Source organism: Rissa tridactyla, chromosome 2 (assembly GCF_028500815.1).
Source record: "Rissa tridactyla isolate bRisTri1 chromosome 2, bRisTri1.patW.cur.20221130, whole genome shotgun sequence".
NCBI classification, from domain to species: domain Eukaryota; kingdom Metazoa; phylum Chordata; class Aves; order Charadriiformes; family Laridae; genus Rissa; species Rissa tridactyla.
The window spans coordinates 66,030,222-66,171,974 of NC_071467.1; the positions used below are offsets into that span (position 1 = coordinate 66,030,222).

At 42.6% G+C, this 141,753-nt stretch overlaps 3 protein-coding genes and 1 long non-coding RNA gene across 7 annotated transcripts in view; 2 read left to right on the top strand and 2 right to left on the bottom strand.

Moving 5' to 3' along the window:
- Positions 1 to 151, bottom strand: part of LOC128906317 (interferon alpha-inducible protein 6-like) — a 4,156-nt gene extending 4,005 nt beyond the window's left edge. Inside the window, exon 1 of the mRNA XM_054193399.1 lies at positions 1 to 151. This exon is cut by the window's left edge and continues 35 nt beyond it. Coding sequence (XP_054049374.1) covers positions 1 to 113 — 113 coding nt within the window. The 5' untranslated portion in view covers positions 114 to 151.
- Positions 152 to 25,900: 25,749 nt separating this feature from the next.
- ALG2 (ALG2 alpha-1,3/1,6-mannosyltransferase) lies at positions 25,901 to 27,611 on the bottom strand. The gene is made up of 2 exons (XM_054190703.1): positions 27,237 to 27,611; positions 25,901 to 26,830 (listed from the first exon to the last, which is right to left on the bottom strand). Exons 1-2 carry the CDS (start codon positions 27,561 to 27,563, stop codon positions 25,928 to 25,930), a joined length of 1,230 nt encoding a protein of 409 aa, XP_054046678.1. The 5' UTR covers positions 27,564 to 27,611; the 3' UTR covers positions 25,901 to 25,927.
- A 231-nt stretch (positions 27,612 to 27,842) lies between these two features.
- On the top strand, positions 27,843 to 73,877 carry SEC61B (SEC61 translocon subunit beta). 4 transcript variants are annotated; one of them, XM_054190705.1, is made up of 5 exons: positions 27,843 to 28,000; positions 28,108 to 28,205; positions 28,426 to 28,527; positions 72,963 to 73,058; positions 73,689 to 73,877. In XM_054190705.1, exons 1-5 carry the CDS (start codon positions 27,998 to 28,000, stop codon positions 73,705 to 73,707), a joined length of 318 nt encoding a protein of 105 aa, XP_054046680.1. In that variant the 5' UTR covers positions 27,843 to 27,997; the 3' UTR covers positions 73,708 to 73,877. The 4 variants fall into 4 exon arrangements, with proteins under 4 accessions (XP_054046680.1, XP_054046679.1, XP_054046682.1 ...); XM_054190704.1 differs by lacking the exon at positions 73,689 to 73,877 and having other exon boundaries at positions 72,963 to 73,113; XM_054190707.1 differs by lacking the exons at positions 72,963 to 73,058; positions 73,689 to 73,877 and adding an exon at positions 56,953 to 57,053.
- Positions 73,878 to 92,138: 18,261 nt separating this feature from the next.
- LOC128905497 (uncharacterized) lies at positions 92,139 to 99,981 on the top strand. Its single transcript, XR_008464886.1, has 3 exons — positions 92,139 to 94,867; positions 96,777 to 96,979; positions 97,258 to 99,981. It is a non-coding gene; the product is annotated as an uncharacterized LOC128905497 (long non-coding RNA).
- Positions 99,982 to 141,753: the final 41,772 nt, after the last annotated feature.

The following is a 141,753-nucleotide window of genomic DNA, read 5'->3' on the forward strand; positions in this document are numbered from 1 at the left end:
TGCACACCTCCACCAGACGCTCTTGCTTCTTGGGACATCATCGATGAAGCAAGCGATCCTCCTCTGATCCCGGAGGAAGTGAAACCAGCGTTGCGGACGTTTTGGTCGGACATTTCTGTTTCTGATGGTGTGGAATCCACTGAAGCACTGCAAGGCTCAGCCAATCTTTTTATACACTGTCTAGCTAACAGCAGAGAAATGAAACTGCTCCCATGATCAGAAAGAAATGAAACCAAAACTGATCCTCATCTGGGAAAAGAAACTGAACTTTGGAACATGCTTTTTTTTTGCTGTTGTCAGGGTGAAGTTTAGGCAAACCAATTAATTTCCACTTATGATACTTTAAACAAATTAGTAGCGTATGAATCATTGATTAGCCACTGATGTGTCTGAGAACTTTGCTTCTTTTGGATTGCACTCGATTGTACTGAATTGCACCCATAGAAGACAGACCCTCATTTTAAGAATTAATACAACTCTGAGTAAAGAATCATAGAATCATAGAAAGTGTTGGGTTGGAAGGGACCTTTAAAGGTCATCTAGTCCAACCCCCCTGCAGTAAGCAAGGACATCTTCAACTAGATCAGGTTGCTCAGAGCCTCATCAAGCCTGGCCTTGAATGTCTCCAGGGATGGGGCCTCCATCACCTCTCTGGGCAATCTGTGCCAGTGTCTCACCACCCTCATTGTAAAGAACTTCATCCTAACGTCTCATCTAAACCTACCCTGCTCGAGTTTAAAACCATTGCCCCTCATCCTATCGCTACATGCCCTTGCAAACAGCCCCTCCCCAGCTTTCTTACAGGCCCCCTTCAGGTACTGGAAGGCTGCTATAAGGTCTCCCCGGAGCCTTCTCTTCTCCAGGCTGAACAACCCCAACTCTCTCAGCCTGTCTTCACAGGAGAGGTGCTCCAGCCCTTTGATCATCTTTGTGGCCCTCCTCTGGACCTGCTCCAACAGGTCCATTTCCTTCTTGTGCTGAGGGTTCCAGAGCAGGACACAGTACTCCAGGTGGGGTCTCACAAGAGCAGAGTAGAGGGGCAGAATCACCTCTCTGGATCTGCTGGCCACAGTTCTTTTGATGCAGCCCAGGATGCAATTGGCCGTAGACAAAAAGACAGGAGACAAAAAGGCAGCAAAGTGGTGGTCATGCAGATACTGCAACTTGGGTTGGTTATAGCACCCAGAGTTCACCTGTGGTACAGCTACCCCTGAAAAAAAAAAAGGTTTACAGAGAGCTGGAAATAATAACTTGGTAACAACCAATGGTTGAAATTAATTTCTTTATGGAAGGAACTGTTAGGGGACCTTGCATCACGCGAGCAGATTGGCACAGATGTTTTGTTCTTCCTTATGCAAATCCTGCTAAAGTGGAGCCTCCATCTTTAATGAACAGGCCTTTGCAAATGGCACACGCTCCTTTATAGCAGTTTTTCTTAGCCAGTAGTTTAAATAAGGCCGTTTAAAAATCCATGGGCCTCCTCCCATAGGTAAAGAGGAACATCTGATTAGGACACACAGGGATAGCTGTCAAAGTGGAAATATACAAAATTAAAATACAGCATTTTCATGGTTGTATAATATCTATATCTTATACATGGTGGGTTATAGAACAAAGGATGCAAACTCCGTTCCTCTCTTCTTATATGAGGTATTTGTCTGAGCCGTGGGATATCTGATCCGTGTACCTCTGAGCAGCACTGCTCTTTTAACGCTCTTCTTTCATTCAATTTTTCTTTATATGTTAGTTTTCTTTAATTCTAATGTTTGTTATTTTTATTTTCTACTCTGCTTGTATCAGGGCTTCTGTAATTATGATGCATCTTTATCCCCGTAATTTCTCAAGTCTCTCATTTATCATTTTGAATTACTTAATGTTATAAAATATCTAAAGTTGCAGATTAAATGCAAGTAAAATTCCATGTAAGAATAGGACAATTAATGCTATAGGTCCTCTTCAAAGTGACAATAAAACCAAACACGTCACTTTCTTTGTACATATTGCTACAGATCCTTCCTTCAAAACTGCTAAAATCTTTCGGTGCTTTGTTGGTATAATTTATTTAATATTCCAAACAGCTCATCAGGAAATGGCGATGAAGTCTGGCAAAGCCATGGGGAATGAAAGCTTCACAAAGTTGCAGAGACTCTATACGTGATGATCTTTTACCCAGTCCTAAACCACAATTCATAACAGATACACACAAAGTTGTTTAACTAAAAATAGTTAAAATTGGATAAAGTAAAAGAGTTATTGCAAGCAAAGTGCCTCAAGGCAACTAATGATTGGCAGAGACATCAGTTAAAAATAAGGGAAAGGAGAAATTAATAGTAGTCTCATGAAAACAAGGAGAAGAAATTCAGTGTAATAAGGAAAGGGAAGCCACCGAGGGGATTCAAGGGAAACCTCTGTTTACAAGTGTGCCATGGACCTAGTCAGCAAGGAGGTGGCTCTAAAATCTGCTACATGGTTGCAGTGAGTTGGATGAGGAACATGTGAGTAGGCAGAGATGACAAGGTGCTAAACGCAGCAGAGCTCTGCCCACCTTCATGCTCTTGTTCCTGTAGTGGCACGGAAAATCTAAGTTATAGAGAAGTTCTGACCTGGAAGGGGTTTGCTTTTACTTGCTTTCAGCTTATTATGAAAACTTGGGACAACCTCTTGTATGAAAATAAAAAGAAAAGAAGGTCAATCTCTCGTACGTGTGTCAGGGCTCAGCCCGCTATCAGGTCTTAACAGGCCTGGCCAGCCTCCCCTGGGCATTCAGTCCCTGCCTGAGCCATGCTGTCTGCAGCTCCATCACAGCCATACCTCATTGATCCAGACTGAGCTGCAGCCTGTTGACCTTGCACCTGCCTGGTTGGCAAGGATAGACTTGCCCAGCAATCACTGGACTGTGACTGACCCTGTCTACCGTCACCATGACTCAACTTGATTTTTTGACTCATGTTTCTGGCTTAGCCATGGACTTTCCTCACCGCTACACACTTGCCTGATGGTTTGGATTCTCGGATCACCCTGCCTATCATCTCTGGGTCTGCTGTGCCTTGCTGTGCTGTGGCAACGTGTGACATGACTAACATCACAGCCTCCAGGTTAAAAATGCCCAGTGTCATTGCTGAAGTGGGACAGGGAACAAGAACTTGGTCCCTGCGCCCACAGCTTCCAGAGGTCTTCTCCCTCCACCGATCCATCCAGAAAGAAGTCCTTCTCCTCTGTGTGCTGTCAGCTTTGCGTGAGATGTTTCCCTAAATGATCCCCTGCCTTTTTCCACTTTGTTTTACTGGTATTTCTGGTTAAGAAGTGTAACTTCCAAGACGTTAGGCAAGTGTAGTTGATGTGCACAGAAGCACTAAGGCAGCTGTAAGTCTTTGTGGACTGTTTGCCAAAAATCCAAGCAGTGATAATTTAAGAGCCAAACTGATGCCACTTCTAGTTACAGTATGGAAGGAAAGAGAAAATAACTCATTTGTATCACCGAGCCTGACATTATAACAGTAAATTGGATCTGGGAGAATATCTGAGTAATTTCCCTGCTTCAGAAGCTAAAAACCTGAGGAGAGGAGATGACCTGAAAAGCATCCAGCGGCACTCTAAGCCTCAGAGAACAGAGAGTCAAAGCCATGAATACCAAGAGTACAACTGCCTTTAATTTTCAGTGTCACTACAATTTCAGTAGCCTTAGGTGCTGCAGCATTTATACATGTAGCTAACATAGTTTGATGTTTAACTCCCTGAGTTTCAGGTTCAAATGAAATCCTTTGGTGTCAAAAACTGTCCAGACTGTGTGCTCTTTGAAAGGAATTGGAAAACCAGAGGCTTGATTGGAAGTACTTCGAAAATTTGAGCCATGGGCATCCTTCCCTTCTTCAATTAAAAATATTAAAAAAAAATATATATAAAAAATGTGCTAAACTGAGAAAACCAAACAAATCAACACAGCCAGATGTACATGTGACCCTTCTGTATTTTGCTCAGGAATGACCTTACTCACTTGTGTCTGTGGATATAAACTGCTGTGTCTCTTCAGTACATTTTCCTTGAAGTCCTCACTAGTGTGCCACTTAGAGATATCTTCCTCACAGTGAAGCCGGGCAGCTCATCACAGATTAATCTCTGCGTAGCCTGCTTTTGGTAGTCACCTTTTTCATTCCAATAACATGTTCATTGAAGTCACTTTTTTATAAACATTTTCCCATAAACCTCTGTTTCAAAAGAGATTATTCAAACAGCTTTTAAACAATTACTCTTTTGAAGGGTCTAATTGAAGGAAATAAACCTGCAGAGAATCTGACTGAACCAAAGATCTTCAGCAGCCAAGATTATCTATCTGTCACCCTGTGACCTATTTCCTTCACACTACTTTTTAATTTTTGTAGCAATTATAGTGTATATGGATAATACCTATTAGCATATTTATGGTCATTGCTTCATATTTATTGTCTGCACAACTCATTAATCTTCATCTAGTGTGTGAGGCTGACAGCTCAATCTATTTTGCAATCTCTGGGCAGCAGCCATATCCAAAAAGCTTTTGTTTCCCTGTAAATAAACTGTGTTCGGGACCAGAGGACAATGGTACATCATGCAGTGATTGACACAAGCCATGGCTGCTAATCAAAAGTAGATTTTATTACCAGCTGAGTCAAGTGCATTATGGGGCCATTGTTCTAGTGCTGTCAGGGCAAGAGCATACGTAGTCAGTCACCTTCTCAAGATGGGTTGATTGTTCTCCAAGATTAGACAGAGTTGCCTTATTATCCATCCCAGACAACAAGGCATCTCACCCAAACAGACGCCTTTACAGAAACTGCCTGTACATTGAATTGATTTGAATTGCTAATGCATAATCTGTCCAGCACAGATGTGCAATGAATATTTGGATGTTGTTTTGCATGTCAGTGGAGAAGGCTGAATGATGAGGTGATGATCATTCAGTGATGGGTACTGGACATTTGCCAACAATTGAGTTTGAGCACTTTCCCTGACAGTAATCAGATCAGCTTCCAAAACGTCTTTTCTTCAATTCACTGACAATTTATGTTAGAAGATAATGCAACTCTCTCACAGTTAACACAGTTGGCAGCAATTTGCATTTTTTTCATATAATTAAATTTTTCATTTCACCCAAGAAGAAATACATACAAGCCACTTATAACCAATATACAGATTCCAAGATCCTTCCAAAGCAACTCCACTTGAATAAGAGGCTATCTAGATAAGTCAAGAACATTGAAACTCTCCACAATACAGGTGGCACTAGTTTTCTTAGTTATAAAGCTACATTTGCTGTTAAAAATTAGGAACCTTGTTATCAGGCCGTATTAGGTAATCTCTCCAAAAAAAGCAATTAATGTAATAAGCACTTAACATATGACCATGGTCATGCTTAGACAAGGTCAACAAACACAATGTTCTAATTTAAAAATTTTCAGTCTCTGTCAGGAGGATCGACTTAGTATAAAATAGGAACAGAAATGAACACTACAAGACTTATATTATGACATCAAGGGACCGATGTGAGCTCATATAGTGACATCCCATGATTCGTGGGAGTGTGAAAGAGGTCTTTATGTAGTCACAATCATAGAATCATACAGAAATTTAGGTTGTAAGGAAGCTCTGGAGATCACCCGTTCTAGCCAGGGACCTACCCTGTTACTTGCTTAGACACTCACTTGGTTGAGTTCTGAGTATCTCCAAGGATGGAGATTCCACATCCTCTCCGGGCAACTTGCTCCAGTATTTGACCACCCTCATAGTGACTTTTTTCCCTGTATTCCTAGGCAGAATTTTGCAGCTTACGTCTGTTGTCCTTTCTCTGTGCTCCTCGGAGGAGATTCTCTGTCTTCTTTATATCCCTCATTCTTTCAGATCTAAAAAGCACAGTTAAAACTCTACTTTTAAGACATAAGTAGCAAAAAAGCTACTGATAGCTTAGGAAATCAGGGGCTTATGGGGACACTTCTGATACCTTAAAAATTTTACTTTCTGACTTTATTTAGGTGTGCGTCTAGTGTATCTCTAATCATATAACAAAATGCTTTACCTCAGAAATAAATAATAATGCTTCTCAAGAATTTCTAGAGCTCTTTTTAGAATATACATTAATTAATGTATGTTTGTTATCTGTCTTTCCAAGGTAAAGATAATTACTCCTGAGCGTGTGGTAGAGGGAAGAATCAAATTAAAGAAAACCTTCAATTTGCCGGTCTTCCCACTAGTGAAATTTACTATAGCTAAGGAAAGAGAGGGAAGTGATTCAGCCAGAAGTTTTACAATCAAGGTCAGAAAGGATTTTATGGCTAAGTCTGATTTTTCCGTGTGTCAGCGTTGTTCAGGGTTAGGCTCTCATTTGAATTTTTATTATCATTTTCATCTGTCAAAAGCATGACACTATTATCCCTGCATTACAGAAGAAACAAATCACACAGTTGCACTGGTGGCCTTTTGGAGGAAGAACATTCCAATTTTGGATGCCTTAATTTTGTGTGCTATTAAAAAGAGAACCGTGTAATGTGTAATACCTGTAGACACTGCATACTTATAATATCAGCTGAAATTCCATGGATTTTCCAGCTAGAAATCCAGAAAAAAGCCTTTGAGTAAGTGGCCTAAGAAGACTAAGTTTAGATCTCGAATCAAGTTAGATGGCAAAAGCTTACCAGATGTCCACTTCGCACATCTGAATTCCAGCGTGCACCCCTCAGGGCTCGCCCCAGTTGGATCCTACCCCACACTGGCACTTCTGCTTTTGACCTTACCATTATGTTTGTGAGCACAGTCAGTCTTGATGTTGTAGTTTAAGCCCTGACTTTTGTCCGTAATCCAAACATATGGGAGGAGGCCCTGCTCAAAACAGACACTGCAACAGAAGGAGCAGTGTTGCCTTGAATGCAGTATCCCAAGCTCAGAGGATTCACCCTCATCAGGACTCGGCCCTTTGAGGGCAGCACCATAGGAACCGGGACTAGAAGCACCACTCAGCCACGGAGTCATATTCCCATTTACTCTCTGCCTCCAAAGAAGTCTTCATTATTTTGTTGGGCTTCCCGCTGATCCTTTCATTTCCCATCCTCAGCTATCACATGCTTTTGAGGCACTGAAGTGAAAGCCTGGGCATCATTCTCAAAGCTGTTAGTTTCTGCTGCAGGGAGGGTGGTACTTGAAAGATGTCATGGAATAGCTAGAGCTTAATGCTCTTAGTGAAACTAATTTTTTATCCCAAGACATTTAACACAAACGATTATTCCTGCACTGAAGGATCCTTTCCTTAGGGCTAAAAGTCTTATTTTCCAAAGCATGGAAAGTTACTTCAGCTGACAAATGAATGTCAGAGGCATGGTCTTTTATTTTTCAAGCCTGAAAATGGAGGTAAAGATACACAAGAATTGTCCCCTTATATATTCTGTTAAAGAAACATATAGGTAATTGGTAAAACTGTGTCATCTGATGGGTAAAAGTTCCACTTGATTTTGAGGTTGTAGTCTTCCCATGAGCATTTATATTAACAAAACCTCAGAATACAGGAATACAGACTATTCTAGATTGTAGGAACTAAAAGAGTATTACACAGTCTTGAAGACCAGATGTATAGACATGAAGGAAAATTGTAAGTCTTTCTGGAACCTAGGAAGAAGATTCATGAAGGCAATTGACCAAGCCACTAATTGATTTTACCTCTCCCTTAAGAGAATATAAGATGCTTTTTTTTTTCTGGAAGAAATTTGGTGAAAACAAGAATAAAATATGAAGAAATGGAATGAATGGCCAAAGTGCTATTTTTAACAACACTGAGCTCCCACTGCTATTCAAATGTAATCACAATTGCTGTCTTAATAAAGCCATTTCAAAATACACCATCTACAAACATTAAGCAAGCATACATAAGCACAGGAACTTTTTCTAGTTCATGGGTGCCACATGGATAAGCCCATGGCAAAGTATGTGCTCCATGGTAAGTGGTGAGCAGGTCAGAATGGCTCAGGTCCCTCAGGGCAGCTGCTTCCTCAGCCAGGGAACCTGATCCAGCAGATGCTCCTAGGGCAGACCTGGTGGGTCCAGTTCCACAAAGAAGCAGCTGACAGAAAAGAAGGTTGTGATGCCTACCATCCATAGTCCAAGACAGAGGACATGAGTTCAGTGGTGGTCTCTGCTATGTGGGTTGTCAGCTCGGGTTTGTCAGAGCTAGGTTGATGGTTGGACTAGATGATCTGAAAGGTCCCTTCCACCCTCGTCGATTCTATGATTCTCTCTTCCTCATCTCCCATACTGCAGCTTCTGCATCCAAGGAGTGCACTCTAATCATGTGTGTCTGTGGTCAGCATTGCAGGGTCGAAGGGACCAAAACGAAGTAATGTTTTCAGAAATGAAAGGGCAAGTCTGGTCAAAAGATGAAAGCTGAGCACAGAGAGCTCAAAACATACAGACCTCTCCTTGCCTGTAAGCTGAAGGTAATATTATTTTCCTATTCCCAGGAGATTTCTGACACCACATATATTATGCTACTCAGGCATTATGGTAATAAGCATAGTATAAACATTTGATGTAGATAAAGAGGTTTAAAATGCTGATACAAGTGAGTATCTGTGAAAGCATAAGCGCTAGAAGTGCTTTTATGGGTGCTTTGAAAAGCAATTAATGACAAAGTGGCCAATGTGTTACGTGGGCAAGGGGTCTGAAGACCAGATGGCCTCATTTACTTCTCAGCTCCAACTGCAAGACACGTGGACAGGTTTCAGGCCATGCTTACAAAGGACCAAGAGGTTTCCTTGGAAGAGCAGTAAGAGTGGCTGGTTCTTTTGGACTCTTCTAGGCCCTTACAGCCTGTTTCAGTGAGGAAAAGCCTCTTATGTTCCTTGGTAACTTTTGCATCTGAAGGATGTTTGGATTTGGCATTAGACTTTTCTGTTTTGAGAATACAGGCTACATGTTTATATGACTTACTCTGTTATGCTGGAGTCTGAGTACCATCTGATTGAGGCTGGTGAGTCTGCTTACTGTCGTTGTTACAAATAAATATAATTCAGCATCTGAGGTATTGTAAAGGGTAGACAGTTATAGCAGCATGAGTAAAGATGAAGTGCAGTGAGAAAAGCACACAGTGAAAACCCTCCTTGGAAAGATGATGGAACGTGTCCTCTCAGCATCCATAAATAAGCACATGAACTATGAGAAAGCAACCAGCAATACTCAACGTGTATTTGCCATGGCCTTTGTTGTGTCAAAATGCCTTGTATCCCAAGTGCTGTGGAAGCTTTCGTAACAGAAAGGAAAAAAAATTCTCAAAAAAAAGCTATTCGTAAAGAAGTTTGCAACTGTAAACAAAAGAAACAACTTCCTCATCTCTACAGTATTTAGGGAAACATGTCTGCCCGTGAAGGCTGGACATGGATAAATGCATTAAAGTAATAGTGCCTTCAGCAATTAGGTAACTTGCTGGACATCTGGACATCTGCTGGACATCACCCATTTATGACGACGTAATGCAAGCTTTACAAAAAGGTTCTTCAAGCAGATCTGAATCCTTGTGGCTAGTTCTTAAATGGGAAAGAAAGTGCTTCTCTATTTATAATGCTAAAGCTGCTGGGCAAGACACAGTGGGAGACTTAAATTAAATGTCAAATCACGAGGTACTAACAATAAATAATGGAGAGATTTCTGTTGCCTTTGGTGGCTGCAGATAAGCCACTGGATAAACTATTTACTGCAGGTAGGTTGAGCAGTCCTAGATGGTTCATTCTGTCCTAGACGGATCATCTATGTGTTTTGTTTCTTGGATGAGTGAGCAGACTGGTGTGAGCCTGTGCTGCCCACATATCAGGGTCTTTACGGTCCCAGGCCCTGTCTGTACTATAAAGTGGCTGGGAATGTACCAAAGCTTCATGAGAAATCCTCTCTCATCTCTTCTCCTTATGCAATGTAGACCCATCTAGTGTCCTAGCCTTCCCTACTTGCCTGCATCATGTGCAAGCTGTGGTGGTGGCAGCATGCTTTGCAGATGGATGTGCCATTTGCAGGATGTCTAGTAGGAAGAGATGCTGATCCATGATCCAGCAGGGCATTAGCAGACAGAGAGGGAACACGAGATGACTTAGAGACAGGGATGTGATCCATTCACAGTGCCCATGACGTCTTCCTGCAGGATCTAACTGCTATTCTGTCCCTTGGGGGATACTGACACTTTCAAAATTTGGCTACCTGACCCCCTGGGATGTATAGCCACAATCAGACGGTGTTCAGGGGTCTCAGTGAGGCTGTGAACTCCTGCCTGGCAAAATCTAAGACTTATCTTCATCTTGTTGACTGCAAGGACAAGCTAAATGCCAACAAGCTTTACCACATCCTTATATGTGCAATTTGTTGCACCTTTTGTGGTTTCTGCAAAGCCTGGGAAAACTCTTTCACCAGGTATTAAGATAACATGACTATAATTTTTCAGGGTCCTGCACAAGTGCAGATGACACCAAGATGTGAAAAAGTGTTAATCCGGGGTTTGTAGAGCTGTGGATTCCTTTACAAGGTCTCACCCATACATCCAATCCCAAGGGGTCGTGTATCTGCAAGGAAGCAAGTGAGAGAGTTCCAGGAGGAAATCCATGCAGGAGCAAAGGGAGGTTCATTAGCAAAAGAGTTCCCAAACTTTCTGTCCATTTGCCATTTGTGCTCGTCCCCTGAGCCCACTCTGACAGAGCAAATGGACAGGCTCACCTCATCTCATTCTATTGTCCTGAGACGTCTCTACTTCTTGGTAAGGCTGATAATCCACACCGGAGCCTGTCCTGAGGAAGGCTGTACCTGGTTTGGCGTAGCTATTAGAGCACGGTGGAGAAACCTTTCTTGGATAAAGCTGACTGAGCAGAAGGCATCTTTCACCCTCACACGAGGAGCAGGGGATGGACAGAGGAAAAGGCACAACATGGATGCTTCTGTAACACTTGTTACTTCCCAAGAAATAGTAACTGCAGTCCTTGTAGGTTATGGTGGTTCTGCTTTCTGAGACTGTCCCCCCCACTAAGTTTGCAGACCTAGTGCCTGTCATAGCACCTGGGATGAGTGGTGGGGATGAGAGCTGTCAGGAGACACTGCCCATGGCCACAGCTGCAGGCACAGTGAGTGGCTACGAGGAAGCCACTCTGTGGTGTGTTTTTTCTCTATGCAGCAGCATCAGGTAGACACTAACATCAGGTAGACAGGAAAAAATTAGGCTGTAGGACCTGATTAATTGCAAGAGGTCACAATATCCCCTGGTGTATGCTTATTGCGTGACTGCAAAGGGGAAGAAGCTGCTGGAAATTTCCCTGGACACCATGATCTAGTGATACGTAAATCTATCTGTTTCTTACCAGTATCTGTCCTTTGTGCCCAGGTCCACTCTTGTTGGTCTGTTCCATTAAAACACTGGTGTGTGATGAGAGCATTGGAAAAAGGGAATGAGAGATGTCCCGGCCTATGAAGAAAATCATTCCTTGGTCTCTTGGTAAACACAAGGGTCTGTTTCTTAGGCTGAAGCATCTGCCCAGAAACCTCAGTCCTGATGGCAGAGCATCCAATAACTCTTTATTCCCCACAGTAGAGTGATATTTAGAAAGGTGTGCCACCCTGATGGGAAAGCCATGAAAAGTTCAGTTTAAATATCAGCAGCTATTCTAAGTGAAAGCGTGAATTGGACATGTTTATAGAGTGCCAAGGAAGCTGCTGAGAGGAGTTAGTGCCATGGGAAAAAGCAGGATAAATGTGTAATATTTTCTGGCTCTTCTTTGATACAGAGGGGATAGGACCTGAAATCTTATTTGTTCAGCAAGATTTTGACACTTGTCAGTTCCTGACACGGTTATGTCACAACTCATGTGAAAGTGAGTTTCATCAGCTTAAATGAGATGTCATCTAAAAGCCTATGGATAACTTTCTGGCTGTAGGCCCACCTCCATCGATTTCTCCTGCTCTTTCCCTCTGTAGGGGTTGTAATATTGTTTGCAATTAACAAAGGGAATCTTTCACTGGAGAATGCAAACAGCATGGCAAAGGGGAAAAACTATTTTTATCCTTCCTGTCCCTGTCCAAGACCAGCACCAGGCATAGTCTAGTGGGCAATTGGAATATTTTGAGGAGGTGAGAGTTTCAAATTTGAATTTAGTTACTTTGCTCAGCTTGTAACGGCCTGGAGTAAGCGTGATAATAGTCTATCATTTTGCAAGCGCCTTAGGAATCAATTGCTTGGCCTTTTGTGCATTAACTCTTAACAGCACAGTTCTATGGTGAACTTTGAGCCTAGAGTCACTATGGTGGAGGAAACATGTAGAGTCCTATGAAAAGGAAACACTTGTCTTGAAACCCGCTGTGGGAGTCTATTGACATAAGTAGATCCTGCCTGAGTTTTGTCTGTTTAATGCTCTTAAAGTTTTTTTTAACTCACTGAAACTACAGCATTTGTTATGTGTTCTAATCAGCTTTCTATTACCATTGTAAATGACCTTGCTCTTTGCCTGGGTGAAAGAATCTGATATAAAAGGGTTCTAAAGAAGGAAGGTGAAAACTAGAAGAATCCTGCAGGCAAGAGAGAGGAGATTTGAATTAAGCTGTAAAAGGAGTTGATCTTCCCGCCTGTTTATCATCTGCTCATCATCCAGAGGAGTTTGCATCCCAGCAGCTGCAATATTGCAGCGACTGTGTACTGTCGTCTGAGCACCAGGGATCTTTTTTTCCACATTCATACCATGGTCATCAGAAGAAGTCTCACAGATCCCAGTGTGTTGTAAATTTAATCTTTCTTTCACTCTTCTGTACAGCTTTCACAGGCTTGTAAGAGAACAGTGTCTCAGTGCCACATACAATTACATGAAGCATTAATCACAATAGGCAGCAACATCTGCTCCTTTCTTCTTGCCCTTGGTGACCATGCAGGCCATTCTAGGATGAAACTATCTGAGATGAGGAGAACAGCTTCCTGAGTATTTTGTAATAAGAAGGTGCTTCGTGTATCGTAATAATAAAGAGATAAAGAGATGCAGGAAATGAAACCTGATAAAAGCAAACAGTGTATTAGGTGAGGAGAGAAAGAGAGGGAGAGAGAGCAAACACAGAGTATCGACGCCAATATAACCACTGCTTATCACAGTGTGACTCTGGACTCGAGGTGTGTCTGCTCGCAGCACAATACAGCTTGTTTTTAGTGTGTTTCTTCGTCTCTTCTGAACCACTCTTTAGCAAACGCAAAGCGCTTACGATGCTGCTCGCACATACAAATGATTTCATAGTTGGCAAGCCGAAGATATGTTCTATCAGGTTCTAGATGAAGACATGAAGGATGTGACTGCATCCAGATGAGTTCATAAGAAGGTCTTACTATTAAATATTTTCTTAAATTGGAATGTATTTATCTACTTGAAATTTTGGTGAAGAGGCTGTGCCTTCCTCCAGTTCATTAAAATGAATCAAATACAGGTACACGCTTGTATATAAATTCTGTTTCCTATTACTGTGAAGAAAATTATGTGTAATTTCTTATACATGTATACTCACTGCTATTACTCCAAGTTAGTTCTTTAAGAAATGAATGTAATTAGGGCCTATTTTACGTCTGACTGAGAAAAATGCCTTTTAGGAGACTGGTTGAAGGAGGAAGCCACTTATTCTGAAGAAAAGCATATTTCTTGCTGAAAATCCTGCCTTTGTTATGATCACTTCTGGAAGTCTTGATTTTTCCTGAATCTCAGTTTGGAGAAGATCTTGGCACAGAGTGTTTTATTTCAGGCCATTACGTATCTTTCTAATCCTTTTTATTAGCCATTTATTTTAATACTTTTTGTGATTGCTTTGTGCTCAGTGGATCTGCTTCTTCAAAATGGATCTTTCTTCTTTGAAATTTACTGCTCCTCTGTATACAGTGGTCTCAGGACTCTCTCTTGACCTTTTATAAGGATTATCAGAACAATGAATCATTTCTTGGTAACTGCGACATCTGGAGCACACGAGACGGTCTCCTTTTGCTCAACTACAGAATTTTTCTTTAAGTTACTTTTGGGGACAACATTCATGCTTGGAACCACATAAAAATCAAGGAATCTTCTACAAATGTAGGTACCAGCTTCTTTGCACCTTAAAGGAAGGAATGTTAATGCTTAATCGTTCCTATCAGATTGATGCGTGTTCTCTAGTCCTTCTGGACTGCTGTCTGTTAAGCTTTTAAAAATCTGCCTCTGCAATCCTTGTTGAGGTGCTTTGTTTGAGATGACCACAGGTGATATTTTTTCAAATTATGTCTTAGGGAACCTGTTCACCCACATGAGTCAGAGTTTGTTTTGCCTAATTTTAGTTAAACAGGTCCATAATCAAAATCTCTTGTCAAATATAGAAGTTTGTTAGAGCTGCAGGGTTACACTACCATGTTAGATTAATGGCAGGTGCCCTTACTCACTGCAGAGAACATTTTAAATTTAATTCTAATTTATATCTACCTCAGCCTCTAGAAACTCTCCATAACCTCCAAGTTCTAGGAACTGAATTCCCTTTAAGAACATATAGGCCGAAAGAAAATTTATATGACCACTTTTATCAGTACAGGGACAGCCTGGACTGGACCTCTCTCACTCGAAAGGTTAGATCTTCACTGTGGGTTTGTATGTATACAAAGTATTTTGAGACTTAAGCATCCCAGATTATTTATGAAATACAGCAGGAATGCAAGCTGGGGAATTTTACCCAGTCACTTGTCATGAACTTTCATATAGCTTTAGGTCAAAAATTCATAGATGACGTTTTGCAATACTATTCACTTTATTCACAGTAAATCACAGATTGGTAGCTTAATTTAAAAGTGCCAATTTCTTGTCTTGAATTCACGCTGAAGTGTTAGAAGAATACTTCCACACAGAAAATGAGATGCTGCTGGAATAGGTGACAAGGCATCCTCTCCTTAAAGTATTATTAAAGCAGACACTAGCACTGGATGCTTAAACATCCCCCCTCAGCAGAATTCTCTCAGTGTATTGCTGTTTAGGATGATGCATAGATTTTTTTCTGTGAGCGGAACGGTTTCAGGAAGGGAGTTGTCTGTTTTCATGTCCTTTAAGCACCGTGTGTGCTCTTTGGGTGCCTTCTTGATCCATTTTTCCATGGTTTGGGATATCTAGGGATAAAGAGGTTCTGCCTAAGAACAGAATTCCAAATATGGGTCAAAAATGAGATTGGGTTTATATTCTGTTTTCACTATTACATTTAGTGTTACTTGTGTGCTATCTAATACAGCTTCTGGCTTCTGATGACCTTCTAATGACTTTCTAAGCAATGACTGTATTTGGATCATCACTTTTTAAATCAGCCTCTTTGCCTAACCCTTTTTTGAATCTATTTTTGGCTTTTAGTGTTATTTTAGAGATAAGGAAAAGAGTTCCCACAATATAACTGTGCTGTGAGGAAAAAGACTTCCTGTTTTCGCTTTTAGGCTGCAGTAAGCCTTTAGAACCTGCCGTCTAGTGCTAATGTTAAAACAGTGTCATCATGCAGAGCAGAAAGCAACATAATCAACCGAATAAGAAAAAATATTTAGTATTTTCTTATTTAATGTTGCTTTTTTTTGCTGCTAGGTATCTGCACAAGTTTAACACAGAAGCGTGGCATTGGGTTTGCTACATCTAAAGCTAAGGAGCAGAGTGAAACATGGGAAGCAGTAGCAAATAATTTCCATTCATACAGTGACATCCAGTGAGTCCCTCCAGAGGCTTTCTTCACATTTTGTTCCCATCCTTTGAGCAGGAATAAATAGTCCTGTTAGTATCACTTTCAGATCACAAATTCAGACCACTGGGACTTCTCACAGTGCCAGAATATAGCCCTCATAGATAAATGGAATTAACTGGTTGCTCGATAGCTGTGGACAGTACACACAGAAGAGGCTGTTTAGGGTTATTTTTTTACATTCACTAGACAGCTGCTCCCAAGCCAGTCAGACCCCAGCCTGTTCTGCTGCTTAGGATTATTCTGTCCCAAGTGTGGAGCCTTACATTTATCTTTGCTGTCTTCAATTCTTGTTGGCTCAGTCTTCTAGACTGTCCAGAATTCTGTGTATGATGGCTCTACTTTCCAGCATATATATCTCTCCTCCCAGCCTGGTGTCATGTACGAGCTTGGTGATGGTGCTTTCAAAGATGTTGAATACTATTGGATCCAATAGTGACTTTTGAGGTACTCCACTCATACTCTCTGGCCAGAGTCCGACCTCCTGCTCAAAGCAGAGTCACCTATGAGACCAGACCAGGCTGCTCAAGACTTTATCGAGTCAGGTCATGAAAACCTCCAAAGATGGAGACTGTGTTACCTGTCTCGGCAACCAGTTTCATGGCTTGTCTGTTCTCATGGTGATCAGAGGTTTTTCCTTATATCCAGCTGGAACCTTCCTTGATTTGATATATGCCCTTTGTCTCCTGTCATCTGACTAGGCACCAGGGTGAAGAGCCTTGCTCCTTCTTTCCAGTAACCCCTTACAAGAACTGGAACGCTGCTATTAAAAAGCTCGCTTCCCTCAGCCTCTCCTCACAGGGCATATGCTATTCTTGGACCAGGCTCTTTTACATATTCTGTGCATGAAGGATTTAATATTTAACACCAAGCCTACTTTTTTTTAAGTTATCTTATGTTATATGGGATTTTGATCTATCAGAGTGATACAGCAATGTACTGCAATCACAATACAGGTACAAATCATACTCAGGAGAGTATCACGACTGTAATATGCAGTTGAGCCACAATATAAATGTAATTTCCATTACTAATCTCTATAATACATCCACTGTCACGATGCTGGGTGTTCCCAGCCTCTGGGAAGGAATATGTGGGTTGGAACCCACTAAAGGCCATAGCTCTCTTCAGAGTTCTTCCTGTTTGTTGTTTGTATTTTATTATCTACATTGCACTGACCTGTGCTGATATATTTGCATTCTTTTGATTAACTTTGGGACCAACAGCTACACAGCCAGTTCATTCACACAGCTGATACAGCCATTTGCCTAGAACAAAGGCAAGCTTCTGCTGCCCTTTCTGTTGAGGTAAGTTCACAGTTGTGCAACAGCTGCGCTCCCCAGTTCACACATCCTGCCATCCCCAGGCCTGCCCTGCTCACCTTGCCTGCATACTGTGGGATGGCCACCTCGTTATTGCATGCTGCTCCTGGCTCCCTGACCCTTAGTAACCAAATGGCCCTTGCTGCTCCCTGGTAGTCTAACTCCATCCTGGCTGGATCTGGACAGGTGATGACAGGTAAGAGAAAGGATTGACTGGAGGGAAAATTAGATAGGTGGAGACTGAGGCAGGTGGTCCTAGATATCTTCCTGGTCGTTCTGAATGACATTTCCTCCGTTAGGACTAAAGATGGCTTCATTCTCCATGACCACTAATGAGCCTCTGCTGAACATCAGGCATCTTCATTCAGATGCTGCATTACCTGTGCTGCTCCTGTAAGAGCTGTGCTTGGACCTCTCTCACCTTGGTGGAGGGTCAAATGGCCTGCTAGTCTCCAGTCACTAAGTCCCTCTGAGCAGTCCTTTGCCATCTTAGTCTTCTTGGGTTTCACTTTGTTAAGAAAAGGGTTTTTTTAAAGGGGCATGAAGGACGCAAATGGTCGGTCTCATGTGCCAGGTGCTCAAAGAGGGGTGCCAATGAGAGATACATTCCTACTCGATTTTATGCTTCCATAGTTCTCTGTCCTCTTGTCCTGTGTTCCTAGAGGAGGTGATGGTCAGGATCTCTTCCTGCAACCAATCATTATAGAATCATAAAATAATAGAATAGTTTGGGTTGGAAGGGACCTTAAAAGGTCACCTAGTTCAACCTCCCCTGCAATGAGCAGAGACATCAACTAGATCAGGTTGCTCAGAGCCCCGTCCAACCTGACCTTGAGTGTTTCCAGGGATGGGGCATCTACCACCTCTCTGGGCAACCTGTGCCAATGTTTCACCACCTTCATTGTAAAAAACGTCTTCCTTCTATCTCATCCAAATCTTCCCTCTTTTAGTTTAAAACCATTACTCCAGGTGGGGTCTCACAAGAGCAGGGTAAAGGGGCAGAATCACCTTCCTTGACCTGCTGGCCACACTTCTTTTGATGCAGCCCAGGATACGGTTTGCTTTCTGGACTGCGAGTGCACATTGCCAGGTCATGTCCAGCTTTTCATCCACCAGCACCCCCACATCCTTCTCAGCAGGGCTGCTCTCAATCCCTTCATTCCCCAGCCTGTGTTGATATGATTATGAGGTTTAATGTTTGTTACTACACATAGCGTCACGTTCAGCTGTAGGTTTGTTTACAGGGTTAATTCTAGGCCAGGATCAAGATTAAAAAAGAGTAAATCAGACAAAGTGTGGTGCTCCTGTGATTTGTTCTACACACTTGTAAATACTTAGAGACACAACCAAGAATTATGCTTTTTTTTTCACTTTTGCCTGGGAATGACTGAATGACTTCTCAATTTTTTGCCTTTTACAAATGCCTTGCTATACAGTGCAGGAGTTCTGTGTATAACTGAGAGGGAAAAAGTTCATTAAATTAAAATATAGTATGTACCTGTAGTTGTTTGTTTGAAGGTTAATTTCCCAGTGATTTATAATCTTATGCAAGGGTTCTAAAATTTAGCAAGTCTTATTCCCTTTCTCCATGTAAAACAACTCCAAATTATTTCTGGTTTCATTTTCTCAATCGTTGTATTTTTCTTCTCTTTCAGTGCACAGGAATTGGAGTCATAAAGATACCATAATGTTAATAGATTTGTCTCAAGAGTTCATGAGGTCAAACTTGTTGGTCTTCCCATATGACTAACAGTGCAAAAATCTGGAATCAACTCGGTTAATCTCGGGCATAAAATAACCAGCATTGAAGAACTGCACATCCATAAATCAATAGACTAAGCTCTGATTTATTTCTTTTCTAGTCACATGTTCTACTTTAACCATAAAAGCAGATAAAGGTAACTATAATTAAAATGTCTATTTCCTTCTCTATTATTTGTGTTAACATTCATGCTATTGAATATACCCCTTCCATAATACTATATTTTTTCAGTATTCTACAGTTATTGTTTCATTAAAAATACCCCTGTGATAATAACTTTACAATAAATTACAATTCAAAATAAAATATCAGCCATTTCATCCATGAGAGAGAATAATACAGCCATAATAAAAAGGAATAAAGTTTAGCAATATGATAATGTAGCATGAGGTTTTTATAGACTCCATGTAAATGTTAAAATCTATAAATTTTTTATATTGTGTAAAATTGTAAAAAATAGTAATGAAAGGAGGTGGGGAGAGGGAAAAAAGCAGGCTGGTTTAATCTTGAAATTGCTGTTATTCCAATTTGATTTTATAATCTGAAAAAGAATGTATACAAATTATGCATATTAAATGATTTGTTCGTGGCTTATCTTATTTACTATAAGTATTAAAGGTAAATTGAAGAAGGAAAACTGGGGTTTTCTACTTTCCAGCCCACAGTATTGGTAAGTGAAGAGACTCTAAAGCCTAATTACCTTTCTTCTCAGCTTCCTTCGTTCACATCTAGTAACTCTATATGTAATTTGCCCTTATTTTTCCAAGTATTTTCTTTCTTGATTTGGCTTCTTTTTATATATTTGGGTTCTGTCTGAAGGTAGAAGGATGTGCAAATATGGGGAGGAGAGGATAGGACATGAACTCCTCCTTGCAACCATTTTTTCTAGTCGAATCATCCTTCACACCCCACTGGTGGGCTAGGAATTTAAAACCTTCATTTTCTTGTAGTCTAATGATAATTTATTTAATTATACTAGTCCAATACTTAATATTTCTTCTGATGGAAGATCGCAGTAGGAATTTGCAATTTGATTTCAATAAAACTCTCTTAAATAAACTTCTATTTAAACAAAAGGGGGAAAGATATACACAGAAAGAGTACGCATTTCTAAAACAGGTGCAATACAGGTACAAATAAATATTGTTTTAAAAACCTGCCATTTTGGAAACCCAACACTAGTTTTGCTGTGTTCTGCTGGTCTAGAGACAGCACAAGAAAATGTACTTGACGTCCCCTAGAGCATGCTGACTTTTAAAATATGGGGACGCTCATTGTCCTCTCACAATGGAGCTTCATCTATTTAATTGACAGACGGCTCCTCGCTGACAAGGACATCATGCATCCTACTTGCATAACCAAGATTCTTGTTGGATTTCCAAAAACGAGGAGAGGAAGTTGAGAGGAAATAAAGCTACACTGGCATAAAATAAGGAACTGACTGAGCACGTGCACTTCTGAAACAAAAAGTTTCTTTCTTCTGTAAACCTAAAACTTTGTTTTCATGTGTGGGTCTTTAAAACAGCAGTAGTGAAAGGATGGTATGGGGTTAGATGAAGAGACACTCAAGAGAACATAATCAATATGAGTCACTGCATAATCCAAAAAATATTTAAGGACAACCACAGCTTTAATCTCAAAGATTACAGCTCTGAGACACTATGTAGTATTAGAACATAGTTAGCTTTCCTCACGCACAGCAGTAGCACTCAACAGTTTAAGACAGAAAATTAAGATAAATGCTGGACACAGCAAAAAACCCTGAGGCAATTTATACAGATGTAATGTTATTCTTCAAGATGCAATCCACCCAGGACTACTGAGGATTACTGAACCTAAACCACAAAGAGCCAAAGAGGAGTTGATTTGTGCCTCTCCTGTCAAGAGGTAACCTAGGGCAGATTGATTAAACAAGAGAAAAACAAACATCATCTTTATATCTCCTGCCTTATCCCATGCCAAGGAGATGGGCTCTGGGGGAGAGAGCACAGAGTTCCCCTCCAGCAGGAGAAAGTGAGAAGAGATGGCAAAGAGTGAGGCTTTTGCAACTGTACTGAGGTTATGAATGGTGTGGAGAAAATGGATAGGGTTTAATTGTCCACTCCCTTCTAAAGGAAAAATGAAGAGGCTTAAATGAAGCAAGCAGGAGGTCTTGAAGAAGGTGGTCTGCATGCAATGGGTAGTTAAACTGTGTAAGTACTTGTAGTTGGGTGTTACACATTTAAACATTTCCATGAATTTCAAAGGGAAAATGGAAAAACTGATGGGGGAGAAATCTATTTGAATAACAAAAAGAAACCACAACTGGCTCAAGAAGTCCTTCAGCTGTCAGGGAGCCACAAGAGTCGGGGTGCTCTGTGAGGGCCAGGAGCCAGCAGTTGAGGGTTATCCTGGCTCACAGGGCAGTAGCCTCACCAGCCAGGGCACAGCTGCGATGTACCCAAGCAGCTTGGTGGCAGTGACAGGGTCTCTCAACAGTTCAGCAGTCATTAAACCAACAGGCCTTACTGGCCGTGACCAGCCCCACCTGGGGCCTCCACCCACCCCAACTGCTCATGGGTACAGGGGCTCCATTTCCACTCAGGCCAGGGTCTTCACCTCCTGCGTGAGCTGTGTTGTAGCTGTACCTCTTTCTAGTACTGTCCTTGAGCTGTTTGCCTTTCCTGGTTTGAACCTGGACCCGACGTGTTACCTTATTTCTGCCTGATGATCACTGAACTGTTGATAGCACCTTCTTTTGACACTATCCTTTCTCTAGTTGCCCAGTTCAAGAGCTGTGGGACTGCACCTTCTCAATGAGATCATTTGTTGTGGCCATCCTTGGTTCCTGGCTTGTTCTCCATTGTGCAAGAGTCTTGATATTGCTGCTCCCTGGTGGTTAGCTCAGGCCTTCTCAGGCTCTGAGCTGAGTACCATGGATCCTGGCCCTCAGACTAAGCCAGGGCTTGCCCACATAGCCTCCCTGCAGCTAGGTGTCATAAGACTTGACCCCATGACCACCCTGCAGTTTCTGTTCCAACTCCAAGCCCCACATGGAACTGTGATCAGTATGCAGAGGCAGATCACAGCCCTGTAGGCTTCTCTAACCTCCCCTCAACCCAAGCTGACACCCCCTGCCCACCAACTCCTTTAGCGCCTTTTGGAAGCATCTAGGCTTTGTCATGCTCCAAATCTGCAGCCCTCAAGGAGCATCTTAAGCACAATCTGGTACATGGGTTGATCTGCCCCTCTACCTCCACTGCCAGTGCAACGTGTTTTTTGTCAAAAAGAAGCCTGGGGATTTCTGGCCCTTGATGTAAAGAGCCTGGCAACTTTAGGTGGCTTCAGTCTACCTGGAATCCTCATGCCAGCGGTTGGAGTCCACCTGGCACCCCAGGAACTCAACCCTGTGGTGTTGAAAAGAGCAAATGATGGGCTTGATGTGGAGCCACTATTGCACAAGTGACTCGGGCCTTCCCTGGCATAGTCTGTGTGCCTGTTGAGCATCAGACAACATGAAGATGTCAAGAATGCCACTAATAGTTATCAAGCAGGCTGTGCAGGACTCCACTAACAAAATGATGGAAGGTGCTCAGAGCACAGAAGAGGCCAAATTGTATCACAAGATCCTCATAGTGTCTGTATCTGGTTCAGAAAGCAGCTTTCCACTCCCTCCCTTCTAGCATGCAGGGACTCCAGAGTTTCTTAGAATTTGCCAATTTAAACCTGTTTTACAGTATCATGGTTCCTATAACAGCACGTACTTGGAAGGGGCCTCACTTTCTATGGGCATATGAAGAACACACAGCTGCTGAGGAACTGAAATGGGCATTTACCAGAGCATGCCTCACAGTCCTGCCCAGGCCCTGGCTGGCGTTTTATTGTGGAAGCAGATGCTTCTGTGTCATAGGGGCCATACTCTCCCAGAAGCTGGCCCAAAGCAGGACCCAGGATCCTATGTCTATTTCTCTAGGCAGCTTACCCCCATTGAGAGGAATATGACCTCTGGGACAAGCAGTTCCTGAAAATCAAAGCTGCCTCTGAGGAGTGGTAGCACATTCTTGAGGTAGCAGAAGAACCAACAGTGGTGCTGACCTACCACCAGGACCTGGAATACAATTGAGGGATGAATTGCTTCTCTCCTCACCTTGTCAGACAGGCTTTTCTCTTTCCACACTTTGTTAACTGTGCATTCGTCATTAACTTTGGTTTCCAACCCAAAAGTCTGCCAGCCACAGCAGCTGCCTCATATGTACCTGCACCAAGGGACTGTCAGAGCAGAGGGTTTGTTGGTGCAACTGACAACAGTTGCCATTTCCACCACCGTAAAAGCAATCCACTTTTCTCCATCTGTGTTCTCATTCTTGGGATGTGGGGTGAGGTAGATGGTGCCTATGTCCATGGCCTCTTCCTCTGGGGATTGTAAGGAAGGTAGAGCAAAACGTGGTGGAGGTCTGCATATGGTCTTTCTGGTAGAGACAGGTGCTTCTCCAATGATAGGCCTGTCTGACAGGCTGCTCCTGGCTCTGGGGTAAGCTGGTCCTAGCCATCTCATTTTTGAGGGCCTCAGACAGCCCTAGTCTTTAGAGGGACAGAAGGGCTTGCTCTTCACACAGTTTCCACAATAAACTCCATTAATTGAATTGTGTAGTTACTGGACAACTACTTCCCCTGCTGGAGCTCCAGCAAGAGAGTTTTGCACAGTCGCCATGCCCCCAAAACTGCTCCAAATCACTGGATAAGTCATCAGGTTTTGGAGCATAGAGCCATTGCCTTCCGCGTGGTCCAAATCCGCTGTTGGGTTGCCCCGACAGCTGGGAGATCATTACTCCTGAGCATCTAATGTTCCTTGGGATATACAGCCTCTGGATAGGTTGCAAAGATTAGCCGCATCTGACTAGTGAATCCAGATCCCATTGTCCAAATTCCCACTGAATGGTTCTAGAAGTTGAGGAGCAAGAGAGTTGCTGAAGCAGCCTGAAAGGCTATGCCACACCTCTCCATAGCTTCCTGCAGGAATTTGGGGTTAACCTGCAGCTGATGGGCAGCCTGAAGGCCAGGTTCTGTGACAGTCAGCTCAGGGCTTGAGATGGCCCAAGCTACCTGTCAGGAAACAGCAAGACTAGGGCTGCTCTGCAAGAGATAACAGTCAAAAGCTGAAAGAGATCACACCAGGGGACAGCAATCTCACCAACCAGGGCACAGCACCCATGCAGGGCAGCCTGGTGACAGTAACAGATTCTATTGACAGTCCAGTGATAGCCAGGTAAATGTGAGATGGCAGGTGAACTCCCAAGTGCAACCCATGAAATCCACTCAACAGGAGCTGCGGAGCATAGGGCTAGGCACACACCTGCCAGCAACCCAGCTCGGAAAAGGCGTGGAGGCCAAGGCTTGAGCATCAATGGAGCTATCGCTGCAGCTACACTGGCAAGCGTGCACGGACGTGCACCTTAGGCTCCAGGTTAACTCCAGTGCAATGTGGAAAGAACTTAACATAAGCTAAGCAGCCACGGGAATGAGCTCCAACCATCTCGCCCCTTTCTAACTGGAGCTTAAAGCCTAGGCTGAACACATCTTGAAGGTATTAACGTCAATGACCACAGATAATTTTCATACTCTCCCGTTCCTTCAGTTGGTCATTGCTACACTCATGCTGAAAAAGCTGCACAAACATTTAGGAAAACTTTAATGCAGGAACAGGCAAGAGAGATGATAGGTTCAGGCTTGCCAGTTCTTCTGGCATGGACGCAAATGTTGGGAATAGGGCCTGAGAGACCACCCACTCCCAACCCACAATGAATAACCATTATAGCACCCATCTTCCTGATTAAAGACAAGGACAGACTTTGCTTGTGGATTTGTGTTTGTTTTACTTTAAATAAGGCTTATACTGTGACCTGGGTTGCAGTCCTAAACCACAGAACAGCTGGTTTCCTGTTGTGAAGTATTAAATGTGAAAATGCCTGAGACTATCTTAAATACAAATTGCAGAATTCAGACTACAAATTGTATAGATAAAACTGTATTTCAAAGAATGAGGAAACCGTATAGTTACTCAATCCATTTTAAGACTGCATAGATTGTGTTATTGGAAACCAAACAGAACAATCAACTAATAAAGATGCACTAAAAAGAGAGGTAGATAAAAGCATCACATATTCCTTGCCCAAACATAGGTATTATACTTGAAAAAAAGGAAGTCTAATTACTCTCAGTGTGCGGTCACTGCATTAGAAGTGTCCCCCAGATAAACTATTCAGTAAAGTTATACCGAAAAGTTACCACCAAAACAGGCAAAATGAAATGTCTTTACAGCCTGCTCCGGATTAGCGCCTTTCTTAAAAGTGTGCTGTCATTTAGAACAAAACATTAAATAAAGGGGATATCATTTAAGTCTCCACAAACCGGAAACTCTCAAATTAAAATTACATCCTTAAGCACTGCAAATATCTGCATAGACAAAGAATTTCAGCACTAACGTTTTTGCCTGAAGTAGTCTGATGTCCTTGGTTTTATTTTAGTTTCAGCTTCCTCCTGCTGACATACCTGTACGCTTGTTTATGACACCCGGTGTGACTACATGATGCAATTTAAGAAGTACAGTAGAAGGTCGATCATTTTAAAACCATACCATTCACATCCTTAACAGTGATGGCTTTTTTTAAACATGCAATTGGACTGCGCAATTCTCTCCATACTTTAACTAAGATGGCTCTTTTACTTAAAACTTACTGATGAACATTTCAAATACATAAAGTTGTCCTTGTCTTAGCTGTACAAATCCACATTCTGTAAAATGAGTCAGCCATAACGTACAGTATTAAAAGTGTAATGTGGAATAATTTCCCAGTAAGTTACTGCCATTTAACTATGCATTCTTCCAAGGCACAGTACAGAAAAGAACTCCTACAATGGTGGATCAGCCTACCACATGAAAATTTTAACCTTTTTATGAGACAATGGAACATATTTTGCTCATTCTTTGTATTGAGTGACATAAGGCAGCACAAGAAGCATAACAAGGAAATTCAGATATCCTGGGTTCTTCATCATAGTCACAATAAATACTGGTCCCCTATAAAAATGAGAGATACAAAGCTGTAAAATATAAAATGGGAATATAATTTTATTGCGTTAATCTGCATATGTATTGGTACAGCTGTTCTGTGAACACTTCTGAGGAAAATTTTTCCATAACTCTGGCTCTCCCAGCTGCTCCCATTGTGTCCTTTAAGAGAGGATCTCTCACAATTTTTTCCATGGCCTCAGAGAATTGCGTTGGCAGAGGATCACACAAAAATCCTGTAACATTATGCAAGATTGATTCTAAAGGACCGCCTGAATTAACCGCAATAACTGGACATCTCATATACATTGCCTCCAGAGGAACAATGCCAAAATGTTCATTGCTTGGTGTGTAAAGCACACATACAGAGTTACTAAAAAGAGAGATTTTCTGTTCATCTGAGAATGATCTCAGAAAAGTGACATGGTCACTAACATTAAGCTTGGCTGCAAGTGTCCTCAGCTCTTCGTAGTGCTCCACATTTTCCAGAACTCGTTTATCATAACCACCTGCCATAACTAGGTGAACTTCACTCCACTCATGAGCATCAAGTCTTCCTTGAAGCTCATGCAAAGCTTCAAGAGCCAATGCTAGATTCTTTTTTCTCTCATATCTATTAATGGAAAGAAACAAGAACTTTTTCTTTTTGGGTATCAGGTCAGCTATGTCTGTAGGAACTACTGTTTCAAAGCTACTGATGTTGAGCGATGGGTAGAGGACATCTGGGTTTATGTGAGATAAAGACTTAAATGTGTCCTTGAACACACTGGCAGTGAACTTGCTGTTCACGACAATGCAGTCTGCCATGCCAGTCGTGTACTCTTCCAGCCAGTCCAGTGGTAATCTGTAGATGCGCTTCAGGAGAGATTCTCTCTTGGTCAGAAGCTGGTCAGGAAAGTGACAGTAGAACAAAACCTTCTTGCGGGTTCTGGCCAGCCTAAGCACGGGAATGCAAGCAGACACCTAGCACAACCAGGAGAGACAGGACAAGAAGGGACATTTGTCATTTGTGTTAGTGACAGTGGTGCCTACACGTGATTTCAAAGACACGGCCCGAGAGCCGGCGCTTTGCAAGCCAACTGCCTCCTCCCTCTCCCCTCCACAAGCGCATCAAGCTGAACTCCCTCCCCCAGGGCCTCTTGCTACGGCTCCAATTTCCTTCCTCGCCTCGGCCTGCGAGACCGCCGAAACCCCCTTCCCCACCCAGGCCGCACGAAGCCACCGAACTTCCCCACACGGAGCCGGGAGGGCAGCCCAAGCGGCGGCGGCGGCGGCTCCCCCAGCTGCCCCGGAGCCCGCCAGCACCCCCCGCCTCCCCTCCGGCCTCCCCCCGCCGCAGCAGCGGGGCGGCAAACGGCGGCAGCGGCACCTGGTCGCAGACGAAGGCGTCGGCCGACTCGTCGCTGAGGAGCAGGACGTAGAGGGCCACGAAGGCCATGCGCAGGGCGGCGCACAGGGCATGCCCGCGGCCCCACAGGCTGCGGGGCAGCCAACTCCCGCACCGCCGCACCACCAGCTCCCGCGTCTCGGCGAAGCAGCGGGCCGGGTCGTAGTGCGCCGTCCAGATCTGCACCCGGCAGCCCCGCGCCTGCAGCGCCAGCGCCGCGTCCACCACCAGCCGCTCCGCGCCGCCCAGACCCAGGTCCGGGTGCAGGAACAGCACGGACGGGCCCTCCCCGCCCGCCTCCGCCGCCATGGCTGCTGCGGCGGGGGACCGCCCGCCGGCCACGTCCCGGGCAGCAGCGCGCAGGCGCGGCCCGGCAGCCCTCCCCGCCGGACACGTCAGCCCTCTCCTGGGCCTTCCCCCTTGCCACACCCTCCGGGCGGCCCACGGCGCTGCCCGACACCTCCTCCCGTGCCTCCCCCGCTCGGCTGCCCCGGCCCGGCCGCTGCTGGGGGAGCGAAGGGGAGCGAGGCGTCATGCGGAGGGGGCTCCCTCGGAAAGCGGCCGCTGGAGGGAGGTGGGGGGGGGAAGAGCGGCCGGCGCTGCTCAGGCATGGTGCCGGGCAGCCTCCAGGCCCCGGGAGGCGCGGCGCAGGGCGGGGCCTGCTGCGGGTAGAGACGTGGCCGGAGCGGCCGTAGAGGATCGTGTGTGAGGCCGTGCCGACCCTCCGAGCCAGCGCCGCCGCCATGGTGAGGTTCTGCCCTGGGCAGGGGGTGGCTGAGGTGCTCCCTCTCCGTCCGGCTGTGTCCGCCGCCGCCGCCTCACACCCCCTGCCGGTTCTCTTCTCTCTCCCCAGCCCGGGCCCAACCCCAGTGCCACTAGCGTCGGCTCCTCCGGCCGCTCCCCCAGCAAGGCCGTGGCTCCCCGAGCGGCCGGCTCCACCGTCCGGCAGAGGTACGTGCGGGCAGGGCGCTGGTGGGGCTGTCTCCTCACTCCTCCGTGCACCTGGCTGTAGCCCCGGGCGGTGCTGTGCTAGCCACCGTGCTTGCCTGGCCGCACAGGCTGGTGTCCTCAAGCGTCCTGCCTGTGCAGAGTCTCTTGGGGTGGTTAGTGCTGGAAGCTGGCAGGCTGCTAATGTGTTTCCGTCTTTCTTTCATGCCGTTGTCCCCTAAAGGAAGAACGCCAGCTGTGGGACAAGAAGTGCAGGCCGCGCCACTTCCACGGGTACCGGTGGGATGTGGCGGTTCTACACTGAGGACTCTCCAGGGCTCAAAGTGTAAGTTGGATATGTGGGTGGTGGCAGGCATGGGGCTGTGTATTTCACCTACTTATGTAATCTTTCAGTCTTTGAATGGAGAGGTCGATGTTCTGGTCTGCATGGGGAAACACGCTGAACTGATAGCTTCTTGGATAGATTTGGGATGAAACGTTTTATTTAATTTATAAACCTGTAGAGGTGGTTTCTAAAGTTACAGTGGCTTAAAAAAGGTAGGTACAAGTTATATTTTGTAATTGGTTAGACTTACCTTAAGTGGTCTTTGAAGACTGCAAGCAATCCTTTTGAAGTTGGAAAAGATTACTTGTCACAGTGAATTTAGGCATCTATGTGCATGTTTTTTATCTTTTTTTAATTAAGCTTTTGTTTTTTCTATATTAATGGATATGTTGTGATCTAGCCCCCACTTAAAAACAAAACTGGTATGCCCCATGCTTGCAGAATCTCAGGTGTTTTTATTAAAAAGCTAAAGCTAAATTATTTTAGCTAAGCTTGCAAAGTGAATAGCATTCTGATACCTCGTAGATCTCTGTTTTTACAAGGTGAACATTCTAAGATTGTGGTCAAATATCTGGTGGTAGTATCCCTTAAGCTGTAAAGAGACCCTAAGTTTTTACTTTTGGCCAGTTGTAATCACTCAGATCAGTTTCCCAAAGAAACCTTGCAGCCTAATACTTGGGTAACAAAGGTGAAAGGTGTATCTCAGCTGGTGGGTGCATGCTAAGTCATACCCTGAGTGGGATTTTGTACTTCTTGTAGAGTTATACTTGTTCTCACCAGGCTTAAGAGATTCAAGGCACTCAGGGATGTCCCTATTGCTTCTGTTTTCTAGAATCCATTTCTGGTTTATTTTGGATCCCTTTAAGAGGGCTGCTACCGGCTGCATGAACAAAAAATTTGGGGGAGGGCTGGTGGTAGTCTAGTTAGTGATTGTTCCGTGAGTAATCCTTCCTCTGAAGTTGTCTTAGGTGTTTTCATTTTCATGTGCTTGAAGCTTTAAAAAACAAAAACTATACAGCAAACCACCAAAGTAGTGGTGTTCTGCTGCTGCAGGTCTTGCGTTCTCCATTCTGAATCCAGAGAGGAGACAAGGCAAGAAGATGACAATGAGCGACAACAGTGTTCTAGAGCAAATCAGTGCAGATAGGCAAGGCAATTATTTTCTGTGTTGTTTGGTCTACTAAAGCTCAATTTAAAAAAAAAAAAACCAAACAACAAACTGAGAAAAAACAGAAGTGTTCTACCATTATGTAGATATTTTTTTCAATAGACTTGTGATACAAGCTGTCAAAACAGCTTTACCAAGTTTCCTTGTGAATCCTTTGGTTTCAGTTTTGATGTTGAATGGCCACTCAGTTGTTCTAATCTTCAGTACAAGTAGGTCAGTATGTAGATTTTCCCTTCTCTTTAGGTTGCAACACAGTGGCTCCCAATTTTAAGGTCTTGGAACCCTGGGAGCGTTATTTTTGCAAGCTACTGTGGGTAGCTGTGTGGACAGGCTTTTAATGGAAGAAACAAATCTGTAAAAGCGAGTTGGTTTTACACCTGCATGTTATACGTAATGTTTTCTGAACTATGGCTTGGGAGCAACTTTCTTGCTTACAGCTTTCCATGTATTTTTCTACATATGTTTTTTCCATAGCAACCAATCGTTATGATCTCTGTCCTATCCAATAGGCTTAAAAATGAAAATGGGTTATAGAGGGGTTGTGGCTGCCTCAGTAAAGTGCTCATCAGCCAAAGTTCTTTCTAAAAATGGTTGTGATCACTACTGCATAAAGCAATGTAAAAGCTTAGCCTGGTGGTGGGTTTGGGTTTTTTTTGTATTTTCTTTTCTGATGTTGTTTAAAAGATGATCTCTTAAAATTACTGTGAAAAAATACATAAAAACAACTGAGACGAGGTTATTTCATGCTAGCTGTGATCAGGAGAATTCCACGCTAGATCAGAAGTTTTGTATTTTATATTGTGCATAATCATACCTCTGGTGCTTCAGGTATTTAGTTTCTGTGCTCAGCATCAGAAATAATAAATATGTTGAATAAGCAAGTTTGGTTCGTCTCTGTAAAGTTCATTCATCTGTAGTACAGGGTGCTACAAAATATATATATGTGTCTTTAAAAACGCTGTTAGCAAAAGAGTGCTGTGGGGGATCTGGTTGAGAGTGGGATATGATATTTTTCAAACTCAGATCGAGCATCACGTACTTTGAAAAGAAGACTAAACCCAAACATGTTGCTCTTTCTATGGCACTTGGTACCTGTGGTTCCTGTGTCTTGTCTTGAACTTTCTTGCTTAAAGAGATGTAGGCGTTGTTTCCTGTGGAGTCATGATTGAGAGTCAAATTGGGCTTGTGGTATTCTTACCTGAAATGAAAGCCCTCGAAACCAAAAGTAGTTTAGAGAGGAGATATTGCTTTATTCGATGTCGGGTGCTAGGGGGAAAACCCACAAATCTAGCACGCCTTAGGGGGGATGTTCACTAATTATTTATACACAAAATATTCTCATTATTCCACCTACCTAATACATAACTCCACCTAGATTTACATAGTCATTAGGATGACTGAATAGTCTTTTGGCCCGTGCATATCAAATTTTGCTGCATCGGCAAAACACTTCTGCGCAAGCCTGAGTGTCTCAGTGGTCATTTGGGTAAGGAGACCCTTCCTCACATTATCCTTTTGAGGTATTGAGTCATCTCAGGACAGTAACAGTTTGCTGTAAGTTTGCCAACTTCTTGAAGATAGTAAGGATGTTCTTTGAAGTAGCCATAACTCTATCCTACATACTTGACGTATAGAAGAACCCTGAAGTGATTAACTACTTCCGGTTGTCTCCTCATTATCACTATCTGTAACATCAGCTCAGTGAATATTTTTACACAGTAAGAAAGTCAGTAATTAGCTATTTTCTCACACAGTAAGAAGGTTAGTAGGAAACAACTATTTTAGAAACAAAGCAGAGGCCTGTCTTTGGTAACAGTATAACATGCAGCCTTATGAAAGACATTCTGAGAATGCACAATGTGAAATCTTTAGAAGTGAGGTGCTTGAATTGGTTTTCTTATGCATTTATTTATTTAAACTGTGTGGTGGGCTGAGGAGATTCAGGTGTATAGAGGAGAATTGCAGGGTTTCAGCAGGTTGCCTGTCTTTAGGACTGGAGGAAATGTGATACACAGGTCAGTATGGGAAAGCTGATTATTCTGTAGGAGAATCAATGTCATCTTAATTTTTTAAAAAAACCCACCAAGCACACAAACAGTCCTCCCTGTTCGTTTCCATGTTGCTCTGTTCTGGTTAGTGGTGCTCATCTTTTCCTGCGTGCCTTCGGCGAAGAGTAGCATACATATTACTACTACTAAAAGCTCAAATGAATTAAATAGTAATTCAGGTAAAGTGTAAGGACTTTGTGCACCTGATATCATCATGATTTATATTATGTAGGACATAAACTTCAAATATGTATAAAACACTGAGGATTGAGAAGTACATTCTGTTGCTTAGTGAAAGGTATCCCTTGATAGGTGTTACTTATGTAGTCACTGTGTGTGTAGACTTTTTTTATTGTGCATGTTTTGTCATTGTTGTTTGCAAAATGCTTTATGTCTGTGTTCAGGGTTCTCCATACCCAAGTAAGTCTAAGTATGATAGACAATAATTGAGTTTTAAAACTCAATGTAAGATTATAGTTATAGACATTTGAAGTATATGGACCATGATCTCATAGAATAATATGTTAGTAAATTGTTTCAGTACATTTTCGGTTTCCTTTTTACTTTATTTAAGTAACACTTACCTGCTTATAAACCTGGGGGGTGATCCAGGCTGGATAACAGAATTCATGGTGTTTGTCCCAATAGCAGGTTGAAAATCAGAAATGAGATGGTATGAAGTAAGTGCTATGAAGCAGTGTTGAGTGCATGTAACTGTGTAATAGTGTGTATAATTGTTGTGTCTCAGAACAGTGTGAAACAGCTGATTTAGTCTCTCAACACGCACCCTAAGATTAAACTGTTTTTTAAGAACATCACTATACAATTTCTAAAGAATGTGAAAAAGTGGGAAGGAAAAAAGTTAAGAAATTGTTGATTTATGCATTTTAGGTAATGATTTAATGATGGAGTTAACTTTGACATTCTGTGTATCGTTTTCAAGAAAACAGAAATACCCGTCTCACCCACTGCTGCCATTGTCTTCAAGTGAAGTAAAACATCTGAATAAACAGTTAATGTGAATTTTATGCCAAAATTTTACTAGCCGCTAGAGGACTCTGTTGGTTTTTGTATCTGACTACATCTCTGTTCAGCTGGCTATCTGAGTAGTAAATAGAGATGATAATTTTCTGGAGATTGTTTTCACAATGATGAGTAATGATGAGCCATTAATTACTTTTCAAATAAGTGCAGGGCTTTTGTTGTTATATTGTGCTTTATAGTTATGTAACATTAGGGTGTGCAAAACTGTATCTTTAAAACGTGGGGCAGCAGCTGGTTTTGGTAGAGATGGCTGACTCATTTCTGTGTACTTTAAGGTGTTTCTATGGGAATGGAATAAGAGTTTTCTCGTACAATTGCTTATGAACTGATGAGTTCATTTGGCTGATAATGACTGGCCTTTGGACAAAGCAGACTTTTTTTTATGTTAATGCAATTTTTTTTCTTTATTTTTAGTGGGCCTGTTCCAGTTTTGGTCATGAGTCTTCTTTTTATTGCTTCTGTGTTTATGCTGCACATCTGGGGTAAATACACTCGTTCATAGACTCATCTGCCAACTTAAAGCATACATCTTGGACCAAAAATATGGTGGATCCTGGTTGTTCTTGGAGAGAGACTGGGGAAGCTTCCTATCACCTCTTGAAGTCCTGTCAGCTTTGGCTCTAATATCGAATTAATTTCTCAGTTTGCTATTTGGGCAGGTTTAAAGTCTGTCATGGGTCATTTTATATTTGTATCTGTATACTTAGAATACAGGTATTGCAATAAAAGTTGTATATGGAAAATAGAAACAGTCTTAACTGTATTTTTTCCTCCTATTCCAACATACCACAACTAAGACGTTATCCTTGTGGTTTTCATAGATAACAATATTTCTGAGTAAATGCCATTTGACAGTTCAAATCAGATTCTTCTATATTGTACACTGCTATATAATTTTATGCCAGAAGATTTTTTTTTTTGTAAATGGGAAAGGCAAAATCAGGTGCACAAGCATGCAAAGGTGACAGACATGTTTGTTGAAATAAAACTGACGTACAGTAGCTGAGCTTGTCATGTTCTTCTCTTAAGTCCAGAAAAGTACCTGGATTTATTTCCTAAATGCAAGTTAAACTTTACTTAGTGCTCATTATACATAAAAGCATATAAGTATGCTTGTTTTTCAAACTGCACTTGAGGAACAACATGAACCGGTACCCAACAGATTTTTAAAATAATAATTGCTTGGCTGTCAAAGACATGTTTCTTCTACAGGTCCAGACTCTTTCCAGGAGACTTAGGGAGGAAAATGGAATGGGAGGACTGGAAAAGCAATGGCTGCATTTTAAATAACAGGACACGCAAACGGGCTGAGATACAGTTAAGTGGCTCTTCACATAATCACTCCAGTTTCCTTGTGGGTGATGTTCTTTATTTTCCTTTTGAACAGTCAGAGAGCTCTTATCTTTTTAAAGGCAGATCCATATTGGTACATTGCTGTTTCTGGTGTTTCTCACTGCTGATGTGTCTTGAGATTCATATAACCAAATCAGGCCTTTACGTACAGTTGGATATAATTATTTCAGCCTCTTGTTCATGTTATGATTCCTGTTTGAATATCAGCTTGTAATGGGAAAATAATATTCTTGGTTACGCAGCGTGATACAAGTGTTGACTGCTGACACGTAGACGCAGCCTCTCTTACACACTACCTTGCTTTAAAGCAATTCTTAAAGTAGCATTACTTCTGAAAAGAAGAAACTTCAGAACAAAAGCAAGAGTAAGGAATGTGGTCTCAGAGCTGTAAGGAAGATTGCTTCGAGCTGTGCTTATGCCATGATACCTAGTGTAAATGTAGAGGGAAAGATAGAAGACTTGGAGCAGAAACTGAAAATTGTCTTACAAAATGTAATGGTAGGAGGGTTATGTTTGCAGAGGATTAAAAGTTGAGGAACAGGGAATTCTGGTGACTCAAAGGCAGTGGGGTAGCAGAATACACTAAAGCGTTGGAAATGGAGCCAAATAAATCACGTATCAAAGGGAAAAGGATCCACAAATCACTCACTGCTGTGCATATGGAAGGGAAGTAAAAACACAAGGGAAAGTAAAACAAATAGGGGGATTATCTCACCTCTTCAAAAGGCGGAGAGAAGGATCTCCTATTTAAGAGATTTAATCTCTTATTAAATGCTTTGCCTCACAAGAAAATAAAATCTGTACGTTCAGTGACTTCATTTAAAGCAAGAAAGAAAATGCTAAGAAAAGACCAAATGCAAGGCAGTTGTTCTACTGACCATGTGGACTGTGCAGCAGACTGTGCTGCTGACTTAATTCGTGGTACTCAAAGGGAAAGGAGTAATGGATAACACTAATATCTAAGTATGTAACCTCTTTTTTTCACTCTTGATGATACAGTTTCCTAAAAAAACAGGAAGCAACTTTATTGGAACCACTTGCAGTCCCTAAAAGCAGTTTTGCCACATCAAATAATTCCATTTAAAGCTTTCCATATTTTTGCTTGTCTGGTATCTTCCTGCTTCTAAAGACCAAAATCAGCTACGAACTCAGAAAAATAAAAGGGCTGGGGGAAAGGCTTACTGCTGTACAGCCTAGATTTAATTCAACTGAGTATAAAAATGTTGACTATTTCGACAGTGCTGCCTTGATTAAATATTTTGTTTTCTAGAATGACCTGTATCATAGATTTTTGCATACACTGCCAAAGAGTCTAATGTCTTTAGTTTTGCAAAAATTACTTCTCACCCCTTCTTGGCTTTATATTTTAGGAGTGTAAGCTTTCCTATGGTTTAAAAAATCATGCTGCTTTAATTCATTAAATAAATTATACTTTAGTTGTATGCATTTAGCTGAAACATCCATAGCTTTGTTTGATGTTCCTTGTACACGATAAAAAGACAGATTTCTCTATCCTATGTTTTCAATTTGTGATCATTTTAATGATTAGTGTGAAAGTGTTAGATACTCATGCTCATATTTTTATCATTTTGTGTACATGAGTTGTAGTGGATTCTTGCAATCAATATTTATTGAAACTTCAGCTTCGCAGAAATACAGATAAAGAAATGCAGGTTGCAAAGACTTACCAGAAGGCTAACAATGAATGTGAAATTCTTTTGGGCCTGGGTGAATAAAATATGTCCAGGCTGATAAACAGTAGCTAATCTGTAATACAGAAAACTTGCCTTTCAGTAATAGGTGGAAAAGAAGAAAGGATGGTCACTTGCAAAGCTTCATATTAGACAACTAGGAATTAGGAGGACTGGATTTTTATGCCAACTTGTATGTGACTGAAATACAAGCTTGGCTGAGCTGTCTGTTAGAAATTGTAAATATTTCTTTATAGTCTACTTAAGTGCTACAGAAGGCTCTAGGTCCACAAAGATCTTTACTTTGTCTCCTTAACAGTAAAGATTCAGGAAACCTGGAAGAACTTATATTTCCGTAGAAGATATGATGGAATATTTTATTCTTGACTTAAAAAAAATATATATATTTGCAACTTCAGGTTCCATTATTGCTCAAGTGAAGAAGAGGTTTTATAAGGAAGTGGTCCTGTTGTACATGAGTACATTTGTGTCTTTCTAGCTTTCCCTCCCTCCCCCAGCAATAGATCTGAGCATGTGAGCCAACTTCAGCCTTGTTTAACAGAGGAGTAGAAGCCAAAAGACACTGTTCTTGAGGGTTGAATGGAACAGGTAGCTGGTGGAAGAGGAAGACTGTAGAAGCTCCCTCTGAGCAAAAGACTCTCGCTTTTAACTTGTTATCTAGGGAGAACAGGGGCAGAGCTAGACTTCCTAAATGTCTTCATGATGGGAAAAGCTTTACTCTTTGCTCTTGCACCTTTTTGCTCACTGGAGTCAGTCACTCACAAGCTGTAGATCTGTAGGAATGGGAACTCATTAGTTCTGATGTTTCAGAGCTACCTTTTACTTCTGCTGTCTGTGTAGAAGCCAGCTCTACTACACAAAAACAATCCTTTTTTTTTTTTTTTTTTTTTTTTTTCCACCCTCTAGGCTTCACAATTTACTGGTATCCAGTTGGTTACATCCAGGCCAACCTTTCTTGTAGTGTGGACATAGCATGTGAACTCTGATCTTTTGCCATCATGTCATGATAAATACTGTGCCTCTGGTAGTCACTCACAATGTTTCTCTTTCTTGAAGGGACCAAGGGGAAGGGCAGTTGTTCAAGTGCATAATTCATGACTGTTCCATACATCCACAGCTCTTCTGCAGCAGGATTATTTTTTTTAAATTTTATCACATCAGGCTGTGAATTTACCCTCCAAGAAGAACCTGTCAGCTCTTTCCAATGTCTCATCTACCTCCAGCTGTTTCTTAAGCTCTCTGAACCTAACAGATATAACATAAACTAGTGTAAGCTCTCTTCAGTACTGTTCACAGAAAGTTATAACGCGTTTTCTACAGGCATATATATATTTATCTGTACAGATACATGCATGCACTTGTATATGGTTGCTTTATCAATTTAGAAATGCAAAAGGATGCGTCTCTGAAAATGTAAGATGGTACGCCCTTATTAGCCTGTACCGTGACAGCAATGCAAAGAAGCAAACAGAACAGCTTGTGTTCTCTTCCTCAGCTGTGTTGGCCAGAGATGAGTGGATGGTATACTGAGGTCATGTGGTGAGGGCTAAATGATTTTATAAATATATTAATGGATTCTGTGAGGGACTTGGTAGAAAAAATTATCTTTTTTCCTTTTTTTTTTTTGGCTGGAAAAAGAAGTGCCTCTTCTTTTTTCAAAGGCTAACTTATAAATATACTTCCAGATTTGATAATACGGCGCATTTTATATTATAGTATTACTGTTTATATAAATGTGTTTCATAGAAGGCTATGTTTTGTAGACTTGGCATTGTTAGTAATACATTAATAGTATTAATTATTCTTGATTGGGATGTGAGCTATAAGAAGGGACTGTCTACCTTTTGGCTTTTTTTTTATTGAGGGGAAAATTGTATAGCATTTTTGATTTCTGCTTTGATTCAGAACCTGGTGAAAAGAAAGGAAGGTAAAGCAAGAGCAGGTGTGAAGTTACTGAGCACACCTCATCCCTAACACGTATTGTGACCTTTTTCTTTCTTTCCTTCCTTCCTTCCTTCTATATTCTAGCTGTCTCTCTCTCTTTGGAGACTGACAATTATACTGAATTGTGCCATGGAACAGGATAATGCCCTGATGCAGAGATGTGGCAGGTAGTAACAACAGTGAAGAGAACAGATCCATTTTACTTATGACAAAATCCAAGTTCAGATGTGAATCACCAGAGATTTGATACCTTTATCTCATATTCAGCTGCAGGTTGCGAATAATTATTCTTGTTTCTTATTTTGAAGGATTTTTTGCACAGCTGCCTTCCAGAATAGTGTGTGCAATTTTTTGACAAACCAGAAATGGAGGAATTTTTTGAAGTTACACTATCATTTTGTAAACAGAACGAAGCAAAACTTTTCATACGCTGCCCCCTCCAAAGAGCTCTTTGTCTTAATATTAACAAAGTGAAATTCTAGCTAGTTTAGTGTGATTTTTTTTCTTTTTTTTTTTCATTCAAGCATTTATCACTGAGTAAATACACTGACCTGTTTTCCTTCTCTGATACTACAGAGAGATATCAAATATATTTACAAATGCTGCAGAGGTAAGACATTATCTCAGTGAAATTCTTCCAAAATAAAATCAGAACTACATTTACAGTCAGTATGTTCAAGTTCCAGAGGGACTGCATCCCCAACATCTATTAATTATCAAATGCCATTGTGAGGCCTTCTTCCAAGTTTATTAGCTACTGTTCTGATTGTTTTTCCAGTAAGGTAATATGAAAAGAACCTATAACAATGTTGCCTTACATTCCCAAGAGTGGCTGGTGAGTAACATTACTCCTTCCTTACACAAAGAAAGAGTACACAAGAAAGTGTACTTACCTGCAGTTAGAGTACAGTGTATGTTGTAATGAGTGGAGGAGAGCGTATGTGTTCTTCACCTCAGGAAGACATCTGTGAGGGAAAAAAACATAACAGCATGATACAAACTGCTGAGAAGTTTGCAAAGGACCAAACTGGAGTGGGAATCTGAACCTGGTGCAGTTGCAGGGCTTGGTAGACCTAGCTTTCTAATTTTGTTCTGTTGTTGTTTCCATGCTCCTTGCTGAAAAGCTTTTATCGCCTTTTTTGGCATTTGGACATTATTTAAAAAAACAAAACAAAACTTTACAGAAAGTTGAAAACCCGTGCATGGAGGAACTCACAGTGGTGGATAGTAGAATTAGAGCCTTTGTCTCCTCTGTTCCAGGTGGAATTAAATAATACTAATCTCCCTGCTGTCTGCATGCAAAATGACCTAACAGTAGAATTGCCTTCACTTAATGAGAGAGTTTGTGGAGTGAGATTATCTCCCTGTTTTTGAACAGAAAAAGAACCTCAAAACAGCTGTGGAAGAAGAAAAATGTTTTTGCTAGTTCTGCTTCCAAGAATATTTTCTACCTCCAAGCTGAAACTATTTCTAACCACTTTCTGCCACATGGCAAACTCAAGAACAGAAGAGCATTAGATAGGGCCTCTTGTCTTGGACCACTGCATGAAGATTGACCACTTTGAGGGGAAAATTTTTCAGTAAAATGACCTCTTGCAGCAAACCTTGTATCTCAGTTGCTTGGGCTGTTGTGGCTATGGCAGCCAAGCTTCTCTGAAAAAGCATCTATGTTCTGCAGAAAGCACAGAGGTCTTTTATTTGTCCTGGTGTCCAAGCAAGGTAGTTCACCTGCAGCTGTTCCATCGTGATATTTAAGGACCACCACTATTTCATCCCGTGATAGCCCTTTCTGACCATTTTTCCTGGCTTTTCTTGAGAATGGGTAACTTGATGAAGTCCTTTTCTCTGCGTGAAGGAACAGAAATCTTGCCTCTCTAAGGTGAGATTTAACCTTAGATTTCCACAATGTGGCTGCTAATAGTCGTGCACCTTTTATAGTCAGTCACTGGTGACAAATCTGCATTTCTAGGGTGTAGTTCTACTAACCTGTTTTAGTGTCAAGTGAAAAGATGCTGTGTAGGTGCCTATTGCTTTAGGCAGTTGAAGAACTGTGGTCAGCAACTCAGAGTAGTTGGAGCATTTGTCAACATTGTAGGTGACAGATTGAGATGAAATCCAAACATACATCCCAGCTGCTGCTGACAGAGTTACTGATCTTTAACTTCATTTTGGTGATGAAATAATCTGAGAGTGTACAGTGGTGATAAAACCCAAAAAAACCCCTACACTTGGCAGGTCACAGTTATCAACAATGACTTTCCAAAGTTTTAGCAGCACCGTGTTCCTTGAAGAAAAAGTAATTGACAATTCAGGAAAGCACTTAAAAAAGAAAATAAGTCAGTAAATGGTGGTGGGGCATGTTTATTCCATGTGGGTATCACTGAACCATTTCATTTTAACTTGTTTCATGTTGGTTGTGCCAACACAGAGGCTGTCTGCTAGTGCCTTGCCATTGCTCAGCAACATTTTGTGCTACGTACGGCAACTGAGTTGCCCCTATGCAGTGGGGAAAAAACCAAATTGAATGGATATAAATATTTATTAGTTTTCATCTTGTATCAAAATAATTGCGTAACCAATGAGGAATAAAAAGAAAACCTCCTAGAGAAATGTTAGCAAACTTTGTGTGTGATGGGCTTGACTGTCTCATAGTGAAGCTAATGGGAAAGCTGCTAAGCATCTGTGTGAGGAGGACAAGGCAGTTGTAGGTTTGTGTCAAAAAGGAAAATTAATGCTTTTACTGCTCATTTCCTAAGCTTGCTCTTTACTGTAAACCTGAAATAAATACCCAGGAGCTATACTGGTGATTAAATTCAATTTGATTAGAAAAATAGACCCTCCTTGTACTTAAGGTAAGGAATGAGCTGTAAAACAATGTGCTTCCTCCAAAAGATTGCCTTTTTGATTTATTTTGTTGGTTCTTTGTTTGGTTGTTTGTTGTTGGTTTTTGTTTTTAATATTTGGAGCATTATGGAGACCAGGAACAAGAATATATTTGTTTGAAGTTGCAGTCACTGGGCAGATTGTGAGTTTATGGTATGCGTAGTCTTAATGCTATAATGCTGTCAAAGCCAAGTCCGTGACAAAATTGTGATTCTACACTTCTGAAATACACCACAAGTGACTGATAGAAAGGTTGGCTTCAGGAGTTAGATGATACTTGAACCTGATGACATCAGAAAGTTTTTAGAAATGTGAGTGTGTTGGGAGTTTAAGACACAACCTTGACATTCAGAAATATTGGGAGTATTTCTGAACTTCTCACAGCCTTTCTTAGCATGTCATGTGATGTGTTCACTCTTTTTCTTCACAGACCAGTAAAACAAGTACTATACCATAATGTTTGGGAATATATCTTTAGCTTGCCCCTGAGGTGGACTTCTGCCCGAATACCAGAGCTAGGTGAGTAGAGCAGAGGTCACTAGGGATGGCCGTGCATGGAAAGGGTAGGCAGAGCAGCTGTGGGTAGGTGTGCTAGCAACCCTGTGGAATGGAAGGAGGAGGAAGTCAAATGAGGGAAGCAGAAATCACTGCTTCGCCTCCTCCATACCCCGCTGGTAGCAGACATGTTGTTTTTATGCTTTTGTTGTCGTCAGACTTCAGCAAACGTATCCAGCACACCCCGAGGACAAATCCCAGTGGTTCCATTCTAGAAGCTCAGCGCTTGTTTCTTCTGACCAAACATACTAGCATTTTGACTTTTTAGTAAGCTGGGTTAAAATATATGTATGTGTATTTGTCGGTATGGTATTAGACTATTTGAGGAACTAGTCAGTTGTGTAACTAGGAAATTCCTCTCACCTCCAGATAAGAGCAGGAGGAAGAAATTGTGAATGCTGCTGACTTGCTTCTGCGCAGCAGGAGAACCTGCCCCGTTAAGTCAGCTTAAGTGCTGTCTTCAGTGAAACTGGTGTTTCAGCACTATGACCTCCTTTTTAGCTTGGTCCCTTGCAGCCCTTCTTTTGCAGCTGTTCCCTCAGGCAGTGGAATAACTGGGTTCCAGTGTAGTTTTACGCTTTGGAGCAATGGGTCTTGAGCCTCAAATGGAGGTGATATGGAGCAACAGCCATAAGCTGTGGTGCATCACACCAGATCTGGCTGTAGTGCAGTATGGCTCCCTCCTTGAGCTCTAAGGTCTGCTGGCAAGGCAACAGAATAAGCTCTCTGGACCTCAAGAACAGTTCTGGTAACAACAGGCAGCCTTCAGAAGTGACTTGGCAGCAAAAAGAAAGATGGGGATAGATGTCCCTTTCTGCTTTCTGAGGGTATAAATAAAGACTGAAAGTTGGTTTTCTTTTAACCTCACCCCACCCCTTCCAACCTCTGGAATCTGCTTTTCTTCTGCATTAGAAATTAAGGCCTTTTTAGCCAGGCCTTTTCACTGGGGAAGTAGAGAAATTATGAAACCACAAAGTGTTAAGGGAAAATGGAGCAGTTCTGTCCAAAAGGATGACTAGAAGATGGTTTTTTCCTTGGAAAAAAAGGTATTTAGATCAACAGCTAATTAACATCTTGCTGAAGGGTGTTTTCGTGTTCAATAGCCTCAGCTTTTCATGTGTCTACTACATTCTCAATAAATAGCCATGAAAAGATAAAGATAGAAGGTAGTTTGCCAGAACTTACAGTATATAGTAGACTGAAATAAAATAAGCCACATCTTCCCCCAGAGCATGTTCACATACAAAAAAATAAAAAGCCTTCCTCCTAAACAACAAAGTTAGCACTTATGAGGAGCTATTATAAATTCATGATCTTTTCTAAAAGTAATCTATGAATAAAGATCATTAAATATAATACTAAAAATATATTTTTATATCAGTATGCTTAACTTTCTATAATCTCAAAACAACTTCTTAAAAAATTCTTAATTAAAAAATTTTTGGTTTCTTTTGGTCAAAATTAAAATGAAAAGTAATTGTCAAATGTCAACATTTTCCATTAACTGGAAATTCAAATTGGAACCAGGACTTAACACTAGGTAGCTATGACAATGTGAAATAATATTGGAAATATGGGTATAGGTCATAACAAAATGTATTTTGGAAGGGACTCCTGGACATCTCTGGTCCAGCCCCCTGCTCGCAGCAGGGCAAGCATCAAAGCTCGATCAGGTTGCTCAGGGCCTTGTCCAATTACATTTTGAAAATCTCCAAGGAGGGAGATTTCAGAGTTTCACCAAGTACCTGTCCCTGTGCTTAACCACCCTCTGGTGAAGATTATTTTCTTATATCCAATTAGAAGTTCTCTTGTTTGACCTTGCAGTGATTGCCTCTCATCCTTTTGCTGTGTATTGCTGAGAAGACTCTGGCTCCATCTACTCCCTAGCCTCAGATAGGTGAGGACAGCAGATAGCGTTCCCCTCCTTTGCCCTCTTGAGCTAAACAAACCCAGTTGCCTCTTTCCCTGCATGTCGTGTGCTCCAGCCCCCAACCATCTAAGCAGCCCTCTCCTAGGTTCTCCAGTTTGTTATTTCTTTTGTACTGGGGGCACAAAACTAGACACAGTATTCCAAATGAGTGTCAAATAAAAGAGTATCTTTAGGATTACTTCCCTTGGCGTGCTCTTTATACATCTTGCTATATGGTTAGCCTTCATCACTGCAAGGGCATGCTGCTGGTTCATGCTCCGCTTGTCCACTGGAACACCGAGGTCCTTTTCTGCAGACCTGCTGTCTGGTGAGTCAGTCTGTGTCTTATTGCATGGTGTTGCTCCATCCCAGATGCAGGACTTCGCATGTGTGCTTCCTGAACTTTAGGGAGGTTTTGTTGGCCATTTTCTCCATACTGCTAAAGTCCCTTGGATGACAGTGCTATTCTCCAACCTAGCTACCACTTTCTGAAATGCGGTGTCTTCACAAACTTGCTGAATATGCAGATAATGAGACCAATTGCCTTCCTGCCAGGAGCACGAGAACGAGTCTGCATCACTGCAGGTTTACTCTAAGCTGCTGTCCCTGTTTTGCAGCATCCTCACAAAAAACCTGAAATGTCTGGGCTTGTGTGCAAGGCTGGCATTGGGATACTGGATTTCACATAAGAGCAGGCTCTAGCCCCACGCTCTACTTTGCATGGAGGATGCAAGTGAAAACTCAGACATGCTTGAGAGTGCCTTCCCAAAATTCCCTAGGCACTGTTCCCAGGCCTTCTGCTTGTTCATTTCTCACTCACCACCTGTGCATTCAGATCTATCTGCTGGCTCATAAATGGATTTATATAAAGTTCTTACTTCTCAATAGCCTACACCATTTCTGTTATGTGTAGGTCTCCCACAGACCATCCTGGAAGATGCCTACAACATGCACTAGATGGCTGGAGCAACACATAAAAGTTAATTTCTAGTATAATTTCAGTAAAAAAGTGTGCTTTTCTGCATTTCCTCTCAGCATTCGCAGTGATCCCAGTAGAAGGAAGAAAACTTCTAAATATATACTTGCCTTTTATTCTATCTTCCCTTGAACTAACTCTTTGAAAGGAAAAGGGTCTCTAGCAGCACAACTGTAACCATTCTGCCAGGCACTTCTTTGCCAATAAAAAGGGTTCAGTCTCTAGGTTATCTCCCTAAAATGAGTTATTCCAGGTAACTGCCAGTGCTGACCAGCCAGATCCCACATAGTGGCTGAAGTATGGATGTTTTCCAGAAAGTTTGGGTACAGGTGTCTGGATGTTTATACCTGGCTCATCTCTACCATATAGGCATCAAAGCCTAGAGGGAGAAAATAATACCAATGCTACAAAGTTCTCTTTCCCTGCTCTTGCAGGCAATGCAACGTAAAAGCTTTTTATAAACCAATCGAACTCTGTAATTTAAGATATATAAACTTCCCATGTCTTGTTTGAGAAGTTACCCTGAGATAAGTGGAGCCAGTTAGCCACTCCCGATTTTTTTGTGTATGTGCCCACCTTTGTTCATTGCCAGAAAGCACTGCTTTGGTTTCTGCTGGGGAATCTAGTGACATCCTGTCTTTTCCAGGAAAAATATAGCTTGAGATGCAAGTGTTGGGTGGGTCCCACCCTATCACACTTGCTTCTGAAACTGATCTCACAGTATTAGGGGATATGTCGGCTCTGGTGAGACCCCACCTGGAGTACTGCGTGCAGTGCTGGAGTCCTCAGCACAAAAAGGACATGGACCTATGGGAACGGGTCCAGCAGAGGGCCACGAAGATGGTCAGAGGGCTGGAACACCTCTCGTATGAGGACAGGCTGAGAGAGTTGGGGTTGTTCAGCCTGGAGAAGAGAAGGCTCCGGGGAGACCTTATTAGCAGCCTTCTAAAGGGGGCCTACAGGAAAGATGGAGAGGGACTCTTTATCAGAGAGTGTAGCAATAGGACGAGGGGTAACTGTTCTAAACTGAAAGAGGGGAGATTTAGATTAGATATGAGGAAGAAATTCTTTACTGTGAGGGTGGTGAGGCACTGGAACAGGTTGTGGATGCCTCATCCCTGGAAGTGTTCAAGGCCAGGCTGGATGGGGCTTTGAGCAGCCTGGTCTAGTGGGAGGTGTCCCTGCCCAGGGCAGGGGGGTTGGAACTGGGTGATCTTTAAGGTCCCTTCCAACCCAAAGCATTCTATGATTCTATGTTCTTTTGTCACATTAATGAAGAAAGAGTAGTGTTTGTCTCAAGTCAGACTTGCCGAGTTGGGATGAACTCAGTATATATGTTTCCTGTGAGATGTATGCTGTCCTTCCATGAAAACAGTGTGGAAACTGAAGAATTTAATCCTCTCCTCATGGCAATTCAGTGACACAGGCTGGGATAGAATCCAGGATTTCACGTGTCCTTAAATTACAAATAATCCTCTATGTAATGCTGTGCACTTGACATAAATGTATAAAGTCCATCTAATATGAGTTAGCCCATGCATAAGCTATCAATACTAGGAAATACAGGAGAGTAATGGCACAACATGTCAGTTTACAGCAGAGAGTGTCTATGTCCATTTTTGAGGCCCCTCAGTATAGGAAAGACAGTGATGAACTGGAGCAAATCCATCAGAGGTGGTCGAGGGCTGGAGCACTTCCTCTGTAAAGGGAGGCTGAGGGAACTGAATCTGTGTAGGTCTCCCTGTAGGAGAAGGGGAGGCTTAATAGCAGCCTTCCTATACCTACACATGAAGAAGTTGAAGGCAGGCTTTTCACAGCAAGACATGGCAGGAGGATGGGAAACAATGGGCGTAAGTTGAAACGTGAGAGGTTGAATATAAGAAGAAACCTTTCACCACGAGGGCAGTCAGCCATTGGAGCAGGTTGCCCACAGTGATTGTGCAGTCTCCTCCCTTGGGTGTTCTCAGACCTGATGATGGATAAAGCCCTGGGAAGCCTGGTCTGATCTCATAGGTGACCCACCTTTGAGTTGTAGGTAACAAGAGGCTGCACTAGATGACCTTTCAAGGTCTCTTCCAACCTGAATTACCCAATGATTCTTGCAGAGCCTTTCTGACACTTCTGTATTCTCTGAAACTCGGGATATTTCTGCTGGACAGCAGTTGAGGTAAAGAGCTAAGGGTGAGCAGAACCTCAGTAAAAGCCTACTTCAGATTATCAAAGGTCCTGAAGAGTTTTGGAGAGAAAGAAGATTCTCAGTTTTATGCAGTCTTTGAAGGTTGAATTTTTGATTTACTGAACTGAGTAGAGATAGTTCTATGATATTGGCTAAGAATACAGTATGCGCTCCGAATAAGTAAATCACATGTCTGCGGGAATCATCAAAACTGTACATGCTACTCCATCTGGTGGGGAAATCAATAACAACTTCCAGTGTTTAAAGGTGCAGATATCCTCCAATCACAAAGGCAGGATTTTGTCAATCTGTTTTCTATCTGTAACCAAGTGTCCTTGTTTTTCCAATACCTACACTATTTAGGGCAGACAGGAAATCTTAATTAATTGAGGAATTTGGGGTTTTGAAAAATTCTGTAGGTATAATAACTATTTTTTGTCCTGTTTCCTTTTTTCAAGATGAGTAGCCCAAGTCAGTGTGGCTCATGGGTTGCAAAAAAAAAAGACACAGTCATGAAAAATTGAGCCTCCTCTTTTCTACACATTGTAGACTCAGAACATGAGAATGTTTGTCTCCCAGATCTGTTAAAATATCCAGAGCAGATCTTGGAAGTCAGTCTTTGTGATGCAGGATTGCTTTTGGTCTGTTTATAGAGGATTTAGCTCCGTGGTCCCTGAATAACGCCTCTCTACACAACGTCATTAGCTGGAAGTTTCTTCACCAAATTCCTGAATGAATCTGCACCAAGGTAAATGACAATGACAGTGTTGAGGGTGTCTGGAAATAACATGAATCATGTTAGGGTGGAATTAAGATCGCATATATTTTTGGAAGATAATAGGAACAAAGGTCACATTGCTTCTTCCATGAGCTATGAGATTCCGTGTCTGATAGTAATTTCTCTCTTGAAATAAGAGAACCTCACAAGAAACACATGAAAGAGTAAAGGCTGAGCTAAGAGTTACATGGATTTCATAGATGTCTTTTTAGTAGCATTACGTAACCAGGATCACCCATCTTTTCGAAGTAATGCAGACATTGAAATGGAGAGAGAGGTCAGAGACGGTGAGCCCCAGTCTAAACCCGCATTTGTGTTTGGATATGCAGGCAGAGACTGAGGATTATGTTGGCTGTCCTGGAGACTCACATTTGCTGTTTATTCCTATATTTTGAGCTAGAGAGGGAGCAGTGAGCATCTTTCAGGAGTACAAGCACATTTTGGTGAGAAGTAAGCTTTCATTTGAACCAAAGAACAGCTTCTCTTCACAGCCATGAAATCTTCAGTTTTGCTCTTCTTTTCTATGAATAAAAACGCCTGTTTGTTTCCTGTACAATGGCAAATTTGTAATTCAGACATTTGTCATAGAGACTGACTGATGTGTAATGAAATCTAGTCCCTTCTAATCTAGTCTGAATTGAATATCTGATCTCAAAGAGAAAGGGTTTGCATCACAGTCCCTATCACTTGTCAGAGGTCCACTTCTGATTTGAAGACATATAAATTCTTGAGAGGTTTTTTTCAAACTCAGAATTTGACTAGAGACTTTTCTACTGTAGACTTCCAAATCTCTCTCATAAGGCCAGTGTTCAAGGAAAAGCTGTAGCCTTGTAGCCCAGTGGATATGGAGTTGCCTTTCATTGTAAGAAGCCAGAGGCTTTGTCTGAAGTTAACAACAGAGGCCTTTGGACCTGTCAGACTTTGTATGGACTTCTCTTGGCCTACCTGCAGGTTTTTTTTAGCTTTTTTACCTATAATAGTGATTATTTAATGACCAGGTAACTATTACTTTTTTTTTAGCTTTTGGTCAGCATTGTACAACTGTGTGGTGTAACACCTTTTCTTACGTATTTTTTTGTAACTAGAAGATATTAATGACAAGTACTTACTCTTGAGCTATGTATGACTGATCCTAGAATAACACACCTTAAGAGTACAGGGACAGGATGGTATCAGAGACCTCAGGGCTATGAACAGCTCGCAGAGGTCACTTATTACTGGTTGAAGGAAGGCAACCTTTAGAGTTGGGTAAAACCAGTTAGGGATAACAAAGAGAGGAAGTATTAAATACCCAACACGCATAATACACACCACATGTAGTAAGTACATGTGTAACAAAGAGTTGGAGATGAGTGGAAAAAGACCAAGGTGTAGAGTATGTTAGAAAACATGTAAAAAGGACTCCAAGCAGATCCGAAGTTGAAGAGAAAGAAATCATCAACATCATACTGGAGAAAGACTTGGATGTTGATAACTCACTGTTCCCCACCCTTGCAGTGAAGCTATCATCGTTAAGACCCGTAGGGGCAGTGGAAACGTAAGTACACCACCAGAGAAATAGATAGATGTTAAAATGTTCACGTATATACAATTTCAACTGAATATAATTTGAACCGTGAAGTGGTAGCATCATTGTAACTGGGCTGATAATTCTTTCATTAGACCGTTAAGACTTTAGCTCATGGTAAGTTCATGGCTTTGCATATACGATGTGTTCTTTTTGCCCTTAACATTTCAAGTGTATCAGACTGATGGGAATTGAAGCAGTCTGTAACGTAACCTGAATGCAATGATTTGGTAGCAAAAATTAGGAAAAGGCCATAAATGGTTATGTATCCCTGACTGATACAGCAAAAGCAGCTAGGGATGACCTGTCATGGAGGGGTACATACCCACCTTTTGTTGTACTTTGCTGGAACACATCAATCTGTTTCCTGATATTTTTTTCTGGAGAGTAAAGGGGAGAGGTCTGTTCAATGAAGATGTGTGATTATGTCATGAGTTGCCCTCATCCTAGAGAGGCAAGATGTATGACTTTTTCAGTCTTTAGGAAAAGGCAGCTTGCACGCTGCTTAGAATAACGCTGCTGGATTTGTTCTTCATGCACTTGACCCAAATATAGTGAATATGTCATGTACTTTATGACATATTATTTGGGGATGATTCAAGCAGTCGTCATCCTCTGATACCAGGATCTGCCATCTTTCAAGGAAACTTTTAAATGCTTCTAGAGTCAATCTAGTTAGATCTTGTGCTGGTTAGACTTCTCAGGAAGCAGGAGGAAAACCACCATGTTTAGAGCTTATTTACCTTGTTTAGAAGTGGGTACAGTGATTTGGGTAGAATAGTCATTACATTTCAGAAGGTATGCTGAGAGTGCTTACCTTGGGAGCAGGTCTGTGAAGGAGAAGGGTGTGTGATGGTGTTTAAAGGAGAGCATCAAAGACAGACGAAATGAAGCTACTGCTGTGTCATTTTAAAAGACTGGAGAACAAACCACACCGATATTAAAAGGAAATACTGTAAGCCATAGGCTGTTTCCTGTGAGGCCAAAATGAAATCCCTACAATTCAAGTTGCTCTTCGTATGTGTGAAGGACAGATTTAGACCCACTAGGGAAAGAAAAGCTGCGAAGAAGAGAGGAGGGCTAACAGCTTACTTCTTGGCTGTTAACATTGAATAATTAAACACTAACAGCCAAAAGGAAAGCTGTTGTTTTCCTAGTCCAAATACCCAGCCAGGAATAAAACATTAAGCAGCTATACAAATGATGTCTTTCATTTTCTTTTCATAAAACAAACCACCAGGTTAAACAACATATACCTTGGATACATTGAATATAATTGCATTTCATATAGCCAGAAGTGTAATTTCTGGAATTTCTGCTTTGCATGTCACTGGTAAACTGAACATTACTTAGTGTGCTGAGTTTTTTCCTTTAGAATTCATTGTGCATCTGTGGAAATTAGGGCTAATATCTAGGATACTAAAGCTTTAAACCATGACTACCTTATGGTAAAGAACCCCCTAAAGGGCTTGTGTGTCCAAAATCTCACCTGTTGTTTGTTTTTTTCTTTTTCCCAGCTATGTTATTTGGTCCAAAAATTTATTATTTTCTAACTGTTTTTTTTTTTTCCTGCTTCTGGAAAGTGAGTCATTGGTCTGTGCTTTTACTGATGGGAGGGTCTTAAGGTGTTGTGGCATTAGGCTGTGGCCCCTGCTCCTTTTGTAGTCTTTTCACAAAGGCTGAACTTCCAAGAAGTTCTCAACCTGCAGCCTAAACTTATCAGAGAGGGGAATAGGCCATGTTATTTTACTGGTAGTTTTTATTGTGTGTAAAGCAAGGATTGTAAAAATGAGAGTGAAACAGAGACACGACATTCATGATTTCAGACTACAACCCCATACCCATTCACACATTTTATACTGTAAGAAAACTCAGAGAAGGAAAAAAAAAAACACTAAGAGAAAAAAAAAAGACACGTGAAATGAAGGAGAGATGTCACTCAGAATCCAGTATGTCTGACAGAAGAAATAACCCCCAGAGCCAGAAAATTGTCATCAGGTAGCAATGATATCAGCCTAGAGCTCCTTCCAGCTTTGGATCACGAGGCCCATCAGCAGAGCTCCCTGTGCACAGCACCCCTTCACAGTCACTCGTCAATCAAACAACTCTGAAAATAAAGACCACATGTCATCAAATTTGTGGAATTCTTCCCTTCCTGTTTATGCAAGAACTGCCAGATCACTTCTGTTGCTGCACCAGCTTTCTGTCCTCAGAGAGGCGGGTGATTTTCTTTTCCTAGTGTCAGAGTAGAGGAGTCCTTGCTTCTGGTGTGAAACTTAAGATGATGTTGTTATAAGACAATTTCACACTGCACAGGGCGCCAGGGACCTTTGTAGGAATGCAAAGGTAATAGCTTTGAAAGGCTATACACCTCTATAAAGCTCCTCTGCCACCTTTGATTTGGAGGGATAGAAGGATGGATCCAAAATACCATGTTTGCCTATGCAAAAGCCTTTGTACTTGTTTGTATTGTTTGGATTCAAGCGCTGGAACTGGGAAATTGCTCTGAAGAGGGCAGCGTGTCATTGCATGAAGGCCTTAGGAACATAGAGTGTAGAGGCACATAGGAATAGGACTCAAAGGCTGTATCTGCACTGCTAAATAAAATGGGCTAGGGACTGCTCTCTGATCCTGGGTCCAACAGGCCTGGCTGAGGTCATGTTGATAAAGCTAGACTCTCTTAACCCGTCCTCTCCATCAGAGAGGCTGGGTGCATCCAGCATGGCGGTTGGCCTGCACTAGCTCTTGAAGCATTCGTAGAGATCAGCAATGACATTTGCCCTGGGCCGAAGCTGTGCTAGAAACCATGCTAGCACTTTTGTGGTAAAGCTGGTTGCCTGTCAGTGCTCAGGCCAGTTCCCAGACTCCCTTCAGTTTACTTGGATAGGGGCAGTGAGAAGTTCCTGTGCCCATGTCATGCTGGAATACCAGGTATGGGACAAAACAGTCCTATTTCAGTGAATTGTCACCTGTATGTAGCTCCCTCCTACTCGGGCTCGACCTACATCTTCAGAGGAGCTGTAAGAAGTAAAGATCACTCCTTGTAGTAACTGGCACTCTTTTCTCTTGCAAAGCAGCATAGATAAGGAAAAGGTGGAAATTTATATTAAAAATATTCAAAAAATAGCAGTACTTCTGCTGGCAGTTTTCCCAGCACACCATATGTTGACCTTTTCTGGTCAATGCAAAAACCACGATCAACTGTTATGGGATTAGTGTTTCACCTCGGGTGTATCGCCCCACGCTTTGCTTTCTCACCGATGCCACCCTGCCACCCTTTCCAAGTGACTTCAGGCTCCCGTCGTGTGACCTTTTGCTTGAGGCTGTTTCCAGTGTGTGTTCTCAGAGGAGCCATCGCAGGCTGAGGAAGCATAGCCTGCATGTTCCCCAAAGCTGGGATTTCATTCATTCCTGTGCGTGCCTGGCCCTGGGCCCTGTTTCTCCAGTGTTGCTTGTCCAGCCTTACAATGTTCTTTGCAAAGCTGGTTTTTTTTGACTTCCAGGTTTCTTTCTTTGATTATCAGGGGACTGTCCCCTTCCTTTTCCACACTTGTCTGTGTTTTCATTCTCTTTTACCCACAAGACGAATTTCTGAGGGTTCTCCACCCTCCAGGCCCACGAGGACAACCTGATGCCTGTTCTTTGCTGGTCTTCGCTCCATATGCTGAAGATGAAGGCTTTGTATATTTTTAACGTTCCCCCATAACATTAATTCTTTATATCCATTATGAATTACTGGCAGATTAACAGCAATCTGGAAAAGCAGATGGTGCTTTCCAGACCTCCCTCCTCCTTCCCTGTCATGGTTGAAAGGAAACTAACATTAATGCAGTCCCAACCTTCAGTGAGAGCACAGGCCTACTCAGTGTGTCAGGCTGCCAGATCTTTACGTACAGCTTTATCTCATGTACATATTTCCTATTTCTTATGGATGTAGACAGAAACCTCCAATATATATCAGTATTTTTGTACTGTGCCAAAATTTTATCTATAGTTACAGGTGCAAATATGAACCCACCATATAACAACATCCATGTATAATCACATAAATATATATTGGTGGCTCTGCATTTGAACTCCTAAATATATGGATGTGTGTTCACAGAAATACATACGTACATATATGCATACATGATACCTCAGGTATTTATGTGTACTTCCTAAATCCATTGGGCATCAATATTGACATGTTTCTCTGTGGAAACTCTGAAGTTTGGGTCTCATTGAAAGTTGTTAGCATGGCTTGGAATGGCAAATATCCACCAACTACTGATTAATCACAGACATCTTCCTCGGCTAGAAACAGACCCTTGTGTCACTTTCTCTGCACAGTTGCACTATGTCCTGTCTTTAAGCTTGCATCATGTTTGGCGCCTTTTCGGTCTTTCTGTGTTGGACAACTTTCTTCAAAGATTTCATGTCAAGAATATTCATCATGTGCCTTTTCCCTGTACTGACAGTATTGCTTGTCACCAATTATACTCTTAACAACAGATAAGAACTAGTTTGGATGTGCACCAGTACACCTCAAGCTCTTTTTTTAAGCTTCTTCCAGGAAATCATTCATTTTTTAACAATTCTTTTATTTCATATGAGATAAGATTAGTATGAAATTCACTGAAAACAGCAGAAACTGGTAGCAAATAATACAGGCATATGTATGTACACACAGAGGTTTCGGTCTGAGACATAGAACCTCTTTTTGGCAGATACTTTCCCTTCATCTTCAGTAGTCTATTTTTGACCATCTTTCCTCCCAGCCTACAATTAATAAAGTCAGTCACCAGAGGCAGTGAAATTGTTTCTTTTTTATTCTTTATCCTTTTGTATACTAATAGCCTGTGCTGTTCCTTATTGTGTTACCTGTAAGAAGGGTTTTGTTGGAAACCTTTTCAAGACAGAAAGGATCCCACAGCACTGGGGGTTAATGAAGCCTGTGGTGCCCTCTTAAATTCTGCAGTTCTGCACCATTTACAATGTATTTATTTTCAGGTATTTTTAAAGAATAGTGTTTAGTCGCTTGGTCACAGCTTCCCTACACAAAATGGCTAGAGGTCACTTTCCCGATTAATATAGCATCAATGAGTACAGCGTCTTTGGTGGCAAGCACTGCAGGGGGAGAACATTGACTGGGACATGATGGAATTTTGTGAGTTTTCGTTGTGTTTTACTTTGGTTTCGTTTCTCTGTTTGTTTCGTTTGTGACATTTTGGATGTTTGGAAAGTAACAAGTGTACTCCAGGCAAATCTTGAAAAGTAACTGTTTTCCCCCATCCATGCCCAAGTACCATCTCATTTAAGATCAAGCCAATTAATGTAAAGTTTACCAAGAGAATTTGGAACCCTGTGATGGAAAGCAAAATTTATTTATTACTATTGGCTTCTGGTGTCATTTTAGAGGGTTTCATGCTCATCATATAAACATCCCCTTGCATTTACTCAGCTATATACTTATACTCCAAAAGGAGTAGCATATGGTGTGACAACCAGATGCCCCTGCCCACATAAAAGCTCTATACATTTGTTTGAATGTAGTCAGGAAACAGTCACGATCTTCTTCCCACTCTCCGACGAGTCAGCTGAATGCAGCCAAGCCCCTGTTTAGCTCTCAGTGACTGCTGGTGTTGCCCAGGCTCTCCTGGCGGGGGGGAAATGGGACAGGCTGTCTCGTCTCATGGGAGTGTTTCACCATGTTCCTCTGAACTTCCCATGTTTTGCGTGTTAATTCTCTCTACTGACATAGTCTTCCTCTCCGCCTCAAAGGCTGTCTAGGTTCCTCCGCAGAGAATTTCTACTTGATTCCTCTCTAGCATCTGGCTCTGTATCTCATTCTTTGCATCTGTGGAGCAGTTACCATCACCAGGGACCTTCTTCCCAATCGCACCCTATAGGCTGTTCTGGCCTTTGCTTCCAGAGGCCAAGTTTGCATCCTGCCTTTAATTCCTCATCCTTTAAAATCAGAGTTTTTAAAATGAGAACCCGCCACAAAGCCTGTAATAAGTCACAACTTTCACTTCTGTTGCATCATCACTTCTGACCGTTCTTTGTTTGGAGGTCGATATTTATGTCAGCCATTAATTTTTTATAGACTCCCTTCAGCTGCCTTGCTCCTGCAATTTTCTGGCATGTACAATTGTAAGTGAATACGATGCTCTGAGCACCAACCCAGGTCCCCTCCATGTAGCATAAAATCCTTGGCATGCTTTGCAATGAGATGATGGGTTTGTCTGTGTGAAGCAGAGGTCTGGTTCCATGCTCTGCTAGTGACCTGCCATGGGGGGGCAGAACAGCTCCACCTAGGAACGTGAAATGAGTTCTCCCAAAGAGAGCCCGTGGCTCTGCAGCTCATCTCTCCACAAGAGCAGATACTCCCCTGAAGGAACCTGCAGGATAAACTGAGTTCCCTAGAAGACCCGTAGGTGCAGGAGGGTCTCGTCAGTCTTGTGTTGTCCTTCTGCACATTTGCACTAGCTGATTCAGCTGTTCTTAATATACCCCCAAGACATAGGAAGCCCACAGTCATGAGAAATTTCATACCTTCTGCTGCGCCTGAGTTGTCAAACAAACCAAATTCAGCTCCCAGAATTTAGTGAAGATCAGAACGGGCCAACCGTACATGACTACTGTCTGCTGGAAGCATCATTGTACAGCCTGGGTCAAGTGTGACACCAACGGCAATTGCATACACAGAAGCACTGCATGGCACGCAGAAGGGGTCTCCAGTGTATGGACCTCTGCATCTCCCATATACACTCCAGTTGTAAGATGTGCAGAGGCATGGCTTTCTGGTATATTATTTTAATATTCTACTTTTTTCAAGAATTCTGGGCATGGACAGTAAATCTTTAAAGGCATTGGGGTATTTTTAGTGATGCTATTCTGAAAGTCTTCCCTGCAGAAATTGCAAATACTATTTTAGAAAGTCTCTACAGCTCTAAGTCATATGAGTCACCAGAAAAAGGGTTTATATCTTCCTTTTCAGATTTAAAAAGAGTTTCTTTCTTCAGTAGATTCTTACTTTGCTCTCCCAGAAAAACTGATGGGTTTCTTCTTTCAATCAGGCTAAAAGGTGTTGTTGAAGGCCCTTTGATATATTTCTCTCATGTACATCAGATGATGCAGGTAATGAACGGACAGCACTGTCACTGATGTTTGACTTCAAAATACCATTTAATACTGGGCTGGGCCCGTCATTTCTGTCCCGTTGGCAAAGCCCTGCTTACTTCATGCCACTTGATTCTTCTTTGTTGCATGGGACATGCCATTAAAGCCAGAATTCAAGCAAAGGGTCTTTATATTTTTGATCTTTAATAAAAAATGAACATATCGCAAAAAGGCTTATATGGGGGTGGAGGTGAGGACCGCTGCTCTCCCCTCCACTTCCAGCTATAAAGGAGCTTCCCTTCTGAACTGAGTAACAGTATATTTCTGGTAACACATGAATTTCAGTCCTCTGTATCCTGGTCTGGAAAAACTTCCCACTGAAATTGGTGAAAACTGCTAAAAAATTATTTTTTCCAAAACCTGCAAGAAATAGCGCAAAGCCTTTAGAAAAAAACTGAGTTAAATCCAATTCCTTAAATCCCTGATGGAAGAAATCTTATTACCTTCAACACTATTATATACAAGACAAAGCCTGTAAGGCTTTGCTGAGTGATTGAAAAAGGCAAATTAATGACAGCACTTGAAATTACCTGTAATTATCAGTGACACCGGGTCAGCATCATTGCAATGACAGTCTCACAGAGTGATGACTCTGCTGGTTCAGAATTTATACAAAACTGCAAAACAAAACATGACCTCCACAATCAGTATTAAGGTATCTCTGGAGCATTTAAGCATCTGAATTCACAATCTACTGTGTAGCTGCTTTCATCTTTTGAAGAGCAGTTAAATTCTGAAGCAAAGGGTCCCAAGCGTTTTCCTGGTCAAAATCACCTCTCCTTTCCCATTCATATTTACTCAGGCCTCTGCCTTCACTGTCACCGTCACACAATGTCTCTGCAGCAGCTATAACAACTGCTTATATGGAAAAGTAATAATAGGAAGGCGTTTAATGAATTTTAAGCTGACTTTAATGTAATTTAGCAGCTGGAAACAAGGAGAAGAGCCATCAGAGTGTGACCTGCCAGCTCTCTATGGATTGTCAGTGGTCAATGTAGCACATATTTCAGCACTGCTCTCCAGGGTATGCCGGCGATGTTTCTTTTCTCCAGCTACATTCCTGATTTCAATTAAATCAGACTCCGAAGTACTCTTTCTGATATAATTAATACCTTCCAATAAATGCTCTTGGCTTTGTTTCTCCCCAGATGCTGTCCTTCCCCATGCTTCTTCACTCAGTGAGCGAAGCAGACATCACCTGAAAAGCAAAGATGTTCTTTTTGGAGAGACTAGAACCAAAGGTTTGTCTTGAGAAAGCAGGGAAGAAAATATAGTCCTTTGATTACATAGCAATAATTCCTGCATTCCTGGGGAACATCTCTTTCTTTTGTTCCTTCGCTGTTACTATTTCAATATTAGACTTGCAATTTTATTGGTTTTTTTACTCTTTCTATAACTATACAGGTATTTCCAACATAAAGCCCCTCATCAAACTATACAGCTGAAGTTTTTAGTTTGCAGGGAACAAGCATACCTTGAAGTTCTTTTCCCTTTAGTTTCCACTAAGTATATGAACCAAATTGTTAACACATTGACCCAATGCCTTTGAGGCATTATAAAGCTTTTTATGACAGCCTGCAGTTAGTATTATACAGTTTCTTTTGAAGGAGGCTTGCAACAGGTGTCTTAGCTTTCTGCTCCTTGCTTCCGTCCCCTCCAGTTCAACGAAAAATATGCAGTTTATCACCATTTATTAAGATCAGCTCTGTTTCCAGTTCAGATGTGTCTGTGCTAGGCCATGGGAGGAAACTACAGTTATATACTAAACTGGCCAAAGGACTGCATTTGCCTTCATTTTTGCAAAACTTCATTTTGATACAAATTCATTTTTGCAGTTTTCAGCTGTTTTGACCTTTAAAAAAACCCACAAACACAACCAACCACAAAACTCCCCTGTCACACTATTGTGATGAGCTCCACAAGCAGCTCTTTGTGGAGGTCCCACTACTGTGATCCAGAGCAGCAGGGAGAGTTGTGCTGGTGGTATCAGCTGCTTAGAGCTTTGCAGAAACCATCCTAAAGGAGATGGTGGCCTTGTGACAGTTTCCTTTGCTTGCTGTGGAAGGGTTGTGTAGATCACTTCAGGTTCATTTCGCTGGATACCAATATAATCTTTCATTGCTCTTTGACATTCTCATTTTGCTTGTTTGGGTTGATGGCCAATTGTGATAACCTTGTGTCTGCTGAACCACAATAAACAATATGTCCATGGCCGTGCACAGCAGATAGACATAGATCTAGGGACCTGACTGCTGATGACTACCATATCTCCAAAGGCATTCAATCAGTTCTAGATTGTACTAGCTAAATGTTTAAGGTAGGGTAAGGATGCCTGTATCTCCTGGCCTGTGCAGATCTGTGCCTTGTATGAACTCCAAGTGCCGGCAGCTGTTGTGATCACAGCTTTGTGGTTGGGCTACTCATGGCCGTATGGCAGAGGTGGCTTGGGGCTTCTTAGCACTGTAAACCAAACTCATTGCTGCTGCCCTCAAATTGAGGTGCTGGGGTAGGATCCACATTGTGAGCGAGGAGAAGGGAGGGAAAGGAGCTAGCTCAGAGAAAGAGGGGAGAGCCTGGGGAATGCAATTCGTTGCTGCTGTTAAATGGGATGAATGAGAGTGAAGTGTCTCCATCTCTTTGTTGGTGTCAGCAGCTGCACTAAGCTGCTTCTCAGCAGCTCTGGTGTATTCAGAGCAGCTGTCAGGGCTGTGGTCATTTATCAGTCTGCTGCCCAAGGCAGCTGTGATCCTCTGTGCTTAGGAATGGCCCTGCTGTGCATGAAGGTGGAAGGCAAATGTGCAGAGGTGCCCCAGTCCACAACAACAAGATATGTGAAGGCCATTGAGTCCTGACTTCTCACTCTATCCCTTCACTGCACTTTCCTGGATAATTTCACAAGTTATAAAGTCTCAGGCTGCAGATAAACTACATTTAAGTTGGGACCACTGCTGCATATCCCGCCCCAGTTACACATTCAAGGTCAGGTTGGACGGGGCTCTAAGCAACCTGATCTAGTTGAAGATGTCCCTGCTCATTGCAGGGGGGGTTGGACTAGATGACCTTTAAAGTCCCCTTCCAACCCAAACTGTTCTATGATTCTATGATCCTGTGATTCCCGTCACTTCTCTTGTGGTGTCTCTGGCACCCCTATACAGTGGGTAAGTAAGTAGATCAGAAAACTGACCACGTAACAGAAGTGAACCCTTTTGGATCACCAGTAAAGCAGAGGAACGTGAGAGCTAATGCCAGGGAGGAGACTGGGATGTACGACTGGGGTGAGACCAGGCAGGACTGTGGTGCAGAACAGCAGGCTCAGGTCAGTAAGAGTATCTGGTTTACTAACTTCTGTTCAGACAGCTCTTTTTGAGGTCTGGGCCTGCGTTGGAGGTTTTAGGTACCACCTGGATTATTTCTGGTAGATAATTTCTTGTTTCCAAATCAGGCTACTGTCATCATAGAACTAATGCATTTGTAGTTATTGTCACTGAAACAAAAGGATTATTTGTGATGAAGAGAAATGGTATGACACGCGTCTGAAAAAAAACCCTGAAACCCCAAACCATAGCATTTCCATTCCCTTTGCCCTTTTCAAATTGACCCTTTCTCCCCTGACATTTCCCTAAAGCACCAGCTTTAGAGCTCATTCCAGTTTTCAAAAAAACCCACCCAGGCATGTTGAATTTCAAAAAAACCCACCCAGGCATGTTGACAAATTCAGTGACCAGTATAATTAGTACCTATAGCTGGAAAAGAGCTTGATGCATACAAAAACCCTTGTGATTCTGATAATGCACATACAAGTTCATTGAAAACCCCACATGCAAATATGGAGAACAGTTGATTTCAAAGTCTGTAAACATATGTACTTACACTGTCTTGTACTATTACCACAGTTTTGAAATATTCGGTTAATAGCTGGGTTCTTTTCTGAACTATATACTAAATTATGAGCATCGTGTTCTAAAAATGGTTCTTATTAATATGAAATACAAAAAAAAAAAAAAAGAGAATGTTTGACTAAGCAAAAGGGTTCCTCAGGAATGGTGTCTGTAATTGTCAGGGCTAGAAGAGCCTAAAAACATCGCTCAGAGCGCAGAGCTGAGGTGTGAAACACATCACAAAGTGCTGGGGGATTCATAGTTGCTTGCAGACTGCAATGTGAGTGGGCAGGCTTGTGAGCCTTTCTGAAGGGAGGCATGATGCTTTGATGTCCCCAGTAATTACATTATGAGTTCTAATTGATGTAAGCAGTAAAGAGAGAGTGCCTCATGGCATGGAAAAAAAAGACTGGCAGGTACTTCTAGTCATTTGCTGTGCTTTGGTAAGAGATTGTCCAAGTGAACATCTCTCCATTCAATCACATTTTCCACTGGAAATTCCTCTTTCCTTTGCATATCTTTTAACATACGAGAGTCTCTGTGGGCTCATTTGAATAGGTTGCCACACAGGTACATCAGATGAAACCACAGGCTGGAGCCTCAAAAGGAGCGGAAATACTATTTTAAAGATCTTGTCTCTCTCTGAGAGTCAGGCTGGCACTGTCTGTTGCTTTCCTGCTTTCAGGTGTACTTGCCAAAAAGAAGCTCTACTGTTTAAGGACTTAAAAAAAACCCAACAAAATAAACAAAAATCACTCTCAAGGCCTAAAAATGCCTCAAACCGAAATGTGCTGCGGTTGCGCTGTACCTTCAGAAAATCCAAGGTCGTTTCACGAAATCCTGCATGTAAGGAGGCTGGCACAACATTTAAACCCTGAGGTGTGTCATAGATCTAATTACTGTATCTGTCTCTGCGTAACGGTGCCAGCTCTGTGTGAGTAATTGGGGCAGGAGCTGATGTCTAAAATCCCCTTTCAGACCCCTGTTTAGCAGCATCACCCAGGTGAGGAATCAGTGACAGCGTGGGAAACATGACTCACATTGATAGCGATCGCTGAGATCAGACTAGAGAACAAACCTTCTTCTAGCTAGAGTGCTGCATGGCGACTGCGGGATCTATATGGCATTTGGCTCTGTCGTTTGCCAGCTCAATAAATCACCTTTTGGGGCCTCTGGTTCCCCACTTTACAGAAGTGCTGGGCAGGAAAGAGTGGCACAGCACTGTTCATCTTGGCAAGGGCAATGAAGAAGAGCTCTGCACAGAAGCCACCTACTGCCAGAATTGTGTCCTTGATTATTACTCCTCACAATGAAGACTAGGGAGAAAAACTGAGGTGAAAAGGTGTTTCTTTTAGGCAACATATGGAGGAAAGAGAGCTTAAGAGAGAGAGAGATGAGAGTCAACCATGGGTGCGTCAGTGAATTCAATCACCAGGTTTGCTTTAATGTTGCTCCTTGAGGAACTGTATTTAATAGACATTTTACAGTGAGGACACCAGTTGCAACTTGACATAAAATCTGAACTGTGCCATACTTAATAGTGGAAGCTTGTAAGAAGTGAATTAAAATCTCCGTATTGTTTTACTGCTTATTGGGTCTGAGAAATGCCGTTCATAAAAATAATGACCCAGGATGTGGTTGTTCAGCTAGATGGGGATGATTCCTTCCTCACCATCTGAATCCGGCACAGGAGCCATCTGGACAAGTAGATGTGGCTGCTGGCATAAGCAGGCATCAGTATATGTGGGTAGAGCAGCTGGAGAACACATGTTCAGTCAGGAGTCGCATACACTGTCTTGTAATTCAGGCACTTTGCCATGACATGCTGTTTCTGGGCATGGCAGGTCATTACTGGCTTAATAAGAGCTTCCTCTGAAGTTGGCAAATGTCCTCTTCTGTCCCCAACTCAGGCAACATTGGCAGGGAGAAAGACTTGGAGTAGGAGGCGAAGGTGAGCATGAGACGATGGGTTGAAGAAGAGCCGCCATTTTGTGAACCCTGCAGGCCTTCTGGAGGGCACGCTTACAGTCTATGGCCTCCTAGATGTTGAAAAGCACGCCTTTCAAGTGGCACAGGATAGGGAAAAGTCAGTATGCAGCACCTGCTTTCGTCTTCTGGAGACGACAGAATTGTTAATTCCTTTGAATATTCTTTAGGGGGCATCAATTGCTCTTCATCAATAACTACTAGGGTATTCTGTTGGAAGATTAACACAGGAACTTTGGTGTCTTTATCGGTTTTTCTCCTCTTCGGTCTCATAGAAAGGATTGTAGAATGTAATCAGTGTAAGTAAAGGATATTTTTTTATTCATTTTTGGCTTCAGTACAACAGTGGCATAATTATTGCGCATAATTTTGCGATGAATTTTTGAGTAAAAGTAGTATAATTATAGTCTATTCAGTCTTCTTGATCACCTATAGGTCTGTCTCCCATTCATTTGAATAGATTCAAAATTAACTGTTTTTTGTGTTTCTAATAATGATAAATGACCATAACTAGATCACACAGTTTTGCTTATATTTGTAAATGATGGTAAATTGTTTTGAGTGTTTTAAGGTGCGTTCATCTTTTTTGAGTTTGATGAATTGCAAATTACGAGTACCGGGAACCTGTTACTCCTCTTTTCCTGCCCCTTAACCCCAACACTCACCCCAGTTATATTATCTTACACTTTTAAAAAGGTGATTGTTACACTAATGCCAGTGAGGATAGGAACTCAAGTGTGTGAAATACAAATGTAGGAGGAGAGCTTCGCCCTAAAGAGCTGAAATACTAGTTATAGGATGATAGGAAGAGGTGATGTAGAAAAGATGGAGAAAAAAGTGAAAACAGCAGTAATATTTTGTATGACACTGTCTTACACAAAATGCATGATATGAAGACTTCTGGGGGAAGGTCTTCTGAAACTTATATAAACTATGTGTTAGATCCTGACTGGAGTGCTCTCCTGCCTGAGCACAGGCTTTTTAAGGAAGATCAGCAGGGGAACTGTGCTCTCTGTAGAGGTGCTTCTTGGCTCTGAAGAGCTCTAGTAGAAGTCCAAGGATGTGTCTGTCAAGAGTGAGGGTCTAAGGGCAGAGTGACACTGAAGATACTGTGGTCTGACCAAGACCCCCTGAACAAGATGTAGAGGGTGAGGCTTTCTACAGACAATTACAGAAATCTCCTGATTGCAAACCTTTATCTTCATGGGAGATTACAGCTATCCAGATAGCCATTGCTAGGCTTGCACCATGAAAGCAACCCAAGAAGTCCCTAGGCCCTCGACTATGGCCCTGACAGTTTATAATGCAAATGGTAGAGGGGCTGTACACGACCTGCTGCTCACAAAGTAGGAAGAACTGGTGGAAAGTGTGGCAGAAATGGAAACTTGGGCTGCAATGACCATGACATGATTGAGCTCAAGGTACAGAGGAAGGCTGGGAAGGGAAGCAGCAGATTTAGGACCCTGGACTTTATAGAGCAGAGTTTGGCTTAGTTAGGGAATTTGTACATAAAATTCCTAGGGAAGCTGCCAAAGGAGAAAGGGACACAGGAGGACTGTCTCATTTAAAATAATAATAACAACAACAACAACCAAACAAAAACAAAACAAAAAAACACCACACCCAAAAAAAACCCCAGGCAAAAAAAAAAGAAACTTCCTGAGAGGTTAGGAACAAACTTCCTCGTTGTGCAGGATGGGCTTTCAGCTGAAGGCTCTCCTGACTAAGGAAGTGAGCCAATAATGCAACAGAATAGCATGCAAGAATTGAAAAGATAAATGTACAACAAAGGAAGAATATAAAGATATTGTTTGAGCACTTTTTCAAAAAAATTAGTAAGCCCAGCTGGAGCTAAGATGAGGAGAGGACATTAAGGGTAACAAGAAGGGATTCTACAGAAACACTAATTACAAAAAATAGTTCAAAAAGGATATAGGCCCACCGATGAATGCGGGAGAACAACATAGTGGCAAACATTACAAAACAAGGTCCCCAGTGTCTTTTTTGCACCAGTTTTTAGAGACAAAGCCTACTCAGAGCTTTATACATACCAGCACCGTTTGTTATGGAGGATAGCCTTCAGGGAAGGAGCAATGACTTAGAGATAGCTACAGCTGGATGCATTCAGATCCATAGGTGATGAGAGTCATCTACGGCACTGAAATAGGTACCTGCTGTCTATCATCTGTGAAAAATCAGGATGATCTGTAGAGGTCCATGAAGACTGAAAAAAGGCTAAACAGCCCTGTTCATAAAGGCAAAAAGAAAGATCCAGGGAACAATATGCCATTTATTGTCACCTCAGTCACTGAAAAAGAACATCTTCTAGAAATTCATTTTCAAACATAGCAAAGACAAGAAGGCAGTGGCCTGCATGAGGAGGCAGATGGCACCGTTAGCAAATTTGCAGACTGTGTTAAGTGGGGGGGAGTGATTGACACACAGAATGGCAGAGCTTTAGTCCAGAGGAATCTTCAGAAAGTTGAAGACTGGGACAAACAGAAATTTCATGAGATTAAGCAAGAAGAAATACGAGGTTCCAGTATTGGTACAAAGTGGTAACTGGCTAAGCAGCAGCCTGGCTGGAAAGGACCTCAGGGTTATGGTGGATTGTTTGAACCACATATGGTTGAGTCGAAAGTCATTGCAAGGGAAACCGCATACTGGGCTAGAAGGAGCATAGCCAGCAGATCAAGCAAAGCTGCTGGTCTCATCCACCTTTACTTGGTACTGTTGAGGTCGTACCTGGAATCATGCATCCTGTACTGGCCTTCCTTCCTCCCCCCAGTTCAAAGGAGGCTGTAAAGAAGCTGAAGGGAGTCCAACAGAGGACTGCCAGGATAGTGCTGATCTTAGCAACAGCCTACAGTAACTGGAGGGAGAATAACGAAGAGAACGGAGCCAAACTCTACTGTTCAGTAGCAAACAATATGACAAGGAGCAATGGCCAAGAACTGCAGTTGGGAGGTTCAGGTTGGACAGTTGGGAAAACCCATGAGAGGAGTAGTGTAGCCCTGGAACATGTTACTGAGAGAGACTGCGCAATCTCTACCCTGGGAAACTTTCAAGAGTCCGCCAGACAAACCACAGCTGATGGGAGCTAGTGTGGGCGATACCCATGGTACGAATCAGGAGGATGGACTAAATGATCTCCACAGGTCCCTTTCAAGCAACTTTTCTATGATTCTGAGATAAACATCATCTGTAAGTAATAGGAGATACCTGTGTGATTGCACAGATGCAAAACCAAGTATTATCAAGATGAGATGGGTTTCTGGGTCAGGGCAAGAGCAAAAATTTCTAGGAATTTTTTTAATGATGTTACCTTTTTCTTTTACATGTGTCCTGACGAAGGAATGGTCATTTTTTTCTGCCTCCAGGAAATGTTTCCCACACACTGCTCTTCCTGTTCCTGATAGCCACTGAGCAAAGAGTTCATTCTGTTTCCCAGTATTAGTCTATGTATCTCGTCTGCTTACAGGTTCCTCTCATACTTCAGGGAGTTTGAAGTCACTTCTGCTGAGCTTTTCTTTGTTGTGTGCTTGTAAAATCATTTCCTACTATGACTTCTGAAACTTTCTCTTGATTTTTGTTCTTGGGTATCTTTATTGGATTTGGTTGGTGTTTGTTGCTGTTATTGGTTTTAACAACCTTTATCCTAAATCATACAACTTTAATGAGCGTAAGTTTTATAAAAGTTTAATTTGTAGTATTCTCATTTACTCTGCTTCAGTTTCCTCTGTATTAGGGAGTACACAGTTCCCATCCTTCCACAAAAACAAAAGAAAAGAAAGCCAAGTCAGATGCAGGCTAAAACAATGCAAGAAGCCAGTAGTGCGTCTGTAGTATACTTGTCTCCCCGCAGCACAAAAAAAAGCACTTGATGCCTACAACACCTGCAGAGGCTCAGGGGAGGGGACAGAGATTGAAGAGTAACTCATGGAAATGGCAGTCTTCCTTGAGACCCCTGGATTTTTAAGCAAAAAGAACTTGCTTCAGCCAACTTGCTGCTCCTCTGAGCTCTCAGAGGAGAGCAGGGTGTAGTGGAGACACCAGGACTGTACATTTTTGAGGGAGAGGAGGAGCCTGGAGGTAGGTGTAGAATAGCCCATCAAACTCACTGAGATTTTGTAAATATTCCCTCCATATATTGACATAAACCTGAGACAGTTCAATGTAGTTTCGAGTGCCTGCTCTGCTGAAACTAGGCTGTGGCCTCCCTACTCTCCAGACGGCGCCTGTTGCAAGGGAGTATGTGTGGGACTTTCTCAGGTTTTCCAGTTGCGTCTGTTCTGTCTTGTATTAATAGTCACTGAACCACAGAAAGACTGACTTGGCTTCCTTCATATTCTTGTTGTGAATCAGGCAGAGCTGGGACGTGTGTCTGGTTCTCTCAAATACCACGTGAATTTCCCTCAGGTTACTAGCCATCCTGGCATTCCTTTCTTCGTAGTTTTCACCAAAATTTGTGGCTCTCCTTGTTGATACTGCCTTATTTTCCCCAAAAGTTTGTATTTGACTAATTAGCATTTTCTAACAATAACAAAAATATTCAGCACATAATTGCCCATCAACCTGTGAAGACAACAAAGAAACTGCAATGTAATGCACTCCCTTCAAGAGATCCAAAATTTGTGCATTGCAGCTCTTAATTTCACAGTACCTTTTTGACGTACACTGTTTTCTCAAATGTCTTTTACAGTTTGGTGGACTTTAACTAGATCTTTGTGAGTACATTTTTCTGTTGCCACACAACTAGGAATCCTAGCAGCTTCATTGGGCTGGTTATTTGCACGCAAAAGGGACAAAGACTATAGGAGACCCCAGACAGCTGATGAGTGACAGGATTCAATAGGCTGAAGCAAGGAAAGAAATGGAGAGTGTGTGTGTGTGCATGTGCATGAGAGGGGAAAGATGTTGATGCAATGGTGAAATGAACATAAAAGATTGGAAGAGTTGTTTTTTGCTTGTCGTCTGTCTTTCCACCTGTCTCTCTTTCCCCAGCATGCCTTTGTTAATAAACAACACTTTTAGCTTCCAAAAGTTGTATACAGTTTTCTGGGACTGACTTGGACCTTTGTTGGCATTATGACTATTATTATCTAGATTTTTTCTGTTGTATTTGGTGGTTTCTATTCCTTTGTGTCATTGTTACATTATCTTCCCTGTTTTTTCATTTGTTATGTGCTATTTCATATTTGAATGCTGGCTCCTCTGTCAGGTGCCATCTGATTCTTTCCACTCTGATCTTTTTAATTTTACGTATTTCTCTAACTTCATCTCCTTTTGATTGGCTGTTAGCTGGATTATTGCTCTTGTGAATTAGTTTCTGTTAACAATTTGAGATTTTATTACCATGTTGAGCTTTTTCAGCTGCACGTTTTGGTTGTACTTTGATACTACTTCTCCACTTTCCGTTACTATCCCTAAAGAGGATGGACCTGTAGTGATTTCTGTGATTCAGCTACAGAACAAATATTGCTGTCAGTGAAACTGAAAGCAACTGTAGTGGTGTAGTCAGAGGAAGAAGAGCCGGCCCTTAGTTTTTGCATGTATGTCCTGTAGTAAGTAGTCTAACTGGTTGAAGGAGATGAGGCTGTGAGACAGCAGCTACACAATAGTAGCTCCCTTCACTGTGTGAGACTGAGTCCAAGTATGACAGTAAGTTCTTACCTACTCAAGCAGTCTCTCATTGCCCCCAGAAGAAAGCAGCAGGACGGAGTTTTAATTGTGTTTGGCTGCTCCTTTGAGGTTGTATGTGGACCATCAAGTGGGCTTTGCATGCTACAGATTGGAAATCACTGGTTTAGAAGAGCTGGCAGAGGAGTGCTGTAAATTTTGAACTGGAGTTGCATAAGGAGCTATTCTTGGTTCAGCATTTCTCAATACTTTTATAAACAATTTGGAAGGAAATGTACAATCGTCATATAGATGCAGATGACATAAATTGTGACCCAGTAGGTGGATGCCAGGATTTAAGACCTTCATGCACTGAGAAAGTCTGTCTTCCTCAGAAGGGGATTGTTCAAACCACTTCCCATACCACTCTTTTAAGTGCAAATGATGAAATACATAGTTTGGCATTTCCCCCTCCATCTATACTGTTCTTCTGGAGATTACCCTACTTCCATATAGTGCCATTTTATGAAGGAAGGGATTGGGTTTGTTTTGTGAGATCTAACAGATTGCAGGTAACAGAAGTTCACCCTCCACAGGTGCCAGTGGGCACTGGTATGCAGCCAATATAGGGGGAGTTGTGGACCTTCCCTTCCCTTCCCTTCCCTTCCCTTCCCTTCCCTTCCCTTCCCTTCCCTAAGCTAGTATTTCTTGTGACTTATCAACACACATGCACACACACACAATTTCTCATGGAGTCGGTGCTGCAACAGTACACAGCAGAGCAGGAGGGCAGGATGCTGTTCACGCTCTCTTCTTTCCCTTACATATTATAACACACACACACACAGAGCCAAGTGGGTTTTTTAGTTCAGTTTCTTCCTAGCAATTAATACCCTCTAGTTCTGGTAACAGCTCACCCATGGCAAGTGTGATTATGGCTGATTTCACATAAGTAAATTAATATTAAATACCAAGATATGGATAGAAAAATGTAGAAGCAATGAAGTTTTGGCCCAACAGTATAGATACAGCACTTATTTATTATGTGTATCAAGCAGCTTAGTACATTTCCTAAGATTAGATCTTCCAGAAGGTTCACCTCTGTTTGCTGTCGAGTTTTGTTTGCACAGGCAGAGATTGCTGGTCACACAGTGGTGTTATCCTACCAGGGAAATAGTCGGGCGAGGTCTGCATAGGATTCTTGCATTTCCTCACATAGACTTACACCTAGGGAGTTCTCTAAGAAGACATTGTGTTGCTCTGAAGGAGGAGTACAATCTAAACAAATGGATGGGAATTTAAAGCCTTATGAGGACAGAAGAGGTAAGTGTAATGAAGACAGAGGACCTTCATCTTCCCCTTCCCTTTCCCCCCTCCCCGCATTGTAATCAGGCAGTCATTCCCCAATAAGATGGGGAAAACATTTCTGCTCTCATATTGCTGCTCCCGTCCATTTGCTTGTTTTCTCTGCTTGCAACATCAAAACCAGCGTTCACAGTTACACCCATGTAAGGGAAAAGTTTAACACCTTTTTACCTCAGTCTGACTCTGTCTTTGATAGTGTCTGTCTTTATCACTAAAAAGGAGTAAATATGTTAATATGGTGTTAATGTGCATCTGCACTGGGCACAACTTTGAATTTTGCTGAAGGTTACTTGAAAAAGATGGGTTACCTCTAACGTAATCATCGTCTCTTTCCAAGTGGAAGGATGCCCAACAAATCTTTACTTTCTAAAGTTCGGTCTTTCTTTTGTTTTATTTTTGCAGTGCTCAGTTTAATAAGGCTCTGATACAATCCCAGTTTGCACTAAAGTATTAATGCCATTTTTGTCAAGAAAATCAAACAATAAAGCAAGATCCAGCTTTAGAGAAGCCAATGGATTTGAGTGAGCTTTATATCTTTCCTGATTAATCACCACACACCTGAATGTATATTTTAAAATAAAATACCACATCATTAAATGAGAATTCTCAAATGTACTTCAGAAGCATTCTGGTGGATGTAAGCTGAAGCTGGCATTGAATCTCTAACTTCTTTTCAAGGTGATGTGTGCAATATCAAAATATTAATATATTTGAATATATTTGTGTGAATAATGCCAACAATTATTACAAGCCCACCTTTTGTTGAACTGCGCAGTCACTTTGTGAATCAAATGTAAAATTTAGGTTTAGTCAGGAGATTTTGCCAAGCATTGTATTAGTCGTCACTGCTTGCCATCTTGTAATGTTTAGAAACTATAAAACTCGTGAGACACACACACCACGTTAGTCAGGACCACGTACAAAACCCGCTCCCACTGCACAGTCTGAGCAACCAGCTCATTTTTTGACTACCCGGGATTGCACCAAACTTTTGCCTTTAGCAGATGGTGTGGTAGTCATGACGCTGAGGAAACGCTAAGAAACAAATTAGCCATGAGAGGAGAGCAGCTAAAAATATTTCCTTTCTATAACGTTTTCCGAGCTTTCCTTGCCGTTATTTCCCTGCATCCATACAGGCACGGGCACACAGGTATGCACAGTTCTCTGTGTCCAGTGCTCTGCTGCCAAGCTTGCTCCGAGACAAGCATCTGGCATTTGCTGTCTTCTGCAGATGGGTCGTGAGTGACACACACACACACGGTGCAGCTGTCCGTATCTGGCACTCAGGTGATTATTTGTTTGCTAATCAACCAGCAGCTCCATTAGTTGAGTTGAAGGTTAGGAGAGGGTGATTAAATATACAGAAAGAGAGGCTGTTTTGTAGTTGTGGGTGAAATGCTGAGTGGTAATTACAAAGGATGTAGAGATTGTTATTGTAACCGGGACTGTAGCAAAAATTAAATCTATCTATTCAAACTGCTTGTCACTGGATATCCAATGGCAGTCCCCTAAAGCAGAACAAAAAAACAAACCCACCTTGTTCTGCAGCGAGAATAAAGAGGTATCTCCATGTTTGCATTACAAAGCTGCGGTCACCTGCGAAAATGATCAAGTTTCAAACTAAATCAAATATGCAGTTTCTCACAACCACTTGCAAAGGACGTCAAGAGTTATGTGTGAAAAGAGAAGGAGTGAAATCTGATAGCTTTGTGCCGCTCAGTTCAATTAATTTAGCTAGCTTACCAAAATTGCAGGTGTTAATTCTGCAGGTGCCAGTTGGGTCTAATCAATCTGCAGGTTTTATCTGATGCTTAGTGTAGCTCAGATGGCCAAGCGGCAGGCTTAATACCGAGCAGAGAGGGATGGTCACCTGCTAGGATGTGATTTGCTGCTGTATTTTATGCAACTTGTAATAAAACATAAATCCGTATAATTTTTAATTTATTATGGTTTTATATGACCATTTTACCTATATAGAATGAGGGAAAAATCCTCAAATGATTTTAAAATGTCAGCATTTTATCATTAAAATATGCAGGGTGACATCCTGAGGTCATTGGTTTTGACCTCTGCAGGAATGGAATAGTGTCATTAATTTTGAGTAAAATACTCCTGTGCTGTGGGCTGGAGTGTGTAACAGTGGGGTGGGCTGATGGAACTGGGGGTATTTGGCCCACAGAAGAACAGGGTAAGGAGAGATCTGATTGCTGTCCTCAACCATCTAAAGAGAAGGTAGAGACAGGCTCCTCTCAAAGTTGCTTAGTGAAAGAACAAGAGGCAACCGTCACAGGATGCAGCGAGGAACGTTCTGACTGTAGGAAGAAAATTCTCCACCAGGAAACTTAGTCAAACACTGGAGCAGATCTCTCTGAAACGTTGCAGGGTCTCTGACCACAGAGACATCAACAGCGTGCGAGGCAACTTGTTCTGCCTTGAAGCTAGCCCTGCCTTGAGAAGATGGTGGAAGTGGAGACCTCCAGAGACCCCTTCCAGCCAAAATCTTCCTGTTGTTCGGTTGCTATTTTAGGTTGCTTCTGGCCCTGCTCTCCCGTCCGATCTTTCTGAAGGAGACGTAGCTCGTCCTCGCCTCGGGACCCTGAAAGAAATCAGAAAGGACAGCGGAAAAGGCTTGCTTTGAAAAAGAGGCCTTTAAGAAGTGATTGTGGCTTTGTTAATTTACTGTTTCTAATTGAAAGCTTATGAGGAGTATGGTTTTGCTTTCTAGTGGTTAGCCAGCTGACTCATGCGCCATCACTTATAAGGACCACACAGGACAAACTCTGCACTGAGTTATGCTCGAGACGCCTCATAGGCTTCATCATATCTGGGTGTGCAACAGGGGCTGTGAACAAATAACTGGTTCAAAAATACTGTTTGGTTTAAGTTAACTAATTCCAGAGTTTTTGTTAAATAAACAGCACTTGTCCCTTGGGTGCTTGTAAAAGCAAGAAGTCATCTCAGAAGTAGGGAGAACCTGTGGAAGCGGAAGTTAGCTCTCCCCTCCATTTCCTTACCAAGTCCTGCCTTCAGCCAAGAACTGCAGTGCAGGGGGTCACTGGGACCCAGGGGAGGTTGTGTTGGCCACAAAGGAGGCAAGACTTGAGGGACAGAGATGTAGTTGTGTGTCTTGGGGACCTCTGTGAGATTGTTGGTGGAGTTAATCCTGGCAGGACTGAAGAGTGGAGTGGGGTGGCATTAGATACGGTCTTAGACAGAAAATGGCATTTTTTTGTCTGCTCCACGAAGACCATTTTATCACACGTGTCAGAGCCGGGTGAACTTTTGATGCTGGTTCCCCCAGCATATCCACTGTCTGCTGTATGTTCTGTGCTGCCGTGGATGTGTAAGCGCAAAACGATGGTGTGTTGGCCATTTTAACATACCCTGCCTTTTGCAATGGAATGCATGAGGTGCAGGTGTTCCTGGACTCACACACAACCTGGAGTCTGGGGTGATATTATACACAGGTTTCCTACGGACCTGCCTATCACAGCATTGCAAATAAGCCAAATCCCAGTTCCTCTTGGGTACTTTCAAAATTATTATGTTAGGTATACATGGGGGAATTGCAGGACTTTTAAAAGACAGAAAAGGGGCTGCACAGTTGTGTATTCATTTCGTAGGCCCTGGTCAGGCCTTGCTCTCTGGCTTTCTCTACTTTTCTCACAAAGAACAAGACAAGCCATCTCCTATGGTGTCAGGCTGCAACTCCCAGCCCAAATTTCCCTGTCCTAGGGCACTTGCTTGGGCTCCTCTCTTGGAGTCAGAAACTGCTGCGTATCAGCGCTTCAAACACATGCCCCTAAAGAAAAGGGAATAAGATAGTTCTAGGAGGGGCCCCAGACCTCTGGAAGAAGTTGGGGATTGTGTTTCTTCTGCCGGGAACTGGTTTTGTTCCTAGGCCCTGGGACTGGGCAATGGCTGTATTTAGTGCAGGCACATTTCATGAGACACCTTTGCAAACCTGCCTTGAACCATCTGAAAAGTCCTCTCCCTGTGAGGGCCCAGGAGCTCATGAGTTCAAAACACCTGCTGTATAAGACCTCTCTTATTGCTGTTCAAGCCTGCACGCTCTTTTTCGGAAAAGGGGCATTTAGGCCCTCCGTTGTTGGCAAAGACTAGCCACAGCATGCCTGCATCTGATCAGCTACATCTGCTGTTGGGTGATCTTAGATAGTGCTCAGTAAGGCAGGACCCCTTTTAGGACTTTGTGGAGAGGTTATAGGGTGACCGTGGTACATTTGCCTTGAGGGTATGATGACTTGGGGTCATGATGAAGGGGTTTTGATGATAGACCCCTTCCCTTCTAGTGGGCTTTGGAGATTGACATCAGGCCAGAGAGCACAGAGCTGGTCTCTGCCTCAGGAGGAATTTGGGATGCCCGAGGGCCTTCAGTGTGGATGCAGGTATGTTCCTCCACTTTGGGGCACCTTTGGAGTGATCTAGCAAGGCCCTGTAGATGTGGCCACCAGTGTCCTTTCAGGGTTATGTGCGCAGCTCTGGAAACCTCTTCCCCCACATAATTCTTCCACCTGTTTCTCCAGCTTTTGCAAGCTGCAAAGGGTTAAAGAGATTTCTCTGCACAGGGCTAACCCGCTTGGGAGGCAGGGTGGATTTAGGAGGGGTACAAATGGGACTCCAGCCCTTCGATTTATCTGCTGCGCAGCCCCACAGGTTTACACAGCGCCCGCGGTCAGCCGGGGAGCTCCCAAACTGCGCTGGCTCCTCCCGGAGCACAAAGTGCCGCTTTCCCCACACACACCTTCATTTAATGAGCATTAACCTTCCCCCGTGGACAAGCCCTCGGGCTGTGGCAAGCAGCCATCCGCTATTGTGTGTTTGTAGGGTGCTCGGCAGGGCCTCCCTTTAGGTTGGTGCTTAGGCGGCATTGTAGTAAATTATAAAAGATCCTCTCTTTGATGCCTTCTGGGAGAAGGCACGGGGCCTGATTTCCCCCTGCCTTGTTCCTTGTGTTGTGATTCACGCAAGGCGCTATAAACTGCCACCATGCTGATTTGGTAACCACTTTGCCACAGGTATAAATTACAACCCTAGGTGCACAGCGGTGGGGGGAATGAGGCCAACCATCTCTAAAGGTCAAAGGAGCATTCATCACACCGCCAAGTCGACTGCGACTTCATTGTGACTTTGCATCAATCGAAGTGCTGTTGCTGTTAAAGAATTTCAAGTCGACACAAAATAAATAAATTTAAAAAAAAAAAAAAGAGGCACACTTTCCTTTTCTGCTCCTTTGTTCTGCGCAGAAATGTCTCCTTGTCCTCTGGTCTTCTCAAAAAATGCTTCTGTATGTACAGGTTACAGATATCAGTGTATTTAGCCACACGCAGAGTATAAAGGGATGGGATCATTCTCAGCCAGACTAAAATAGAAGGGAGCAGCATTTAGAAACAATTGCTGTAACTGCGACTTCCTCAAACAGCATGGCTCTGATGTCAGATACTGGGAAAGAGGAAGCAACGGTTAGCATGCATGATGGTTTAACCAAAGGTGCAATTTGTTCCAGCTTTCTGATGAAAGGCTCTCCCCTGTAAAAAGGAAACACGAGCGGAGCAAGCAGAGTACTGATAGAGATCCCCAGCTGTACAGAAGTAAATGAGGAGCAGATTCGGTCACCCTCAGCTGCCCAACGCCAACGGCGAGAGCACATGCTTGCGCTCAGTTCTCTCCTCAAATGCCTCTGCTTTGATCTGGAGAGAGCCCGCCCCCCCAAAAAACCCCCCCGAGGCTCCGAACTGACAAGGTTAAATTACAGTTCCTAAAAGAAAAAAAATCTGAAATAAAGTAAAAGCCAAAATTATGCTATGTTTGACAACCGTATCAGGATTTTTGTCTGCTGCTTGTGTATGGGTTAAAGCATTAAGTTTCCTTTGGTCAGTTTGTTACGAAGTTTGAGCAGCTTACAGTTGCTGGCTTCTGGCTATGCTGTATTTTTTCTGAGAAAGCTGATCATGAATCAGTGTCACATTAAAATATGCCTTTAAAGTTAAGGTAGTGGTAAACTGAGAATGTACTTATGAAATTCTTCTGAATTCTCTGTTTGATGCTGCACATCCAACACAGATGCACATCTCCCGGTGTTTCTGGTGTGCTTCATTTTGTTGTTAATTAACCGTGACCTAACTCTGAAGTTGCCCTGCTTGAGGAGGAGCTTGGCTTAGGTGGCCGCTGGAGGTCCCTCCCAGCTGAAGGGGCTCTGTGGTCCTGTGCCCACACTGAGGGTGGCTGGCAGACCAGAGCAGCAGGCAGGAGGACCTGTGGTGAACCTCACTGTCGCTGCTCTTGTGACCCACTCTCAGCTGATCCGGGCGCGTGGTCCCCACTCAGTGGTACGAAGGAAAGTGAGAAACCTGAAGCTTCCTCTCCGTAAGCCCTACAGGAACTGCATTTATAGAAACGTGCAGAAAACGGTAATTTTCCTGCAGTGTCTATAAAACCATGTGATTGAATTTACATTTTTTTATAGAACAGTTATTTTGGAAGTTCAACAGAAAGGAGATCTTTCTGTATCAGAAAAAAAAATCCTACTGACTTCTCACAAGTCTCTGTATGATCACATTAATCTCATCCCTACTACATTCCTTACGTCTCGTAAATTTGCTTTGCGACCTGCCAAAAAACCGCAGCCATTCTGCCATACCCAAATTGGAGGCAACAAAACATGGCTTCAGTTTCTAGTGGTCCTTTTTAACATACTTGCGTGGCATCAGCTCAAATTCCCTTCTCTGCAGCAATCTGAGTGTCTAAATTATGCTCAATGGACAACCAGGGCACAAGTGACACTGACCTATTCACATGCTGTGAATGACATCAAAAGGGTTAAGCAAAAAAAAAATCAGTAGGAGATGGTAAAGGGAAGGAAATTGTATTGGTGGTGTGGGAAGCGTTTCTGTTTTCTTCCTTCCTTCCTCTCGTCCAGGGAGCCTTGGCAATAGTCCTGTCCTCTTACAGGTATGAAAGTTGTGCTGGCCACAGGACCGTCTGGTGGACAGGCTGATGCATTGTCCATCAGAAAGGAGTGCCTCAATTTTGGGAACACCTGGAGCATGCATTGCTGCTGCGTGGGGGCTCTGCACTGGAACTAGAACCTCACCATCACACTGAGCACCTCTTTGTTCCCACAAACAGCAACAGCAGTCGTCTTCGCTGCTGTTCATGACTTCTGGTGGGCTAACCGGTCATCCCCGCGGGCTGCCTGCTGCCCATTGCTCAATGCCTCCTTATGCTGTGGCATCTCTTATGGCAGCCTGAGCAGCTTTTGAGAAAGGGGACGGTGACAGCGGCAGGGCTGAACCAACTCCCTATCTTGACAAGTGTTGTATATATTAACTAACATTTTGTAAAGCCCCAAACATGCACCGCTTCCCTTGTAATGCCAAAAAAAAAGGAAAATTTCCATCAGTAGTTTACGAGTGGGGCGATGAGTTGCCTTTGCAGCAGGTCTAAAGCCCCCCCCGCTGTGGGAGGGCTGCCCTCTCCCCAGACAGCAACAACAAGGAGTCCGAAACTGAAAACCAAGCAGTTGTGAGGGACGCTAACAGTAATGGCTTCTTTATCTTCATTTTCATGAACACCTCTTTAAGTTCAAAACCTATCCAGCACTGGGTACAAAAGACAAAGCCAAAAATTTTGTCTGTCAAAAGCATTTCTGATGTGCCCCTCAGCATATCGTTGCTCCGTTATAAACACTTTAAGTGGAGTCCTGGCTTGAATTAAGTGAGGCTGCGGGTTCTGTTGCCAGTGAGACTTACAGATAGAAATCCATGGTCTTTCGATGAAAATTAAACTGAGATGCTTTCATTTAAACTGCAGCGTCATTTAACCAAAGTAAAGGCTACTCATCCCCAAGTTTGGAAGCTACTGTGCCATCAGGTTTGCAGTTCGCAATAAGGGCTTCTCCATTCTCCTGTGAGTGACTTAAAAACAATACCTGGCTTTTTCTACTGATGTGAAGCCCCAGTTTCATAACTCAAAGACAGTGCAGTGTGCTATCATGTGACATTATAATTATCAAGAAATCATGCATAAGGTCGAGAGCAATGTGCTGAGTGAACCAGGACATTTGGACCCTGTAGGCACACAGCCTTAAGGCTGAAGGAGATTAATGCTTTTGGCATCATGCAGAGCCAGTATTATGTTCATGCTGTGGTAGGGATTTCTTTTTCCATAGACCTCCTGATTGTAAAAGGGGATTCCAAAACTCACATGCAAGCAGCAAATGTCTCCAAGTACACTGTGGCACCCGGCCAGGAACAGAAACCCCCGTTACTGTCTGCTGCCACGGTACGCTGATTGGAAATCAGATAGCCGTCCCAGCACGGTCTATCACGGCACTCGGGAGTCATGTGAGAGAGACATCAGGAAACAGTAGCTGACAGTCACATCGCTGCCAGTCAGAAAGGGATCGGTGCTTAAAAGGAAGCCCTGGATGCTTTCAGCATGACTGAACCCGCTGCTAATCTGCATATGTCTGGATTAGAAGTCACACCATCATAAAGATGCCATGAGCCAGGCAGCACCCATATGTCATCCGTGCGGTGACAGTTCCTAAGTATCCCGTCCCCCACAGCTCTATTCCTAAGCGTAAACAACAAATAGGAGGCAAAAGGCAGAGCACACAGGCCATAAAGAATCCCAGTCCTGATCCCAGTATCCCTGTATCGTTAGGACGGCTAGGCTTTTATACTCTGGGTGTATTTGCACATCCTCTTCATCATTTGAAAAAGAAGATTATTACATCTGCCAATAGTTTTCCTATTTTAGTCCTAAACCAACATTATTATGTGGGTTGACTGAGTATATCACTCTTAATCAGATGCAGAACGGCATACCCTACCTTCCTGACAGCGTTATGGACCACATACATACCATTTGATTTAGTCCGGTGACAGGGTTGTAAATGTGGAGCTTCACATCAAGCTCCCTGCTGGGGTGGTGCCTCCTATTCCAGGCGGAATGCAAATACTGCTGGAGGTGGGGGTTTGGTTCTGAGTAACCAGGAGTAAACAGAAAGGCAGACAATTTTGGACAGACTCATACGGATCATTTTGGCCATGTGGCTAAAATGAGTCAAAGCTCAAATTTGATGAACCCAGATCTGTGCAGAAGTGATAAGCAATATACATGATATACATTTTTTTTTTCAGTGCGTTGTCTTCTGGGGAAGACCTGTGTGGTGTGACTTCCCAAAATATTTTTCACATGCTAGTGGCGAGTTCAGTGGTGAACTGTGATTTCTACAGCAGACTGAAATTCAGAAACACTAAAAGGCTTTTTTTTATTTTCATATAACAATTAAAGTAAATGAAAGTTTCCCAATGAAGACAGCTGTACCATGCATCAAACCAGAATTGACTTTACCAAAGGTTGCGCTTCTTGCAAGCCTTTGCTTCTCTGCTGTGGCAGAGGTAAAAATCTTTGCACTAGACATTGTCGATGAAGTGTAGTCTTCCGCGCTCCAAGTGGCGTGACGGCCAAAATGGTGGTGAGCAGATCACAGCCCACAATTTGGTTAGCGCTCCCAAGTGAGAGGCCTCTGGAGCGTAGCTTCAGGTTGGAGGCTACCTGGCAATTCTTGCCAGAAATGCTCCAGGTTACCGGGGAGAGGACGGAAGAAGTCGTGGAGATGCAGAGCCTTTCTTTTTTTCCTTTTTCTTTCAGAATCTAAGTATGTGAAGCAGCTGTTCCAGTTGCAGGTGCTCTCCAGGCCTCAGGCTTCAGTAAAGTAGCAGTAGCCCGGTTTCTGCTGGGTCTGATTCTGGCACACAAAGCATGTGAAACCAAAGCTAAAGCTGAGTCAGTATGTCTTGTCTGGAGCAACCCAGCTATTCTGAGCACTCTCTTGTACTAGGTGCTAGGCTCTAGCCAGTTTTGGGAGCATTTTTTTTTGGTTTTGCTGTGTGCCTGGGCAGAGCTCATCTCTAAGTAAGGCCAGATGTCCCAAAATTCTTAGTTATTCAGAGGTGCTTGCAGCAAGGTTTCCAAACATGCCTGAAGAAGTTAGGTACACAACTCTTACTGATTTCATGAAAGCAGTGGGAGTCAGCCAATTGGCCTATTTAGTCACATTCAAAAATCCCACGAGATACCTATCTGTGTATTTCAGCAGCTTTGAAAACCTCTTTCCTAGTGCTTTGTTGTCATTAATATTGAAAGGTCAGTCAGGGTTCTAGTATTATTTGGACAGGACTGGTGTGTGTGGAGGAGACACATGCACGTCACAGAGGAAACCCGAGTCCTGGACTGGAATGCACAGCTAAGGCTGTACTGGACTTTGCTCTGCGTGGACTGAGGCAGATGGGCGCTTCTCGCTGGAGATGGAAATGTACACTGAGGGTAATATGATTTAAATACAGGCATAAATCCTGGATCAGGACCCAGATATTTCAAGCTGAACTAACTGATTTGACTGTGTCCTCTTTTTTTTTAGAGTGTAGTTCATGGCACTCAATGCAAAGTTTACTCTAAATTATTCAACAGTTGTGGGCCCTGTAGGTATTACTGCATGATAACTAGCTTTGCTGGATTAATGTTGCTTATTCTACTTTTGAATAAAGCTAAAAAATTAATTGTTACGAGCTCAGAGCTTACCTTGTTTGATCTCACATACTCTCCTTGCTGTAGAGTTGGAAGTACAGCGACTTTTGGGAGTTGGGTACAGAGCTTGTCCAAACTCATGGAGATGAATAAAAAATAATATATGTATTTACCTCAAGGACACACCAACAGGAGCCAAGCAAAGTCACTGTGATGTTGATACAGATGCTTCTAGCTGAAATGACATTCTTGGGCATAGGGATTTATGTTTACTTTATGGGCTGTTAACCAAATACATAACGTTTTGCCCAGGAAAAGGACTTAGATGAGCTGGATTGCTTATTCTGTGGTTTCTATGACATGGGACAGCTTGAAGGAAACAATCTTCAGGAACTATTAGAGAAATTCTTCCTTTCAACCTGTCCTTCCCAAGAAGGACATCTTCTTAGCCCCTCTCCTTATTCTCCATGTTCTCCAGTTGATTCTTAAGAATTGCACTCTCCTCCTTCCACCATAAGCTTCCTGCGTCAGAGTAGGATGGGGGAGACAAGAGGCATACACATAAGAAGGAAAAGTAGTGTAAGGAAAAAGGAAGGCCTGCAAAGCCTGGAAGAGTGGTATCCAGGAAGAAAGAAAACCACTGGACAGCAGAGAAGGTGAATGAGGGAGTTGGCAACATGTAGTTACTAGCACAGCAGGGCAGCAGTATCAATTTTGCTGGTCAAGATTTGTGCAGAGCCTTGGGCCAGACAAACTCAGACGGCTCAAATTTTCACCCCTCTTGACTTATGCCTAAGGTCTGTCTGTCTTAGTAGTGCATTGCCTTCCAAACCTTATCATAAGTATACAGCATAAATCAGGTTATGCAGATCTTCCTGTGTTGGCATCTGTCATGGTTTAACCCCAGCCGGCAACTAATCACCACGCAGCCACTCGCTCACTCCCCACCCGGTGGGGTGGGGGAGAGAGTAAGAAGAGTAAAAGTGAGAAAACTCGTGGGTTGAGATAAAAAGTTTAATAGGTGAAGCAAAAGCCACACACAAACAAAGCAAAGCAAAGCAAGGAATTTATTCACTACTTCCCATCGGCACGCAGGTGTCCAGCCATCTCCAGAAAAGCAGAGCTCCATCATGCATAATGGTTACTTGGAAAGACAAATGCTATAACTCCGAACGTCCCCCCCGCCTGCCTTCTTTTTCTCCCCAGCTTTATCTGCTGAGCATGACATCACATGGTATGGAATATCCCTCTGGTCAGTTGGGGTCAGCTGTCCCAGGTGTGTCCCCTCTCAATTTCTTGTGCCCCCCCAGTCTGGTCACTGGTGGGGTGGTGCGAGGAGCAGAAAAAGCCTTGACTCTGTGTAAGCCCTGCTCAGCAGTAACCAAAACATCCCTGTGTTATCAATAGTGTTTCCAGCACGAATCCAAAATATAGCCCCATACTAGCTACTGTGAAGAAGATTAACTCTACCCCAGCCAAAACCAGCGCAACATCTCTCACCTCCATCTGCCTTTACCCTGATCATTTGTTTTCACCTCCTGCAAGTGGTCCCCTGAGCACGAGGTGCGACCAGCTCAGCGGAGCATTTTTGGGTGAGGGGCATTTGCGAGGATGAGGTGGCCGGTCGCAACGGCCGGGATGGCCCCGACCACCGGGCTATGGGGCGATGGAGCCTCGCGGTCCCGGCACCCGGTGGGAGCCTCCACCACCCAGCAAGCCCTGGGAGCTTCTCCGGGATGGGGCTAGGTGGCAGCAGAGGATGCAGGCATTTTGCTGCGCTATTTTAACGTGACAGCTGGCCGCCCCGGGGTCGGGAAGGGTTTCACAAGAGTATCAGTGAGCCTCCTTGCTGCTCTGCCCCCACGCATTCCCCTGGCCGCGCTTGTGTCCCACTGCATTCTCCGAAGGAGGTACTCTTTATACTTTCCTGCTTTCTCCATGTTCCTTTTTTGTGGCTCAGACAGTTCTCCCCTCCTTTTTTTTTTCTTTTTCTTTTTTTTTTTTTACCATATCCTGGAGGCTCTCACTTCTCTTTCCTCCTTCCCCAGGGACACCAACAACACCAGCGACTCCTACAGAGTTAACCAGGAGGGTGAGACGGAGGAGAGAGATTTGGGCGGTTTGCTTTTCTTAACAGCGTCATCAGAACAGCTCCCTTCTCTTTAACATATTGACAGAAGCTCTTCCGTCTTTCCAGAGCTGACCCGTCTGATAGAGCCACCTTCACTCCCATTTTGTGTTGACGAAAGATCGGCTTTTTTCCCTGACCCATCCGTTCACCCCACAGAAGGGCAGTCCCAAGGAAAGTAGGGGTGGGGGTGGTGTCAGTCACTGGATTAGGGTGTCCTGATGTCAACACCAGGAAAACAGTAGAGTGAGAAGGCACAGGGGCAAAAACGTACAAGGAATGGAAAGAAAAAATGCCGGATACACGGTAGTTTTGAGATAATGGAGGAAAAGTTATTTGCTAGAGAAATGTGGAACCTGGAGGTTAAGGGGCGGCAGATGTTAAGTAAACAAACACATGTGAGCTTATATTCTTCTTGCTTTGCTACCATCCACTGAAAGAACTAATTAATGAAAAATCTGGCAGCTTGGATCTCATTGTCTGGAGAACAGACCACAGGAAAACGTGTAAAATTTTGGCAGTGTTTTAGTCATAAGGTCAGTCCAGGCAAAGGAATAGTGCAGCTCATTTAGTTACTTTTTCCAAGGAATTTACATTAAAATTATCGCATTTTTAACAATCAGCAAATCTGAGACTATGTCCTGCATTCAAAAGATCAGAAATAATTTAACAATTCTGATTTTTTTAACCTTATACCAAAACCATATAGCATTGTTGCTATCTAATAAAAATCTATTTTTGCTTGTATTTGTGAAGCACTCTGGTAATATCACAAGAAAGAAGAAATAAATAGGGGATATGTAAGAGAAGAACACTGACGTATTCTCTTAGTGGAGACAATAATATGCAAATCGTTGGCAAGCGTGAACTGAGGCAGCATAGAGATCTCATACGTAAACCTAGGAATAAGTACACATTGTTAGACCAGTTTTTGTTATGCGCTCTTCCTCATCATTTTAAACAGCACTGTCCTTCTTCTAAAGTATCCTGTTGATTTTGCCTGGGGGAGAATTCTTCCTACCAACGCCACGACGCAGACAAAAGCTGCTGATGTAAAAAAAACCCCAGCCTTCGGTGTACTGAAAACTGAGGTTGCTAAATAAAGGAAAAGCGATATTTGAAGAAGTAATGGAGATACCATTGCGCTGTTCTCATTGTTAATCTTGATATTTATTTGATTAAACATATCCTTTGTTACAGTAGAAAAGAAGCAGTGGCAGAATTGGCTTTTGCCTCCACCAGATTGTTGCAGAATCTAGGAACTTTGCCAATACAATTAGAGTGGAGCTGGCTATGGAGCGTGTAAGGCCTCAATCCCAAATCTAGGTAAACTGAAGCATAACCATATCCTCAAGAAGCAGGACAAGACAGTCTTTCCGAGCATATACTTAGCGTAGGATGGTCAACTGGAATTGCGATACATCATCTTTGCTCAAGGCATTAATATTATTACCAGTCTGGGTTAGAAGTCTAAACCATTTCCTCTCTCTACCTGATCTTGGATGAATTTTACAGCAGGTATGGAATAGAAAGGGATGTTAGGTCAGCTACGTTCATGTTAGAAAATGTAGCATTCAAACAGAAATACCTAGAGGCATCTTTTTATAAATAGAGAGGAAGACACAGAGATGGAAATTCCACGTGTTAGCATCTAAGAACAAGAAATATATATTCAACCTTTTCCATAACATACCACGAAGACATCACTGACAGGCAAGTGAAAGGGACACAGGCAACTGCGGGGCAAGGAGTTCTCAAATGTGACTGGAATCAATGTTCCCTAATGATTTAAACATTAAAGTGGCAAAAACGAAGTCAGTCTCCCTTTCTCTGCTGTGAAGCAAGCAGTATTTCTGTGTTTCTGCTCATCTGCTTCCAGCTTTCTGAACAAGTGGCCCACAACAATGATCCGATGCTCTCACTGTCACTAAAATGGAATGCCAGTTATTAATCCCTCATGTGCACAGGGTCACATGTTGGTTTTGGGACACCATGGGTAAGGTAAAGAAGGACAAGCCTGAACAGACTGTGCGGCTGAAATACAACCCTTTTTGATCATATCCATCACATGTTTTTTCCAGGGGGAAAGGCATGATCAGCAGGGATGCTAAGCTTTTTAACCTTGAATGACATCCTGTGATAAGCCCAGGCACACAGGAAAAGAAAGAGGCAATGGCTTCCACCCACCAGAAGTCTTATATTTCCACAGTGCCGAGGCTGTGATAATTATGACGCATCCAGCTGGTGCTATTATTCAACCATTCCTGCAGGAGAGGGTCGGTCTTAAGCAGCATAAAGATTGCTACAAAACTTCATGGCGGCAAAAAGTTAATTAACAAAAAGCAGTTAACTATTCATATGAATGGCAGGAACAACTTCCACAGCCATGTGATTCTATTTGCATTCAGTGCGGTGCTTAAGATGCCTCGCTCGTGGGCCAGAAGCCCACTGTGCTAAGTGCTGCATGAAACCGGTGAATGGAAAAAGGAGAGAACAAACTCATAGTGGCAGTTGTCAGCCTGCTCTTGGAGGAACAGTTGTTGCAGTTGAGCCAGTGCCAGTATAAAACTTGCAGTGGGAAAAAGGGGGGAAAGAATCACAGTGTCGAGAAAGCATCAGGAAAGTTATTAGTAGGGGGAAAGGACAAAATCTGAGTGCAGATGCTGATGGACTGGAAGATGCACACATGCCAGGTGCAGGGTTGTATCCAGGAGCAATGGATAATGCTGAGAGAGACTTGGTCACGATAGGAGGGGGAATTTAACAACGGAGGGAACAGAGAGAGAGAGAGCACGGTCTGGTGAGCAGCCTTTTAGGTGGGAGGGAAAGTTGAGGCCTGGCCACAGGCAGCATGAAGACACAAGTGTGAAGAAACCTACACCTATAGGATCAGCTTGTCATCAGCACACAAGCACCTGCATCCAAGGATGGGTGAGGGTGGAAAAGAGGGTGAGGAACTCGCCAAAATCTCTCAGGAGACATAGGCTGAAGAGAGTCATGGCTGGGAGCAATGTGAGAGCAGAAGGGCTTGGACAGAAATTCAAAAGAGAAGAAGAGGAAGACAAGAAAGACAAAGGGAACAGTGCGTGAGAGAAGATGATACATCTTTGTGAAAAGACGGCTTCAGTGACAGTGGCAGCAGAAAAAATGCATGTCTCTGTCAGTGCTGGGACAAGATGGAGAAAATAGTTTGGCTGTCTGCAGTAGGTTTAGATTCGGTATGGTCATACAACAGACTGCCAGGGACAAGAGGGAAAAGCTGAGTAGAGAAACATTCAGGTTGGGCATGTTGCTAGGAGAGGTTATAGCAGGAGAAACTCATGAGGGTGGCAAAGAGGAGCATGGAGGTTGGACAGGCAGCCAGGTTGGGTCAAGTGTCACCAGAGGTGCAACAGGGGAAGGCCAGGGTAGGGTCTGGGTTTGTGTTACCGAGTGAGGTGAGAGGTGGGAAGTGCAGCAGACAGAAGTGTGAGCGGAACAGAAACCAAAGAAAAGGGCCTAAGCAGAGCAGGTAGGCAAGTGCTGTGAGTATGAGGGGAGAGCTTTTGGGGATTAATATAAAAACCAGAAAGCTGAATTTCATCTGTGGGTAAACAGAAGCATTCTGAAGGTTATTCTGGTACTTCCTCGCATAGCCAGAGGGTGGTATTTTCTTTGTGAGGAGGATGGAAGTTGCATAGAGGGAAAGGGGTAGTTGAGATTTCTTAGCAGGGGTCCTTGAGAATTAAGCCTGAGGCAGTACACTGTATTTGATCTTTTTATCTTAAACATGTCTTTTCCTTGCGTCCATCTTCATGGCAAAATTGTACATAGTGACCTTTTCTGCAATCTCTTCTCCAGCACTGTGCTTTGCCAGCCTTTGGAGAAAAGGATCCTGGCTTAGACGGACTGCTCCTCAGTGCTTTCCTGGGCTTTGTGTTGGTAGGATAGCTGTCTGCAGTTATTTTTAGATGATGTATAGATTTGCATTTTGTCAGCTGGAATTTTCTTGTTGCGTTCAACCATGGTTTTCAACCCTACTAGGTTGTCAATCTCAGATCTTCCCAAAATGCCTGAAATTGTTCTTAAAACATGCTCTAAAGACTTTTCATAGATCCCACTGTTCACCCAGCTTCTTCCTTTCCTGCCTGTGGACCAGCTGTACCGGCTAGGATGTCATTGTAGGAATCATCACACCAAAATTCTGTTAACACTCATAAAAATGCATGTTCTGTCAATGACTAAAAAGTGTTCATTTTCCTTGCCTTTTGTCTTCAGACAGCGTCCTACATTCATACTTTCCTTTTTCTTCTAGATCTTTTGCCTCAGACAGACCTTATTTTCTGTCTTGCTTTTTATGTTAGAAATACACACCACGTCATTTGTGTTAAAACAAAAAAGTCCCCTATTCCTCTTCCCCTACACTGTTTGAATAGAGGCCTGTGTAAGAAGCCCTGCCAGCTTTGAAATGGGAAGGCTGGTAATTTTTTTTCTTACATGGAGATCATTTAAATCCAACCAGATTCTCATTACGAAAGATATAAAGGACATTCCATTGCTTCTTGAGTCCAAAACACTCCTAAGCTGACACATTTACCACTTGGTCTTAGTTTGCACAGCACAAAGCACATAAGAGCGCTTTGTCTGCAGTGTTATAATGCTGTTCTTTCAGAAAGCTGATAATTCTCTAGCCTGAGCTTTGGCATGATCTCACTTACAAAGCTCAGCACATGGGCAATAGGTTACATATCCGAGGGATGCCTTATGTCAGAGGCCTTAGTTTGTGATAGCATTAAGTGACCCTTGTCCTCTCTATACGCCTTCAGCCAATGTGAGACAACATGAGCTACAATCACAAGCATCCTTTACATACCAAGACTTCAAGCCCAGATTACTATCATCAACAACTGCTTGAAGAGCCTTTACAAGCTAATTGGGCTGCAAACGCTACTTTCAGATATGTAGGCGCTTATTTATGGCCCTGAGAAATTCAACCTCAGCTCTAAAGAAAGGCCGAAACCAAGGAGGGAATCTGGTCAAGACACCATAGGTCTAATCACTGACTGGACTCTTCATGTTATTAATTGTAGTCTCTAGATAGAGGATGATTTGGACTGGGCAGCAACTGTTAGTCTTGCTGAAGAGAAGAAATAACTTTGCCTGTCTGAGGATACTTGATAGTTTCCAACCTGCCAGTCATACATGTGAGAAGGTGATCTATGAAGGTGATCCTGCAGCTATCTGCACAGGCTCTTTACAACCCTTATTAGTACATAGGCTACGACATATGTGCTATAGATGCCAGGTACTGTGGCTTTTGGACTGCATACAGCTTTGAACCTTACCAAGTGGGAATGTATTTGTGAATAGAATGAAAGGCTTTGGCCAAAGAGCAGCTGACAGGCCATCTCCCCTTTGAGATGTGTAAAATGACTACCTGTAGTGTAGTTGGGGCCACAAATATTTATGGAGGATCTGCAGCAACGCTCATTATGAGTGGTGTGAAAATGTGGCTGCAAGATGTTGTAACTGACCTTACCTAAGAAGAACTCTGAGCCTAGCTTGAGAGAGGTTGTTTTACTCCTTTACTTCAAGCATTAATGCGGTCTGAGCTCTTCTACCCAGTGTGCATGGATTTCAACCAGTTCCTAACCTACTGCATTAAGTGGGATCACAGTCAGGCTTTCAAACTTAAAATGAAATAGTTTTCATCTCAGTCACTCGCTACGGTTTGAGAGTGGGTATGGTTCAGAACGTGGTTTGAAATGGAAAAGGGACCAAATTTTACCAGACAGGACACCCTGAAACGTTGCCTCACAGAGAACGAGTTAGGTTGGCAGAAGAGAGGCCAAAACCAAAACTGTCTTGTCAAAAAGAAAAGAAAAGAAAACAACCCTGTGGTTCTCCGAAAGGGGCAGTCCCTCCTGATAAAGAGACTCCGGAGGCAGCTGTCTCCCCTCTCTGCACCACGAGTAGGATGCACTCCTACTTCCTGTCTGAACAACAGAGAGATAACGTGAAAAAGCCACCGTGACATTTGACATGTCTTTTAGTTTCCCTTTTTACAGCCAGACAGTGTGATTCACTGGGGTTCTTCTTGAAAGTGGAGAGGTGTGAAAAGAAAATTCAAGTCTAGGGCTCAGATATCGAAAGGTGACATTCCTACCCTTATGACTCCGGAAGGGCTGAGAGTAGGTCCCATTCGTAGCAATGGGTACCTCGTCTTCTGCTCCATCATCACAATTCCCTTATGACTGCAGTTCTGCCTCCTCGACCCTTGTCGCACAGGAGTCTAATCTAGGCCAGACACACAGGAAAAGATTGGTGTCTTGTTTTTGTTCTGGTGCATTTGTTTTACAGTGCTCTGGAGCAGCTCAACACATACCCTCTCTCTTCAAAGCTATGTAATTGTCAGATGCAACACCATGGAAGATGGTGAACAAAGTGTCAGGCTTTAATAAAAGAAGCTCACAAAGGTATTCTACCAACCAAGGCTTTTTGTAGCTACATACAGTCCTTTGGTGCACATGAAGAATTTAGTTCATCTATGGCCTAAAAGATCTACTTCAGATTGGGCTGGGAGACAGTCCCCAAGTACTCATGATAGGCATGTAGCTAAAGGGAATTTCAGAAATTGAAACAAGGTCATTAAAACACCTAGGTGCGAGTGATTCCTGTATGCAGCATGCATATCCATCATATAATAATACTTCATTCAAGTCCTTTAAACAGAAGATAGGATGGGATGAACTATTCACTGCCCAACGCTCTGGGATGACCAGAACCTGGAACGGCATGACCTGTGTGTGAACATTTCTGTGGTGAAGCTCTGCCCTGTATCTTCACCGCCTCTGCGTTTTGCTCGAGCGTGTTTAGAGACCTGCCCAGTCTATCTTAGTTCTCAGCCACATCCCTTGCACTGGTTTATCTTCTGCAGGGTGGGGGCATTGGTATTCCAGTGGTGCAGTACGCTAGCGCAAGGGCTTGTCTGTATACATACGTACATACGTGCAAAAATATTTACACAAGCACACATGCACACAGACACATCTACAAACGTACACATGCACACACGTATATATGCGCATATGTACATACAATATATATAATGAGACATGTATATGGGTGAAACTGTGTAGCTTTGCCAGGAATTTTCGCTCTGGGTGTGTGCATGGAGCTCCTGAAAAATTTCATTAGCAAGGAACAGAGCAGGTAGCTGACGAGCTCACAGAATTGTAGAATAATTTAGGTTGGATGTGACCTCTGGTGCAACGCCTTGCTCAAAGCCAGGCAGGCCTGTGAGCGAGACAAGGTTGCTCAGGTCCTTGTCCATCTGGCTTTTCAAAATCTTGAAGGACGGAGGTTCCACAACTTTGCCGGGCAACCTGTTCCACCACACTTCTCCAGCTCCAAGTCTTTTTTTCTTTTCTCTGTGTGTGTGGGGGGGGGTGCAGAGAATGGGGGTGGTAGGAGGAGGAGGGAGTGTACACAGAGTGGGGGGTGTGCTTGTTCACGAACAGAGCTGTGTTCACAAAAGGACAACCCCAAATTCTGTTTCCTCTTCGGCAGTTGAAAAGAGCACGCTGCCACTGGTGACCAGGGCAATTGCTGGACAGCTTTTAAAATAATCTCCACATTAAGCAGAATTGCATGTTGTGATCAATGAGATATTTTTATAGAGAGTATGCTTTTAGTTTGGGATTGGTCTTGCAGTTATGCAAGGATTCACTGCTTTTAAAAAACCGGAAAAATGAGTGCCTTGAATCTCTTTCACATTGAGATCTATTGTCAGTTTATTAAATTCAGATTTATTGCTGACTTTCCTAGCCAAAAAATAGCTGTTAGCACACTATAACAGAGCATAAATTTGAGTTCACTGAATCAAAGACATTATTAAAGAAAAAAATTACTTAATGACCTGTCTGATCTAATAAATCCTGCCATTCGCATAAAACAAGATGACAAGAATTTATGTCCACTAGATGTGTAAAACGAAGGCAATCATGGTGGTTAGGATTTGAAATGATTTCTTTAGCCGTCTGGTCTTTACCATAGGCTTTTGTAGGTAAAAGTAAGGTAAGAATTGAAATGGCTATGTAAAATGCTATTGAGATGATACGGACATTTTCTTTTGTAGCATTAAAATCAAAGTAGCCAGATGGTTTGAGACTTCTGAGGTTGTCTGTGGACCACCATGCTTCACGACTGGCAGAATCCTCTTGACAAAAGACCCGCTTTTAAATGGCAAGCTTACAGTGTGAAAGGAAACTAATCATAGTCCCCATTCAGGAAATCCCATTTAACAGTCTGACACGAACTTGCTGACCACCAGCTCCGTGTTCTAGCAAATCTGTAAAGTGACTTTTCTTCTTATTTACCATGGGTAATGCCTGCCTGAAGATGTCTGTTTCTAGCCTGCCCACCACTTGTCTTGCAGCTGCTCCCTCTAGCTACCGTAGTGGCCCTCGTTTGTGGAAGTAGAAACCATCTTAATAACTGTCTCTTCAAAGCCTGACTGAAATTTGCCTTGTGCCGTGCTCTGGTGACCTTCAGTGAGCCAGCACAGAGCTTTCAGCTCCCTCATAACCTTGGTGAGCTGCCACTTGCATGAACGCACAAGTTCTCATGCACTTTTCTGTAATGAAGCCAAAATAAGAGAATGCCTTTGCACCTGCCGCATACTTTTCCCTACCGTTCATTGTCTGAAAGTCAAATAACTAACTTTGTAGTTTCACCATTAGGCTCGGTTATACAAACATGTGATTCAGATTCCTTAATATATGTGTGTGTATATACACACATATATATACACATTATATTGTATATAAGCAAAAAGTAGTTCTGCAGACCAATTTCTGTTTATTTATGAAGCTTACATATGCCTAGAAGATTTCATACATCCATGGGCCATGCCTAAACTTTATTTAGAGCCAGGCACATTTTTGTTCAGGCTCTGCCGTCAGTCTCGTAACAGATGCCATGGAAAGCCAAGCGCGTCTCTTCTGTTCTCCTGGAACAGCATTGCCCCAGGGCCATCCTTGGAGGCATCAGTAGAGACCCAAGTTCCTTTGTTTGATTCAAAGCATATCAGCATAAGTTCATTGATTGAAACGTACTTTGGTTCCATTCATTCCCACTCATGTAGTGCTCCCTCATGGCAAGGTCTCGTAACAGTAGCTCGAGCATCACAGTTTTTGCTGTCACATCTGGGCTGAATTTTCCCAGGAGCATAAACAATCCAGGACAGGTTTCCTAGCACAACTTCAAAGTGGGCACTCCCCTGACAACATTTCAAAGCGCTTTCCTTTTTCTTCCAAATTCTGAACCTTCTGTGAGCAGCACAGTAACTCTTTCCTTTACCCCCTTAAAGGCAAACGTTGTGCAGCCCTCAATTGCTTCGTCAAACTAGACCCACAGAGTTTTAGCACCCTTCCCATTTATTCCACTCTTTGCAGCCTTCAAGAAGACTAATTCATGTGCATCATCATAATCTCTCTTCAGGACTTGTGTGTGTGTGTGTGGAGGGGTGATGTGTCCAGGACAAGAGGTAATGGCAAGTCAAAGAGGGGATCTGCTCAGAGGGAGAATGAGAAAGAGAGGAAGGTGAACAGCTTTGTGAAGAGTTACAGCAGACAGCAGTGAGCTCATCGAGACTGGGAAGAAAGGGGAAGAAGTGGATGACTCCAGGTTCAGGGAGGCAGTGCAGAGAGATCTCTGCTTTCTTCAAGAGTACAGGCTTTGCGTCTGTATGATCCCTTGCAATAGCTTCATTGCTTCTAAGACAGGGCATCCCTCATTTACCCGCTTTACTTCCCTCTCTACAATCCTGTAGGACATTTGGGAGCAGAGGAATTTTCCACCCATAAGAAAAAAGCCCAGATGGCCTGGCACTATTGAACTCCCTTGCCTCAGGGGCTGCGTTGCTATGTCTTTTCTGGTGATAATATGTCAAAATGCAAATATAGTTGGATTTCAGGCCCCCATGTGGAGCTTTTGCCTAGGAAATGTAGCTGATGTTCACATCATACTTTCATGTATTTATTTTTGTTGGTAAGTTTGAACATATTTTCCTCAGCCTGTGGTTCTCTTCCTGCTGGTTGTACACATGTAGTGAATAATTCATTCCTGAGAATATAATTTCACTTCCTTAGTCCCAGAGTTTTTCTGCTAGAAATCCAGATGTGTTGCTCCACTAGTTAAGTTCTCCTAATGTTAGCATTAATAATAATAGGATTTGCCACTGATGGCAGGTGCATTTGTATGTTTCAGCTCAAGGTTCTACCAGTGGACGTTTGTGTGCCTTGAAAGCATGCCCCACAGAGGGAGATGTGTTTTTGGGGTTATACTACCTCTGTCTATTGGCAATTGTGCAATAGGAGACTTTCCGGAAAGAGACAAGTTAGTCCACTGCGGCTTTCTCATTTAAGGTTAAGATATGGCCAGCTATGGAACTGATAAAAAACTCATTCAGGCCAGTGTTGTCTCCGTCCGGTTTGTTTCAACATGTTTTCCCATGTTTGAATGAGATGGGGTATATCTAAAGCTGAGTCCATGATACATATCAGGACAGGGTAAGCAAACACACTTTAGGGACTAACTGCTATAAATTTTCAGTTGGTGGAAGTGAATATCAGCATCTAACTTTGAAAAGCATATCTCAGCATCTAGTACATTTAGGTATCTCCAGCCCTTTGCTGGAGGATCTGTAAATCCTTCACAGCCTCTTGCCATGGGGCACAGGTTCCATCAAGCAAGGCACCAGCCAGAGATGGCCTGTAGGTGCACCATGCCAGCAGCAGCAGATGGGGAAGTTAACAAACAAAGAGATCTTCCAGGCAGAGAGTCTGTCAGGTGGCTCTAGAAAGGAAGAGGGTGCTGCCCCTGGGGACCAGAAGGTCTGACTGCAAGGGACCTGAAAGCATCCCCCTTCCTGGACGTTTGGCTGGCTGGGTTTAGGGCCAAATTAGAGAAAATACGTTTGAGGGCTCCCCCTCTTCCTTCGGTGATCTTGAAGAGAGTAGTCCCAGACAGCTCGGGCCCTCTTGATCCAGTCACTGGTTTGGTGTTCCCCTGTTATAAAAAAGAATACCTTCACAAAGTAGAAATAGACCCCCAAAAAAAGCCACATTAACTTCCTTTGTTCATTCCCAAAGTTAACTGTGCAGGAGGGTTTCCAGGTCAGACCTGCATTTAGTAATGTAGAGATGTATACTAAAAATATATTGGTAAAGTTTGATTTTTCGTGAATGTAAGGTTGCTGTTTCGGAGGGAGAAGGCATATGGGATATAAGGAACATACTGTGCATGAAACATGAGTAAATAAAGCTGTCACCAAGAGTTTTAAGTCTTGCCGCTAGGTTGATCCATACTCATGGGGTGATCTTGAACTTTTAATGAAAATGAATGCTCTGGTCTGGAATGATCTAGTCCTCTAGCTAACAAAAACCACAGGAAATGAAAGGAGAAATATAACATGTTTCAACAAGAGTGCACAGAAGCTTTGTGGGTAGAGTCTGCTCTGGCCCTGAGAGAAATTGGCTGATGGATGCAAAATACAATGAACATATATAGAATTGTAAAAGTACTGGCAAAAGAAGCTGATGCTATCTCAGTTTCTCATCTGCAGCCCCTGCACTCATCCTCACTCTTTCCATGTCTCTGTTCGAGTGACTTCAGGTGTTGTGGGAAGAAAAGTGCTAGAAAAAAGACGACCATGGGAAAGATGCATGATGTATTCAAAGCATCGTCAGGTTTTACAAGCCTGTACCAATAGTCTAGCCACTCGGGTTATCTAAAGAGTCTTGCTTACTTTGAGAAAGAAGCTCTATTAGGACATCTGGGCTCTCAGATGGTCCGTGCAAAATATTCAGCAGAGTAGGGCTTTGCCTTTTGGATCTCGCTTATACGCTATGCTTATGACATACTTGAAGACACCCTGTACATCACATAATTCATTTGTTACGACTCCATTTAGACTGTCTGACACCCAGAGACACGTAGCCGATCAGGTGCTGAATATGCATTCTACCAAGAGGAATTGCAGACATGTCATACATCTAGACAGCCTCCAAAGAATAAGTGATGAAAATTGCATGCAAGGTCAGATGGGGGAGCAGTTGGATCATGGGCAGCAATTAGAACATCAAGAAAGGAAACAAAACATTCTTGTTGCAGGTCCCCGCGTCTCCTGTGTGGTTGCAGTTGATCTGTGAAATTCAGGTCACTTGCCAGGTTTGTGTTGCTACATTAAACAGCATTACAGTAGAAACAACATTGTGCTGCACAGGGCTTAAAATGAAGTAGCTGCAATACAAAATGAATGTGAGAGCCAAGAATGAAGAAAAGGGACACGTAACCTTTTGAAATAAATATACACTCTGCATTTCTAAATTAAAAGCAAAGCCAACTGGGACGAGAGTTTTAATTTGCCTTTTCCCCCTTTTCTGGGAGAAATTCTGACAGTTGGTTTGGTGGGGGCCCAAACCTGGGCGAGAAATGATCGCAATTAAGCTGAGAAGCATACGCCGAGCCAGAGCGTATCCAATGGCAATCAAGCAGTAGTGAAGGAATTTAAAAAAAAAAAAAAAACAAAAAAAACCCAAAAAAACCCCCAACTTCCAAAAAGAAAAGAGGAGCCAGCTGTGTCCACTGAGCGTGGCGTTAAGGGAGAAAAGCTGTGAAATTGGGAGATTCAAATGATGGTGCACCAGCATACACAGGGCCAGGTTTCCGAGGGGACCTGGCGGCGGGATGCTGCCCTCACAGCGGGGAGGGAGAAGAGGAGCGCGGGCTCTGTCCGCTCGGCGCAGTTGAGCGGGGTCACAAATAATAGATTATAGACATCTGCCTGTTTGATGTGGGTGTGAAATTCTAAATTAGCTAACAAAATGGTGCTTTGTATTAATAACATGCATGCAAGTCAGCCCATAATTTCCCTGAGAGAATGGCAAAGTTAAATAATTAAGCATGCCTCAAAACAGGATTATTATAGGGATTAAGAAGAAAAAATATAGCTGCTAAAATTAAAAAGGGAATGTAGAAACAATGCCTCCAAACCATGTCTGTTGCACATAGCATTTTACATGTTAGTTAAACTAGAAACAGCTGAAAATCTATTAACCTCGCTCTTTAGTGAGAAGGCTGATCTCTAAAACACTGCACAAAGATCAGCTGATGCTGTTGTTAATCACTTCTAGAGTGTCTGCCTCTAGGAAGTTCAGAGCATCCTCTCCTAGGGAGAAGGATAGGCTTGTACCTGTGTTTCTTAGAGACGCACCAGGTCAGAGTCAATTTTTTTGTACTGATTTGAGTGGATCTGCTGATCATTTTTCGTTTCCTCTGTATAACTCTGCATATTCACTGTGTGTTAATTTAACACCTCTGATCTGTGCCAGGTACTTGACTATTCACTTCATGTTTTCCCAATGTATCTTTGTGTTCTATTATCACATGTATCATTTGTTTTTTAACTGACATACTTTTTTTCATATTTCAGTGAGTCTGAAAACAGCAGTTTTTAAGATTTCCCAAGTACATGAGCAGAAACCAAAAGAGGTAAATGTAAATCCAAGATGAATTAAAGATAGTTTAAATCACAATTACAGAACAAGTAGATTGGAAAACACGACGCTCAGGTTATTCAGTCAATGTGCGTACTTCCCTGTTCTGGCCACTTCATCTGTAATTCTTAACTCTGTTTACAATGACAGAGAAATATTCCCTGTTGTCTTGAACTTCCTACAGAGTGGATCATCTACTCACTACATGTAATTCGCATCCAGTGTTGCACAGAACAGCAGCAGAACAATTTTCATTTGTGGTGCATTCCTCTAAAAGGGAAATATTTTTAAAGGGGAATAAAAGGGAAGACACTAGCTTTAGTGAAGGCACGGACCAATTAACCTGTAGAAGTGAGCCACACTCTCTCTCACGTTCAGAAATCACACCGGAGATGGTCACACTTGCTTTAGCAGCTGCACACACAAATTCATGGGCAGTGCATGCAATCCCAGCCCCGCTCAAGCCAGTGAAAATTTTGCCATTGGTTTCAATGGAGCCAAGATCCCATGCTATGTTTCCACGGGCTTTTCTTTCCTTCCTGATGTAAGTCCCTAGCCTTTACATTTGCAAAAACAGTTTTATCCGGGGAGCAGCGTGGTAATAATGTCAGCTCTAACTTTCAGACAATAAAATGTTTCCAAAAGAAGAATGCCTTTGACTCAAAACAATACAAATTCTGAACATATTCATATGAACATAAATATTGGTAGTATTTGGCATGAAGACCAATACTTATTTTTCCAAACTGACCCGCGTGGCCCAAAAGCCAGGAAAAAGAAACGATCCGTCTGGTACATCGCTGTCTCATTAGTAGTGCCCCTGGCCAATTCTATTTTGAGCACGTTCACCATCTACTGAGAACTGCACTTTGTGGCGGGGGCTTACGTGTGTGACAACCCTATGCTGTCTGCACGGGCTCTAGTGGGAACCAGTTGCAGTCTCAATTGATGTCTCAGGCGTCAAAAGAAAGAATAGTCTTTTACCTACCTTGTGACGAAGCTACTCAAACCCTGCCCCAGCGAATAGGACCGTGCAGTCTCCTATGTAGGTACATATACCTGCAGTATACACCTGGGAAAGTTTGCCCCTACAGTGATGCTTGGTTTCCAAATCAGAAAAGTGTAAGGGAAGAACCTCATTCAGGTGTGACCATCTAAAACTGGAGTTTAGTCTATATTAGTGATCTTGGCTTCGTCTTTAATTAATGCAGAGAAGCAGGAGACAGTTCATCCCATCTGCAGCTAACTGTCTAACAGCTGAAAAGAGTCAACCCCTGGAAGTACCCATCTTTCCCTATGGACTCCAGTAATTGAGTATTGGACTTCAAGATCTGAGTGGACCAAATAATTTCTGTTACTGCACACGTGTTTAAAGTACTTTTTTTTTTTTTCTGGCAGCTCAGAAGACATCGTCTTTTAATTATTGATCAGATAAGCAAGCAAAGTTTTCCAAAAGATAGCATCTTTAGCAAAAAAGTGTTTTCCCTTTGGTTGTGTACCATTGCAGGCCAATATCACAGGCCCAGAGGTGCCATCTCCTAGCTTGGTTACAATTAAGTCAATGTCATATATTATGACTAAATTTCTCAATCGTAATAGAGCAGAGTTGAGGTGAGTTAAAAGCCCCAAACAATTCATTTAACTAAACTATCCCAGTTCCTAGAGACTTTGTCTTTGGTATCAGATACATTCACCTCAGAAAAACCTTTATTAATAAAATCGGTTAAAACAGCAGGAACAGGTCACTGCTTCACATGTAAAACAAATCAGCTCTATGGAGTTTTAACAACATACAAGAATACATGAACGCGACTTTTCCTTTCCAATAATCTGTTACAATATATTTAGGCATTTTATTAGAATCTAATTTTTAAATTACTAAAACTATTATTCCTGATTTCCAGTATTTCCCACCGGTGATATTTTCTGGTCAGTGTCCGCATTTCTGCCTCCGACCCACAGGACCATAGTGTGGTTTCTCCCTCAAACAAATTGTGTGCAATTTCTGGAAAAATCAACATTCTTATCGATCCCGTTTGCAATATGGACGTACCTGAAGGTCCCAATATTCCACAGAAAAACTGAAATTGAGCAGTGTCCGTCACAGGTAAGTTCAAAGGGGAGAACCGCTACATACCCCAGAGGAGCAAAATGCAGAAAGCGATGTGCCTTGACACTGATTGATTAAAAACAAATCCCCAAAAGCTCTAATGTAATTCAGTCTCCTACTTCTGGATGGCTGGTAACAACACCTCCGTAGTTATTCACACACTGAGCATGACGCCATAAACCAGATCAAAAAGTGTATTTGTAACAAGATCTTAAACCTGACCTGTCAAATCAAGGGAAGAATTGTTTGTTCATTTTATCTTTTTTTTTTGGCAGGAATCACCTGTTTCATTAGTGTATGAGCACATGTCCAGCCCTTCCATGACCAGGTTCTTTGTTCCAGGTAGAGCCAGTAATAAGTCTGGTTATTGCTACAGTCATTTGTTGCTGCACAGTCCCAGTTGTTTGCCACAGAGAGACATGAGGGTGGGATTCAGCTTGCAGATTTAGACTTTAAAATTTGATGTAGTTTTACAGCTCTTCAGCTAACCAGTTGTCACAATTGAGTTTTAGGAGGGTTTGAATAGCCTTTAAGTTTCCAGTGACTGCAGTGGTATCTCGGGCACCTGGCTCACATGTAGAAACCAAAGTTTAGGTTTCTTAATGTGGATCCAGATTTCTCTTTGGATACTGGATTGGGATTTGTACAAAGAAAAATTGACGATACGCTACTTGCTTCTTTGGTTCAAAGGCTAGCGCATGCAGTTCCTCAAAGGGCCAATTCTCAGCAACCTCAGAGTAATTTTGAGCAATTTCTGATGCTGACTTTACGTCTAGCTCCAATTTTTCCATATGGGTATGGACAGAAGATGGAAACTCTCTTTTGGCTTCCACAAATGCTTGTGATAAAAGAAGACTCAGCACCCAGGTTCCTGATGCCTGAAGGAACCCAGCCAATGTTTCAGCTCTATTTTAGTTATTTATTTATTTTCCAGATTCATTATCACTCTGTAGTTGCGAGTGGGCAGGAATATTCCTGTGTGAGAGTGGAATGGAGTTCTCACTCCATGGCTGGAGGGAGCTGCGCAGTAGGTACAGACTACAGTGTTCCCCTAAGATTCGAGATTTCAAGATCAAGAGGGACCTTTATGCCTCTTCTCCTTCACCAGCATGCGAAGGCTTTTCGGACAGAGCCTGGAGTAGCCATTACTTGATAAAAGGAGGTGGAAATGTAGGCATGGTTCTTTTCCGATAGATCCAGGAGGAAATTGCTGTTGTACAGATCTTGATTCCTCAACAAGCTAAGCTTGTAAGCACACGTTTTAGAGTACACCTGTGTTGTTATTAGTCAATAGAGACACTAAACCACCATTTATTTTTGCGGAAACTTTGCTGTCAGATTCAGCCTTTCAAAGGGGCCCTGTTTTTCAGTCTTGTGCAAGAAAATAAATTCCAGCACTTTTTTTCCTTCCTAGCTCTGCTCTGCAAGTTGGATGTTGCAGTAATTCTGGGTAACTGCTTCTGTGGAGCGGCACCCTTTCAAAGGGTTTCCTTTTCTGGGTCATATTCTGGGTTACCTTCTTATCCCTCACAAGGTCTGGCAGAAATGCACGTTTTGAATCCCAGCCCAGCATTCCAGGGACATGGATAGTTCAGAAGATCAATTCCCAAAGTTGCCGTGCTAATGCGAGTGCTGTCAACGCTCAGAGTTTCTTGTGAGGTTGCTGGCATTGATCTTATTGGCTTTTTAATTAAAGGCACTGGTCAGTATGGAACAACTTTTGACCATCAGCCAGTCTTCTGGAGTATGGTTTAATGTCAGTGAGTTAGAGCAATACACCCTGTACAACTACAGTAGTGGTAGAAGTGGGAAAAGAAAAATAAATAAAAAAATAGCATAGCGTCACAGAAGAAATTCCGAACCCTGAAGCACCTTGGATGTTGGTGTAAAAATCAATAATGGAACTAGAAACTCTGGATTTGTGTGAAACTGAACCACAAAATGTATTTCAAAACTTGCTGAAGGGAGCAGTCCAACAATAATGGGGAAACGTGGGCGGATGGAAAAGGCTTCCCATGTCTCTTTTGTATGTTTCTCTATCAAAATGACAAAGGACCAATTGTCTCCAAGGAATAGTAGTTGCAAGCTTGGAATGCATTAAAAAACGATCAGTAATACTGGGATTGGTATATATGTAAAATGTGGTGTTTGTGTTTTAATTCCAGTCTGTTTCCTTATGCTTAAAGTAGGATTCAACTTCAAATACTTCGTTCAGTTTGTTTCACCACTGTGTCAGACCTGGGATAAGTAACGTGTTCTTACAGGCTGGGTTCTACAAAGTGAACATCATTCCTGCACTTGCAAGGGTCCTTATTCATCTAATTGTAGTCCCTAATGGAATTTTACCAGCTGATCTGAATGAATCAAGTTATAAACTACAGTATCTAAGAAGAGGAGAATTTCTGTTCATTTCTGAAATGTGTTCCGCCGCTTGAAATTACATGACAGCACACCATTTGGCATTTACCTTTTCCAGATCCTAGGATAGAAAGTTCCTCTAAAAGGTGAAAGAATCTACCTTGTGTTTTTTACAAAACATGTCCTTACTTTACAAAGTAATTTTCATTGCAAACTTGCCTATGGCATGTGGTAAAAAATGCATATCAAGCCGTGGAATCCTGGGAACATCCCCTCCAAAGAATGGTTAGTGAAAAAGCCGTCACTTGAGCAGATAAAGCGGTTAATCTGGTTTTAACCAAATTGCAAGTACTGTGTGCTGGCTCTGGTGTTCCTCTGCCTGGTGCTGGAAGGGACTGGCCGTGCGTAGAGGTTGCTGGTGAGAACACTTCTCCGACCGTGGAAGGCGGGTGTCAGAGGGGCTGGGTGCTGTGGGATGGATACTGGAGAGACAAGAGGGACTGGGAGCTGGCTGCTGGGGGGACCAGGGGCTGCGAGCCAGCTGTCGGAGAGACCAAGGAGTCTGAGGGTCAGGCACTGGAGAGACCATAGGACTGGACCTGCTACCAGAGAGACCTGTATGCTTACGTGTGTGCCTGTGCACGAGGTACCAGGGAGGCAGGGGGAGCCGGGGGACAGCTGTTGGGTATCCTGAGTGTCCAAGGCCACTTGCTGGGGGATGCGTAGTGTCTCTGTGTGTGTGAGTGTCTGAAAGAGAGGAGGTTTGAGTACCAGTGGTTGGAGTGGGGCTGCAGGTGTCAGGCACCTATTTGTTGCCCAGAGAGGTGGTGGAGGCCCCATCCCTGGAGACATTCAAGGCCAGGCTTGATGAGGCTCTGAGCAACCTGGTCTAGTTGAAGATGTCCCTGCTTACTGCAGGGGGGTTGGACTAGATGACCTTTAAAGGTCCCTTCCAACCCAACACATTCTATGATTCTATGTGCAGGTGCCAGTAGCTGGGGAGACCGGGGATCTAACCGTCAGCCAATGGATAGACTGGGTATCTAAGGATATATGCAGATACAATGTTGTATATATCTGCATATATGTATATGTTTTCCACTAATGGGCTTTCGTTTTGATCACCTAGAGAGGGAAACAGGATCAGGCTGCTCATGATGTTTTTATTTGTGTGGGTGTTTCCTGCGTACGTTGGTCTGTGTGGCCAGTGGTGCATTTATATGCACATTGTATGTATGCGTCTGTGTGTGCTCCTCGGGAATACATACACAGCCTCCCTTCTGCTGGGATCTGGGGACATGGAGCTGAAGCAGCTTCACCTGTGTTGGGCTCCTAGATGTTGGGCAACCCCTAACACAGATTTTATCTTGTTCATCTTAAACAAGTGATTTTGCCTAGTCTTTTTTTTTTTGTGCATAGCTTCTCTGCTTGAATACTGTAGAAGTTCTGTAGGAAGAAGTCAAGCATGGAGTTTCAGCACTGAATCGTTTCCAGAAGAGGAGAGAGAAACATTTTGGGAGCCTCGCAGCCATGGGCTTTGATTAGCCTATCTTCTTGTGGCAAAGAAAGCGGATCATAAGCCCATGCTGAAGTGAAATAAAACCTTAAATTTAAACACTAGCTGTCCTGGGTTGAAAGCACTGTGAAGTTAGGGTTAAAGACTCTGTGGGCAACCGCAGAGAGTTAAGTACCATGTTCAAGTGACAGTCAGGATCTACTCTGCAGTGAAGACACTTCGGAATTATTGTTTTTTGTCCTAAAAGCTCCTCAAAATCCATAAAACTCTGTCATTTCAAGTATATTGATCCAGCGCTGACATGTGTTGTTTATAGAGATTGGAGCAGGCACCGACGCTAGCAAAGACAGATCCATATTACTGCCTCACTCTTGTCCTGCGTGTAACATGTCAGCTGGCATGTGTTATGGTCATGTTGTAAAAACTCACCCTCCTTCCTAGGTCTGATGCTCCTTTGCTGAACGAGACAGTAGTATCTTTCCAGGGAACCTGTTCCTTGGGATTATACAAGGCTTCAGCGGGCACAAGCTAATACAAGCGTTGTTCCCTTCATCCTTCTTTTTTGCAGATCTTTTCTCATGATGCTTTGGGATTTTCTCAGAGCTGTTTAACTGGTACCAGCCTAAAGAAAGGCATGGAGATCATCATAGCTGATTAGACCCTTATGTAGGTAGTCCAGCATCCTTGAACCAGGGCTTGATTTTAAATGCTATGGCAAAGTATGCAGTATATCCAGTATGGAATGACTCTGTCAACCAGAAAACATCTTTTTTCTTGAAAGTCACTAATGACTGGCTTACAGTGTGAGGTATAACAGGTGGCTATACCCGATTTGGATAGATGTAGATGCATTACATCTGTTTAATACTTAATCTAAGTTTGGTTAACACGTGCACTAATTTATGAATGGAAATCAGACAGGGATTTTGGAAATCAGCCTGTCTTTACCCACATAATAGCTAACCAAATGGCCAACAATAGAATTTTCAGAAATCTTTTTCAGAGAAGTAAAATGCTTTCAGAGGAACTGCATTTACTGAAGTATTTCTTAGTAATAATTAAGCATCTTTCTGCGTTTCACACGTGGGAAGAAGAGCAGACCAAAAGAAACCCGTCTCACTCAGGTCACTCCATCCATCTTTTCACAGCAAAGCCTCCATGACCAGTTTCCAAAACCCCAACAATTTCTTTCTCTCTCTTTGCATGGAAAAAAGTCCTCCTTCCCCGCCAAAAAAAGCAAAAAACCCCCACCCCCAAACAGAAAGCAAGTACCAAATGATCAATAAAATACTCACAAGAAATGTGTGACTTATTACATTTTATGCTTCATCCTGAAACCATTATAAAAGTTCTTACAACATTTTGGCAGTCATTTCTAAAAAGCTGCTCTGTATTGGAGAGGGAGCATATGCACCATGTGATATGACATCTGCCACAGTAAGTAAGCTTTTAATTGAATATTTGAGGAAATAAACATGTAAAACCCATGTAACTTGATGTCAAATAAGTTATTGTTGCCTCAAGGCTTTCTTGATTTTTTCCATTTTTATTTTTGGCAGGAAAGTTTGAAATATTGTACATATTGGAGACAGGAGCACTTCACATACAGTTGTCCATCAGGACAGAAAACATAACGTCATATTATTGCTGCTACAGCAGTCCCCCCCAAAAAATCTTGGCAGTTATCAAAGTGGCATTTGGGATCTGAGATTAACAATGTCTCTGCTCACATCTAAATATATATATATTGAGCGACGAGAGGAAGAAAGGGAATTGACACGCGTTCAATTGATTGCTGTACCAGTACTAACTAGAAACATCTTTCTTACATTACCTCTGTGTTTCTTTTTACTCCTGTAACCTTTCACAACAAGGAGTGAGTTGTTTTCTCTCTCCCTCTCTCTTACAAATAACACACATACAGGCACGGGAAGCTTGCGCAGCTCAGAAAGGGATGGCGTTGGTCCATCCTTCCCTAACCTCCCCATCTCTCGTTGCCCTTCCTCTTGGCTTTCCCCCGTGCTGCACACTGGCTTCAGGAGGAGCGTGTGGGCAGAGCCGAAGATCAGCTCCTCAGCAAGGAGCATATCCCTCTCGAAAGACCCTCCTAGCTCACTTTTTCAACTTTTCTGCTTATCTGCAGTAGTTAGTTACTTTTTACATCCCCAGTGAGACACCTGCCAATGCAACATACTTCACTCCTGGGTGGGATAGTAGCTTTTCCCACCCATTCAGTATCTGGTGGTGCTGCAGATCTCTCATTCTCGTTTGAGTGGCCCATGCTGGTGGCACCTGTGGGTCTCCTCAGGCAGTGTGCTGGGAGTTCACTCTACAGGATCCAGCTTTCTCTTAGACCCTCCTCCAATCCACTGACGATGATGTCCAAAGCGATGGCCTGTGCAGCTTCTTGCAGGGTAATTCCCTGCATCATCAGTGCATTTATATCCCTGTGACAAATCTGTACAAGCCCATTTGAATTAATGTGTAAGATTTTGTGAGACCCAGGTATCAGACGTTTTAGTAAAAAATCCCCAGACCCTTGATATTTTAAGCTTAATCGTCACTTCGTGCGTGCTGATCTTACTGTCTTGTCATTCACTTGGTCCAGGTCCTCCTTTCACTTAAGGGTACAACAAACTTTGATTTCCGTAAGCTCAGCTGTGAAACGAGTGAAAGCCTGGACCAAGGGAGTCCCTCTTCCCATTAATCGTTCCCTTGTGCCATAGAATTTCCTCACCCATATTTGGCATGGATTTATCTTTTACAAGCCCATGCTACTTTTTGGCCACAGACCCAACATCTTCTATCTGTTTAAAGATCTTCTCTAATAGTTATTCCACTTTTACACTGAGCACGCTACCGGGCACACAGAAAATCAGCCCATGATGGTTCAGGAATACCGAAAGAACCACAGACTCACTGCAGAGAAGACACATGAAGCATTTAGATCAAGGGAAGGTGCAGCCACTGATTACAGTTCCTTGGAGCAAGGTCTTACTCAGTCCTGCAGCAGGATCTCAGCATGCTCCCAACGTGCAGGATCCCCTTGAGCTTTGGGGCTGCAGAAGAGACCATAGGGGGCTGTGTCACAGCTTCAAGGAGGCTTAACAAGATGACTGACTTCAGTTTGAAAATGAGGAGCTTACACATTACGGTTCCCTCTGTAGTATTTAATTGGTTATGAAATTCCATCTGTTTTGCTTCGCTTCATATTTTCAACTCGGCTGATAAAGCTTATAGCAGGGACACGTGCCTGTTCTGGAAAAGCAATTAGGAGGTCTAAAAGATTTGGTAGCTGGGTTGGATGGGATGACTGGGATGGCGAATATTTTTTTTCCTAGGAAAAGGCCATTAATAGGATGCTAAAAGGTCCAGTACTGAGACAGACACCTGAGGCTAGGGATTTAGATATGAATACTGATACTGGGAAAAATGAATAGCAGCCTGTGCGCTCACCAGGCACGGTGTTTCAGGTTCTCGTCTAATTTAGGCGGCATGACTAAAATCAGTTGTAGATTGGGGTTTTTTGTTTCTTTACATCAAGATGGGCTCAGAAATTGACTTTTCCTAAATGAGAGCATGTGATTGAGAAGCAGAGCTGTGTTATGAGGCATGGCCTTTGGCCAGCAGCTACACCAGACTGCTCCCTCAGGACGGGAGATCTGTTCACAGGGTGCTGTTTTCCCCTTCAAAGAATTTATAGACTTCTCTTACCAAGGCTCTTCATAATGACAGCAAGCCGCTGCCTGTGAAAGAGGACAGGTACGTCCACAAATAACGGCCATTTATACTTTCTGTTTTGTGGGCAACTGGGGATGAGGTGGACTTAGCATCACTAGATGCTTGAGGAAACACACACCTAAACCAGGGCTGGCTGCCCAGACGTGCACTTGGGTCATCAGTGACCTCTGTGGTAATGGAGGCTAGTCTGGGGCAGTGTCCTGCTTTGGTGTGAAGTGTGGGAAGGAAGGGAGGGAAGGAAGGAAGGGAGGGAAGGAAGGAAGGAAGGAAGGAAGGAAGGGAAGGAAGGAAGGGAAGGAAGGAAGGAAGGGAAGGGAGGGAGGGAGGGAGGGAAGGGAAGGGAAGGGAAGGGAAGGGAAGGGAAGGGAGGAAGGAAGGAAGGAAGGAAGGAAGGAAGGAAGGAAGGAAGGAAGGAAGGAAGGAAGGAAGGAAGGAAGGAAGGAAGGAAGGAAGGAAGGAAGGAAGGAAGGAAAGGAAGGAAGGAAAGGAAGGAAGGAAGGAAGGAAGGAAGGAAGGAAGGAAGGAAGGAAGGAAGGAAGGAAGGAAGGAAGGAAGGAAGGAAGGAAGGAAGGAAGGAAGGAAAGGAGGAAAGTTCATCTGGGGTCTTACGTGAAATGAGATTGACAGCAGTGACAGAAATGTTGCTCTTAGAGATGTGTGCCTTGTGTGCCTTTAGCTGTCTGATAGGTCTCTGCAATACAAGTATCTCATTACCAGAGGCACCAGAAGGTTAGCCAAAAAAAATCTTGTCACAAGCCTTAATGTCATTCCTGACCTGAGTTATTAGAGAGGAGAGCAACTTTTCTGATGGCAGAAGACTGAAAATGAATGATAAATATCTATACTGGGAATCACGGTGAGACTTTAAATGGTAGCCTACTCGAGGCACGAGGAATTCTGAGTGAAGAACAGAGAAAGAAAACTTTTCTTGGATTTTATGATTAGCAGAGTACAGAATTTGAATTATTTTGATTTTATGGTGGGTTTGTGTTGCCTTGCTTCTGGGAGATGAGTGTTGAAGATGGCTGTGTTGAATCTTTAAGGACCATTTTATCTACTGTATCAGTCAGGGATTTGGCAAACATTTCAAATGCGAAAAAAATATCTCAAATGTGTTGATGCATTGTTTAGTCAAGTATATATTTTACCAGGTTTATTTGGACCCTTGTATCTGTATATTGATGGTTACTTCAAAGCAATCTATTTCTGCAGGACACAGTTGACACTGTCTAAGTGTATTGTCTGCTGCAAAGGAGAGAGAAGACATTAAAAGCATTAGTTTGTCAGTAAGGAAAATGCTGAAATTTATTCATAAGCAAATACAGATGACGTAGTAGAAGCTGCTAATATTCTAAACACAAAATAAATAAAATGGACATCTACAGTACTGGTAAGATTAAAGAGCCTCTCTCTTAAGCACATGCACATAAGCGCTTTCTTGCATGATACAAGTGTTAATATGCACTTGAATGTCCTTAGTTGTCCACTTTAGCATGCTGTGGAAGGGTGCAGAAGATCCTGTATAGCATAAACAGACAAACAATAGCCTTACCCCTTTTTATTTTCAGGGGCAGTATGAAAAAAAAATCTCCTTGTCTGACCCAGTTACAGTTATTTGTCTTTCCAAAAATATTTTCCATATGGAGATCTCCAAGTCTGAGTGCCATCTGTGAGGACTTCTTGGGTTTCTTTTACAGAGAAGTCTCTGGAGGAAGCCCAAGTGCAAGACTGGGCTAGGCTGACAAGATTTTTTTCGGTGAGAAACAAGGACACTTGTGTGAGGTGGATCCTACTTCCCAGTCATGCAGTTTTGGGTCGTTCCTTAGTCAGGACTGTATGGATCACTGGAAAAGCTGTGCTGCAGATGAACCTTGTACTTCTGTAAGAATATACGTATCCATGTGGTTGCTCTGGGGTCTTCAGGGTGGGCGTTTTCAAATGGCGGTCAGGCTTTGAAGCGGGTGTCCCATCCAGTCACCCTGGTATAACTCAGCTCTATTGATCATCCCACTGGATTTTCTTGTGTACATTTCTGTCTTCTCAGTGGCAAAGCCATTTAGGTGGAAACACCTGAATTTACTTTTTTACTTTTGAGGGGGATAGCTTACTGAAGACCTTTTGAGAAACAGGAACTGAATATTGGATTCATGTTTTGGAAAGAGACAGGGAAGTGTCTGCATCCCCAAAGAGATGTGATGTGGTGCATCAGCTCATTCACATGGGATCATTAATATCACCGGGACACAGCGAACTCTCAGTGTTGAGACAAAAAGTCCATGGCTACATTTTGTGGCATTTGAAAAGCCACAATGAGAAGGAGGGAACTATAGTGAGCTTTTAGCAGAACTACTAACAGAAATCCGGACATCCTTAGTGTGATCTCCTGGGATTATGTCAACCTGATTTGCTTCAAAGGCCTGCCAGCTTTTTGAGACAGCAGTACCTCAACTGTGCTGAGCACTGCAGAGATCTGGCAGCACAAGCACAGCCACTGTCCTTCCCGCAGATGTTAAGGGAAGCTGCCACCACCTGCCTACGTGTCCTATCCAAACAGAAAGCTTAATTGTGAACAGATCAAGAAACTACCAAAGGTGGAAGGGAAAGCAGCTAATGCTAGCTTTCCAGATTGTTTCTTGGGAGTATGAGATTCTAAACGGGAAAGCAGAGAACAAGTCTTGTTTACTGGGCAATGTAATTGTTTGGATGGGAGCTAGAATGCATCCGGCTGCAAAGTGAGCAGCAGCAAATGTGTTGTTTGAAGAGGAACTGAAGCTCTCTCTTAGCAAAAGGCAGAGGTATTAGTGTCTGGCTTTTCACTAACTTTGGATAACCCAGGTTTTGTCCTAGTACTTACAGGACTGCCCAGTTTGTGAGAAAGTCAGACTGGGAAATGGAGGATGTCACTATTTATAGACTCTGCAAAAGGATTTTACTGCCCTGGATTCTTTGGGTCCCAAAAAGCTGTCCTGACTTGGACTCCTACAGCAGGAGTTAAAGATCCCTGGAGGGGAGGAAGAAAGCCCTGGTTAGCCAAGTGGCTGACTGGCAACTGCTAGTCACCCTGCTGGGCATGATCTAGGACTTCACCTAAATAGGCAAATATGTAGGTAACATCAAGCTAACATAGACCCTGGTGCAGACATGTTGTTGTTGCAGCATGGCTGTGCCTTTTCTGCTCCATCATTCTGTCTGTGGTGGAAGGCTTGGAGATACAGGAATCCTGACACCTGCCCTTCTTATGCAAACTGGGCCCAGCCTCTAAGTGTGCCGTCAGCATCCTCTGCACGATCTAAGTGGGTGAGTTGGTCTCTTCCAATGGATCTGTTGCAGTCCCTGAACCAGGACAGGTCTGCACATCTCCCACTGCCAAGTGGTCTCTTACAAGGCGCATTCACAACCACAATAAATAATAATGAATTCAGATGGACAGAAAGGTCACACTGATGTCAAGTAGAATGAAAGGGACCCCAGAAATCTGCTGGGGTTTTTTCTAAATAATATTGTGTCTGCTGTTTTGCACAAATTAAAGCATGCTGGGGCCACAGAAGAGTAATGATTACACTTAATGAGGGGCAATTGAAAGGTATGAAGTAGTTCTTCCAAACAAGTTCTAATCGAAGCTGGAACCATACAGACACTGCGCTCAACAAGCTTTCCTATGAATAATGCACCTAATTACCATCTGCTTTTTTCATAACATGGATAAAAATGTGATCACATATAAAATTCTCACTGTGTTTCCTAGGATACAAGGTGATCCTCATTTCAAACTAGCTTGAAAATGGCAAATGAGCAAACTTAATTTTAATAAAAACAAGGAGACTCACACATGTGAAATATAATCTTGGCGCTTCTGATTTCATGAAGAAGTGTCTTTGTTTGCTTTTCATACAAAACCCAGTGAAGAACTTGATAGTATAGCACAACAAGGCACTTCATACCTGTGGTTTCGGCAGTCCACATGGAGGATGGCAGCACTTCTCCTAATGGAGAGTGTGAGAACAGTGTGAGAAAGTTTCCATATTAAACAACAAAGCAGTAAACTCTACCAAAAGCTGATTTTTCAACAATGTGAGTCAAAAGACAAGCATAAATGACTCTCATGGTGCAGCTTTTTTTAATTACCACCACAGCTAGTTAGCTTTTATGTAGTGACACTAGTAAGTATACTACTTAGTGAAAACAGGGAAAGCTAAAATTGTACTTCTTTTACTTGCATCAGTCTCACAGTGAAGGGCCTGTATCACAGACTAAAGCTTTTTGAATAGTGTGCTATCTGCAAGACACTCTGATCCTTATTCCATGTCAGACGTGTGCCTTCTGCCGGATTAAGGCGGTCAACTGGGGTTTTATAATCTGAGCTCCTAATCCCTCCAGCATCTGCATAGCACATGGTATCCAGCAGAATATGCCCACGATTTCAGTGAGGTTTCTCAGATGGGTTGAATGGGATGATGGAGAAATGAAGATATTGCCTGCCCATCTCCTTGTATTCACCAAAACAACCTTGGTATTTTATGATGTGAGAAACTTGTGAGAGGAAGTACAGCTTCTCACGGCTTGTATGCAGCACTAAATGGACTAGATAATCTGAAAGGTCCCTTCCAACCTAGGCAATTCTATGATTCTACGATTCTAAAGCTTAAGAAACATCTCAAGACCTGTGCCTTCTCAGTACCCTGTCTGCTTACACAGTAGACAGTGAAGATGTCCACTGTGATGGATGGGAGTGGCTTCAGACAATACGATCATTCCATTTCACTTCTCTCCACCACTTGGGCCTGACAAAAAACTAAGAGCAGTTGGCTGGCTACCATAATGCCCATTTGATTTCAAACGTATCCTAATAGAACATTAACCTCAGTTTACCAAAAAAAAGACATAGCTGGATTAATCTGCTCTCTGCTGCTCTTAAACGGACAGGAAGTTCAACCAAGCCATTCCCACACTGAAGACAGGGATCTGCAGCTCTGGCCTCATGGACTTCCACTGCTGCCTTGGGGCCAAGTGGGAGCGGTGGGGAAGAAAGAATAAAACAGAGTTTCCTTCCTGTAACTGAAGGGAAACTCGGCCCTTGTGCTTTGCAGAGTTTAGGAAATGCTCCAAAAGTCAGAGCTCCTGCTCAGAGACCAACCGTTTCTGAGGCATCCCATGTGATAGCTCTTCCCATTCTTTCCATTCTCTCCATTCCCCAAGGTGGAGAGGGAAGGGGGAAATGACAACAACCCAGCAGGTCTGATGGGAGTGCATATTCTGCTGAAGGAGCTCGTGCATCCTGAAGGCAAAAGGCTCAGCAACGACTGTGACTGTGAGTATCTCTCAGGGAGGTGTTGCAGATAATGCTGAGTCTGGTAGCCTTCCAGCTCTCCTCCTCCCACATTCTTCTGCCCCAAGAAGCCTGCCCTTCATCGGACATTCTGGAAGAGGGCTGAAGGTAGGGCTAATCGTGATGGTGAGTGCTGACCCTGGCTTCCCGGGACATCGGGGTGCTCTTTGCTCCCCTCTGACCCTCACTACGTAAAACTGCGTGAGGCAGGCACAAGATTCATGTGCACACTTCTGTCCTCTTTACAACCTCTTCTTTGCCAAGGACTGTGTATTTGTTTTAGTTAAAGAAGCTTGTGACTGAAAACAGCTGCAGACCGAGTGGAAAAATAACACCTAAAAATAGCCCCAGCCTGAGAGCACAATGTGCATTGATTTTACTATGAAGAGTACAAGAGCAGGGAGATGGTGACTAGGCTGGTATGTTCTAATACGTCTCACCCTGCCATTTTTAGAGTGAATGTAGTAAGCCAGGCAGCCAAGTCAGTCCATGTAGGTATTTGACTGCTTTGGAAGGGTTCCCGGCAGAGCCACTCCAACTACAACAAATTAGTGTGGTATTTTTATAAGCTGACAGTGAGGAAATCACCCCACAATATTACCGTGTTCTGCAGAGAACAGAGAATACGTAACTGCTGAATAAGGAAGACAAATCTCTCGCTGATTGTTTGCACTCAAAACAATTTCCTAGAATAAATTATCAAGTAGATAATATAATTTCCTCCCGTCTGCTGTATGCTGGGGTGGGACCTGAAGTAGAAATCAGTTCTAGATGCAGATGCATTAATTTCTCTTACAGCTTTGCCATTTTGCCAACTTCGGCGAGCCAAGCCCATGCGACAACTCCATAGAAATACCTGTTCAGATTCACTACCACAGAAAACAGGGATGCTAACAGAAAGCACAGCTGTGTCAGAGACATCATTTTTATGTTAGGACCAATATGCCTATCCACTTAAGGTGCTGGTGGCAGGATCATGTGCTACCCTCTGAGATGGCAGCTATAAGATAAGGACCTTTGCCAATGACGACCCATCCCTGCATGAACCTGCCCACTGCCTAGCCATCTCCAGGCCTTATAGCCATGGAAGCTGAAGGTGAGCACTGAAGACTCAAAATAGCCTAGCACACCGATGTACAGAAGAGGGCCTCCCTTCCCTGCTGCACTGTTAGCATCCTCACAACCTGACAAAGTAAATGTGAATGGAAATGCTAACCAAAACACAATCCATTTACCTGGAAAGACACAGGTGTGTGTTTTTCTGTAAGCATTCAAGGGTTGTCCACTTTACTGGCACTCGTATTTTCATTTTTCTAAGTAAAGAATGCTTGTGCATGACATGGACCAGGGATTTGAAACAAAGTGATCTGACCTTGATGACTAATTATAGAGTGAAGGAAATTAATTTCTGGTTAGGATATCTGTAATTAATCTATATAGTAAGGCATGAATTAGTGTTGGGAAAGTATAAATGATTAATAATTGACAAATAAGTGCAATCTGGTCATAGATTTCCTGGGAGGAGGTAAAGTGCTTGATGTAAATTATTTGCTCAGCTTTACTATTTTGATAAAAGATTTTTTTACCAAGAGCAAAACCAACTCAAACAGAAATGACTGCATGGTTAATGAGTCAGTCATAAGTGATACTGTACTTGTTGGAGTAGCTGATCGTGAAAAACCCACCAAAAATGGCAAAATGTGTGCACACCACAGATAAAATGAAACCATGTGACAACACTTGTGGTGTAGGAGAGATAGCTTTAAGCAAAATTGCTAAAGGTAAGTTAAAACTTGTACAATACTACAGATAATACAAGACCTGCGGCTAAAACAAGACAAATGTAAGAGTATTATATGTAGCCAGAAAGTTTTTCTGTATATGATTTCATGTATGCACATCCGCAGAATTTCCTACAAGGCTTGTAGATTACTTAAATTTAGAAACTATTGCTCCAAACTGTTTTCTATCAAAATGTCATGAAGCCATTGGGTTCCTGTGGTCTTAGATAAAGAAAGTAAGCAGTGGCTTGGGTTTGTATGAAAGGACTGAGTCCCTTTAAGAAGGTTAATAAATCTAAGAAAAACTTTGACCGTGATCTGAGTCTGTGGTGAAACCCAAAGGCGTGTGAGTTTCACAAAATGCTAGACTTTATTTGTTAAGAACATCAGATGAACACCCCCAGGGAGGCAGCTTCAAAGCTAAGTACTAGAGAAAAAAGGAACAAGGTACAGAGTAGAGACTCACAAAGCAAAGGAGAAATGGTTGTCCAGGCAAGGAGGTGGAAAGCAACAGAGATAAAGGGAGAGCTGCCAGCAGCATTACCGGCAAGTTAGGAAAAGCTTCATCAGTGACATCTGAATTCAGTGCCTAAGCAAATGGACAGAAACTTCAAACTAAATCCTGATTTTAAGCCAATAATGAATTTTTTAATAGAAGAATAAATTTATTTCCATGCATTTATCTGCAATATAATACGAAGCGTTCCTCCCACACTGCACTAGACACCACACTAACCTGAATATTGAGTAACAAAGTTATCAAATGCATATACAGCACAAAAATCCCATGTTCAGAACTGTATTTAGTTAGTCCTCTAGAGACTGAGCCTCTGGCAGTATTAATTGGGCACCTAAATTTGTAATCTGCCATTGCATTAATCTGCATACAATGTCTTGAAAATGTCTTTCAGGGGCTTAATAGTCCTGATGTAAAAAGACAAAAAATATTAAGAAATCCTCATAAAACAAATCCTGCAATCCCAGTACATGAAAGCTTTTTTCCCCCTCTGTCACAGGACACAACAATTTGCGCCTTGGGAAACTTATCTTGTGTAGGACTGTGGGGAGCAGATCATAGTCCTGTACATATCTATGCACATTGTTCCAAGTATACGGTTTCCTATCTTGTTTGTCCCGCTCTATAGAACAAGCCCTGGGATGGGCAACTGTCCAGAGGGTGCTCCCCTGCCATGAATACAAAAGAACAGTCTCTAAAAATGCAAAAGAAGGCTTGGGAGATGGCATTGGGATGCTGAAGGAAAGCCCTCCTTTGACAGCAGCTACAAAAGCCAATATTCACCAGTTCTTTTCCACAAACTAGTGACTCTGGAAGAAAAGTTGCCCCGTGGGCAGAGTTACTCACCAAGGGGCCCTGCAAAGTGGCTGTTCCCCATGACAGTTCCAGGCATGTGTGCTCGTGGATGCTGGGTCGCATCCTGAACTCAGGCTGTGGACTGTGGCAGGGCTGTGAGACACTACCCCTTGGCTAAGGTCCCTGGCACCACGCTCCATCCGGTGTGCGGGTGGAAAGGACATCAACACCTGATGGAGGGTCCTGTGAACTGAACACCGGCTTTGTCAACCTGGTTTGATTAACTAGGAGATGGCGAATTGCTGGTGAAGTACTACATTAATGCTTGTTGCTCTGACTTACCAAGGCTCACATTTCCTGGTTTCATATCAAAAAATAAAAGACCTGCAAAAATATTCTTTTAAAATTTAGATTTAGCTTAATCTCCCAGTAATCCGTCTCCTCAAATAACTGAATGAAATATGTCTGATACATGCCTCCAAAAATTTTCATGAAGACAAAGAAAATAAGTGTGTTTTTTTCCCCATAGTTTCTCTACACAGTGATTTTAGGTAAACACTGTCAAATGCCTTGTATTGGATATAACTAAATAAATTGTATCTGTATTTATGTTTTTCAGTTTAGCACATCCAGTTCTTCTTTATTCTTCCTCAGTTCCATTCTGATTGACCTTTCATTGAGCTCATTCCTACAGAATCCTTTCAGATATCTATTTTCTAAAAAAGTCTGACTCCCTTGCTATTTTAAATCACAGTAAATCTCTACGTTACCTTTGTGGTTTTTTTTTAAACTTACACTTTCTGTAATTTTTCTTCTGGTATGTTTGAATAGTCTTTGCTGTTAAGTTTCAGGATTTTTACTTTGTGTCACAGTTTGTGCCAAAATTTTAAGGAATTTTTAATCAGGTTCTTCAAATTGCAGTAATCAGTCTGTTACGACAATCTTCCCTAAGAATGGCAGATTGAACCTTAGTGGGATCCCTAAAGATAACCCTTTCTTCCATCCTCATAACCCTGCAGTAGCCCTGGATTGGCTTTATCCAGGCAAAGAAAACATGCTGCTGAGTATTAATGAGCCCACACATACTTTTTCAGGATTGCGTATCCTTTAGGTGTAACACAGGTCACTGAGATTGAAAGAAGGGACTTCTCTAGATATAACAACCTGGTGAGATTTTTAGAGTTGGCTTAACCTAATTCAAAACTATATTCTCATAGAAAAGAGCCCATCTGGTCACAGAGATGGATGGTGAGTTAGATTAGCTTTTGACTAAGAAGAGGTGGCACAACTAGCCTAGACAAGAGACTTAAGTTTTGGCTGTCTAGGTGAGGTTAAATGGATTTCTGTCCCAATTAGCTGTCTCTCGCTTTTCTGAACTGTTAAGTAATAGCCATATACAAAAAGCGTCAGCATTTTCAGGATGGGTGAAAGGATTAAAATTCGTAAAGTCATCTAGATTTCAGATTTGTTTGGCATTAAGTGTACTGTAACAATAAAGTTATTGTTAGTGTTCCACTGAGCACTCCCATTTTGCTTCATAGCCTAATAGCCACCAGAAAAGACATTTGAAAACTTATTGTATTATTATTTATGACACATACAAAACAAATAGAGAAGAAATGCCACAATAATCATTTAAACATACTCAGTTTTAGCACAGAAAGCAAGATCAAACTAATTAAATCCGTATTATCACTTTCTGTACAAACCACACACTGTTCTAATGTGCTGTAAATTCAAGTCCCATTAAATAAAGACCTGATTGTGCATACATACATATGTATGCATGAGAGGGGGGGATGGAGAGAGGGGAGACGCAAAGAGTCCTTCCATCTCCTGGGACTTGTTGCAAAAGCCCTGCTAGCTCCCAGAAGCATTGGGGCAGGGACTTTCATGCCTTTGTGCAGTGTCCAAGCATAAAAACGCGAGGGTAGTAGCACTGCTGTTGCTGTTGCTTCCTAAAAGAGGTCTGGTGAGATGGGGTAGGTGTGAGGCAATGAGTGATTTGGCACAGAGCATTCTTCTCTGTTCTGCTCTGAATCTCCAAGAGACATATTGGCTCAGCTGATCAGATTCCTTTAATAACACAGCTTCCAGGTCTACACGTGCTGCCCCTTCTCTGCTCTATAGCCAATGATGGTCATGGCTTGAGGCCACAGCCTAACACTGTGTCTCCAGGAAGAGTGTTGTTTTTAACGTCGATCCAATGTTGTTTTAAAAGAGAGACAAAGCATTAATGTATTTCCTGGGGGCCCCAGCTTTCCTGGGTAATTTTCAAGCTGTTTCAGAAGTCAGTATTTGCTAAAAGCTGTCAGTAAGGGCATGACAACACCGCAGCACCTCAGCTGCAGCAGCTATGGGGCTAGTTGACAGAACTGTTCTGAAAAATGCCAGCTTGCTCAACTTGAAACATTGCCCTCAAAGGACATCCACCAATATTTGCCATGATGATAGCCAGGTATCAGTCTTGACCGTTTCCTCATGAGTTTGCCCAAGTGTTTGGGTCATGGAAAGCTGCTGAGCCCACAGGAACGGACCAGATCTGCCAGACTGATATCACTTGCATTCAGCTGGGTGGCTGGGCAACTGGGTCTGAAAGGGCACAATAGGTAGAGGTATGGCCAAAAAAGATCTGAGGGAATAACTTAAAATATTGTTTCCAAGTATTCGATCAGAACAGCTTTGCTGGCTTATTGCTCCTGTCATGGTTATTTTCCTTGAATGTTCTTTCAAGACAGTCACTGGCAACAGTTGCTGAAACCAGTACATTTTAAAGCAGGCAAAAAGTGAATTTCTAGTACAGACAGCTCTGATTCCAAGAGATATTTGCATCCAGTCAGAAAATAGGAGCGATAGCATGCAACTTATTAGACTAATAAATTGGATATCAATGAGTTACTTGCATAACCAAAGTTATCCATCCTCATATCATGCAGCAGATTTTCTAAAATGGGTAATTTTTCAAAAAACATCCCAAGATGTCATCCCTAGATAATTTGGAAACAAAGTTAACACTGAAGTGTATTGAATTATGTATTTGCTTTCTCATTTACAGACATATTTCCTTTCCCCAAACTATACAATAATAGCGGCAATGCAGAAAAACACTCATTTACATTAGCTGTATACTTGATACATTTCGGCAACCCAGGGCGGACGACTGTTCAGGGCTGAAAAATTCAGCTCTTTATTATTAAAAAATGCCAGTCCTTGCTATAGGAGTTGATGATTCAGAGAGAATTATAATTATAATCAAAGCATAATAGGCATTTTGCACCCCTTATAATTGCTGCCAAGAAACTATTTATTCAGCTAAAGAATTAAATCTTTGTTTGTAAGCTCTTTCTTGTTCACAATAGAAAAAAAAGTGTGTGACTTGGCTCATGAGCAGATACCAGTCTGGCTGTTTTACTAAGAGTGAAAAATAGGCCTTCATACAGAAAGACTTGTGATACTTAAAACAATTATTTATGCATATGTGTTTCTATAAAATCCAGTGTTTAGCTGCAATGAAGCTACTGATTGCTCTTTTCCTTTATTGCACGTGGAATACTCTGTGATATGCTATATGTTGTGTATTGCATGCATCTCTGGCACAAGCAACTAAAAAAAATATATCCAAAAAAACCAAACCTAAACTAAAATCACTCCAGAAAGACACGATCAAAATTACTATGGAAATGTTCCCATATGAACTGAGATGAAAAAGTTTAAAATTATTTAGGAAAAAATGAACAAGGGAAGCCAAGAATATAATAAGTGATACAGATGAACTGGGTCATTTTGCTTGCTCACTTCAACAGGTCCCTGAAACTACCTGCTGATCTTTCTCAAAGAGATAAAGGGGAGTGAAAATGACACACCAGGTGCTTCTACTTCTCCCAAGACAGTACCTTAAGAGAAGGACATTTCACACAGCTGTAATCGACTTACATCATCAGGAGAAATGTTCTGACTTGGTATGAAGTGTCCACTGCTGTCTTTACTTACTGTCTTCTCTAAATACGTAAATATGTGAGTAAATTCAGCATGCAAAGTCTTCTAGTTTTAAGGATGCTGGGCAGCTTTGTGTAGAGTCTATTGGATAAAAAAAATGCAAATCCTCCAAAAGAGCATCGCCAAGTAATTTCTCTTCAACCCAAATCATTATTAAGGCATTCGGTTTGTTGTCAGTTGGTATCATGGAAACCATAGCTCCATGAAAGGAAAAAACATCAATGAAGATAACAAGAACATACCTGATGACCACACCAAGGGCCTTTGCAAAGGCAGAGGACACCTTAGCGGCTGTTCCTTTCCACAATGTCTGCTAGTAGCTATACTTTTCTAACTAGGTGGAATATCCTGGTTTATCCTGTACATTAAAAGCAATTCAGCCCTGAAATTCATTCTTCATATTGAGGTAAGAGGCCATGGCATAAAGGATACCTCATATAATCAAATCTTTCTTTGATAATTTTATTTGATCAGGGAAAGGAATGCAACGAACGCATATCATGACATAGACATGAATGCAACTCACCTTGTCTCTATCTATATAAGTTATGCTTAACAGGGAAAACTTTTATACTAGGGATCCAAAGTTACAGAGCCTTGGCCAGCTGCTAAAAGAAAACAGTAATTTTCTAAGTATACTTGTCCTAAGTCAAGTGCCTTCACTTGTGTCTTCTATCGTATGTGCTTTATATGGAGGTATTTATTTTAAGGTAACTTATTTTAAAATATCAATGCCAAGTGTTTGAGTGAGTGAGTGAGAATGCGCATTGTATATCTAAGTAAGAACAACATGTTGTAAGAAAGGCTGTTGTGATGTTATTTCTTATCCCAGTAAAATGAGAGATGCTACAAGGTCCACTTTTTATTTCAAGATGTCCTGCTGTTTGGGTCAGATCCTATGTCAAGTCAGTAAAAATTCTCCCCTTAACTTCAAGAAGATCAAGATTGGGGCAGCCACAGTAGAGTCTTAATAAACGTAAATCTTATTAGAAATACCCTCTTTTATAACAAGTGCCAAGCTGTGCAAAGCTCCAGGCTATGTTACCTTACAACATTGACTGAAATGGCAGAAGAGATTACCATCCCCGCTAATGAATTTTTTTAATTACTCTTTGCAAAGAGGGTGGTACCAAAACTCTAGTGAGAAGCAAATTAATGTTTAAATTGAAATACACTAAGAAGGCTTAAATCATATTTCAAAAATTATTTTCTGGTCAGCACTGTTACTTCCTAAATCAGCCTAGGAAATGCCAGATCTTTTTTTCTCTTATTTTTGTCAATCATTGAGTTTTAGAAAAAGAGCTGCTAGCTCTTTGGGAGCGCGTCTACTTACCCATTACAGACAACGGCATAGACATCAGAAATGAAAGCTTCCCTATGCTATCAACCCTGCTTATCACCCCACTAGCTGGGGATATGGTGACAAAAGAGAATCATATGGGGATTCTTGGATGCTAAGGACCATTCCAGTGGTCTTTATCTTCACCTTCCCTTGGACTGTTACTGAGAAATTAAGCTGCAAAAGACATTATGTGCTTTACGCATCCTGCTAACTTCAAGAGATATGTATTAGGAAGCTCCATCTAAACATGAGGAGGAAATTCTTTACCCTGAGGGTAACAGAGCACTGGAACAGGCTGCCCAGAGAGGTGGTGGAGTCTCTGTCTCTGGAGACATTTGGAACTCACCTGGATGTGTTCCTGGGCAACCTGCTCTAGGTGACCCTGCTCTGGCAGGGTGGTTGGACTAGATGGTCTCCAGAGGTCCCTTCCAACCCTACCATTCTGTGATCCTGTGATTCTGTATCTATAAAAGTGGATCCTAGGACCAAAGCACAGTAAAGGGGCTCAAACATAGTAAACTATGAGTGAGCTATGAGCTGGAGACTACTGCCTCATCCAGTATTTGGCCTGCCTTGTGAGATGCTGGGGAGTCAAAATGATCACTAGTGAAAATGGCTTTCCAGACTGATGGTGCCCATTCTCAAACCACTGGCTAGTGGCTGGGAATTTCAAAGGTCATTGTGTGCAAACATTTACTGGCAGATAAAATGGTGACAACTGAGCCAGAGGAACATGGCTTTCTACCAGCCTTCCAACAGACATGGCCTGGGAAATTCAAGTGTGCCCAGTTCCCTTGCAAAGAACGGGTGGCCAGCTGGGAGCTAGATTTTTCCTAGGGAGATGTAATAAAGAGGGGGTTTATAGTCAAATGTGAAAGTTAGTATGGTGCTTTCATTTTTAACAAGAAGGCAAGTGAATCAATGCAGGTTGATCAAGAATGAGCTTCATTTTTCCCCTAAATGTGAAATTAATTAGTATTGACATTTTTAAGGTTTTAATTTCATTAATTTTCTTTTTCTAAATTTCTGCCTTTTCTGGTAATAGGAACAAATATGTACTCAAAGTTCCTAGACTGTTTACAATCTGGTTAGAATAAACAAGTATCTATTTTCATTTACCTTCTCCTGTGAAAACATTTTGAGTCAACCAAGAAGTCTTTGAAGGCTCTAATCTGTTTTTCTAACGAAAATAACGTTAATTCAGCTGACTTGCTCCAAGCTTGCACTCATGCATGCAAGAGCAGGAAATGCTCCAGTATGTTACAAAAATATACTAAACATATGACTAAAAGAAACAACCACTATTTAGGTAATTGTATCAGCCGTGACAGGTCCTCAAATTGTTTCCACGCTGCTATTGCATACAGTAGAGTTCTTCTCTTGTCCAGACCTGAAAAATAATCGATACAGTTCGTAAGTGAAATCACAGGCAACCCTTAGAACCATAAGACAGTAACAGAAGCAAAATAAATCAATGAGAAAATACTTTCTCCTCTGTTAGTTACATTAAAAAAAAATATATCTAAAATAGATTGCATGTCTCCGGAAGGGATGGACCCAAATCAAACATGAGATCAAAACACCTTATGCTTTGGGAAGGTTTGGATATTTGCATTCAGCTGTGCCTTTTTCTGCCCTGGGCCCACATGGTGTCCTTGACCTATGGACTGACACGCAGAGAGCGGACCAGGGAAGATCAGAATAGGATCCCAGTCCTCAAGTCTGGGCTGAGCCTTTGTGGAGGGTGACTAGAGCCTAATGCCAGAATACTTGCACCCCCCACTTCAAGTACAGTGGCATGCCAAGAAAGTGACACAGGATGGTGTAATTAAAAGCCTGATTCTGCTTAGCTATAGCAGAAGGTTTCCATGAGCACAACCCATGCTTAGCTGACCACAGAAGACCACGGCAGTGAAGGGAACACCTGGGTGGCCTACAGCTTCCAGCCTGGTTCCTGGATGTGCTTTGCCTCATGAAGAGTCATGCTAGGGTTAAATCTGCTGTTCCTGAGCCCATGGCAGGGACAGGGCCTGGGAACAGCAGACATTCTGGAGGGGAGGGAACTCCTGGGGACCTCTCCTGTGCAGACACCCGTACGAGCACTCGGTGTCGTGCTGTTGAGAAGGAAAAATACACAGCAATGAAACAAGGCAATTAGCCATTCTTCAGACAAAGAATAGTTTCAGAAACAAATGAGGAGTCTATGAAAGAGGCAGTAAAACTCTAGCCGTAGCACCTACACAGCATCTACTAAAAAGAGTGCAAGCAGCAACATCTGTTTTTCAGGAAAGTCCTGGTTTTCAGGTGGCTTCCGAAATTGTTATGAAACTTGTTTGAAAAATGAGACTGCAAAATCCACAATAATTCTTTAGGTAAAAGAATGATGCACTCTGATTTTGACACTGCTATTCTGACTGGGCTTTGTCTGGCTCTACCTGCTAACAAATAGTGCCAGAGAATGAACATTACCCAACAGAAGATAATTTTGGTTTGTAAATGAAGAAATCTGAAGCAGGAGTTAAAGTATGATGAATAGCCAAGATCTGGAGAAGGAGATACTTCCTGACATGGATAAAAGAGATACTTCAGCAAAAGCCAATACTAGGAGTCATTAGCCCAATTAAATTATGCAATAGGTTTCTCTACATGGGATCAACAAAAGACTAAACTTAATTCCAGCTCAGCAGAGGCAGCTAATCTAATCTTGACCAATTTTATGCATGATGACATCATGAGTCATAAATACAGAGAAGAAGAGGAGCAAGAGATAATAAAGTGGCCATGAGATTAGCAGATCATGAAAAATAACAGAAATAACTTTAAGTGGAAAATGCAAGGCCTGACCAATCATCCTTTAGTATTGTCTATTAGCACATTTCTTCTTATCTCATCCTATACAGCGAACACTAAGAAAGTGGAAGCAAGCAGACAAGATTATGGATTTTCACGTAGCAGGAACATTTTAGTGAATAAGAGCATGTACTCTGTTTTGAACAAAAGATCCCCATGCTTGAGACGGATACCTGCTTAGGAGATGGGAAACTTAAATTGCCCTTCAGAGAATTCCTATATCATCTTGCTGAGATGCCATAGGAAGGGAGAAGACCAGGGAGTAAAGTCCTCTATGCCAAGATATCTCAGGGAGGTTAACAAGCAGGCAGAGGCATCTGTAGAGAGCACTGAGACTTTGATGAGCATCGCTGTTCCTCTTGGTGCCCTCCCAGCACACTGGCTCTGCCTGCTGCCCACTGCCCATAGACTCTCCAAGGCCAACAGAGAAAGCCAGGTTGCTCACAAGACAGACAGAGGATCCCAGACATGAATGCAGGCTCAGTTACGTTTGAAGCCTACCTTCATTCTGCTCTGAGGAATAAGGGTCTGCTTTCACTCTTTTTCCCTCTGTTCATCCCTGAATCCTCATGGTGCTAGAAGGACCAACTGCCCCTTCCACATATACGCACAGGGTGAGCTCAGCAGAGAGGAAAGGTTATGAAGAACCAGGAGGCTGCCAGAGCCAGCATATGGACAGACACTTCATTCCCATCCTTCCCAGACAAATATCTGAGCTCCACAGAATATTCAGTACATACAGTGTTTTGATCAATGTCCCTGTGTCATCATTATGGTGTTTATTTCTGCTCATTCTGAATTTCAATGCAAAATGTTCATGAATAAAGACACCTATAGAAGTGTTTTGAGGTAGCTGTGCTTTACTAAATTAAAATTGCATTGACAAGTCTTACAACTGTTTAATATATAGAGCACTGTAAAGAATCTGGAGGCTCCGGGAATTTTTGTGGGTAATTGTTTTGTATGTTACAACATGTTTTTATAAATGGGTTATATTTTATCCTGCTGGTCCTTTATCTCACTCCTGTCCTTTCCAGAAAGTTTGATTTGTAAATGAAAAAGTGCAAACTCTATCTGATCAACTTTTCTTACTTTTGCAACTTGTGCAGAGGAGTAAGTTAGCCTCTAAACGTGACAAGTTTATTTGTTCATTTATTTATTTTTAAATTCTAATTAGAGAAAGGAAAAGGGTGTCAAGAGTCTTTAGTGATTCACATTTTAACAGCCAGGTTATAATTTATTAATTCCCAACTTATAAAATTTTCACAACCTCTTTCCACAGGAGTCCAAGAGCAACTCAAATTTATTTATTGTTTCTACGTAGGGTGTCATTAAATATTTGTTATCTTCTGAAGTTTGTTGGGAAACGGGATTATTTTCCACATCAAATCACACCAATGCTAATGGGAAAAGCATTAGATGTTGACCCAGCAAATTAAACTGTAAAATATGAGGCTCATTGTTATTATTACATACAGACACATTTTCTGTGCTCCTTATTAAAACCATCTTAATCAAACTCATTGTATTTTAGTCATGTTTTAAAATAATTATGCCAGAATATAAAACACATGAATATATAAAGGGAACAAGTTCCACTTTAATATGTTCAATTTAACTTTTTAAAAAGAATTTTACAATTGGTCGTCTTTGACATTTAAATTGATCACCTACCAAGAAAAAAAAACCACACTGAGAGTTGCTTGTGTTTTTCTTAAAGCTTCCTAAGGCACTGCTGCTATTATATTTTCCAACAAAAACAAAAAAAAGCATATAGGAAGCTCATCTAAAGAATATTTCTGCAAATTCCCATTTCCAGCTCTTTTGTATTTTATTATCATTGTTTTGATAAGGACAAAAGTATTCCATCATGGGGTTCAATGTTCTCTCCCTCCAGTGGAGAATTACTGAGGAAACACCCCTTCCCTTCTGATTCCTGTATGGATCTGCGCTCCACAGTTTGCCATAGTGCACAATGCCCTAATTCACAGAAGTCTTACTAAGACGAGGTTATTTTTAATATTCTGCTGCTAGAAGCAGAATTCCCAATATTGTCTGCAAAGTCCACTTGCTAGGTGGACTTCCTGTGTTCTTCCTTTATCATCAGTGGAGACAGACTCAATACAGAAACTGGAGTTTAGTGGATGACGCTTCATCTAGCTTAGGAGGAGAGGGATCATGCCCTGGGTTCTGATGCTTAGCTCTGAGATGAGTTTAGAGAGTCTGAAGTCTGGCTCTGATTGGTTTTGTTTGCAGATGTCACAGGTCACCTGTGAAATCAAAACACCTGTTCCATGTTGCCACTGTTTTACGTATTGAGCGAGTAGTGAGGGGTTGAAGGCTTTATCTCCTCTGCCTTTCTGATTAAAAAAACCACAATTAATGACAACTAAAATGTTTTGCACCAAATAAGGCCCTTAGTAATTTTGTCTTAGGAACCACAGAGCGAGTGACTACAGCAGATCCAGCAGGTTACTCATCCTACTCCCATTGGAAACGTGGAGTTTTCCCCACATACCAATTCTTGATCAAAGACTATGATTGACCCTTCATTTTAACTCACATTTAAAGAACGCAAAGCCAAGACATTGGTTTCTGGGCCTTACCGTGCACCTCTGCATGTGGTGAAATGGACTGCAGGCTGAGGAATGTCACCACCCTTCCTGATACTCAGCACATACTGCAGCTGGCAAATTCACTGGCCACAGTTCCTCTGGCCTCTTTTCACTAGAGTAACATCCCACACTTGGCAGTGAGTTCTGCCTTCACTGGTCTGGCCACGGCGTTGGTCAGCACTGCTCTGCTCTCCCCGGTGTTGAGATGTCTCTTCATTTGCTCATTGATTCACAATTCTACAGATGCACAAACATCTCACTTCCAAATCAGGGCGTGAACCATTGGCACTCTAACACTGCTGAATAGTTATTCGCTGCATTAAAGTGGCACTCCCATTCCTTTCTTACCAAATGTTTCATAGACTTGCTAAATTTTGCTAAATTCATATCTCTTCTTAAAAATGTAACCTAGCTGCGCCTTCCCACTGCTACTTGAAACAGATAGTTTTGCAAGCCAGACCCTTAACTGTGACAAGGTGGAGAATTTGTTATGAATTTTGCAATAGGCTCCAAATGAGCTCTCAGTTCATGGCTTGGTTCAGCAGTTCCTGACCAGGAGAGGCCTGTGTGGGAGCCCCATGGGGCAATGGGAGGTCCTGCCTTCCTGATACTTGAACTCCCTGCCCAATTTGCAAGGAAAGGCAGCGCTCACCATGGTTTCTAAGTCACCAAGAACTAGTAAATTTTTCTCTAATTTTCTGTTCAGTAATTGACTTTGTTATGTTCAGAAACTCTATACAAAGGCTTTACGTATTTTCCACTAACAAGTGCCTAACTCTTGAAGAATTGAACGTTAACCTTTACAGTGGAAATACCGATACAAGAAAAGACAGAAGAGTCAGCACTGGACCTTGGCTAAGGAGTCAAACCATGAGGCCTCAAAAGCAGGTGTTAAAGAGTAGGTAGAGGAAACAAACAGGGGCATTCGCCTGGACACTGTTCATACTCTATAAAAATTCAAGTGAAAGATCCAATGGCTGGATCCTCACGCAGCAGGCTGGTGGGCATCCAAGAGGTAAAGCTAGGTCAGCTTCTGTTACGTGGGTATATTTTCACACTGTACTCATAACTGGTGGCTTTATAATCCTCTGACCTGCGTGGTAAAAGCTCCAGGAAAACCCTCTGGAATTTAGCCATGTATGTTTGCTGTAGTTGCAGGAGCAACTTCTGGTCTGAACACCTGCAGTGGAGGCACCGCATGATTCTACAAGCAGAGGAGCAAAGTATAACCTACTCTTACCTGAAGATCTGAGATGTATTTAAAAATTGCACATTGATTTTCAGAAAATGCGTCCAGAGAGGCTTTGTAATGTCTGCCTTTGGAGGTTTTCAGAACTTGACTGGATGAAATGCTGAGCAACATGCTCTGACTCTGAAGCTTAGGCCTGGTCTGAGTAGGAGGTTGGACTAGAGACGTCCAAAAGTTCCTTCTAATGTAAATTTTTCTACGATTTTATGACCTTATTGGTCTCTTATTTTGGGGAATAAAGTTCTTCATTGTACTAGACATTTTCCATTAAAGCCATTCCAACTCATACACTCTGATGCAACGAGACACAGTATAAGTGCCGCACTGCCCAGACCAGCAGTCATGGATAGAAGAACCACCCATCGGCGTTTAACTAAGACATTGAAAAGTACATGAATGTCTGCCTTGCAAATAGCACTTGCCGTAGTGGCAGCAGCAATTTGACAAGGTATCAAAGTGCAACACCCAGATAGCCTGGATCTTAAGAAACCTTTCCCAGAAAGGAACCTTTTACCAAGAAGTGGTTTGAGCCGGTGCAGGGTTGGTGACCAGGCAGGCCTGCCAAGGCATGCTTCCCTTGTGGTGACACAGACTCCATGGGAGTCACATGTCCCGCTGGCTCACGTCACCGACCTGGCCACCGTCCCCTCTTCTGTCCGTCACTCGACAGCTCTTGGGCAGCCAGCACAGGGTGTACAGGCGGGACACGCAGAGGTTTTAAAAAAAAAAAAAAAAAAAAATATCTCCCATAAAAATAACTCGGGAGACTCCTCACACCAAAGCTGGAAATAGCAGAGAAAACACCATCTCCCCTGCCGGCTGAGAGGGGCCTGCACGGTGGGGAGCACCCCTCCTCCCTAAAGCTCCCAGTCATCAGTTTGCATTTGGGCTACGTTAGCGCGGGCTCCCTGAAGCCGTAACCGCTCTCTCAGGGGCACTGTGGGCTCGCTGGCAGTGTCACAAGGTGATCCAGTCGGGCATTTAATGCTCGCAGGGAGCGGCGTAGGAAACAAGCATCGCCATGTGGTTAATAGCGGAGAAGAGCTGAGGAGGTGGAAGGAGATGATGGTTCGGTGCTGTGCCGCAGTCAGACGAAAAGAAAAGCCTGGCGGAGAAGCCCTGGGAGGGAGGAAGGGGCAGGATGAAAGCATGGGAAAGATTAATACGAAAGGGGATGCAGAGTCTTGAACAATTTATATTAGTGCAGTAGTCAGACCTGAGAAACAGCAATATCCGCTGAAATTCAGAACCTGCTCTAAATAGGAAACAGGTGTCACCTTTGAATGCGCTGTAGACAGGCTTTCTAGTTCAACCTCACTGTGCCCAGGAGAAACACTATAATTTGTTTATATCTTACATGACAGGAGACAGAGTAGGCGGTGCAGGGGGAGTGTTGGGGAATCAGGGCAGGAGTAGGAAAATGCGTGTGTGACTTACAAGGAAGAAAAATGTGGTTAAGAGGGGTTCTTTCCTTCTTTTTAACCCCTTAACAGATTAGGGAGAATATTACTGGCTAAGGATTTTACCAGAGGAGCTAAAGAATGCGTTCCTAAGCCCATTTTTTTTTTTCCTATAGTTTCAGAAAATGTAACAAAGTGCTAGGGCATCTGATTGTTCAGCCCCTGCTTTGGCATCGTACAATGCAAACAAGTGCCACACAGCATGGATTGAAGATTCAGAGAGAAAAAGCTGTTGGTGTTCGATAGTGTTTTGGATCTCAGAGAAATCTAAAAATACTAAATACAGCCGGCACATGTGCAGTGCTTTAGCAAGCCGAACATCTGGGAGTATTCTCAAACACTCCCCTTTTGTGTTGCTTGTTACGCTATCAGAGAGCAGCAAAGTGCAGAGGAAAACTTAGCGGGTTTTTGTAGCGCTTCTAAGTTCAGATCCAAAGACATTAAAAACTATAATGGGGAAAATTAATATATGCCAGTTTACAACCCCCATTTATTCTAGTCTTAGAGGACACTTATGAGTGCTATGCTGCACCCCTCTCTAGTTTTCTGGATTAACTATTATTCTTGCTGTGGAAATATATGCACATTTAAAATGTCTACATCAGTATTTCCCTCATGGTGTGATTTAACTGAGACTTGTGGAACGCTTTGCAAACTCCAAATGAACTTCACATAATGACATGGAAATAGTAATCTTGTCACCCACCATTCAGAGACATCACTTCTGTTGATGTAATACTTGCTTTTGATACAGCGATGTCGATGTAAAAACCTGCCCTGTAACTCAAAAGTGTCAAAATAAAGATCCAGGTCCAAAATAAATAAAGCAGTTTTGCTATTCTATAGGAGGAGTTTTGCTATAGGCTTCAGTGAGATGAGGATTTTGCTAAGCCATTTGATTTTTGCTCATTAATTTATATTGCATGATCTTATTTAATAAGACTATTTAAGGGAGTAACTACAGCTGTGTGTCTCTGGGTGTCATCCATGCTTAACAGAAAGGGCCAAAGAGTACAGCATCCGCACAAGGCTGTTTTCAAGTCTTAGACAAATAGCGTTAAGTTTGGAATCTGCTGGATCAAACAGTAACTTTTCCAGATAGATACATATTAGAAGCTTTTAGCAGTTAGAAAGGAATAGGATTTTGCCAGGACTGAACAGCAACAGGGAACAAAGGATGTGAAATGGCGACAGCCAAGGCCAGAATCTGATTTAGAGGGCCTGCAGGTCATCAAAAATGAATGAGGAAACCCCCCTTTTTTTTGTTGGTTTTTTTTTTTTTTAATGCATCTTTCAAAGTGTTCAGCCCCATGACTGAGATTTTTAAAAAGTATATCAATATAGGCTCTATGGTAAACAATGCCATTTAAAAAAGAAAACCAGGGATGCTTTCAGCTAATTAAGCGGATCTTCTCTTTGGACTCTGATTTTCTGCACATCCTCAGGTGGGCAGTCAGCACTATCTCCAGGAAAATAAACAAGTATGGAAATAATACTCAGAGGACAGATCAGCACAACACCCCCAAGTTCACACTGTGTTGGGCTGTAAGTAAACAACAGAGCTATGGAGAAGGCCAACCAAAGAACTTCTGAACAGTCTCTGCTATATACTTATTTCAACAAAGAAATGACTTCAAATTTCAGAGGGATGAAGACGAGGTAAAAGCACGAAAGAGGATCCTGTTTATCAAAGGCTTTGGCTTCCATATGGCCAAAAAGTATTATAAGAAATGCCATCATCTTGTAAGGTAAAAACAAACCATATTGGACAAAACCATATCAGTGAATAGTGACCATATAAACTGACTTGACAAGACCTGCGCTGCCTTACAAAGAAACCCCTGAGTTACAGAGAAAACATATACTAAAGGTATAACTTAAAAGATATATTCATTCCACACCAACATCTTCCTCATGCTTACAGACTAAGTAAAAACGTGGTCACCCTTCTCCAGTGATGGATTCTCTGCTTTTGCAGGCTGGCCTGCTTACGCCGTGGCTGACATACGAGGATAGAGGAGGCAAAGAGATAGGAATACCCATGCCCATGCATCAAGGCAGATTTTATATTTGAAGAGAATGCATGTGCAGATTTTTATGTACACTAATCAGAATCAGCGGGAAATTTGCACAGACCCTGTGAGCCATCACTTCGAGAAATACGTTGATTGGAACACGGTAACGCACAAAGACAATACTTCTTGAAGCTCAAGTATTCTATAACATCAGTTTAGCGTCCGGCAAAGGTTGAGCTAAGGAGGCAGGTGTCCTGTGCAGTTGTGTAGGCTGCTACACCCAGCCCCACACCACAGGACACCACCGGTTGAACATATTCCCTGGCTCAGTGGAGCTTCTCTGCAGACCTGTATCAATCTTTATAACTGTTTTAATAACCTAAATGTAGCTGGGATGGACTTTCCAGTGGTATTTGCCACTGATTTATTGAAGTTAAGAATTTTAATTAAGGTAGTCATCAAACAGTAACTGCTTAGAAAAGTCACTAATTGTTTTTGTGTGTTTGCCCTTCACATGGTGCCTTTGGGCACCATTTACAACAGTTGTTGTGCGCCACAGCCGCCAGCAGCTATCAGACTCAGACCCAATGAATCAAAACCACTGAACTCCTCCCGCCATCAGAAATGAGGAGCCTCTGCAAAGCTGTTAGGACCAGCCACAGAGCATACATTGGGTATCGCATCCTCACACACAAAATGGTGGCCAGGGAGTTCCAGTTTGGCTTTCTCAGTCCCCTTTCCCTAGAATCAAAATAGAAATAAACAAATAACCTTTTCCTTTCTTACCCCTCTGACCCCACTAAAGACAACAAATTAAGATCAGTGCAAAACTAAGCAATAAATTAAATGGAATATTCTGGGGGGGGATCAGCTGTTCCGCATCCAGATCATCTTTAAAACCTCAATAGGGAGAGTTACAGGCAGGCTGCAAAAGCTGAAGAATGGCCAGATCACAGGATTTGTAATTAGAGTGAGTACATGGTGCTTCCTCGCTGAAAAAAAAAAAAAAAGAAAGATGAGCAGCTGTCTCAGCAATATTAGAGTCAGCGAGGACTCCCAATGAAATCAGATACTCGTCTGCAGAGAAAGTGAGTAGCGTACATCCATCAGGCGGGCATGTGTCACAGCTAGTTGAAGAGAAATGGCTTCTAGAAAGTTAAGCTTCCTCTGAAACCTCAGCACATCTATTAATAAGGGAGAATGAAAAGAAGGCTAGAAAATAAACTAGAAATACAAGCGGTAGTCACCTGAGGCTGCACATGATTAACTTCACTAAAGCACATTACGTGCCTCTACAAGGAGAAAAATTCAAAGATATACTTTATTGCATTAGATAACGGTAAAAATAAACTGGCGGGGCTCACATACCCATGTGTAACGGTTTCAAGACTCAGACAATTATTTGGGACCAGATTCTGGTTTTACACCAGTTCTATGTCGGTATAACTGCATTTATATCGGGATAAGTTTCAATGGAGTAATTGCACACATCCATCAATTTAAACAGACACAGATGCTCCCAAGCTTTTGTCTAAGCTCTGAAAAAATACTAGGGCTTGTCTGAAGAACTAAGAGCACCAAATTTTACCCTGTACCGTGCAAATATTATTTTACTCTTGCAAAGCAATGTCTTCAAGACGGTCAGTACAGGAGCCTGGGAGCCAGAATAATAAGCAACACAGTTTTCAATGGATGCTGACCCCAGGGGTCTCAGCGACGGGGAAATTCACACAACCGGCTCCTTTCTCTCTCTGCTCTGCTGCTAGCACTGTGCCTCATATCTATTCTGCATGGCAGACCAGCTTCGCTCTCACTCCAGGACCCCATCTGCCAGACGTGGCGGTCACCGCCGTACCGGCAGCTATCCCTTGGAGACCGTAGGGACAGCATGTACCTTGCCCTGGCACATCCCAGCTGAGACCTGCTGTTATCACTGCCCAGCAAGCACCGCAGCAGCGAGAGGCGCAGACCTCCCTCCTTGCCTCACACGCTCTTTCTCGTCACGTTTCCTAAGGTCTCATCACCCTTTCAAGCTGTGACTCAGAGGTCTCCTTTGCTGCCACCTAAGTGGGTCCCATAACGTGCTGACAACTGCATCCACCTCGTGGGTCACACGAGGGGCAGAGGTGCTAAGAGGTACTCGGGGCCCAGGTGCTGGTTTTGCTCTGAAGCCACGCCAAGGGGCCAGCAGCAAAGATGGAGGTGTCAACCCTCTCTTGTTTTAACCTCTGAGAACTTTTATTCTGTCTGTGTTTCCATAATGTTTCTAAACAATATTATGACCTGAAAGTGAAACAGAATTAAGTCGAATCTAATTTAAAGCGCTTTAAAAACCAGGTAATTGGCAAAGCAGACTAACAAAATTACGTGCCTGCAGGACAAGGTCCTTTTATTTCTCCTCAGCGGGGAAACAGACTTCCATGCAGTACCGTGCTGCTTTTTTCCTCTTGCAGGCAGGAGAACAAGAGAAGTAATAGCATCAGGCAAATGTTATTCTCCCTTTGCCTTGAAACACACACCGCTTCCCAGGCAAGTGAAATCGGTGCCATTCTGCAACAGTCGGATAGCAATTAATCTGTACTCCCTCCACAGCTCGATCCAATGGGGCTTCCATCTGTCCACCCTAAAATGCACAGCGGGCTGGGATCCATGAGGAGATCAGTGGTTCTCGCCGTTTCTTCTCGTGCAGACGGCGCCACCGCGAAGCCTCGTGTGGCAAAGGGTCTGAATGGGCCATTGTAGCCCAGCCCTGCCCGTCCCAGTCCCGGGAAAGGACGACTTTGTCAGCGGGACTATGCCAAAGGGCTTGGCACGCTCTCCCTTTCAGTTGCATAAGGCAACTGTTCAGAAACTGGTGCAGGGACATAAGCTGGGCCCGAAGGCAGAAAACTGCCCAGAGCTATGAAACACAGATGACAACAGAGCAAAACACCACCACACAAACTTACAAAAAATCCTCAGTGGCAATTTATATCCTCCCTGAGGACGTCCAAGACCTGAAATGAAAGATTCGCAACCTAATAAAACTACTGTAGCTCCGGAAGTGAGAGTCGGTATGGCAGTCTCGGGTCCGAGGACAGGTGACTCTCCCTGCAGGTTAGCCATGAGAAAGCTTGGCATTTCGCCAAAGCCACCAGCATAGGCCTCCTCTGCAGTTGCTGAGGACACAGCAGCAGCATTGTGGGGTGACCCGTCTCATGCAGACCATTTCTCTGAAGGGTGGGTGTCTCACCTTTCTAGAGGTGACCTTCTCTCACTTGCCATTGACCAGTTCAGATTCAGGTTCAGATCAGATACCTCATTTTCCATGGCACAAACTAGGGGAAATGGATCCTTCCTCTTCTTCCACTTGAATCCAAGCTTCTACAGTGAACTTTCTCATCTTTCACTGCTAGTTTTTGACCAGCTCAGCATTTTTGGTCTCAATTTGGTAAGCTGACGTGGTTTGGTAGCAGAATTTTTGCAGGGCTTTTTAGTAGTAGTTCTTATAAATGGTATGAATTAATTATGTGGTATGAATTTACACTGCATGTCACAAATTTTAGGCTTATGTGTTTCCAGAAGAGCAAACATTCTGAATTTGCCAGGCAGATGGCTGTCTTCTCGCTCACAGGTCCACCCATGTAGTCCTCCCAGCCCCAGCAGCAGGCGTAGCGTGCCCTCTGTTACAACACCCCAAAGCGAGAGAATTTTTCTGTTAACACAATACAACAACTTCATTTCTAATGATCGCATAATGCTGTGCTCTAATTGAATTTTTTATTTCTTTTATAGTAGTCAATCCTGCAAAAAGAAGCTGCAAGATGAGCTTATAAAGTTTTCTACATTTGCCTGTTTTGTTTATAAAAAGAGCGTATAATGACATATGTTCTTTGAACTAGCTCTTAGCAATTAAAGTTGTTTGCTAATAAAAGTTTGTTGCTTTCATAATACAGATAGAAATGTGTAACTGGGCTACACAAGCAAACTTAAACTCATACTTCAGGCTGATCATTTGAGTTCCTCACTTCATCTGTACTACATTGCAGAATATTTTGCAAAAAATACTTTACCCATACAAAGCTACAAAAGAATGCTGTTAATATTTAATTAGTAACTAGAAGACCCATCACACAGTCCCAGATTTTGTAAATTCATCTGTATAAAATGTCATAAAGACACCATGCCGGCAAGTTAGCATGTCTATTGTTGATAGGCTTGCTTACAGGAACAATTTTTGGCAATAAAAGAACTTACTACAGTGCTGGTTTTATCAGCGTGGCACTCCTGCAAAATCAAACGGACCTCAAGAATGCTGAATTTTAATCTACAGGACAAAGCCAGGCTGAGAAGACAGTGTCAAGTGAGAAGTTTGTAAAGAAAATCCAGTTGAAAGAAAAGGCTTTTCGTGAGATACTGCAGTGAAGGGAAACACCTACGTACCTCAACCAAGTGAGGATTTGTTCCTTTGTCCAACAAAAAGAGGTCACATTACAAAAAGCACGCTGCATAATCAGCTGAAGGAAATGCACTAGTTTGGTTTTTGCTTGATGAATAATTAACATGCAGTTAATTAAGAGGAAAAATGTATGCTAATGCATTCAAAAGTGAAGTTTTCAGCTACTCCTATACATGCTGTAGCAACCGAATGTGTGCAAAATAAAATAACTTATTTTGCAGGAAAAGGGTACTAGTTGAAAACATCAGCTGTGCTTAAATATAATGCCCATTATATGTTATCATTTCGTGACTAGAGAGAACTTGTAGTTGCAGAAAGCGTACTACAAAAACTCTGTATCCTCCTGCACCGAATTACATAAAAGCGAGCAGAATCCGATTGAAATTCAATTAAAAATGAGATAAAGCAGAAGCATAGACCTCGCTTATATATGGGACTTCCTCCAGCTTCATCCTTTGCATTGTCAAAACTCAAACAGACGGAGCAGAAGGAGTGCATTCAGTTCTGAAACTGAAGCCAGAACAACAAGCAGAAGATCCAGGCAATCTGCTGTGTTCCTCACAAGGAGAATTTACAAATAGTGGGAATGTTTTTAATTGTCCGTCTCTCACAAAAAGAAAGGAAAATAGCCTAATGGCAACACAAACCTTTAAAGTCAGGCACATCTAGGAGTATTGTTATCACTCCATGTACAAACAGCAGGTGTAAAAATTCAAGCACCAAAACCCAATGTACAGTAAAATCAGGAGGGAAAAAAAATGGAAAATATAACTGAGAGAAATACCGGGGCAGATCTACTTCTGTAAGTAGCCATAGATCCGTTAGGTGATACGGTACTAAATGTTTTCTTAGGAGTTACTGCAGCTGAGCGCAGCAGCCCTCCCTCACCCTTCTTCCCTACCCGCTCCCAGGTAGACCCTACCACACATTTACTTGTGGCCTGTGAAAATATTGCCCACATGATATGTGTTGTTTATAGACTTACTAATGGCAACTCGTATTCATGCTTTTAGTTCGTGTATTTCAACAAGCAACTATGACCTCACCGTCTTTCTAAATAGGTGAGCTGGGCCCTGAAACTTTATAAAATAAAGTGGATATCTAAAATCTGATTCAGTAGCCTAAGGTGCCGACAAAATGTCCTCCCTGCCCTGCTGGCGATCAGTGCGATTTCCCCTCTTCTTACTAGGTATAACCCAATTATCCCAATGCAACTTTGTCTGTGGGGATAGGACACTTTTCTACCATTTGCAAGTATGTTGGGGCTTGCAGCCACGCTCAGAACAATTCTCCACGTAGTAAGCAGGTTCCGAGGCGCTCCACAGCATCAGAAATGGCAGGTAGTGACTGAACTTTGATAAGACTGTGGCACTTACCAGGGAATGGGGAAACAAACTTTTCCCCAAACCCTATTCTGGACATTCATTTTGTCACAGTTATGTGAAGGAGGGTAGATTTAGACTGGATATTAGGAAAAAATTCTTTACTGTGAGGGTGGTGACGCACTGGAACAGGTTGCCCAGGGAAGTTGTGGATGCCCCATCCCTGGCAGTGTTCAAGGCCAGGCTGGATTGGGCTTTGAGCAGCCTGGTCTAGTGGGAGGTGTCCCTGCCTATGGCAGGGGGGCTGGAAGTACATGATCTTTAAGGCCCATTCCAACCAGAACCATTCTATGATTCTATGATTCTATGATTCACGTATACGCTGTGGCACAGGGCAAAGTATATGCAGCTCGTACACAACCGACCTTTTGTGCCCAAGCAAATGCATATTGAAAAGGGAGCAACTATAAAACCTATATATTTAAATGTGAATATTATAATATCGTCTTCATAATTATCATTCCCCTTGCTAGTTTCCAAGATGCTCCGGGAGGATCAAAACACAGCTGCTTCCCTACTGAGAATTTTCACACTTATACCAGCCCCAGGTTTGTTTCCGTCCCGGCCAACAGACGGCGCGGAGCTGCTGGTCCCTGGGCATGGCAGAGCTCTGACTGTTGACTGTTACTTTCGAAAGAAGGCTAAAAACTGACAGGCTGTTTGAATACAACTAAGGAGGAAAAAGGAAAAGGACTTCACTCAATCCAAATGATGGTCTTGCAAATCTTGACTGTTTTCCTTTAAGCCAACTCCAACGAGAAATTTTTTTTCCTCCTTCCTACAAGAACATCAGCATTTGAAACACCAGTGTGGGCTTAAGGAGAAGATGGATTTTCACCATATGAACTGTATGCATAATTTCCAGATAGGAAATGGCATGTTACTTTATTCACATACATTCACATTCATTTATTCACATGAAAAAGAGTTCATATTCTCAGCTATGATTGACATAAGGTACGAAGAGGATTTCTTCCGTAAAAAAAAGCAAACAAATTACGAGTAGTAGGAAGCAATAAGGTTGTTTATTAACACTCTTCTATCTTCACCCTCCTGCCCACCCATCACCCGTGGAATGGCATTCCAAATCCCTGACACAAAATGATAATATACAGTATCAACCATACGTTCTCTGCCATTCCCATCTGAACCTCCAGCACTGCAAATGTAGTCATCTTCTTTCCACAGGGGGAAATAGGAAACATTCATACTTGTGCTTTACCTTTATTTGGCACTCAAACCCCTGTGAAGTAGAAATTTTGCCATTTAACACAGTCCCAGCCTCACAAAATACAGCCTTTCTAAGGATAAAGAAAAGCCTACAGTGTCTGAACAGATTCAAGACACTTTACTAGCATTCTTGCAAGGCTCCTGTTTGATTTGCATGATTATTCAGGTGATGGAGGTTAACTACCCTGAGCAATGGGAGGAAATCAAACTATGATCTTACATGCACAAATACACATAAATTGAGTATTTTAATTCATTTCCTGGAAGATTATTGGCAATGCCCATAGTAACGCCTATTTTGTTAATTTTAGCTTTTATTACAACCATCTCCAGGAAACAGCAACGTTCCCAGAGATATTCCTTGAGCAGAAAAGAAACTCCGTTCACCGAATACATTTCTTGTTGCAAATTATTTACCTGAGGCAAAAATGTTTATCGGCCTTTCTAATTTGGTGGCATAGTACAAGCTCCTGTAACATGGTGAGCTCAACAATTAAGCGGCTGCACTGTTTGGTGTTTAAAAAGAAAAGCATTATACAAGCAGTGCTGGATGCAAGGGTAGTTTTTAGCCATTTACGTCAAGGGACAACATTATGCTCATACTATTTGAGCAAGTTCTGGCACTGAATGAAACAAGACCGATTTTTTTTGTCCCGCGGTTTGGGTCAGAGATCAGGAAAAGGAATTTAATGCAAAATTTAGTCAAAGTAAAACTCAGCTGCATGTTACAAAGAGCTTAAAGTTTATAAAGAGCTGCAGGTAACGTCAAAGATTATCAGATAGCTGTGCTGGAGTCCGAAGGTGTAAACGCCCCATCACAGCAAGGCACAGGGAGGAGAAGCGATATCTGACCCTCCAACGTTCAGTAAATGTGGAGCAATTGTAATCAATCTTAAGTGACTTGTGACGCAGTATCACTGTACCACAGGATGGATGACAGGGTGGTGTTCCCGGGAGAGAGAAGTGAGTAATTTGGTGCCTCGTGGAAAGTGCTCAGAGACATAAGAGAGAAGTCTGACTTAGCAAATGTCATAGTGCATATAGAATGACCAGAGGTGAGCCAACGTCCTGCTGGTGACACCGAGGACAGGATTCCCTCCTGCCTCTTTACTAGTGATAGATACAAAGCACTTTCCACTAGTTAGGGAAAATTCCTCCCCTACTGGCATTGTCTTCCCCCTCTCTGTTTTATACATTTTAAAATAAACATGTCAAGGGAGCAAAGAAGTGTTCACATGTTTTCGGAGCTTGCAAGAAAGCTCGCAAGGGTCCGTGCCAGCTGGGTTGTTGCCATATAGATGCTTATGGCACAGAGGACTTGTGCAGTACGTCCTCAAGGACGAAACTTCCCAAAGGGATGCAGAGAACAAAGATGGGATGGTGGGAGTGGGTAGGGGCTCCTGAGCTGCCTACAACAGGCAATCTGCATACGGATGGCCTATAGGGAAGGCTGTTGGGAAGCTCTCCATGAATGCCACCAGTGCAGGCTGCAAAGCTCAGCACCGTGCAGAAGCAGCCTGAGGTTGAAACGGCACCTAGAGGGTATTGTCCTGCACGGTGAGAAACTGGGATCAGGTTCTGGCGGGGATTTGGTGATTCATTTTCCCAGAAGATTTTCATTTAAGATGAACAGAAATTTTTTGAAGAGGTAAATGCTTGGTAGAACTTAATTAATTAAAGTTGGCTGGAAGCCAGACCATCTTGGGCTGTGATTGCTTCTGCTTTTGTTAGCTGAGGAGCATTAGACCGGTTCAATACTTCCACCGAGAGCACTGACACACATGGCAGGTGCTCAGGGAGGTGCCGTTTGCAAAAGGGCTCTTCCCTGTGGGTCCGAAATGGATCATGAAAAGACTTGAGTGGCGTGGGGAATCGCCCAGCCGCTGGGCGTATCCCCTTTCAGAAGAAATGATGTCTATTATTTACAGTCCTCATAGGCATGCGGGCTGTTTAACTGTGTGGATGAGAGAGACCTGATCCTGCCTTTGAACAGCGTTGAAAGTATGATATGATATGATATGATATGATATGACATGACATGACATGACATGACATGACATGATATGATGATATGATAGCAAGACAGAATGGGTTTAGGGAAGAGGGACAGGGAGAAATCAACAAGATGCTCTGTCATTCATAATAAATATATATATATGTAATTTTATATATATATATATGTATGTCTATGCATAATTTATAGAGAGACACGTTATTTAGCTGTTTAACTTTCACTTCCTTTCCCAGAAGCTCTATGTGTGTCTTTTCTAGCTGAAAGCGCGACGTTCTGCTTCTGAAGTCAGTGTCCTGAAGTTCAGGGCCTGCTCATGGTGATCTCTCACCCAGAAGTTTTAGGTTACTGATATCGCCTCTCATGCGCTTGCGGCAGCTGTCACAATCAGCCACAGAAGTACCTGTATTCCAGCAACATCAGAAGCGATTTAAGTCAAATAATCAAAACCAATTAAAAGCAAATAACTAAGCATACAGAAGAATGCACTCAGCCTAAGATGCTCTAGTAGACCAAAGCATCTGTGCACCCAGCTGTTTGGTGTATGAAGCAGATGTGACAAGATGTTTGGATCTGGTGTTGTTTATGTATCGGGAGATTTGGGCTGGATGGATTCACAGGCTGTAACAAATGTCCTCATTTATCCTTGCTTGTTCCTATGCTATAGCCTATTCCAGGGGACAGACACGTGGCATCCAGAGAACCCCATATATCAGGAACACTGAAACCTAGTATATTTGCTGGCAGGTCTCTATAAAAGCCAGCTCAAAGAATGAAAGTTATTTGTGGAGCTTCTAATTCTTGAAAATGATTTTTTTAATGTTCAGTAAAATGGTATATAACAAAATTATTCTCGGAGTCCTTACAGAATTCTTGTTCAACAAAATTCCCACAAGTTTGTATAGCAATGTGTTCTGACTCATGGGATTTTATAGTGTGAATCTCCTAATATTTGGGATTTCAATTCAAGCACTACTTTTGGAGTCAAGTGCTTTGTGACAATCTCATTCTGCCCTCCACCTCTTACCCCCAGAGTTGCTATCTCTTCTGGTTGCACAGAAAAGCCTGAAAACATAACCCATATTAAGTCTCAAACACCAGACGGCAAACAGAAATACACAACATTTATTTATTTTATTTTTTTTAATCTCCTGATTTTTAACACTTAGAGTTGGCAATATTGCAACTGGAATTTGGTTTGAATGAAGACTGAGGGCTGAATGCCAACTTGCTTGCTCTCAATCTGAAGAAAAGCAATGCCTGGAAATGCCTGGAAACGAAGGGCCTGATTCACAACTTCCTTCCAGGCAGCCCAGGCTGCCTTACCCTGCCTGTAAACCTCGATCCAAGTATTCATGCGTATTCCAAACTAGGTCCAAATCCAAACAGTACAAATAGTCTCTTTCTTTAGAACATGCTAACCTCAGGCCCAAAACGCTTTCACTTCTGTGATATGTGAAACCTAGATTTATTTTAAACAAGGTCTTCTCCACTTAAAAACCATCTCTAAGACCTCTGAAATGGAGTATGTAAAATAATCTGAGGATATCTATTTGAAAATAATGTTTTTCCCCAGGTGTGTCTCCTCCAAGTGTTGCCACAAGCAATATTGTGCAGCAACAACTGAAAAAGCACTGCTTATTCTCTCTGAATGAAATGGCTTCTGAATTCACCTACCAGGACCGTAGTGCTTCCTCAAAGCCACCAAACACTGGAATTCAGTAGGAAAAGAAAAGCTGGTTCTACTACATTCACAAATTCCAGTCATTTTGGTAGATATATCCACCAAAAATTTCCGGTCTGTTGCTATGTCTACCAATAATTTCACTTCCTCTTTTTGGATAAAAAGAATTTAACTTGTTGATTTCTTTTTAGTTAATAAGAGCTTATATCGGGGGAAAAGCCCTACATCTCCCACACACCACCCCAAATCCTCTGTGTATCCAGATATACCAGAGCACCAAGGGTGAATTGTGTGTATGCATATTCCTGTATACCAACAATGCTCCCTACACTGCTCAAACAGCACAGGTTTACAACTTACAAAAGGTATTTAGCACCTGTCCGCTTTCAGGTCTATGGCTCAGTTTTGGGGCTCTGGGCCTCAGTGTGCCCCGGTGAGCCATAACGAATGTTTGGAACAGTACAAACTATTGCAGAAATCATTTCCTATTAAGAGTTAACATGAAGCACTCTTTTTACAACAAAGGATGTTGTTGACAAGGTGACAGGTTTGATTGGTCGCATGAAATGGAACTGGTGCTACAGGTTTTGAGTATCGTCTCCTGACAACTCATGCATTAAGCCACAATATACTCATATATAGATTTAGTGCATTCAAGAATCGATGGGAAGAGGAGAAAGGCAGCACAACATCTACTCTGAAGGCTCAAATTTGATTGTAGTGATCCATAAGCATTGTCCTGGTGCTGCTCTCCATAATGAATAACATAACGATGTCTGGGACCGCTCATCGTGCCTCAGAAAGGCCCTTCAAAGTAGCAACAGGTAAATAATGCCAGTTTGTCCTGATCTGGTGCATTTCCCAGTGGAATCCCTTTCACCATTCCTGCAGCACGCTCTCGTGCACAAGCAGGGCATGTGGAGGGACAGAAGCTGGCCACTGCTGTTCCCAGAACTGTCTCACTCATTGACTTTCACTGGCAAGCACAAGGTTTCGGCAGCAGAAGCGTGTTACCTCAGCTGCCAGTGTCTTGTGTCACCGAAATACTTTCCATCAAAGGGAAACCTCTGCGAAGCAGCAGAGCACAAGGGCCGGCTGGCAGCTTAAGCTTTTGTAATGCTTAACCCTTTTCCTCCCCTCCATGGCAGCTCTTCAGATGAAAAAGGTTCTCTCTGCTTTTGGGAAGTCGCCACCTGCCACAGTCTAGTGCAAATATTTGATACTGTAGAAAACCACATATATTGGCAGCAGCAGGCTGCGTGGGCTCTCTTATGAGTCTATTTTACCTTTCAGTAGCCTGCCTGCCATTTGTGGCCACAGAGTAAGTCTGGTACTACTATAAATTACAAAGTTTGCTGCTGTTTGCTGGAGAGAGATAGAAAATTGTATCAGACTGAGCAGCGAGAGGATGTTATCGAAGCTTCCTGAGCCCTAGTCTCCATCACACCCACCCTTCCCCTTGTGGAGGACCGACAGGAAAAGAACCATTTATATATGCATAAACATATCGTATCTCTGCATAGGCTACAAAAACATGCCTGGACACTGCAGTAAAAATGGTGGAGAAAGCACCTTTGTAGGAGATGGCTGAAAATTATGCCAGTGTAGTTGAAGCACAGTTATTGCTACTTGTAACTTGTGACAGCAAAAAAAATGGCTCTGTTAACGAGCCAAGATTTTGATACACTCGTTCCTTATCAGTATAAGGTAACTGACGGATTTACCTTGAAAATATAGATGAGCTCACCTCTGCTCCTGATACGTACGGCTATTGGCTGTGTGTCATTTGGGAGCCATGTGCATATCACATGCTCGTGGCATGACAAAGGGAAGACAGGTTCTGCCTCCAAAAGGATGTTTATATATGTTCTTTCTTGTACAATTTTAGCTGTCACGTGGCAGTGGATACCAGAGACCTTACACACGGGACAGAGCATTTGCGGTTGCACTCCTATCAAAGGACCAGAAGTTATATCAAAAAAATTGTGATTCCTCAGCTCGATAAGTACCATCAGTAGTTAGCCTTGCTACTGTCCCCCACCAGCGTGAACCATGCCCAGAGCAGGAGAGTCACACAGACAATACACACTGTGCTGGCGGGGGGTGACCCTTAGATCCTGAATGCATTTTATTCTCTAATGGTAAATCTAAGGCTTAGCAGGAACTAAGGGGGACTGGAAAAGACAAGTTTTTTAGAAGACAGTTTATAATAAAAGGTACACAGTTATGGGGTTTTTGCAGCCACGCTTACCTTTCCCTAGCTTTTAGTTTCAGTTTGTAGTTTCTAAACCATCAAAAATATACATCAGCTAGCGGTAGAAACAAGATTTCAAGTGGAAAGAATCCCGCATAGGATAATATCATCAAGATGACATGTTCTTAAATAAAAGCGTCTAAAGACAGGTATGTAGATCCATTCGTGTTTGGTCACCTAACGGAATGGATGAACCTATAGAGCATTAAGC

What these genes read in the sequence shown, in the direction of transcription:
- ALG2 (XM_054190703.1), bottom strand. Translation starts at nt 27,563, where the DNA reads ATGGCGGCGGAGGCGGGCGGGGAGGGCCCGTCCGTGCTGTTCCTGCAC. An exon ending in ACGCCTTCGTCTGCGACCAG is followed by an intron (nt 26,831 to 27,236) that starts GTGCCGCTGCCG and finishes TGGTTGTGCTAG; the next exon opens with GTGTCTGCTTGCATTCCCGT.
- SEC61B (XM_054190704.1), top strand. An exon ending in GGCTCCACCGTCCGGCAGAG is followed by an intron (nt 28,206 to 28,425) that starts GTACGTGCGGGC and finishes TGTCCCCTAAAG; the next exon opens with GAAGAACGCCAGCTGTGGGA. An exon ending in GACTCTCCAGGGCTCAAAGT is followed by an intron (nt 28,528 to 72,962) that starts GTAAGTTGGATA and finishes CTTCCCTTCTAG; the next exon opens with TGGGCTTTGGAGATTGACAT.